Source organism: Podarcis vaucheri, assembly GCF_965113315.1.
Source record: "Podarcis vaucheri genome assembly, chromosome: 7".
NCBI lineage: Eukaryota > Metazoa > Chordata > Lepidosauria > Squamata > Lacertidae > Podarcis > Podarcis vaucheri.
Window position 1 is genome coordinate 65952771 of NC_138765.1, and position 139955 is coordinate 66092725.

A 139955-nucleotide genomic window follows, 5' to 3' on the forward strand; every position below is an offset into this window, starting at 1 on the left:
GCAAATTCTATTTTTGCATTTCCAGAGTGTGGAAGATGTCCCTTAAATACAGAACTAATCCTGGAGTGTGAGCCAGTCAGGAGAATGGAGCCAGTCGGGAGGACGATGGGGGCATTTTCACACATGGAAGAGGAGTGGATGGTAAAGTATTTTGATCGCTGCTCCATTCAGGAGACGCAACTTCTCTTGGTTCATAAGATTTGCCCCCTCCCGTTTTTAGCCTCACAGCAACCCTGCGAAATAGGCTATGCTGAGAGCCATCATGGTGTTGGAAGTGGAGCATGCCCAGTCACAAGCAGAAAAAGAAAATGCTTTACTGGATGAGTGAGCAGCTTCCTGGATACCAGAGGCTCTTCGGCTGCGATTCCTGCTTTGCGCGGGGGGGGGGGGGGCTGGATTAGATGACCCTCAGGGTTCCCTTCCAACTCTACAAGTCTGCAGTTTTATGAAACGCCACCTCATTCCCTCGTCCCCTTCCTCCAGCTACATGAAACACAACAACAACTGCATCCTCGCACGAGCCAGTGTCCTGGGAACTGTCTGCACGTGTTCAGAGCTCCGCAACTCTGGGTTTGGATGCGTCGCTCGCTCTGGTATGCAGGCTTGTATTTCAGATGCTTGGCATGCATGCAGCTGCCTCTTGACTCCTCTATTCTTCTCCCTTCCCTGCTTCAACAGCAGCCGGACTGGTGCATTTAAAGAGAGAGGAAGGAAAGCCTTTTTTTAAAAAAAAACCCTCCTGTAATGTTTGGGGAATTTCAATTGGCATCCCAGGCCTTTTTCCAGCCAACGGAATAACGGTGCAGCTGGGTTTGAATTGCAGGGAACGCCTCCCTGCCTGTTTCCCAGCTCCTGCCACAGCTGCTCCAGGCAGACAGACAGAAGGGCTGGCTGGCATTCCTGGATCTGATGGGGACAGCTCTCCCCTGGGGCCAGAGAGAGACCCCTGGCTCCCAGCTGCTGACCCCCCGCCCGGTCCCGGAGCGCCCCCATCATGCCGTGGCTGGATTTCTTCTGGGCTTGCTTCAAGAGGCCGAAGGTAAGGGAGCTCCCCCTCCAAAACCTCTCTGAGGCTTTCGCCACGGGTGACAGCTGCCGGGACACTTTCGATTGCCAAGGTCTCCTCTTTGGTTCAATTTCTTCCGCAGCAGATTGCCCTGCTCTGCCTGGCTCCTGTTGTTGCATGTTAGGCAGGGAACCAGCCTGTGGCAGCTAAGTTACCTTTTAAAAAAGACATTTGACACAGCAGCAGCAGCAGCAACAACAACAACAACACCCGTCAGGTTTTAAGATTCTCAAATGCTGCAAACTGAAACATCTCAAACTACAGTTGCCGGAATTAAGCGGCATATATATGATGCCTTTGGATGGCCTTTGGCTAAGGCAGTGATGGCAAACCTTTTATAGATGGAGTGCCCAAACTGCAACCCAAAACCCACTTATTTTTCGCAAAGTGCCAACATGGCATTTTAACCTGAATACTGAGGTTTTAGTTTAGAGAAAACAACTCATGTATTAGCATATTTTGTCTCAAAAGAAAAGCACAATGACAGAGCTTTCAGTGATACAAACAGCTTGTAAAAAGATGATCCAAACTAAGTAAGGAAAGCAATCCCAAGTGCTTTCATTGACTTAAAATTATTTGGCAGAGAATTCCACACTTTAATGATTCCCCACTTTTAAGCTCCAGCCCGAGCAAGCAAGTGTTGTCAGCGTGGCCCTCTGAGTGCGCCCCCCATCACACTGCCATTTCCTGAAAGGGCCCCAGGGGCTGCCCCATGTGCTAGCCCCACTCCCTCGCCCAGTCCCGACTGGCCCCTACGCAGGGTGTCCGGCACGGCCAAAGGCTGTGTAAAGCCTCCACCTCGCAGCAGCAGCAGCAGGAGGAAGGTGGCTGGTGGCGGCAGCACGCCTCTGAGTGCGTGCAGAGCGCTGCGCCCTCCCCACCCACAGCGGAGGGCCCCCAAGGGAAAGCTTTAGCTCAGATGCATTGGGCAATGTCTGCTGTCTGAGGGCTGAGCCTGCTGGCAACAGCAGCATATGAAACTGAATGCCTAGTATCCAGCAGAGAAACCTTCGATCATCAATGCACAGGTTGCAAATGATCTGTGTTATTGTTTGGGGGAAGGAAGAAGCCTGCACCCCAAATCTCTCCAACAGATAAAACAGGGACAAAATAAAGACAGTAGATGTTATTTTTTGGAGGAGGCGGAGAAAATAGGTGTAGCTTGACTGCATGAGACTGTGGGGTTACAGTTGCAGGGGGCAGGAGAGGCTGAGGCTATCTGCAGGGTTTTGGCTTGAACAGAGTCCCGCATGCTGTGCTCATACACTGAGCTTTAGTTTTGCATGGACTGAGTTCCTATGAAGGTGTGCTGATAAGACACACACACACACACACACACACACACACACACCTGCTTCCTTGCAAAGGGGGGGATTCAGAGGTCAGCCAGAGCTGCAGCATGCAACTGGTTAGGGATCAAGAGGCTGTTTGGGGGCTTTGCCACAAAGAGCCTCCAAAGCCAACAGTTATTTGCTTGCACAAGGCCATTCCAGCGGCTTCTTTAAAAAGAAAACCCAGAAAACCCACAAATTGCACAGTTGTTACTCAGTTGCTGTGGTGGATCCCCACAACGAGACTGAGCTGCTAGTTCCAAGGTAGGCAAGTTGTCCTATTTCCTGTCATAGCTCAGTTGGTACCTCAGCACAAGACTCTTAATCTCAGGATCATGGTTTTGAGCCCCACATTGGCCAAAATATTCCTGCAATGTTGGACTAGATGACCCTCGTAGCTCTTCTCCAATTCTCCAAATTCTATTATCCTGTGTAGTGCTGGTACCGAGCTATTTTTCCCCTTTGGCAAGGCTATTTTGTGTGGTAGGCAAGGCTAACTACTTTCACACCCCCCCCAAAAAAAAATATTTCTTACTTCGATTTTCAAAAACAGGAGTCTTGTAGAAATGATAAAATTGTTCAAAATATAAATAAAAACAAATCAGAAATTCACAAGATATAACAAAAAATAATCTGTATAAAACTGTGCCCCTCAAAGTGGTCCGCACCCTAGGCAGCTGCTTAGCTGGCTTAAGGATAGCAGAGGCCCTGCTTCTGTGCGTGAAATGCAAGTGCCCTGTCCCCAATGTAAAGATTCACCTGCTGGACGCGATCAGCTCAGGCTGCAATCCCGGGCACACCCGCTTGCTGCAAGTCCCTCTAGTATTTTTATCTGAAGAAGTGTGCATGCACACAAAAGCTTATACCCAGAACAAACTTAGTTGGTCTCTAAGGTGCTACTGGACAATTTTTTTTAGTATTTTTATTGCCATTACTAATTACCTGCCCTTCACCCTAAGGTCCCGCGATGGGTTGCAACACTGAAACACAAAATTTAAATCTATAAATCAGTTTGTACATAGGTTCGTCCAGGGGCCCATGTTCCAATATATTTTAAGCACCTGGGCATATCCCTGGCCAATGTAATCTCTTTGTCAAGAGTTAAATATTGTGCCAGGGTCCCTGTCCTCCTCACATACTAAGGGAGAAGAGAGAGAAACAGAAGAAAGAGAAGAGGGAGAGCCCAGGGGCCGTCATGTTGGAGGAGGCAGCTGTGGAGTGTTGCACAAGATGTCAGGGGGCAGGAATGTCTGCAGGAAATTTATCCCATTTGCTGGAGGGAGAAATCCACCCAGTCCCTAGGAGCAAAGCTCATTGGGCTGGGGAGAGGCTGCCCCTAACTAAAGTCACTTGCATTTAATATTCCTCATACACCCTCTGTAGGAGGCCTCCCTAGAGTCTCAAGGGACCTTGGAGAAGAAGTTTAGGAATGTCCCATTCTCATGAATTTCACTTTCCCACAGGCCATTGGGGACCCTCTTTCCTGTTTCAAGCTCAGGGGCTTAAGGAAGAGGCACTGGGACACTGGCCTCTAGCTGTTGTGAATCAGTAGGTTTTTTTCTTTTTCTTTTAAGGGGGATAGAAGACTCAAGGGCAGGTCTGGAAAAACTCAGATATCAGCCCAGCTCTGAGAGTTCCAACCAGGTGGAACGCACAGCATGTTGGGGACGGGACTCACTCCAGTCTCCAGCAGGCTCTTTCAGCTTCTACAGAAGTCTTTGCCACCCTGATATACACCTCCAGACGCTTTGAACTCCTATCGGCCCTATCCAGCACTGCCATGCCAGCTGGGGCTCATGCAACATCTGCTCCGAAAGGTCTGGAGCCTGTGATCCTGTGTCTGTTGAGCTGAGAACCTACGAGAGTCAACTTGGTGAGCTACCCAGACCAGGACTTTAATTGCACTCGGAGCTGCCTGTGATGAAAGTGTTCAGTAGCCCAGTTTCAAAACGGTTCCTTCCAATTGCTTATTTCCCCTGTTCTTCGATGGCCCTTTTGCAGCCCTGAGTTTTCAGTAGGGCAAGCGAAGGTCGCTATGAACCTGCTCCTGATTAGGGAGACGGCGGAGGCTCTTCCTCATCATATATATTTAACTGACCTTTCTACACAAATAGCCCAACCATTGTTTTGGATCTATTATTACCCAAAGGCACTACCATTAGCCACTGCTGTCACCCCTGCCCCCCTGCCCCCTTGAATACTGCATCGTGGTCAAAAAAATTGTCTTTGTAAAACTAGCTTTGGAAATTTGGTTGGGATCTTTGTCCATGGCCAAGGTTTCAAAGAATAAGGCTGCCATGTGTTTCAAAGGATTGCATGGGATTTATAGAGAGAGGTGTGTGGGTTGAATAACTTACCTTTGTTGTTATGTGTTATTTTTTTCAGTGCTTCACATCACTGGACCGGAGGAGGGACGTGGGTGAGTTGCAGTGATCTCTGTCTTCATTCAGTCTTTCATTTGTTGCTGGGACATTTGTTGCATACCACAGGCAGAATACACTAAATTCTATGCATCCCAGAGAACCCAGATCAGGGCTGTGCGAGTCCCAGTGCCCTAATCAATCAATATCAATCAATCAATCAATCAATCAATCAATCAATCATTGTGTTTGACTAAAAGCAATGACAAATTCAATGACAGATCCAGCAAGTGAGTTAAAACCCGCACTTGCCATTCCTCCCCCTTTTCTTCTTCTTCTTCCTAATTGTTTAAACCAATTCATGAACCAAGAACTTACATATTGACCACTAATAATGAAACATAAGTTGTAGATATGTTTCCACATTTATTATGCTATTTTTGTGATATACGACATGAGAAAACTTGGTATATTTATTTGTATAACATTATTCTTGTTTATAAAACCCAATTAAAAAAACCTAAACACTAAAACTAAAAGAAATCCAGAGATATACATCCATTTCCAATCGGTCAAATTAATGAATCGCCTGCACCATGGTAGCCAAGTCTGCCAATGCCCAGATTCAGGGTCAAGAAAAGCTGAATTGCAGCGTCAAATAGCAAGTTGTAACATCTGTTTGATTATTCTGTACAATTTACTTAACTTCCAATATCCTTGGAGGAGGTCCCTAAAGTCACATGGGGGGGGGTGAATAAAAAAGTTGTGGGATGAGGAATCCTGAGGGAATCCAAAGGGTGAGGAAGCTAAAATGCTAAAGGCATTTTGACTTTGACTTTTGACTTTGATGAAAGCTGTCCATGCTATACTCCTAGTGGTTTTCAAGTCCCCACTGACTTCTGAGGTGTTTTTCTTCAATGTCATAAGGACTAGAAACCTGTTGAATTAAAAATAGATTGGCAGTTCCATGACAGTACTGAATTCTGTGCTTGGTGCCAATTTCCCTGATGGCATGTGGCATGGCACCGTCAGGGAGGGGAGCCCAATTCCCCCCCCCCCATCTGCAGGGTGCGTGGTCACTTGTTGCTCTGTATTTTGGTGATGTTGTGTGTGTCTTGTTAACGTAGGTAGAGAAAGAAAGGAATCCAGTTACATCAAAGTATATACAGATTTTTTGGGAAATGCTTCATTTCCACCTGACCCTTGGACTCCTGAACAGCTTCTCTTACGTAGGAACTCGACCTTGCAGTATGGCATGTATATTGAAATGTCAAGTTCTGAAATGTTCTGTTTTGTGAGTGAGAGAAGAGTGCAGCAAATAAAAATACATCCACATACGTAAAACTCCTAAGAAAAGAAGTATTTTATTTTGAAACCAGCATTTCAAAGCATCCCTTCTCCCTCTCCCGTTACAAAGAGTTTGCTGATTTCTTCACACCAAGCTCCCTGCATGCAAGCTTTGCAAGGTTGTTGTAACAGGCAGGCAGGATGTAACAGGCATTGCTTCCCCCGCTCAAAGCCTCCCTCCTCTGCAATCAGCCATTTCGTGGTGAAAGATACAATTGCTGTCCGTCAATCAGAACATCGGGAAGCGGGTGGCGATGTGGGTTAAATCACAGAGTCTAGGACTTGCCGATCAGAAGGTCAGCAGTTTGAATCCCCACGATGGGGTGAGCTCCCATTGCTCGGTCCCTGTTCCTGCCAACCAGGCAGTTCAAAAGCACGTCAAAGTGCAAGTAGATAAATGGGTACCCCTCCGGCAGGAAGGCAAACGGTGTTTCTGTGTGCTGCTCTGGTTTGCCAGAAGTGGCTTAGTCATGCTGGCCACATGACCTGGAAGCTGTACGCCGGCTCCCTCGGCCAATAAAGTGAGATGAGCACCGCAACCCCAGAGTCGGCCACAACTGGACCTAATGGTCAGGGGTCCCTTTACCTTTAATCAGACATGAGTATATTCACTTACATGAGGCTCCCAAAATTTGGGGTGTCAGAGAGAAGGGTTGACTGGAGGCCCTTGTTGCCTTTCCATATTTGGGTCTGAGTTCATTTCAGCCAGCTTGCAAATAGCCACTGGCCTGGTTGTCTGTGGCAAGTAGGAATCTCAGCTGAAGTCTCAATAGCAGTGACACACAACAGGGTTCATGAAACTGCCTCCATGCCGTTTCTCATTTCCCTCTTTGGACATTTGCAATGACCCGGTGGGTGCTGGCAGGGGGTGTCTGGTGAGCTGCTTTGCAGAGCAGATGACGCTGTGAAAACCTGGCTGCTTTCCCCAGAAGAGGGCGCTATTTCTCCACCCTCCTCGGGCCCCTTTCTCACACGGGGCAGGCCGTGACCTCCTGACCTGCCTAACGCAGTTCCCATTCAGGTCCAAAGGCTGCTCTCTTCTACAGCCTCCTTCCTTTCACTTCTCTCTGGTGACGCTAACCAAACTTCCCATCTATTGTTTCTGGGGTAAACAAGAAGCGAAGGATCTTGAAGCGAACACAGCTGGCTGGTGCTATGCCTTGGAAGGAGGTTGCTCTAGCGAACAATGGCTTTGGCGCCTTCAGGGAGCAAATTTACTCCCATAGCTGCCCCGTTAGCTATTGAAAAGGGGATGAAAACTGGCACGGTCGTGGGCTGTTCAGCAGTTGTGGCACTTCCTGGGCAAGGCAACTTTGCAAAATTAGAGGAGCCAGATTGCTCTCAGAGCTCTGTGAAGTAATATTTGTGACCAGCAGGGGTGTGCCCAGCGCTGCTGCTTCTCAGTTAAAACTACTTATTACATTATCATCGAACCCTCCCACAATGCCTTATAAAGGGGATGGCAGTGATGAATGAATAAATAAATAAATGGGTTTATAATTATAAGTTATGTATCATCATCCATGAATCAGGTCAGCCCTCTTTAGGAAAGGAGTTTCAAAGAAGCGAGTGCTACAGCCGAGAAGGCTAAAGCATCCATAAGGTAAAGGGACCCCTGACCATCAGGTCCAGTCGCAGATGACTCTGGGGTTGTGGCGCTCATCTCACTTTATTGGCTGAGGGAGCCAGCGTATAGCTTCCAGGTCATGTGTCCTGCATGACTAAGCCGCTTCTGGCGAACCAGAGCAGTGCATGGAAACGCCGCTTACCTTCCCACTGGAGTGGTACCTATTTATCTACTTGCACTTTGATGTGCCTTTGAACTGCTAGGTGGGTAGGAGCAGGGACCGAGCAACGGGAGCTCACCCCGTTGCGGGGATTCAAACCACGACCTTCTGATCAGCAAGTCCTAGGCTCTGTGGTTTAATCCACAGTGCCACCCGTGTCCCTCATAAAGCATCCATATCCCAGAGAATTGTATTCCTCCCTTTCTGAAGAGAGAGAATGAAGAGGGGGGCAGGAGCATAAATAGCTGCTCTAGCACCCGGAGCAGAGGAGGCAGGGCGATCCATGCACGGGGACGGCACAACGAGCTGCCCACAGAGACCGCCTGGCGGATGCAAGCCTCACGCTGCCGTTTTGGGCAGCACGGGCCCCCAAGCCACCGTGTCACTCCCCACGGTAAGTGCCGCCCCCTGCGGTGTGCCATTTTGTCACCCCCTTCAAGGATGACACTCGGGGTGAACCACACCCCCACACCCCCTTCCTACACCCCTGATCAGGGGGAGGCAATGTATCCGCTTGGACCTTTGAAACAGCCTTTGGCTGGGGGTGACAACAAGGTGCTTTCCATGTGTTTTTTGGACTCCCAACAGGCCCCAGCCGGGAATGGTCAATGGCCAGGGATGAGGGGGAATTGTTGTTCAATGATACCTCCAGGTCACCAGGTTGGTCACACAGAAGCACACACACATATCCACACATCTGAAAAAATGTTTAGGGGTACTTTCATTTTGACTCCAGGAAATCACCATTTTATAGTTCAAATCGGGAAAAATCGATACAGTAAATGGACACAAGTACAAAGATTCACAAAATGTTTCGGGGTATGCATACCCCTGCATCCCCCCAGGAAAAAAAAGCACTACACACATCTTTGACATTTTACCAATGCAACTCTGTGGACACAGATGACAGCAGAATGCTGTTAATAGTTTTGTTGGGGGGGGACAGACCAGTTCCGAAGTCTGGCTATCAGATACACACAAAAAATATAAATCCATTATGTGTGAGAATTCTGTATGTGGGAGCGTTCATTGTGGCCTGTTTAATTGCTCCATGAAAGTGAGACCTAGAGGTCTTATTTATTTGTTATTATTACAATCACAGACAACAAAGTGCAATCTGACAAAGGGTTTGGAAGAGAGACTTGGCCCCCTTAAATGGCAGTCTGATTGATAGGTGAGGCTCAGGAGGTGGGGGTTGGACTAGATGACACTTGGGATCCCCTCCAACTTACTGTTCCGTGATTCGATGATAAGGAAGTGGTTCTTCCTTGCTGTGTACTGAAAAGCTCAGCAATTTACTGGAACTGAAAATAAAAACTAAAACTGATTTGGTTTGCAAATACTCTCACACACAAACAGAGTGATCAGAGGGAATCTCCCGTCTTGATTCATTTCTGCAGTCAAACTTGTGATCTCTGCCTCTGAGTCATTCTGGGGTGCTTCACACCCGGCATCCTTGCTGAAAATAAACCTTCCAGGACCAGCCTCGTCTGCCCTCAAGAAAAGCAAAAAACCACTAACACCCCATTCTTGGCTAGACAGCTTTTCCCCACTGTGTCTGGACAAGGTTTACAGGATCTATCCCAAGCTTGACTATTTAGATCTGGACTTTCTGTCCTACTGACTCTGGGCTATAGCTGGGGGTGCAGTGGGGCTCCATCCTGCCTATATTGGACAACTTGGAGAGTTTTGCATTTAGGAGCCAAGAGACTCTACAGAGTTTCTTTGAGTTCTGATGGCGAAGGGGAAATCAGTGGCTGGTTTTTCCTCATCTTCCAGGGTATCGCTTTCAAATCTTGGCTGCTTCTCTGATCTCCCCAAAGCTCTTTGCAGTTTCCCTCTTATCAGTCCTCACCACACTCTGTCTTCTGTGATATCCTTGCACCTTTGGGAGCTGAAGTGAACCACATCAGGACTGTTTGCTTTTTGATCCTTCTCCACAAGAGCTTACATTAGATAACGCTGGAGGTGGTGAAGGGCAGTGGCAGAAGTTCATTTCATTGTATAAAGCAACCAAGGTCCCTTTCTAATAAAATTACACCAGAGGCTCTCTGGTTTGTGAATAGTATTACATTTGTCGCTCATCTTTCCTCCATCATGGAACCCAGAAGCAGTGCATGTGGTTCCTATCCATAAGAACATCAGAAGAGGCTGCTGGATCAGGCCAATGGCCTATCTAGTCCAGCATCCTGTGCTCACAGTGGCTGAAGAGTTGCCTGTGGGAAACCAGCAAGGAGGACATGACAACAGGAGGCCTCTCCCCTCCTGTGGTTTCCAGCAACAGATATTCAGAAGCATTTCTGGCTCCAGTTGTGGAGGCAGAGCGGAGTCATTATAGCCATCGAGATAGCCCTCTTTTCCATGAATTTGTCTAATCTTCTTTTAAAGCCACCAAGGTTGGTGGCCATTACTTCCTACCCACAAAGAGGGCTGGGAAAGTTCCCCATCAGAAATCCTGGAGGACTTGCCAATTAGTGTGGACAATCCTGAGACAAGTGGACTAACGGTTGAACTCAAGAAAAGGAGGAAATTTCCAGAGGACCCGGCGTGGAATTCTTTCAGGAAGTTTTAAGTCAACTAGTGCTTTTCAGAGTTACTGTAGTTGTCAGAAGTGGCCTTACTATGTGGCATAGGGAAACGGGTGGCGCTGTGGTCTAAACCACTGAGCCTCTTGGGCTTGTCGATCGGAAGTGAGCTCCCGTTGCTCTGTCCCAGCTCCTGCCAACCTAGCAGTTTGAAAGCACACCAGTGCAAGTAGATAAATAGGTAACACTGCGGCAGGAAGATAAACGGTGTTTCCATGCACTGTGATGGATCACAGTGTTCTGTTGCACCTGAAGTGGTTTAGTCATGCTGGCCACATGACCTGGAAAGCTGTATGTGGACAAATGCTGGCTCCCTCGGCCTGAAAGCGAGATGAGTGCTGCAACCCAAGAGTTGCCTTTGATTGGACTTAACCACCCAGGGGCCCTTTACCTTTACCTTACTATGAGGCATGTTGAAGTGGTGAATCTGTGAGTGCGCATACATGGGCATTTGGGCTGCGGCCCACAGGAAACTGTCTGGAATATGTCCAACTTAAAGGGTCAAAGTTCATTCTGCTCCATGGTGGATTGTGTCCTGCCTCGATCAGCGTCTGGCAGAGATAAAGGAGCACACGGATTTCCCACCTAAGTTTCGGAAAGGTCTTTGGCCACCTTGATACAAACAAATTCACAAGGCAGGGATACGTCACGGCACTCTGCATGAGCGTAAAAATAAAATGCAAGCTTTTAAACCTTCAAACTTTCCAGCGCGCGGTTACAGGAAAACTCTTGCGTCGAAATAAGAAGTGCAGTCAGACAGTTACACAACATCTCCTTTCTTCTCCTCTTGGGAGAGTCTGAATTTTCATGCCTTCCCCAGCTGTGAAAGTTTCCACTCGCCTCTGAAGCCCTCCCTGCCCCCCCCACGATGATTTCCGGCCCCAGAATAGTCATCCAGCTCTAGGAAGGCCTCCTGCTTACTTGAGCGTCCCGGCAGAAGCTTTGAGCACAGCGACCCTTGATGGTTTGCGGAGGGGCATGCATTCAAAATCTGGACCGCAGGCAGATGTCAAAAGTGCCTCACATTCTCTATCCATACCAACTCTGCCCACATTTTGCAACGGGTATGAATTATACGCATTGAACATTTGTGCCTGGGTTGATTTATAGAGCTTCTGCAAGCAGGGAGGGGAAGGCAAGAAAACTTAGCATTCCTCGCTCAGAGGCAGTGAATACCATAGAATTATAAAGTGTTAGGGTTGGAAGAGACACCAGAGTTCATCTAGTCTAACACGCTGCAACCCAGGGGTACTAGGGGAGAGTGTTGCTTTTGTACTCAGGCCTTGCTTGCAGCTTTCGCTTGGGGAAATCTGGTTGGCCGCTGTGAGAAGAGGATGCTGGAGAAAATCTGATTTAATCTTCCTGGTACTGGACAGCTTTGCGCCCCTGCCACAAAATCATGAAAACAGAGAACGCAGCACTGTGCTTGCTCTGAACCGTGTCCAGGAGTGTGAAATACACACAACTGGATCACAAAGTGCTCATCTGTGTACCGTGTGGACGCAGGGATTGCCTTTGCAGCACATTCACAATCCCTGGAGGAGGAGGAGCTGTAAGAAGGTGGCAGTTTGTTGGGGGGGGGCTGAGGTCTCCTGGCTCAGGTGCTGCAATTGTCCCATGAGTTAACCCTCTCCCCTGAAGGAAGGAAAGCTCCCCCCCCCCCCGCAGCACGAACCAGCTCCCATCTTCTTGTTGTTCAGCACTTTGGAAAATAGCTTCCAGAGTCCTAAGTAAGGCAGGAAATCCACTGCAGGCTCCAAACATCCTCCTGAGGGTTAAGAGGAAGTTTTGGTGTGCAAGGCAGGAGAGAGGGGCAGGCAGGACTTAACCCTTTCCCAGCCCATCCCTTCTCCCCTATAAATACTCTCCCTCTACCATCACCATTTTTAAACCCATGCTCTGAAACTAAAAGTGGATCTTGTTGAGGTGGGAATGGCATTGGGGAAAATTGAAGTGTGTGAGGGATGGGTGGGTGAAGCATCCCTCTTTCATGCCAACCCTTCCCCATTAGTGCCTCTCCCCCCCCCCACATTGCCATTATCATGGCAGATGTGTATTGGTGAACATGTACCACTCCCCCAAAGAACACAGACTGAGCATAGACTAGCGTGCCTGAAGCTTTGCCTCTTCTCCCATTTGACCCCCACAACAGCCCTGTAAGGGAGGTTGGCTGAGGAAGAGTAACTGGCCCAAAGGAACACAAATAGGTCCCCTCTGTCCTAGCCTGATGCTCTAACCACTGTACCTTGCCTTCATCCTGCTGGTCTAGTAACAGCAACTCAGAGCAGCTTCCAACCAAGAACAGATGAGAATGCGTGAAACGACAGCCTACATACTAAGAGCCAACAGATTAAAGCCAACAATTGTAAAAGCAGCAATGGAAATATTTTTTTTTAAAAAATAGTAGCACAGCTAAATATTAAAAGCCTGTGGAAAGAAAAGTCAAGAGAAAGGAAACTGGGCCAAAGTGGCAGGTCCAGGGCCTCGGTGGTGGCGGCCCCACCATCATGAAAACCCCACCCTTCTTTTCATTGCCTGAACTGGTTGTGCCATTGGCCCTCCTGAGCAAAGGATGGATGGATGGATGAAGTTTACTTACAGTATATGCTGCTTTCCCACAAAGCAGCTTACAGCAAAATTCAAAACATTGGAACTACAGAGTATTAGTAAGTTCAAAAATCAGGCAAACACTATTACAAAAACAAAACTATATAGGTTTAAGTACATAAATACAATGCAAAACAAGTGTTAATCGCTAATAAAGTTTCTGGCACTGGTCTGGCTGCACACTAGGAGCCTCGCTTAAATGGAGTTCAGAGATGGGTCTTCTTTCCATGCTAGAGGACATTCAGCTGCCTCCCGCAGATGTACTCCACAGGAGGCTGACGGCAGCAAGAGGCAAATGCCAGGGAAGGCAAAGGATGGCAAGGCTCTCCGCCAGCCTCCTGGAAGTACCAAATGCTGGCGCAGGTCTTACTGGGATGGTTTGGGAGCAAATGGACCCGGGGCCATTCAGAGCTTTAAAGGCGGGGAGAGAACAGCACTTCACTGAGCCTGGGGAGAAGCAGGAAGGTGAAGAAGCTGCAACCAGATGCCAGCGGTTTGGTGCCACGCAAAATGTCTCAGTGCTGCCGTTTGACCAACTGAAGTTTCCTGAGCAGTTTTCAAAGGAGGCCTCTGCATGGACAGCATCGCAAGGAGGCCAGGACATCATGGGGGTTCTGTGACGCATTTCGTACCTGCAAAGCAGCATCAGTCTGGAAGCGGCCTAAGCGCCCCCCTCCCTGCCTGGCCTCACCTGTTGGACGGCAGCCCTGCCATCCTCGGAGCAGCTCGGCAGATGCTCAGAAAGGGACCAGGGCTGCCCCCTAGTGGCGTTTCCGAGAAGGCTTTTCGAAGAAGACTTCCCCGACGTGGCGCCTTGCTGGTGTCTTTGGCGCCCGGTTGTGGGAGGAAGAGCCTTGAAAGCTGAGTTGCCCCGTCCCTGCCGGTGCCTTTTCTTTCCCTTCCGAGCCTGGGGGAGCCCCAGCGGGTTCTGCTTTCCCGGCGAGGGCGTGGTCGTCGAGGAGGAGCCTGCCCGGCCCTGGATCTCCCTCGCCCAGGCGGCGCAGAGGCGCAAAGGCTCAGACGGAGGATGGAGCGGCCGGGCGCAGCGAGAGGCTCCCGACGGCGCGCCCTGTCCGGAGGCGGAGGCAGGACCTGCGGGCGTTCCTTCTCGCGGCTCCTGCGGGCGCGGAAAGCGGGCGTCGCGGGTGGTGGAGGGTCCCGGGGGAAGCCAGGTAAGCCCCCGCCCGCTCGCGGTCCAGGATTCGGCCCCTTTCAGCCTCTGGTTTTCCCGCTGCTCTGTCTTTGGCCCCGCTTTACGCGGTTGGACTGATTTACTTGCTCCATTGCTTTTACAGGTACTTACTTTAATCTGTTTATTTGCTTTCTTGCATTTCCTAATGATTTCTTGCATGTCTCTCCCACCTTCTGTTCTCCAAGTATGGGAACCAACTCCTAGGGTCCGAGGTCCCTTCGGTCCCCCCCCCCATTTTTTTAAAGCGTCCAGCTCCCTCCCCCCAAGTTGACGGGCATTGCCATTCAAATGGTGAGCCTGCCCCGAGTCATGTGATTGATTATGCGGGGGCGGGGCTCACCTGCCACCCCCATATATTTTACTCAAGTTGGCACCCCTACCTGCAAGGATCCTCAGGCGGCCTACGTGGTTTCCCCCCACCTCATTTAATCCTCACAACAGCCCTGTGAGGTAGGTTAGACTAAGAAACTGACTTGTCCAAGCAGTGGCGGACTTTGGGCTTTCAAATTTCAGCAGTGCCCTGTGCGATACCAACATTCAGCCACATCCTGCCTCTTGCCTTCCCTTCTAAGTCATTGTTTCGGTGCCCACCCTCTTGGCTCTGCAATCCTAACCAGTCACACTCCCCTAAATCTGCCTCTGGCCTAAGGTCACCCAGTGTGGGGATTTGAACCTTGGTCTCCTCACTCCTGGTCCAAGGCTCTAACCAGTACACTGCACTGACTTTTTATGGTCAAGGGGACCAGGGTGCCTCTTTATAGAGAGCTGGCCGGTAGCTGGGACACAGTCCTCCAGGCAGCAGAGGCTGTTGAATAAGGACTTCAGACAGAAGCCACCTTGGGGAATGCTTGGCTTCTGAAACAGCTCCCCGTAAGGTGAAAGTCAGCAGCTCAGGGAGAGAGGCTGGAAGACAACTCCCAGTTACTTGCAGGGAGCTGGAAGTATTTATCTATGAACACAGAGAGTATAAAAAAAACACAACTATCTGAATTCCGAAGCAGTACCTTCCATTCCATTCTGTTCCATCTCCCAGGAAGAGGTTCCTGGAAAGCTGGATGGACCAAAGTTCAGATCCAGTATAAGGCAGGCTTCTGAATCTGCATGCAGAGGAGAGGTTTGAGGTGGAGCAGGTCCCCTAATGGTGTCATAGCACTGGGAACTGACATAGAATCATAGGATTGTAGAGCTTGAAGGGACATCTAGACCAACCCCCTGCAATCAGGTTCAATAAGTTGGGTGTCGGGAGAGTGGCAGTTCTAGAAGGGAGGACCTCAGGGTCACAGGCAGCTTTGCAGTTTAGGACAAACCTAAGTTGGCCACCACCCCAGATGTGAAGAAGCTGCACCCCTGCTATGAATTACATTTCCTTCAGCTCCCCTGAAACCTCTGTGTGAATGGGAAAGTGGGATTAATCTTCCTTGGGTCAGGAGCTCCTGCTGCAGATGTCCCTGTAGGAAAAGCCCCACGCGTAAGATCAACATCACATGCCAGCTTCTAACTGGGATTTGTGCCAGTTCTTACGCCTATGATGCCTGAGTCATCTCTTCAAGGGGGAAGCCCTGATAAACTCCCTGGCAGAACTTCCCCAAATGAAGGAGTTTGCCAGCTTGCTGCCCCAAACTGCTTATGGCCATGGAAACCACACCCCTCAATCAATGGTCAGTAAAGACCGGATATAATCTGTCTCCCACTTTCTGCCACCTTTCTGCGAGCAAACTAGGGTGTGTGCTGAATAAATGCATCATATGGAGGAAGCCCGGGTCCCTGATAACTCAGTTAGAATCATAGAATCATAGAATCATAGAGTTGGAAGAGACCACAAGGGCCATCGAGTCCAACCCCCTGCCAAGCAGGAAAAGTTGGTAGAGCATGAGACAGGGTTATGGGTTCGAGACCGATGTTGGGCAAAAGATTCCTCCATTGCAGGGGATTGGACTAGATGACCCTCGTGATCCCTTCCGACGCTACAATTCTATGACTCTGTGCCTCTGTCTTAGAACCGCCTACACAGTCTTTTTCCTCAACGAAATCTGGGCGCTGTAATTTACAAATCTCTCACTAATTCCCAGCAACCTTTAACAGACAACAAATTTAAGCTTGTTTAAATGTTAACCTTCTGCCACACATAGAAGACCCCAGGAAGAAGACTTGGCTGGCCCCCCTCCCAATTGCTTGAATTGTAGCCTTTTTCAGAGACCATTGTTTCAGTAAAAAGGCCTGCTTCCTGTGCTACAATGCGGCATAGTTTTTGTTTGCTTGTTTTTAAATGCATCTTACCAAAAGGCACAGGGTTAAAACTGCAGGTGCTGGCATTTTTCTGCACAGAAGAAAAGCGGAAAGGTCTGGGAGGGCCCTGCTTTTATTCTATGTCTCACCCTGCTTTCCTTTCCCAGTGACTCCTGCCTATAAAGAGAGGGGGCTCCTTTAAACTCCTGAAGGTATGGATTAGCCCAGAATAAAGGGATTCTTCAGCTGCGCTCCTTGAATTGCAGGGGGTTGGACTAGATGACCCTTGGGTCCCCTCCATGAGAAGATGAGTTGATGACAGTCAGGGGGGTGGCTCAGACTGAGACGGTGGCTGCACACAGGAAGCTGTGATGCAAGCTAGCTAGTGTGGAGGCAAGTTCATTTTACAGTGGTACCTTGGGTTAAGAACTTAATTCGTTCTGGAGTTCTGTTCTTAACCTGAAACTGTTCTTAATCTGAGGTACCACTTTAGCTAATGGGGCCTCCCGCTGCCATCGCACGATTTCTGTTCTCATCCTGAAGCAAAGTTCTTAACCCGAGGTACTATTTCTGGGTTAGCAGAGTCTGTAACCCGAAGTGTCTGTAACCTGAGGTACCACTGTACAAGAAGCAGTTGATTCTTGTCTCTTAGTTTTGAACCCCCACTTCCGTCTCTGTGAAAAAGGGCCCCAGTCCTGCTTCGGCTGACCTCCCTCTCCCTGTGTTGTGTCACACACTCGCCTGGGCGGTGATGTCGGCTGCCGTTCCCCAGCGCTGTGTTACGAGCTATTAATACCCCCCTGCGCGTGGGCCCGGCTCAATGCTGCCCATTCATCAGGCTGGCTAAGGCAAGCTGTTGGCATGTGGGCCTCCTCCCAGCCCCTCCTGCCAGGAGCACCCCAGCGGTTGGTCTCCTTCAGGGCAGAGATAGAAGCGTGAGTGTTTCGCCCTCGGTCATGCTGGCCGGCTGCCTCTCCAGTGCCTCATTCAGTTTTGCACGTTTAGGGCCTGGGAAATATTTCCTGCTTCCAACCCCTGAGTTCTTTGGTTCCTTGTTTGGATGAGGAAAGGAAAGGAAAAGTCTTGAAAGCCTCACTGACGCCCAACGTTTCCCCTCTGGAATACAGGAGAATGAAGTCAAGGGTCAGCGTCGGCCCTCCCTGACCCGCCACACTCCAGATGTTTTGTCTGGGGGCTGATGGGAGTTGTAGTCCAAAGAGAAGCACCAGGCGGGCAAAGCCTGCCTTAGGCCTTGTGGCACCCGTAAAATGCTGTAAGCCATTAAAGTGTCACACCTGGGAGAGATGTAGGATCTAATCCCCACCTAGCCACAAAGCTGTCTGGGTGTGACTTTGGGAGCCAGTTGCTGTCTCTCAGCCTAACCAACTTTGAAGGTTTGTTGTGGGAATTAAATGAGGAGATAGAGAAACACATACACCACCTTGAGTTCCTTGGTGAATAGGGCGGTGTATAAATGCAGTGCAGTGGTACCTCAGGTTACAGACGCTTCAGGTTACAGACGCTTCAGGTTACAGACGCTTCAGGTTACAGACTCCACTAACCCAGAAATAGTACCTTGGGTTAAGAACTTTGTTTCAGGATGAGAACAGAAATCGCATGGCGGTGGTGCTGCAGCAGCGGGAGGCCCCATTAGCTAAAGTGGTGCTTCAGGTTAAGAACAGTTTCAGGTTAAGAACGGACCTACAGAACAAATTAAGTTCTTAACCCAAGGTACCACTGTAGTAGCAGCAGCAGCAGCAGCAGCAGCAGCAGCAGCAGCAGCAGCAGTAGTAGTAGTAATAAGTCCAGTGGCTACAAGGGGCTTGTCCACAGGTAGCTCAGTCAGTAAAGCATGAGACTCTTAATCTCAGAGTTGTGGGTTCAAGACCCATAGTGGGTGAAAGATCTTGCATTGCAGGGGGTTGGACTAGATGATGCTCATGTGTTTAATGTTAAAATGATTTGTGTCAATGACATTAATGCAATGTGCTCTGCGTGGGGCTGCCCTTGGGCCTGGTCCAGAAGCTCCAGCTGGGGCAGAATGAAGCAGCCAGGCTGCTGATGGGGCATCTGGCCAAGAACATGGGACTCTTCTTAAAACGGCAGCAATGGCTGCCCGCCTACTACTGAGCCTGGCTCAAGGTCCTTGTGTTAGTTTATAAAGCCCTGGACAAGAATATTGGGAATATGTAAACCCTGAACCCTTCTGTCCCGGCGCAGTTGCCAAGATCATCAGCAGGAGCATCGCTGGTTGTTCCCCAAGGCTCAAGTGACAGCAATGAGAAGCTGAGCCTTTAGTGTCACCAGCCCAGGCCTGCGGAACTCTCTGCCAATAGAGAGGTGCATTCTGTGCCAACTTTTAAACACCTGCTGAAAGGTTTTCTATTCTGTCAGGTGTATGCTTGGCAGTTAAGAGTACATCCTTCTGCAATGGTACCTTGATGTCTGTTTTAAACAAAAGGTCTTCCACACACACACACACACACACACACACACACACACGTTACCTCCTAACTATGCTGCTGAAGAAAGGTACTCTATTTTATGGAAGAACATGCCCAGAGACCCATTATTGAATCTACAACATTCACCATCCCCAATAGAAAAGTGGCCACCCCTATTCCAGATGGAAGGCATTGTGTTTAGGTTCAAAGAAGCTTCATCATTGCCACTTTCCTGATGTAAACAGGCTTCCCCCCAAAAAAACAGTTCATAGGGAAACACCATATGTGCACCATGTATATGTTGGGGAGGGGGTGAGATTCAAGTTGTCATGGAAGCATGGGTGTAGCCAGAATTTTTGTTGAGGGGGCAGGACATTTGTGTGTGTGAGGGGGGGTCAGAACCAACATGATTGGCCAGTTATTTAAGTAGTCCTATTGTTTTAGTTGATCTAGGGGGCCCTGGTTGGAAACAGTGAAATAGTGCCCAGTCCTGATCCAGTTTGGGCTCCCCCACAAGCACATTTTTTTGGGGGGGCGGTAACTGGGGGGTTAATGGTGGGTAGGTCGAATCGCAGTTGTCCCAAAGTCACTCGACGTTTTGCTTTTTCTCTCCCTGGCGAAAGCAGGCCTTGCAGATGGTCAGGCTGTGAGGCTTAATGCCCATTTGGGTTGTGTTGCAACAAAGCCAGCTATTTTAAAATGTATTTGCACAGACAATTCCAGCACCTTCGCCGCAACCCTTTGGCCCACAAGCCTCCCACTTCCTCCCAAGGGGAGACATAACTGGGGCTCTCGCCGCCCGCTAAGGAAGCCCCCTGCCCCCGCATTCCCTGGAAACGCCCGTCTCTGCTCACCTTTAGCATAAGGATCTGGTTGGAGGAACTGAAGCTTCATTTGGGAGATCAGTTCCTAAGGAGCCCCCGCTTTCTGTGGTGTTTGGAAATACAGGTTCAAGGAGGATGCCGGGGGCTGGATGTGGCTCCCCCCCCCCAGTGGCAGAGGAGGAGGAGGAGATGGTGGCAAGGCAGGAAGAGACTGTGGCTGCATTGTTAAGCAGTTGAGCTCAATGCAGGGTTATGGTTAGGAAACCACTGACACAGAGAGGTTGTTCCTGAGCATGCCAACCATGTGGCAGAGTTTCCGATACCTCTCGCTTCTTATGGAGACTTCAGTAGCGGGGAGCCTCCTTTCAATTCACCTCCCGGCTTTCATTGACTTGGTTGGGTTTCACCACATCCAGCTGCATTACATGTGACACAGAATCCTTGAAATGTAGAGCTGGGAGGGACCCCAAGAGTCATTTAGTCTGACCCCCCCTACAGCAAAGGAACGAAGCACTATGTATATATTTACATGGTGAAATTTGTGGGCTGTCTCAGTGCCATCCTGTGCACATCTAATGCAGTGAGCTCAAAGGGACTTGCTGTCTTGTAAATAATGTTGCATGCTTCCTCAGGGTTAGGTTTCCTTGGAGGAAAAGGACAAAGGAGACTGTGGTGTCTTAGGATGTATGGTTTTCGTTACCCATACATCCAACCTGAGCATAGGATGGAGAGGCTCACAGAGTTAACACCCCAATAGATTTTGCCTCCTCGTTCAGTTCCTAGGGAAGCTCCAAGCCCAGCTCAGAACAAGAAAAGCCTCTGTGTCTCCAGCTTGCAGCACAATCCATCTCCCCCCCCCCACTTCTCTCTCATACCAACTCTTACACAGCTCCCCTTTCCCTCTTGACTGCTGGCATCCTGCCAGGTGAGGTGGGAAAAGACCCAGCCAATTTTCTCTATGGCAACAGAGGTAACTCTCTGGGCATGTAAATGGCAAGGACCTAACTAGTCACCTTTAGCAAAGACACTAGACTAGCTGGTTCAACAGCTTCTTCCACCAGATTCTAAACCTCACTGAGTTTATTAATATTTTGAGAAAATTGAGAAATCTTATGTCGGCTTTTGGTTTTATCAGCATCTTCCCATGAAAATTGTGCATCATGTTTTGCGAGGCGCTTGAAGATTTTTGTTGAATAAGCAGTTTATAGCTCTTGTCGACGGGATAAATAAGAAGAGCGCTGCTGGATGAAACCTACTCTGTCCAACTTTCTGAGGTCTTCTGTTTAATCTGTACCATATTTTTTGACTTGCCTTTTTTGTGGGTACCCTACTTTAGTGTGGAAAAGTTGGCTTAGAGTTGTTTCAACGACTGTGTGGCTTTGAAGAGGGAAGCATCGAAATGGGCTTGTGTGAAGACCCTGCGCTTCCTTCTAACCTTGTACTGGGTGGGGTGTCTTAGAGAAACCAAGGAGCTTTGAAATACTTGGTAACTTTTGCTGACGGCTTCGTCTTGGTCAGTGCTGGTGCGACAGGTCATCTGGGAGAGGGAACCGCCCCGTGTAATGGTTGGAAAGGGTGATGCTCTTGGGAGGTTTCTCGGATTGCTCTTTGCCATTTGGCAGGTGAGAAAACACAGCTGCGGAGCTGGCAAGGGAGGCATCAGGGATCAAAGTCTTTCTGGGGTGTGCGCGATTAAACCGAGAGGGTCCCACATGAAGCAGTTGCGATTTATGGACCTTCGAATCCAGGCTTGTGCACATGTTTCAGATTAAGGGTGGGTTGCGTTGAAGGGATGGTTGTGTTCTCAGTCCTAAAGGGAATAATGGGTTTCATATTGTTGGGGTATGAGTAATGGGGGAACAGGGGCAAAACTAACTAACACTTTTCATTAGATAGCATTTGAGCTGGCAAATCTGGGTGAGAGAGTAGACTCTCTCTCTCTCTCTCTCTCTTACACACAGAGATGTTTGCAGGTCAGAAAATAATAAAGTTGTTTATTGTAGGAAATGCATAACTTGGGTGGATAAGGTTTCTAGGTACAGTATAGCCTAACTTTCTGACGTTGGAAGAACTTGTATAGTCCACATGGTCCTGCCCTTTGACAAAATGGAGAGCGCTGCCAGACTTGAGGAAGTCCGGAGGTTTGCAGAGGTGTGGAAAATCTGTCGGCCCCAAGCAGAGGGGTGCCAGAGGGAACACAGCCCACACCTTTGAAGGCAGGAGGGGTGTGCAAAACCCAGCCACCTTTTTATTAATAGAGCCGGAAATGCTTGGATGTGGTCCACCTGGATCTCTGTGAAGCTTCTAGTCAAAGATGATGCTTGATGGAAAGTAACCGCCCTCAGCTTCCGCAGCTCTCTTCCCTAGCCGCTGCCTCCCCCACAGTACCTGTGGCAGGTACTGAAGTCTTTTGGGAATGGGGCAGGGTGGGGATCTGGAGCTGAGGGAAGGGGTGTCCTGTTTCAGGCCAGACTTGCTGAGTTGCCCCCAACATTGGGGGGGCATGATATCACACACGGGCGCCCCCAACCTGGCCAGGCACACTCGGCTCACCATTCCCCCCACTACCAACCACCTTCCTGAAAGGCGCCCTGGTGTGTCCTTTTGAGGATTGTCACAAAGTTTAAAATATGGGGGGACTGCCCCCGGCCCCCTAGATGACACCCCTGTTTGGGGCCAAAATGGCAGTGCTCTGGTGGCTGACAAGCAAAGCTGCTTTTCAGTATGAGAGATAGAAACAGAATTGTAGGGTTGGAAGGGACCCCCAAGGGTCATCCATTCCAACCCCCTGCAATGCAGGAATTGCAGCTTAAGATTCCCTGACAGATGCACGCATTCAACCTTTCCAAGGAAGGAGAATCCATCACCTTCTGAGGTAGTGGAACGTGTGCAGACAGATGCACCACCTTAGGCCACTAAGCCCCACAATCTTCGAGTTCTCAAGAAATTCTCAATTACCCTGAGAATTGAGGAAGAAACTTGTCCTCAGAGGAAGAAAACATTTCAAGAAAACGGAAGGTAGATTTTGGCATATACTAATGTGACTCTCCAAAGTGGATCATGTTCCTTTGAGTCACATGAATCCTTGTTTATCTGTGGTCTAAACCACAGAGCCTAGGGCTTGCTGATCAGAAGGTCAGTGGTTTGAATCCTGTGACAGGGTAAGCTCCTGTTGCTTGGTCCCACGTCAAAGTTCAAGTAGATAAATAGGTACCACTCCAGCAGGAAGGTAAACGGTGTTTCCGTGCGCTGCTCTGGTTCGCCAGAAGCAGCTTAGTCATGCTGGCCACATGACCCGGAAGCTGTTTGTGGACAAACGCCAGCTCCCTCAGCCAGTAAAGTGAGATGAGTACCGCAACCCCAGAGTCGTCCGTGATTGGACCTAACGGTCAGGGGTCCCTTTACCTTATGTAACTCTCCAGAGTGGATCATTTTCCTTTGAGTCACACAAATCCTTGTTTTTAAACCCACAGTTAACTCTTCTCGCTGTGGTGGGCAGAGGTGACACGAGCTCCCCCAAAACCTCTCAGCCAGATGTAAGGGATATGCTTAAACCCACATATAGAGTATGCACAGGACTTTTCTTGCCCATGGCAGCCATTTTTTGCTGGAACCTTTGCCACTTTTATCAAAATAGGAGTCTGGGCACCTGGAAAAAAAAATTAACCAGAAAAGTACCGCACACAGCTTACATACATAGACCATTCACAGTGGGTATATACAACCCACACAAAGACAGCATCCACATAGAACCATAGAACCGTCAAGTTGGAAGGGATTCAAGGGTCATCTAGTCCAACCCGCTGCAAGGCAGCACATGACAGCATCGTCAACCATTTTCCTGGCTCGTATTTCCTCCTCATTCAGTCTGGATGACCCTTTCAGTGGATAATCCGATGAAAGAAAGAATCCCTGTTCCCCACGAAGCTCATTTGCAACCCCTCCTACGGGTTTCTGCGCTAGCAAGGAATCGGTGACTGTTTTGTGATGTTTTGTCAAGGGTTAAGGGGAAAGCCCAGCTGTTTGGCAGGCTTTCCTGTTGCTTCAGCGATTGGCCAGACGCCTCAGGGGGCGGGTGCAAGGAGGCAGCTCCAGCAGTTTGGCCACCTGTGCCTGGAGCAACCCTCATTTTTTTGCAATTGACAACGGCCAAGGAGCAGCAGCTGCTTCGGCTGCTGCTGCTCTGGAGCCGGCAACAAAGTGTGTGTGTGTTTGTGTGTGTGTGTGTAAGTATAACTCTGGGGGCATGTTGCCTTCGGCCTTTGCCCTGCCCCAGCAGAGGAAGCGACTGAATCTCCCAAGGATTTTTGACAGCCAAGGAGTTTTCTCCTGGTACCTCAGGCACAGTTTTTCAACACAGGACATGGAGGAAGGCAACTCGAGGTAAATAGTCACTGCAGCAAAATGCTCTCCGATGCTGTCAGTTCAGTGGTGAAGCTGTCTGTCTGTGTGTCTGTCTGTCTCTCCCCCTCGGTCTTTCGCTTTCTGGCTCTGAAGAGTCATAACTTTCCCCGAGGAGCGCCTGACGCTCACATGATGACCTGGCAATCCTGTTTTCACTTCATCGACTTGACCTGCCTGAACAGAAAAATGGTGTCTGTGTGGGTCTGGTTATATGTGCCCCAATCCGAGGCCGTTCTCTCCTAGGAGACGTTACTGGTTTGGGTGCATGGCAAGGGAGGACTTCTCTGCTTGTACAAACGTTTCATAACCCATCTAAACTGTTGCAGGAGCTCCTTCCGTTGCTGCTCTTCCTTGTCTTTTCCTACAGGAGCACTGTGTGTGTGTGTGTATTATGTGATTATGGGAGTTCTTGGGTTGCGTCTCGCTTGTTTTGTGATTCAGGAAAGACTGAGAAATGTGCGCATGGCTCCCTTCCAGCCTCTTAGGGTGGTGGGCGCTGAGCAGGTGGGCCCTTTTGTAAGCGACCGGCAAACTGAGTGGGTGAGATCCCCAGTGGGAGCCGCACTGGAGGTGTGGTCCTGATCCGTGCACATGGCACAAAAGAAGTCAGTGGCACCATCAAACACACACTCAGTTCAGTCCACGCTGGTTGGCCCCTGCTCTTTGAGGCTGTAGAATCATAGAACTGTATTGTGGAAGGCATAGCCAAGGGCCATGTAGTCCAGCCCCTTGCATTGCAGGACTCACAGCCAAAGAATCCTTAACAGATGACCCTCCAGCCTCTGTCAAAAAAACAGAGAGTCCACCACCTTCCAAGGATGTCCACTCCACTGTCAAACAACTCTTGTCCACTGCATTGGCAGGTGCTGCGATTCAGTCTGAAAATTCAGATACTTATTTCTCATATTTTACCGCAATTCACAGCCTGCCCTGTCTCCAGGACTCTGGGTCTGTTGTACCCCAAAATAACACATGGCTTAACTATTAGCTCTCTTGAGTTTCAGGCCATCTATATGGAAAACTCTGAGTCATGGGCAGGGAAAACATGGAAACCCAGAGTGCTATTCAGCACTAGTCCTGCTCAGAGTAGACCTATTGAAGTTAATGGATGTGACTTAGTTAGGATCCCTAATTTTATTGGGTTCTGGCTGACTACAACCCCAGATTTAGTGTCTGAATTAAAGAATTGAAGAATGGATTGTTAGAAGTATTGCCCTCCTCCAAAAAAGGAAATGCAAATATCTGTCTATAGTTATGTCTGTATTTTCTGTAGCTTCTCACTTATTGACAGAGATGGCTGAGCTTGTCCCCACTTGCTGAGGGCCAGAATAACTTGGTTCATTTCCTGAGGCTTGGAAGACAAGCCCCTCTCTCCGAAACACCCTCCTCCCCGTCCCCTTAAGGCCTTACCTGGTCAGGTGGGCGAGATGACCTGCTCAGTTTGCTCTCCAGGTGCTATTGATGGGCAGGATCAAGGCCCCTGCTCCTTTATCTTGGGTTGGAGAGAAGTTCTAATAAAGGATTTCTTCAAATACAGGACAGTCATCTTGAAAGTCCTTGAAATGTGGAGGGACGGAGAAAGTCCCCTACGAAGAAAAGTTGCCGTGTTTGGGACTTTTTATTTCAGATAAAAAGGCGAGAAAGAGGTGGTTAAGATACAAGTTTATACAATGAGGTATGACATGGAGAAAGTGAATAGAGAGACAAATAAACTCTCCCTCTCTTAGGACACTTGAACTTGTGGATAGCCAGTGGAGCCGAATGTTGGAAGATTCAGGGCAGAGAAAAGAAAGGACTTCTTTATGCAACACGTAGTTAAACTATGGAACTTGCTCCTGCAAGAGGCAGTGATGGCCACCAAGCTAGGCGGTTTTAAAAGAGGGCTGGGCAAATTAATGGAGGAGAGAGCTATCCATAGCTGTGTTCTGCCTCCAAGGTCACAGGCAGCAATGCTTCTGAATATCAGTTGCTGGAAACTGCAGGAGGGGAGAGTGCTGCCACTCTCCATGCACGTTGCTGCTACTCCTGCCATTGATCTGTGCCCTTTAGAGGACAGGGGGGAGAGTGTTAGGAATCAGAAGGGTCTTGAATATTGGAGATTGTTGGTGATGAGAGAAGCCATGAATTCTCCTCCGGCTTGGATTTCAACCTGAGCCGGGGAAGAACCTTCAAACTTTGAAAACTCTCCTCTGATTTAAAATCTGGAGGAGATCATGGTGCAGGGCTGGGTGTGCACCCAGCACTATAATGGACAATGGTTATTTAGTGGTTTAGTGCCAGACTGGGAGCTAGGAGACCAAATCCCTGCTTGGCCATGAAGATCCCTGGGTGAGCTTGGACCAATCACTGCCTCTCAGTCTAATCTACATCACAGGGTTGTTGTGAAATGAGGAGAGGAAGCTGTATATGTCACCTTGAGCTTCTTGGAGGAGAAGAATTAGATAGGAATGCAATAAATAAACAAAGGAGTAAGAATTGATTCCAAAATAAATAGGATTAGTAAATGTCTTCCCTCTCCCCGTTATATTTCTCCTAATCTCTTTAGTGCTACTTTAGGAGCACATTAGGCCAACATAATCCATATTAACCATTTTCCGTTGCAAGTCCTTGTCGCTGACGTTTGGACATATCATTCTGGAGGGTTGAATGAGGGCACAGATTGCCTGTTCTTTGTGGCAGTCAGAGGCATTGGTGGCCAGGGCCCAAATCCATCTCTCCTTTCTTTGGAAAGGGTGCTAGGGGTCACCAGAGTGAGTTCTGGATTGGAGCTCCTTTATTTCTTGAGCAGACTAAGTCCTGGCATGTGTGAATCGGGAAAGATGATAAACAGTGCCCCTGCAGGCATACAGAGTGCTCTCCTCACCAGCGAGGGACCACAGCATTTCAGTCTTTGTAGGAAAGGCAATCGGGTAATGTGAGGCGACTTCTGCCTTGCCCCGTGCCTTCCCTTGAGAAACTGAGCAGACCTGGGCTCTCCCTGTGCCATTTAAAGCAAAGGAATCCCTTCTTTCCCCCTTGAGGCAACAACAGGGGAACTGGGTTAGCAGCAAGGCAGGGATAGTACTGCAGTGCTTGGAAAAAGCCCTCTCAGAGACCCGAGTTTGGAGGGCTATGTTTTGCATGGAGTATGAATCCATTAACCTTTGCGCACAGTTCCGCCACATTCCCTGGCATCCGGAACATGGCCGTTGAGGGAGGCTGCATTCCAGTAAAGTCAGGGGTCCCCCCTCCAGCCCAGTTAATAATTGAGCTGCAATGACCCTCCTTGCGCCGTGTCTCCCTGAAAGTCACCTCTGTATACTTACAGTCACGCTTGCTGGCACTGGGGGCTCCCGAAGTTTCAAAGTAAAGGAGACCTTTGTTTCCTTGCTCACTCTGCCCTGAGAGGGATGTCGCCAGTCTCAAGACCCCATTTGAATGTGACTTGTTTGGCAATGCTCCTAAAGGAGCTGATCTGATGAAATAGCTGGACAACCTGGAACTGGACAGAGTCTGGACAGAAGCGGAATTGGTAGACTTAAACTACAGAAACCCCAATCTCTGAGTGGTGAGAGACTCTGGGATGCCTGTGATTTTCCCAGGGGTTACTTTCCTGGGAATGAAGGTCTGTGGTGTCTTTCGGAACTACGGTTTTATTTATGCACATGAACAACCTGAGCAGAGGATGGAGAAGGGTTCATGGCATTAACCCCCCAGCATTTCTCTCCACAGACTTCCCTTAGGTTCCCAAGGGAGCCCCAGACTCAGTTTTGGGTTCAGCACAGAACAATATAAACCTCTGTGTCTCCGGCTTCCAGCATCAGCCAACCCCCCCCCTCTTTCTCTCTTACACACACACACACACACACACACACACACACTTTGCCTGTTGCTCCCCATCCTAGGGTGACTGGTGGCACTCAGCCAGCTGGGGTGGGAAAAGGCCCACCCATGTCTGTGTGACCACAGGGCAAACTCTTTCTATATGTAAATGGAGGTGCTTAAACTGGCCAGCGAAAGGACTGGTTTTGCTGGTTTCCTCTTGCATTTTCTACCCTCACCCACACAGAAGCACAGGTTTCGGAAGGGATCCCTGGGTGTCATCCAGACTGACCCCCCCACACCTATAGCAGAACATAGATCTAGGTTAAATGGGGGTGGGGGACTTGATAATGACATAATCTCTGTAGCTCCCTGCAAAGATTATTTCATTGCCAAGTTCTCCACACACCCCACCCCAGTTCTAGGATCCAGACTTGGGATGACTTCAAGATAAGGCTCTCCCATCACCCCCTGTCCAGTGGCTGTGCTGTCGGAGGCTGATAGGAGTTGGTAGCCCCAAACATCGGGGGGGGGGGGACAGATTGGGGAAGCATCTATGGCGGACACAGAGGCAAGGATGAGAGAAAGATGGAACAGACTGAATGTCTTGACACGCATTGGGGAAAGGCAAGGCCTTGCCAGTCTTTCTTCCCAGAATCCTCTCTGCTTAAAGGATGGGGGTCAATAGACTCATAGAATTGTACAGCTAGAAGGGACCCAAGGCTCATGTGGTCCAACCCCCTGCGAGGCAGCAATCACAGCTGCGTCCTGAGAAAAATACCACCATTTGGATGAGTTGAGAATGGCCTTTGGGGATGCTGTGGGCTCCTTTTCCTTTTGGAGTGATGGCGACTGAAGTGTAGCATTGGGGTTGTGAAAGCAGAGTGAGGGTGGCTTTCCCATTCCTTGAACCGCCTCTCTGGCCTCCTCTCCAGCTACTGCCACCGACTGTTGTGTCAGCTGCTGGTTGGTTGGCACATGGGCAGGTTTGGCCCATCTCTTTGCTTCCGTGGGGGGAACGGTTCTTTCCTGCTCATTTGCTGATCACAGAAGCTCAGCTATGAGCCCGGAGATAATCCCTCCATTACGAACGAACCAGCTTTGCAAGGGAAATTGAAGACGATTCTGTTCTGCTCAGCGTCCCTCATTTTGGAGTGAACCAGGCCTAGTTTATCTTGGCTGAGCACTTAATAAGTGACATATTACCCTGCCAGCGTGTGCCCGGGAACATTTACGGAGCGTACAGCAACGGCACTGTTTGACTATCCATTTTAACGGTCGCTTATCAGGAAACGGCACTTGTCATATGGTGCCAGAAGTGGTCTTGCACACACTTCCACAGATCTGTTACATCGAAGAGAGTGACTCAGTTACTCCCCCTTCCCTCCCAAAAAAGAGACAGAAAATGAGGAATAAATGAATCCTTCTTCTGGTGTTCTTAAGATAACATTTCCATTGCCATGCCAGGAACAAAACGTAGTATTGGGGTGGATCATTTCCCCACAACATTGGGGAATAATTCAATCACAATTTAAGGTGTTTCTGTTAGAAATGGGTGTCCTCTTTTGAGACATAAGGGTGGGGAAAGGGGCTTCCAGTCTCTGTTCGTCCCCTTCTCTCAACCCGCTCCATTAATCTGCTTTCCGCTTGCTGAGATAAACTGCAGGAAATCCCTAGAGGCCACCTTAACCGAACCTCTGAGCTGTACAGGAAAAACATCCTGGATGGAGCTGCGGAGTCTCTGCTCCCAATTAAGCCAGTTGGGTTCTGCATTTTATCCAGATCCAGATGTTCTTTCTGTTGACGAAACCTCTGGTGCACGTAGGAGGCACCAGCCGAAACATAATACTCATGTGAACTTTGGAAAGAGGCTCTCCCTGCATCGGGAGGGCATGTGGAAGGAAGGCTTGGTAATTTTGCCCCAGGGCAAGCAGCCCACTTCCTACCTTGGACTGGGAGCAGTTGTGGTTGGCCTCCTCTCCTGCCCAATAGGAATCAGCAGACCTGAGCTGGGGCACCTGGTCGCTGTTCAAATGCAGCCTTTAACATTATCTGTTCTGCGTGCATGTTAATGGAGACATCTGGGTCGCTAGACATTAAAGGCGGTGGAACCTCCTTCATTGGAGGTTTTTAAAGAGGTTGGAAAACCATCTGTCAGGAAGACGCTGATTGTTTATTCATTTATCCACCCCACCTTCTCCCCAGACTGGGGCTGAAAGTGGCTTACACAAGTTGAAAACACACACAGATAAAATACAGAAAGCTGAAAAAAGATAATGAAAAAGTAATTAAACTATAACTATAAAAAACTATGGGACGCGGGTGGGGCTGTGGGTTAAACCACAGAGCCTAGGGCTTGGTGATCAGAAGGTCAGCAGTTCGAATCCCCGTGATGAGGTGAGCTCCCATTGCTCGGTCCCTGCTCCTACCCACCTAGCAGTTTGAAAGCACGTCAAAGTGCAAGTAGATAAATAGGTACCACTCCGGCGGGAACCTATCCAGGGTTTCCGTGCGCTGCTCTGGTTTACCAGAAGCGGCTTAGTCATGCTGGGCACATGACCTGGAAGCTGTACACCAGCTCCCTCGGCTAATAAGGCGAGATGAGCGCCTCAACCCCAGCGTCGGCCATGACTGGACCTAATGGTCAGGGGTCCCTTTACCGTTACTATAAAAAGCTATTATTTAGCTGTGATTCCAGCATCAAAGGGGGTTGGGCTAGAGGACCCCTGGGGTCCCAGAAAATGTTTTGTTTGTTGTATTTATATCCCACCTGTTTCTGCAAGGAGTTTGAGGTGGCACACACGTGGGTCTCCCCTCCTTGTTTAATCCCCACAACAACCCTGTGTGGTAGGTTAGGCTGAGAGAAGACAGTGACTAGCCCCCAAAGCTGCATGCAGTGAGCTTCATGACCAAGTGGGGATTTGAACCCTGGTCTTTGCCCCCACATTTCAGGGCTTCCCCACACTTCTGCTCATCCCGCTGCTTTCCCCCAGGGAAAAGCCTGCTTTCTCCCTCTGAATCGGAACAAACGTCAGTCGGGTTTCCTGCAGGTTGATGCTTGTTCCGATTCAGTGGTCAATGGCGGGTATCGCTGGGGAAAGTGGCAAACGAAAAACCCGCTTGGCCCCATGCCTAGAAAATGCAGGAGAAGTGGGAGTATGGAGGAGCCCTTAGCCCAGGGGTCAGCAAACTTTTTCAGCAGGGGGCCGGTCCACTGTCCCTCAGACCTGTGGGGGGGCGGACTATATTTTGGAGGGTGGGAAATGAACGAATTCCTATGCCCCACAAATAACCCAGAGATGCATTTTAAATAAAAGGACACATTCTACTCGTGTAAAAACACGCTGATTCCCAGACTGACTGTGAGCTGGATTTAGAAGGCGATTGGGCTGGATCCATCTCCCGGGCCTTAGCCCAGCACTCTAGTCACTGGCTCATAAGCTGACCCTTCCCTCCCTCCATACTCAGGTCTGATACATCTTTTTTTTAAAAGAAAAGTTGCTGTCTGCTGAAAGGTTGGTTTTGAGAGCTCAGCAGCTTCCCCCCTCTCCCCAGCCTCTGGCCTTTCCTCTGGGTGATGCGGAAGCGAACTTTGTCACGGAGAGACTGCGTGTCTTGCTTCATTCAACTCTGCGTCCTATTTGAAGGGGGAGCAGCGACATTTAGGCCTCTGTGGCTTCCTCTCCTCGGAGTTTCCCTGACCTTTTGCGCTGCAGATCCTCCTCTTGCTCTTTGGACATCTGAACCTAGGGAGGTGCCTGGAAGTCTCTCCTTCTCCCGCCTTTTAACCCAGGCTGCCTGGCGAGAATCCTAGGAGTAGAACAATCAACAAACACAGCAAGTTATTCAGGTTGAACTTAATTAACCCATATGTGAAATAATTTATTTCATTTATTGCATCCTACGTTTTCCTGCCTCCACGGAGCTCAAGGTGTCTTGCATTGCCCTCCTCCCCCTCCTCAATTAACACCCCACAACAACCCTTCGAGGGAGGCTAGGCTGAGAGGCAGTGGCTGGCCCAAGGTGAGCCAAGTGGGAATTCGAACCCTGGTCTCCCAAGTCCTAGCCAGCACTACAGCTCCCTGGCTCTCTTAAATCATGCGTCCTGGTGCTCACTTTTTTGAGGACCAGGTAAAGAAGATGTCAATCTGCCTGCTGGCATTCTGATTTCAGGGTTTTATCCGCTGCTGCTTTTAATGCTTTAGCTTAAGTTTATATTCTGTTTGTCTATCTCCACTGCTTTATTAGTATTATCTTTGATGCTTTAATGTTTTCCTGTTCTTATCATCTGTAAGCCGTTGGTTTGGTGGCAGCGGGGTGGTGGTGGTGGAGAGCTTTCTTGGAAGTGAGACATTTGCAGAGGAAATGTTCTCACTGGATCTTGAAAGAGATCTTCCTTCCTGTCTCCCATAATCTGACATGATGTTACTTTTACCCCCACAGTGAAATTCAGAGAGGGGGCAGGAAAAGTGCTGGGTGTACTCATGTCTCGGCACTCTTACAAAAAATAGGAATTTACCGTGAAACTGCTTTGAACAATTTATTTTTTTTTTTTTGAGAGAGAGAGAGATGATAAACCGTGGTATGTTTAACAATGAAATTCACTTCCACAGGAGGCAGTGATGACCAACAAACTAGATGGCTTGAAAATAGGATTAGACAACTCCGGGGAGGAGAATAAGGCTATCAAAGTCTACTAGCCGCAATGGCTATGCTCTCGTTCCATGCTCAGAAGCAGCAAGGCTTCTGAAGGCCAGTTGCTGGAAGCCACAGGAGGTCGAGAGTGTTTTTGTGCTCAAATCCTGCTTGCGGGTTTCCCATTGGGGACATCTGGTTGGCCACTGTGAGAACAGGATGCTGGACTAGATGGGCCACTGGCCTGATCCAGCAAGGCTCCTCTTATTTATTTTTATATTTTGTAAGTTGTTTTGAGTTTCCTTCTGAGGGGAAAGCAACTAACAAATATAATTATAATCATACCCGTGTGCAGAACATTTGTGATGAACGAAAACTTCATGGGAGTGTTTACATGACAATCATAAGTAAATCAATGTTCAGACCACTTCTTTATTGAAATTATCACTTGCCCGGGAGATGGGATGTGTCTGGCTTTTTGGAAACCTCACCCAACAAATCATACCCTAAAGCACACTGTTAACTTCAGGCAACTTTGTTCTGAAGATTGTAATAGCACAGAACTGGAGGGGGAACCCAGAATTAGCCATTCTGGCGAAGGAAATATCCCAGTTGTCCAATTTCGGTGGAACGGTCATGTTAAGAGATGGAAGGTACATTGCAGAGCGTCGTCCTTCTATTCGTTTTTGTAAGCGAAAGCGTAACTTTGAGGTTTATTCTGTTTTCCGTTTCCCTTCTCCCGACTGGGTCCATGAGCATTTGCAGGACACAAGGGGTTAAGGCTGCTCCCCAGCAGGATGGAGCAGAGTAGCTTCTTTCATGAGCTGAGATGGTTTATTTCCTTGCCTTCTTCAGGATTCAGGGAGGTGCTGGTTTCTTTAAAGGCATTTCCTGTAGGCAAGTTTATATTTGGCATAGCGCTGGAAGCGGAAGAGGGCTGGGACCAAAGTGGCGGGCTTGGAACAGAGAGAACCAGATTTTTCCTAATGTCACCACAGATTCCCTCAAAGAAATCTGCACTCCTTGACTTGTGTCAATTCCCTCAGGGAAGGAAGAAGGTCATGCAAACTGTCCCTATATGGATACTTTATAAACTGCTCCTGTTTTTTGTTTTCTTTTTTTAATTGGGCTAACAACAACAGAAATACGCATCAGGCTGCTACAATAAAAATAGGCTGAGTATACTTTTAAACATAGTATGGAATAAAACCCATTACTCTTCATGGGTGCGATGCATGTTAAAGGGGAATAATATCATATATTATTGAATCCACCAAATCTATCGGTAAGCAGAGGGAGGTGACAGACCGTGTCACCTACTGCCCTAAAACTACAGCATCCACCATGCCTCAGACATGTTACAAAATGACCAGGTAGGCAAAGAGAACATAAGGTAAAGGTAAAGGCACCCCTGACCATTAGGTCCATTCGTGGCCGACTCTGGGGTTGCGGCGCTCATCTTGATTTATTGGCCGAGGGAGTCAGTGTACATCTTCCAGGTCATGTGGCCAGCATGACTAAGCCGCTTCTGGCGAACCAGAGCAGCGCACAGAAACGCTGTTTACCTTCCCGCCGGAGTGGTACCTATTTATCTACTTGCACTTTGATGTGCTTTTGAACTGCTAGGTTGGCAGGAGCAGGGACCGAGCAATGGGAGCTCACCCCGTTGTGGGGATTCGAACCGCCAACCTTCTGATCAGCAAGTCCTAGGCTCTGTGGTTTAACCCACAGCGCCACCCGCGTGTCTAAAAACTTGTGATGAGAAAATGGGAAGCGGCAGGCTCCCTTGGAAGGTGGTGGACTCTCCTTCATGGGAGGTTTTTAAGCAGAGGCTGGGTGGTCATCTTTAGCTGTGATTCCTTCACTGAAGGAGATTGGGCTCGATGACTCTTGGGGTCCCATCCAACACTATGATCCCACGATTTCCTCGTATGAGATGTTGAAATGCCCGAACTTACAACCGTGTTGCTTTCTGTTATTGTGACTTTTTCACATCGGAAGAAGCGAGTTACGAAACCGGGCTTATCCAAACACATCTTGTTTGAAGATAGTATTTCATCGCACGCAGGCAGTTTTCCTGACCCCATGTCAATGGCTTCCATTGTTTCATTGTTGGCTCTGTTTCTTGTAGGTGAGCAGAGGTGAAATCTGGTCTACACACACACACACACACACACACACACACACACACACACACGGCTTTGGAGATGTGAGAATTCTGGACAAATTTATTTGGGTTTGAGATCTGGCTAGTAGAGGGGAAGTGAGAAGTGCCTTAGTTTTGTGCCCCTCTATTTTGGACAATACCATCGTAAAATATGTTTTCTGATATTCTCCCAGTGCTGTGCTTTCTGCCTTTGAGAAAATGGAAAGGGGGGGGGGGAAATCGAAGATCAAGAGAAAACAATTCTGGGGGCACCTCTCTCCCATTCTGGCCCCTTGGGCCAAGGGATCTGGCCCCTTGGGCCAAGGGATCTGCAAGGGATCAGCACATCCTGGGATCGTTTTTAGGTACCGGTAAGCCAAAGATGGAGCAACATAGAGCCCAAGAGAAGAGAGATGGACTACGTTATGGTTGGCTAGCTGAAGTGGATGGTGTCAAGGCACCAGCAGTTGGCTTACCGCGTGAGTTTGATGGGTGATAGAAAATAGATTTAAAGAAAAGAAAGCCAAACACTCCATGATACCCACATTTTGCAATTTGGCCTCAGGAAATAATCTTGTGTATCTGAATTTGATACATAGGAAATAAAGTCCTACCAAACATTGCAGAAATGTTCCAGATCTTCTCTGCCTTTAGAAACCACTAATTTGTGGGTTATTTTCTCAGTGATAGCCAGAACCCACACATTTTTGTCCTGCAGAGAAAGAGATGCATGTTGTGTAATGTCTTCCATTTTTGAGCTGTATGGGTTTGTGTTGCTGCTAGCATCCAGGTGAGGTACATTGCAGGGGGTCGGTCTAGATGACACTTGGGGTCCCTTCCAACCTTAGAATTATAGGATTCATTAAATAAATAAATAAAATTAAAAAATTGTCCAGTAGCACCTTAGAGACCAACTAAGTTTGTTCTGGGTATAAGCTTCTGTGTGTATGCATACTTCTTCAGAACATCTTATACCCAGAACAAACTTAGTTTGTCTCTAAGGTGCTACTGGACAATTTTTTTAATTTTTTTTAATTTATTTTGACTGCATCAGACCAACATGGCTACCTACCTGAATCCAGGATTCATTCAAAGTTTTGAACAGAAGTTGAGGGACCATCTGTCAGAGATTCTTTAAGCTGTGGTTCTTCCATTGCAGGGGGTTGGACTAGATGACTCTCAGAGTCCCTTCAAACTCTACATTTTTATTTTTCTACGATTCGCAGGAGGCTTTTAAACAGAAGTCATCTAGTCCAAGCGCCTGCAATACAGCAACCACAGCTAAAGAATCCTTGACAGATAGAAACCCAACCTCTTTTTAAAAACCTCCAGCGAAAGAGAGCCCACCACCATAATAATATTGACTAGTCAGATAACAATGGTCTAAATATTGCCAGGTTTCTTGTGGTGCATTCCAGGTAAGAGAAAAATTATAGAACAAGCCAAGTGTGATGGGAGTTTCAGTCCCGATATGTCTTCACCCAATTTCATATTTTTTCTTCAAAAATTCCTCTTCTCATTTGTTCAACTTCAGTTTTGATAAGAAGCCATTTCCTCCCTTATTCATATTCCTGCATTGCAGAAGGTCGGACTACATGAGCCTTGGGGCTCTTAGATTCTTTTTTGGTGACTTCCTGAAGAAAGAAAGGGAGACCTTCAAAGCAGAATCTTGCTTCTGACAAGGTGGCCAGCAGCTGTCGATCTTCAGATTTGGCACAGCCTTTCCACATGGTTACCTGACCAGAAGCAACCTCTCATTCATGTGAGCCTGAAAATCCCACTTAAGTTGGGGCTATGCGGTGGGTGAGCATCTCACTAAACAACCGTAGGAATTTGGTGCTTAACCTCTGGAGCTTAACCTCTGAAAGCAGTGACCCTGTAGCCAACTCCTACGGAAAAGGGATTAAAAACTTTCTCTAGAGTCAACTGAACTTCGTGTCACGATGGGGGAAGGCAAAGGAAGCTGGTATTGCAGTCTCTCCACCCCTCCCTGCTTTCCCCCAACCCCTCTGGGGATTTTTTTTAGTTTTCCAGCTTATTTAAGGTGCCTCTTCCTCCTGTCCCACTGGTACTGTGAGTTTGGGCAAATTACGGTAACTGTGATTTCCTTCTTGTTGATGTTGCCATCATCATAAAGTTGTTTGTTAGCAGTTGGCAATCTTTTTTCCCAGCTTAGCAAGATGGGCCTCTTGGGCCAAATGTCACAGGTGAGCAAATCTGGCGACCTGTCCATCACCTGACATCACAAGGTTAGCAGATGACTCAGTGTCTGGAAGTCCTGAAGCACCAAATCTGAAGGGATGGGGGGAGGTTGGTTAAATCCTGCTGTGTTGGCTGGATTGACCGGGCAGTGTCAACTAGGTATGGTTTGGGGGAAGCAACCTCGCAGGCTAAACTGGAGGGCCAAGACTGGACCACAGGTTAGATGTGGCTCACCCTTCTTCTAGTGTAATTTCTAGAAATTGAAGGCATGTTCATGCATTCACCAAAGCACCAGTCTTTCCGCGTTGTTCAGGGAAGGTCTGTGGAGGGTTTTTACTCTTCATTGGGTGCTAGTAAACAAATGTATGAGACACATGAATCTAAGTAATGGGTACAACAGTGTTTCTCAAAGCTTGGGTCTCCATCTGTTTTTGGACTACAACTCCCATCATCCCTAGCTAGCAGGACCAGTGGTCAGGGATGATGGGAATTTTTTGTCCAAGTTACAGCAGGACTATAAGCTAAAACTGCCACGTTTCGGGGGGGGGGGCATGCAGTATGAAAGAATGGTAAAGTGCCTTAACCTTTCCCTTAAATAGAAGCTTATAAATTTCAGAACAGGAATTGTGCTTTTTACATTCAAAAAGGGAATAAAATAAGGGTGTTCTCTCTTTTCCTCTTCCATCATCACTCCAAGTAGTTTTATGTCTCTCATTGCAGAGGGTTGGGCTAGGTGTCCCATAGGGTATCCATTCCAACCATACAATTCTATGATCCTTTTTGGCATGTCCAGGGTCTATAAGCTTGGTTTTGTGACACGCATCCCTGTCCTCCAATTGGCTGGGTCTGGGTTGGAGAGGACGAGATACTTTCTTTGGGCGCCCCTCGTAGCAAAATGCTGCAATGCACAGACAAGCCCAGAACCTCTTAGGAGATCCATGCATACCAGTAAAATTCCTCCAGCTTTATCAGGTTTGCACAACACCATTTTGTGGCATCTTCAGGATTGCACAACTCTTCTCCTCACTGAAGAAAGGTGGGGAGGAGAGATTGCCTGTTGCCTTTGAGGGCAATTTCTGAATGGGAGAGCTAAGCACAATAGTCACCCCTTGGAAAACTCTGGATTCCATTTCCCTTTTGCGTTCCTCTCACAGGATTGCCACCTTTCGTCCCTCAGCAGGGCTCTTCTGCCTTTTTGCAGCTATGTCCCATGTGCTGTGGATTCCTAGGCAAAACCCAAGCAGTCCAGAAAATGAGCTGAAACTCTGCTGCATTTCCTTCCTTCCTTCTTTCTCATCCTAGCTTTCATGCTTCCTGCTGTCTGACCTGTTCATCAGTTATCTTAGCTAGTTATAAACATTGTACATTGAAAAGATATGTGTCTTATTGTGAATATCAGTGCTTATAAAGCCTGAACAGAGGGAAACTGCACTGTCTTTTTTTTAAGGCACAATCTCTCTCTTTTCACCCCTCTTCAAAAACAATGGAAGCAAAACAAGCTTCCTGCTCTGGGAATTTTGCTTTTTACCCTTCTGTAAATTTTAACTAGGGACGCGGGTGGCGCTGTGGGTAAAAGCCTCAGCGCCTAGGGCTTGCCGATCGAAAGGTCGGCGGTTCGAATCCCCGTGGCGGGGTGCGCTCCCGCTGCTCGGTCCCAGCGCCTGCCAACCTAGCAGTTCGAAAGCACCCCCGGGTGCAAGTAGATAAATAGGTACCGCTTACCAGCGGGAAGGTAAACGGCGTTCCGTGTGCTGTGCTGGCTCGCCAGATGCAGCTTTGTCACGCTGGCCACGTGACCCGGAAGTGTCTCCGGACAGCGCTGGCCCCCGGCCTATAGATGTGAGATGGGCGCACAAACCCCAGAGTCTGTCAAGACTGGCCCGTTCGGGCAGGGGTACCTTTACCTTTACCTTTACCTAAATTTTAACTAATGGATTAAATTAGCTAAATCTCATCTGGTGAAGTGAGGTCAGGTTGCAGCCCAATGTGATTTCCTTTCTAGCCAGTGGAAATATTTGTAGGACCACCAACAGAGCCCCCACTTTCAGGAAGAGGCCAGGAAGGTGGAGGCAGCCCAGTCAAAGGAGGGGATGGGTTCCTTTCAGGAGGTCAGGCTTCTGCAGACCCTTCGTGGCATTTGGCTGCTTCTTGCTGTGTTCGAAGAACTTTGGACCTGCTCAGAGACACACACTGCCTGTGTGGATAACATTTCTGAAAAATCTGGCAACCTTAGCCACCCATCCAGTGTAGTGGAAAGAGGTCCACCTCAATGGAAAATAAATAAGGATTAAAATCTCTGAGGGAAGAGACTGCAGTTGAGGAATAAGCTATCAGTTAAGGGGCGTTTGGCCTTTCCGCAGAAGCAACAAACCTTTGTTTCTTCCCCTCTTTCGGTAAAAGCTGGTCTGAATCATGCTTTGTGGGGGAAAGTGGGGAATTCTTGGCTGGCAAATTGCCATGCCAGGTTGCGTATCGCTCCTCAGTTTCAGGGCTTATCCACACTTGCCTTTCTAGGAACAGGCTGCGCTCCATTTTCAAGCATCCCTTTCCTTTTCCCTCTGGAGCATCCCTCCCCCCGCCATCCTGCTCTTTAAAGCTCAATCGGAACAAACAGCAATCAGAGACCTGCCAAAGCTACTTGGTGACCTGGAGGGCCACAGAGAGACCCTAGGCAGCTCGCTGGCCAGTCTCCTTCCATCCAGACAGCCCCCGACTGTCAGTTCAGCAATGCTGCCTGAGGCCAATTGCTCTCTGCATCCTGTTTTGAAATCTTCCCTGCATTCCTGGCAAGGATACGCCTGTGCACAAAGGAGGGCTCTTTTCTCTGTTTGGGACCCCATGACATGCTTCGGAAACCATTTCTGACAGGCCTGTTTGTCACCGTGCAGGGGGAGAGGAGGTCACGGGTGCTTGTCTCCTGGCATTGCAGCCGCTTAACAGTCTTAAGGACAGAAAGGGTTTGGCACTAGCTGCCTCTCTGTTGTTGTTGTTGTCGTCGTTGTTGTCGTTGTCGTCATCCTCCTCCTACAGACCACATTTCCACAATTTCTTCATCTGGTAAGGGCATTTTATGTCATAGAATCACAGAATTGTAGAGTTGGAGGGGTCCCCCAAGAGTCATCAAGAGTCATCACAACTAAAGAATCCCTGACAGATGCCCATCCAGCCTCTGAGGAAATCCGTTCCACTGTCAAACAGCTCTTACCGTCAGAAAGTTCTTCCTAATGTTTAATGGGAATCTCTTTTCTTGAAATTCGAATCCATTGGTTTGGGTCCTCTTCTTTGGAGCAGCAGAAAACAAGCTCCCTCCCATCTTCCACGTGAAAGCCCTTCAGATATTTGAAGGTGGCTCTTACCACCTCTCAGTCTCCTCTGGAGATGCCGGGCAAATTTCCGCCCATGGGGACTGTTAGTTCACAGAGGAGAACTCCCAGGTTGTCCTGGAGTCATAGAATGGCAGCATTGGAAGGTAACCCAGAGGTCATCCAGTCCAACCCCCGGCATTGTCAACGGAGTGCCTAAGACCACCGAGAGTCTCTTGCAGCTGAGGCAGGATGGAAGCTCTCCCTCTCTGCTGTGCTCACTGTTACCAGCTCTCCCTACCATTCCTTGGATGAAGCAGGGCTTGCACCTGAGTAAACACACACGAGACTGGGCTCTAAATCTGCTCGTTTGGGTCCTTGCAACGCTTTCCATACACATCCCATCCTCCTTTTCTGATTCCCTCTGCTCTTACATATTTGCAGAGGAGAGTTGTTTCAGGATCCTGAGCTGTCCTCAAATTCTGGGTGACTGGAATTCCTCCAGGGAGACAACCACCCTCCCATTTCTCGGGAAACAACATTGCGGCTTCATCTTCTGGCGCCACGGGAGCCCTGAGCAACAGGAAGGTCCACCCAAGAGCGAGTGGGAGGGAGGTTTTTCCTGTGGAGAGCTAGGTTGAACGCCAAAAGTTGGGGAGAGGAGGATGGGACCCCAAGGAGCTGAAACACCCACTCCATCCCTCTGCAAAGAAAGAGGTGCCTTTCAGGTGCCAAAGCGGGGAATAATCTTGGCTTTGAAAACCTTGAGGACCAGGACAACTTCTGTGTTGGCAGGTGAAACCCAGGCTATTCTCAGGGAGCATCTTGGAAGGAAGGAGACCCACCTGTCAGGGATTATTTCGCCTTGATTCCTGCATTGCAGGGGCTTGCACTAGATCACCTTTGGGATCCCTCCCAACGCTACAGTTCTATGAGAGGAATCCAGTTTGGTCTGGGTTTCTTTGATTTTTGAAAGAAAATTGACTCTGTTTGCACCTCCCAGATGAATACACAGATTGGAAGAGAATTACCCTACAGATATTGCACTTCTCCAAAGTGGGTGGTGACAGGTCTCAGCTCAAAAAACATACCGAAATGTGTAATGTTCTAAAATGAAGCACATTTAGAAATGTCTGCATGGAGATGAAATACACAAGTTAATTTTTCATACTTTTTTTAAGATGCAAATTAATGTGGAAACAGGGTAGTGGGGACTTGTCAGTAAACACAAGCAAGTCTGGGAAAAACCACCAGTCCAAACCACAGGACCCACGTGCTGCTTGCGTGATGTTTTCCACACCAGGAGTGGATCTGGATGTTTGGCTGCAATGGATGCTTGTAGGTTGCGGAGAGTCTGCTCGCTTCTCCACCTTGGCCAGTTTAGGATAATTGAATTGTAGAACTGGAAGGGTCCCCAAGGGCTCATCTAGTCCAACTTCCTGCAATGCAGGAATCGAAGAGCAGTTAACCGGTAAGGAACTTATTGGTTTGACCAGTTAAAGGCTATTCTGTTGGGTCAACAGCGCTGGGGCACCAGGTTGTGCAGAGCCCCAACTAAAGGCCTTTGGTCTCTGCATTCTTTCTTATGTACTGAAATTTTCACCCTGGGCCAGCAGGGGGATACTGTAGGTAGTTTTCACTCAGGTCCACATATGCAAATAAGGAATTGAAAGTGACGTTCAGTGATTGGATAGTTACAGAAAGTTGTTACTGTTGCGTTGTAGTGGAGTTCTATATAAGCAGGCTGGCTGAACCCTTCAGTTCAGTTCAGTTCTGTTCTGGCCTGTGAATAAACAAGAGCTGTTTGAAGAATCGCTGTGTCGTCTGATATGTTCACCCACAACTTAACATTCTTCACCTGGCAAACGCTCCAAATGAAAGGAAAGGAGATTCAGGAGGAGCTTTCTGACAGTAAGAGCTGTTTGACAGTGGAGTGGACTCTCTTGGGAGCTGGTGGACTCTATTTCCTTAGCGGTTTTCAAGCAGGAGTTGGATGGATGCTTCAGCAGTGCTTCTTGCAGTGCTGCAGGTTGAACTGTTCTATGGTCCTGCGATTCTGTGATGCTATGGGGTGATGGCTGTTCTGCTTCTGGGCACAATGTGAAGTGCTGGTTCATTTACACACCATGGGAGGAAGGCCTAAAAGCTAAACTGCTATAAACATCATTGTGGTTTCTTCATTTCACGGGGCTTGACTTGAAGACCCTTGGGTGTGCCTTCCCCCCTCTCATCCTGCTATTCATTGGAGGCTTTTAAACAGAAGTTGGGTGGCCACTTCCCAGGGATTGGTTGTCATTCCTGCATTGCGGGGGGGTTGGGCTGGATGACCCTCGGGGTCCCTTCCAACAGTACAATTCTATGGTTCTGTGACTCCAGCCTGGACCCAGTCATGGGAGCTAATAATTCCAAAACCAACAGTCGGGGTTCATCCAGCTGCTCAAGCAGCATCAGCCTGGTCCCTTGGGGTGGGATCCTGCGATCCGAGTGGAATTGCTGGTGGGCTTGCTTAGAAGCCAGCATCTTTTGTTTGGGACCCAGGCAGCTGCTTTAACTGACGGCCTTCCACCTGCAGACTGACCCCCGAGAGAGGGAGGGAGGGAGTCTTCCTTTTCTATGCTCTCCGTAACATCCACAACGCTGTTGCTGTCTTGCATTGCAATTCCGTGAGATCATATTTGGCGCATGCTGTTTGCTCTTCCTGTGTGGGTGGAAGTTCCAGGCAGAGTCCTTGGTTTGCTGGCGCTGAGGCCCAGGGCAGGACAGCACTGCCGATGGATAAATGCTGCAGTCATGTGTGCAGGATGGGACGGTCAGGACTGTTCCCAAGCCTTGCAGACGTCCTCCTGAGTGTGGCACTCTTCCATGCTCCTCGAAGCCTTTTATTTGTTGAACATGCCTATCTGCTAAGCACAGATGGCTGTGCTCTGCTACCCACGGTTGGAGGCAACGATGTTTCTGAATCGCAGTTGCTGGAAACCGCAAGAGGGCAGAGCGGCTCTTGAACTCGAACTTCCCACAGGCATCTGATTGAGCTAACTGAGAACAGGATGCTGAGCTAAATGGGCCTGATCCTGCAGGGCTCTTTTGATGTTTCACTAATAGGTCGCAGGCTGTTTGCTATGGCAAAGCCAGATGGGGAAACTTTGGTTATAGGGTCCTAGAATTGTAGAGGGGGGACACAGATGAGTGGGGGGGGGAGCACACAGGGGCTGCCCTGTCACCAGGCCATGGCATGTTGCGTGGTTGAGCAGTAACATCTGAGTTGTGTCTCCATGCCTCCTTGCCTCTGCTCAGCTGAGTGCTTTGTCAAGTTTTTCTAAATGCCCGGCTTGACCATGGCGTAGGCGGGCATTGTTCTTGTGTCTTTATTTGTTTTAAATAGTAAAATAGGCAGTCCTGATCAATTTGTAAAATAAGAGGGGGGGAGGGAAAGTTAGAACTGTAAAGACATGAATTTGCTGAATTAATTTCTAAGAAGGGATACAAGAATGGGAGACATGAGGAAGTCGGGAAAATAAGTTAATTGAAGATGTGAAACTAAGAAAGAGGGAATTTTTGTTTTTTGTTATTATATGTGTTTTTATTTCTTTTTTTCTTTTTCTTTTGATGTGTTTAATGTTTGTATTTTTGTACTGTACTGTTTTTTGCGATGTTGTATTTTCTTTGTCTTTGTATGTTTTTTACTGTGAAAACCTAATAAAATAAATAAAGAAAAAAAGAACTGTAGAGTTGCAAGGGACCCCTGAGGGTGATATAGTTCAACCCGCCCCCCAGCAGTGCAGGAATCACAAATTTGAAAACATTCCTGCTTACCCAGGTATTGGTTAGGTGCCTGTCAAGCTACAGTGGTACCTCAGGTTAAGAACTTAATTCGTTCTGGAGGTCCGTTCTTAACCTGTAACTGTTCTTAACCTGAAGCACCACTTTAGCTAATGGGGCCTCCTGCTGCCGTCACGCTGCCGCCGTGCAATTTCTATTCTCATCCTATAACAAAGTTCTTAACCTGAGGTACTATTTCTGGGTTAGCAGAGTCTGTAACCTGAAGAGTCTGTAACCTGAGGTACCACTGTACTCTGTTTTACTTCAGTACAATCTCAGTTCAAAGCATTTGACAATGGAAACCAATAAGTTTAAAAAATATATACGCAATAAATGCAGAGGTCACAACTGAAGCATCCATGACAGATGGCCATCCAACCTCTGCTTAAAACCCCCCTAATTGATCCTTCCTAGCCTTTTGCCTGGGAAACATATGTGTGCCTAGTTTTGGGGGTGTCCTCTTTTTGCAGTCTTTCCCCCACTGCCTTGTTGTTGGGATCAGTGGTGTGTCAGCGGAGGCTTTTTGGATTACATTGAGGCTAGAAGTTAAGACCCAGTGAGCAAGTTTTACTAGAATTACCAACCTCCCTCTCTGGGAAAATTATTTGCTGCATATCCTACTTTCTCACAATTGTGTAAATGGAATTCTTGAGCTACAATCCCTGCATTGCAAGTTGTTGGACTAGATGACCCTCGGGGTGTGTGTGTGTGTGTTACAAAACAGCTTTCAGGCAAATGCAGTATCAATTCCGGACAGTTTTGCAACAATATCACAACCTTTGCTTAACGATACTGTATAAGCAAACTTTTTATTAAAACAACAACAACCAAAAACACAAGACTTACTAGCAACATATTGAAGTAGCTGTGACAATGTGATCAAACGCAAAACAGCAATACAACAAGCATGGAGACCCGCAACCCAATATGCAGATGGGAACTAAATGCAGAGAAATGCTCCCTTGATGACAGCTTGTCTATGTGAGTCTCCCCCTGCACTTGATCCATGAGCCGCGGTTAGTAGAGGATGCTGCAGCACAATGGGTGACAGGAGGGAGGCCTTGGCATCACAAACCAGCTGTGCTCAGGGATCTACACCGGTTGCCGATTTGCTTCTGGGCCAAGTTCAAGGTGTTACTGCTAAAACCCTGAACAACGTAGGATCAGTTTAACTGCAAGATCGCTGTACAACCACTCAACCGCTTTGATCAGCAGAACTGGTGCTGTTGCAGCTGCCATGTGATCCCCGTTCCACACTTGCAATTCCTCCATCTTTTAGTGTAGCGGCACCTAAACTTCAGAACTTCCTGCCTATTGATGCCAGGCAGGCGCCTTCTCTGTACTCTTTTCGCCACCTGCTAAAAATATTTTTGTTTAGGCAAGCCTACCCAGATGTTTAGATAGCATGTGCGAGTTTTAATCTCTTTTTAAAAAAGGTAAAGGGACCCCTGACCATTAGGTCCAGTCGTGACTGACTCTGGGGTTGCGGTGCTCATCTCGCTTTATTGGCTGAGGGAGCCGGCGTACAGCTTCCGGGTCATGTGGCCAGCATGACTAAGACACTTCTGGTGAACCAGAGCAGCGCACAGAAACGCCGTTTACCTTCTCGCCGGAGCGGTACCTATTTATCTACTTGCACTTTGCCGTGCTTTCGAACTGCTAGGTTGGCAGGAGCTGGGACAGAGCAATGGGAGCTCACCCCATCGCGGAGATTCGAACCGTTGACCTTCTGATCGGCAAGTCCTAGGCTCTGTGGTTTAACCCACAGCGCCACCCGCGTCTGTTGTTATTTCAAGCGTCTGAAATGATTGTTGGCGACTCTTCTAATTGATAATTTGATTGTTTTATCTATTTTTGTAAACTGCTTTGCGTGGTTTTTTTGTAGTTGCAGCAAGACTACAGGTAACTCAGAAGGACAATTCAATGGCATTTTGGAACCTGTTTACATTGGAATTCCCATACATCCATTCAGTTTGTTCTGTTCTAATATTGTACAGGATTAATAACATTTGCTGGAATCTCAGTACTGCCTTGCAGGAGGTTGGACTAGACTAGATGGTCCTTTTGTGTGTGTGGGGGGGGTCCCTTCCAATGCAACAAATTGTACAATTCCTTGAACAGTTTGCTTTGTGATGGGGGAAAGGGTCCGAATCCTGGATGGTTCCTGTAATTCCTTCGGAGATAACAGATCTCTTGCTGTTTCTTGGCTCGGACCACTTTTTGATGCTGATGTCCAGAGAGGCATTTTTCACTTGCCCCACCCTGCACTAGAATGCTTTGATTTCTTTTAACTTATTTTTTATTTGCGTGTGCAGCTATGGTACGAAAACAAACCCTCTTCCGACCGCCAAAGGAAAGGCAGATTTCTTCCTCCTTTCCTGCCCCCTCCCCTGTCCCTCATCCATTGCTTTGTGGAACAGCGGGAAGGAAGTTCACATTTCCATTGCTGATGTGAAGCAGAGTTCATCAGGATCCCAGGGCACGGCTAAGCAACACACCCTGTTTTCCTTGCTGCTCTGGAATGGCTGCCTGGCTCGCCTTGCAGAGATCCTGGCCTTGCCTCTCTCCAGAAGCCAGCAAGAGAGCTCTCGCCTGGGTCAGCCAGCGTCTGCATGGATCCCAGTGCAGAGAGTTGATCAGGCCTGCAGAGCTTCAGCTGTTGTGTCCTGGTGATCCGTCCACCTTCAGGGGTGATCATGAACCTCCAGGATGCTCTGAAAGGAATGACAGAAGCTCTTTCGTGGCTCCCTTGCTGACCTCTTCCCAATGCTCTTTGTGGATAACAGAAGGCTAGTCCTTTGCAAAGGGGTGATATCTGTGTGGTGGAATTCACTGGGTCAAGTCCTTGTTTTGCAAGTAAAAAGAGGAACTGATGTCCAAACAGTGGGGGGAAATGAGGATGGCCAACTCTGTTCTCCAGCTAGTACTCAGTTTGTACAGATATCTTCTTGGGGTGTGAGGAGCAGACTCCTAGACTCATAGAATGGTAGAGTTGGAATGGATCCCAGGGATCATCTAAGCCAACTCCCTGCTATACAGGAATCTCAGCTGAAGCATCCATGACAGAGGTCATCCATCTTCTGCTTAAACACCTCCAAGGAAGGAAAGTCCATCACCGTCCAAGGGAGTCCTTTTCACTGTCAAACAACTCTTACTGTCAGAAAGTTCTTCCTGATGGAATCTCCTTCCTTGTAACTTGGAGCTATTGGTTCCATCTTCCAGGTGACAGCCCTTCAGATAGTTGAAGATGGCTATCATATGCCCTCTCTTTATCCTTTTATCCAGGCCAAACGCCCCCAACTCCCTCAACTGTTCCTTATCCAAATCCTTGGTATCCAAACCCTTGATTATCTTGGTTGCCCTTCTTTGCACACCTCCCAGCTTGTCAGTATCCTTCTTAAATTGTGGTGCCCAGAACTGGACACAGGACTCCAGGTGGAGTCTGACCAAGACTGCTATGACTTCCCTCAATCGAGACACTAGACTTCTGTTGATGCAGCCTAGAATTGCCCTCACAGAGCTGTGTTTCCCACAGAGGTTTAACTATTGATTTCTCTTCTGAGGGAACTCTGGGAATCGCAGTTCTGTGAAGGGAATGGGGGTCTCCTGATAACTCTCAGCACCTTGAAAAAACTACAATTCCCAGGGTGTTTTAGGGGGAAGCCACGATGGTTTAAAGTGGTATCATAGCGTTTCAAATGTTTGGTTCCTTGTTTTTGCTGGAGACATCTGTCTGCAGCTCCTCCTCAGCTCTGTCTGTTTGCTCTCTTACAGAGGCTGAGGCTGCCAAGGCCTGCGACTGGCTGCGAGCGGCTGGCTTTCCTCAGTATGCCCAGCTCTACGAAGGTAAGAGAATCAGGACTGCATGCAATTCCTTTGGGATGAAATGGGGAAGGGGAGGCCCAGCCTGACACCCAGATCGGTCCACCCATGAATATTCAGCCACCACCACCACTGTGACTGTGGGGTTGGCTGGTCCACCTATCTTGCTGTGTTTACTTAAGATCCACCCTCCCTAGATGTCCAGGTGAGGTCCCTCCTCAGATGGCTGCCAGTCTCTGCCTTCCCCCAGTTAGATACTGTAGTATGGAATCACAGAATGATAGAATTCGGGAGGACCAGCCTAACCTGCTTCAGTGCAGGAATCACAGCTAAAGAATCCCGGACGGATGGCAGGCCACCCATCCTCTGTATGAAAACTTCAAGTGAAGGACAGTCCTCCACTATCCAGTGGGAGTCTGTTCCACTGTTGGGACAGCTCTTCCCCTCAGAAACCTCTTCCAAAGCTGCTGCAGCCACCACTTTGGTCTCCATCTGAGACTGACTGAGCCAAAGGAAGCGTCATGCGATGTCTGCATGAGAAATGCTTTTACATGAAGTTTGGGGGAAGAAATGTAGGAAACCTCCCATTCAGGCTGTGTTTGTTTTGCTGCCCGCCAGCCTGTGGAGCATGCAGCTACTTCATTTCAGAGGGGTTCTTTCCCTCTTCTTCTCTGGGAACCACCCTAGTGCCCCCCCTTTAAACCCAGATGGGAGTTTTTAGGAGTTTGTCCATGTCTTCCACACCCGCCCAAAGGGCCAGCTGGGCTTCTGTTTTTCTCCTGCAGTGGACGTTTGGCCCCCACTGGCCCACAGAGACAGAACCTAGCAGTCCTCTTCTGAGAGGTTTCTGGTGGCCACATGAGTTGCCCTCTCCCTGACAAGATACCCTTTTGCTCACTTCCTGGCTGGTGTTGAGGAAGGTGCTTCTGTCAAAGATAGGGGATCTTGGCCATCTTTTCACTGCCTCCTCAGGTATAAGGGGAGTTTTCAAGCACTTGGGGATTCTGGGCTCATGTACACTTCCTTTTGTGCTGTGTTTCTAGTGTCCAAGCGGTTTTTGTTGTTGTCCTGGCGCTTTCCCTGGGAAAACCCACATTTTACAGCTGAAACAGAGCAAACGGCAGTCTGCGGAAAACCCAGTTGGCGTTTACTCCAATTCAGCAGTAAAACACATGTTTTCTCGGGGAAAGTGCTGGGACAAAAAATAAAATAAAAATGCTCAGGCACAGACCTGGAACCTCCATACCTGTGTCTAGACAGCGTGGATGAAAAGTAAATATGCATGAGCCTTCTGACTGACAGCAAGAATCATAGAAGGGAAGACAAGAGAGGTAACATGAGAGCCATCTTGAAATATTTGAAGGGCTGTCCCACAGGAGATGGAGTGAGCTTGTTTTCTGTTGCTCCAGGGAGCAGGAGCAGAACCAATGGTTTACAGTGACAACTAAACCTCAGGAATAACTTTCTGACAGGAAGAGCTCTTCCACAGCCACTTGGATTCTTCCTGCATGCCATATACTTTACAACGCAAACCATACGCAGCATAGGGTCTCCAGGTTGACTTTTGTTTCCTGTCCACACATGGCATGGGAGAGCCAGACAAAAGCCTGAGCTCTGCCTTAGCTGGAGGACAGGAGAGTTACGGGGCCAGGACAATCGGAGGAAGCCCCCAGCAGCAAAGCGCAGCCAGCCATTGTGCCGGTCGAACACCTCCCCTCCCATCACGTCCGCGCGAGACAAGACTGGCTGATAGTTTTTCAGGCTGCCTCTTTGTGAGGGTGGGGGGCATATGGGTCTGTTTTTGTTTGGTTTTTATAATTGGGGAGGGGGAGGGGTGCATATGGGTCTGTTTTTGTTTGGTTTTTAGAATTGGGGAGGTGCTTGAAGGCTTCTTTTGGGATGTGTGCATTCTCCTGATGAGATCAAGCTTTGTTTTGAAAACAACAAACAACCCACAATACTAGCCCTTCATGTAGGAATAACAGAAAAATAGAATTTTAGACTTTGAAGGGACACCAAGGGTCCTCTAGTCCAAGCCCCTGCAATGGGGGGAACTTGAAAGCCATGGGGGTAAAACTGAGGGAAGACCTCTTGGCTGAAGAAAAACAGGACCAAGTAGGGCTTCATGGGGTCTGAGATGCCCCATGTCACTCCCCAGCCCTCCCCAGTGGCTACTATTTCCTTCGCTCTTGCTCTGCATGCATTTATTACTCGATTAAATAAAAGTTGCACACCTCTTAATGGCAAATAAGCAGTTTGCAAACAAATAATTTGTTTAAATCACACCCACACCCACACCCACCCACACCCACACACCCACCCCAGCTTAAATTTGGGAGTTCATGAAGCCCCTAGTCTTCAGCACAAGTTGCTCTCTTATTCTGACACATGTCCTTTGGCAGCATTAAGGATTAGAAACTTGTTTTGCATTACATGAAAGCTGAGATTCGCAGGGTGCTGAACGCCAGTTTCTAAGCCGGTGTGGTAAAGTAAAGGTAAAGGGACCCCTGACCATTAGGTCCAGTCATGACCCACTCTGGGGCGCTCATCTTGCTTTATTGGCCGAGGGAGCTGGTGTACAGCTTCCGGGTCATGTGGCCAGCATGACTAAGCCGCTTCTGGCGAACCAGAGCAGCGCACGGAAATGCAGTTTAACTTCCCGCTGGAGCCGTACCTATTTATCTACTTGCACTTTGATGTGCTTTTGAACTGCTAGGTTGGCAGGAGCTGGGACTGAGCAACGGGAGCTCACCCCGTTGTGGTGATTCGAACCGCTGACCTTCTGATCAGCAAGCCCTAGGCTCTGTGGTTTAACCCACAGCGCCACCCGTGTCCCTCAGCCGGTGTGGTGTGATTCCTAAATTGCAAAATGCTGCTTACAGAAAGTGAGAGCAGGCTGGTGAATTCAAGTTAGGATGGAGCCTAGAAGTGAGCACAGAGAGGGCATTTGGCAGGGCAGCAGAAATACGGGTGTCCCTTCTTCCGCCTCTGTGAACAACCGGCTTCTCCTCCAGCACCTTCAAGCAGCCGTCCATCTTCTCGATCAAACTCTTCTCTCCTCCTTCTCATCCTCAGAATCCCTCTTCCCTCTCGACATTGCCTCTGTGAAGAAGGACCACAGCTTCTTGGACCAGGATTCCCTCAAATCCCTCTGCAGGTTAAAATAAAAAATGAAAATGGTCATTGTTGCCAATGGAAGAATATGGGGAAGCACGTTGTTGTGGTCAGAGGGTGGCGTTGGAGAGGGTAGCTCAGCCAGGCCCAGGGGATGTGAAGGTCTGACCTTTCCTGGTCTTGTCAAGCAGCTGACTGTCAACTGGCTCAGTGAGGTGGGGAGGGGGATCCTGGGACCTGACCTGTCCTCTCTGCCAAGCCCATTTGGGTCTGGGGAAATATTCTATTCATGGGCAGACCGCTGCTTCTGGGGCTGATGAATCCAGAGCATCTTGCTGCTCAGTATACGGCTGGTTGGGTTTTTTTGGGGTGCCAGCTCTGACACGCTGGCATGACTGGGATAAGCCCAGAGGGTGGAGGTGCTACAGGATGTGAGCTTGACTGAGCTCCAGAAGTTGACGTCACAGATGAGGTCATGGACAGGAAACCTGAAGCCATGGCTAAATCAAAGAGCCGTTCTTAAATGTGGCTCCCAAGTCTTCCTCTGAGTTGCTGGTGGTAAGAGCGGTTTGGCAGAAGAGCAGACTCCCTCGGAAGGTGCTGGACCCTCCTTCGCTGCAGGTTTTTAAGCAGAGTTTGGATGGCCATCTCTCAGGGATTCTGTAGCAGTGATTCTCACATTGCAGGGATCACCCTTGGGGTCCAATCCAGCTCTACAATTCTGTGAAGTTATAGCTCTGTAGAAAAATTAGGGGATGGGTCGCAGGGGGAGTTTGCTCCCTCAGATGCTTTTTTCCTCCTAAGGCCCCCTTGTTTTGGGTCCTCCCCAAGCCTGCTGCTCCTTCCCTCTTGTGCTTCGCTGGGACCATTTGGGCAACATTAGGATCCCTGTGTTAACTTTAATCCACGTAAACCAGGTTCCTTGACGAGATTATTGCCTCACGTAACGCCACAAATGGCTGTGCGCTTTCACATTCCAAAACCTACCACAATGCTCCCTCTTTTAGTAAATTTATTATCAACTTCTCTAGCTTTTTAAAATTGTAATGGCTACTGCTGCTATTGCTACTATTTTAAAATGCCCCCCCCCAATTGTTGCTGTCTCATGTGATTATTCTATTGTCAATGTTGTTCTGATGCTCTGGGCCTGTTTTAATTTTGACCAGGCAGCTCTTGGGCTTTGCCAAAATAAACAGCCCACCATCTCAAAATACAAATAAATCACATGTGTGCTAACCAGCTTGGGAAGTTGGGGTGGGGCTTTTCAGAGGCCTAAGGCCTGTCCCAATGCCCTTGACTGATACCTTTTAGCCTGGTAACCCCTTAGAAGGAATACATGATTTCTGCATTGCAGAGGGTTGGTTTGGATGACCCTTGGGGATCCCTTCCAACTCGTATGATTCTGTGATCACCGAGTGTCTGTGTTGGGGGCCAGGCTTTAATCCCCTTGCCAGCTGGCTCCACACTCCAGGAACTTTCTGTTAGGGGGCAGGAGGCCGGGGGGACATATCTCTGGACTCGGGTCGCAGTTGCTGGCGTGAGATGAAAGTGACGCTCAGCCAGTCGCCGGCATGTTTGAGCAGCTGGAAGCGCCTCGCTGGGGCTGCTGAGCCACACATGTTGGTTGCTTAGTGCCCATAGCTCCCCCTCTATTGGCCTGAGCTGGCACCCCCACCCACAGCATCCCTGGAGAGAGCCGTGTGTGGTCACTTGATCCCCAGCTGTTTGCGGGACAAGTGACGGTGCCCCGAAACAAGAGCCGCTTGTTTTTAAATAGCCTGGCCGGCGGCAGCTGGGACGGGACAGCCGAGCCAGACAAAAGCCCCTCTCCTTTACTCCTTGCAGGAGACTCGTGACACTGAACTCGTGCGCCTCGATGAAGCTGGAGGTCCACTTTCAGCGGAAACAGGTAAGCCTGGGCCCTCGGATGGGGAGGCCGGGAAGGGCCCAGAGGAATCGAACCTGGACCCTGGGGAAGGAAGCTCAGACAGACCTAGCACAGCAGAAAGCAGGTCTCAGTCAGGTTTTCTCCCTCCCTGCCACCCAAATGGATTTATTAAAGGTTTTTAAACAACACAGAACAGACCCTGTGGTTCCTGCATTGCAGGGGGTTGGACTAGATGACCCCCTGGCCCCTTCCAGCTTTTCTGAACATGCAACAGTCTAATTAGTACAGTCAGCATGGTGTAGGTATTAGAGTTGAGGGCCTGGGAGAGGCTAGGGCTCAAATTCCTCACTTGGCCACAAAGCTCACAGGTTGACTTTGGAGGCCAGTCACTGCCTCTGGGCCTGGCCTTTCTCAAAGGGGTGTTGTGGGGCTCAAATGGGGAGGGAGAAGAACAACCAGTTTGTAGCAGTCAGAGTGTCAGACTAGCGACCTAGGAGACCACGCATGGTTGTTGTTGGGATTAAATGAAGAGGAGAACCACATGCTCTACCTTCAGCTCTTTGGAGAAAGCAATGGGTTAGAAAATTAAATTAAATTAAATTAAATCCCAGTAACTGAGGGATTAGGGATGTGGGTGGCGCTGTGGTCTAAACCACTGAGCCAAGGGCTTGCCGATCAGAAGGTTGGCGGTTCAAATCCCTGTGACGGGGTGAGCTCCCATTGTTCAGTCCCAGCTCCTGCCCACCTAGCAGTTCAAAAGCATGCCAAAAGTGCAAGTAGATAAATAGGTACCTCTCCGGTGGGAAGGTAAGCGGCGTTTCCATGCGCTGCTCTGGTTCACCAGAAGCGGCTTAGTCATGCTGGCCACATGACCCAGAAGCTGTCTGCAGACAAACGCCGGCTCCCTCGGCCAATAAAGCGAGATGAGCGCCGCAACCCCAAAGTCGTTTGCGACTTGACCTAATGGTCAGGGGTCCCTTTACCTTTAACTGAGGGATTATTTCCTGTGCTTGCTTTAGAATGACGACTCGGGAGACGAGGACTTCTGTGCTATCAGCGATCGGTGGGCTTTCCAGAGAGACAGCCGTAGGTGGTCCCGAATCGGCTCCGACGATTTCCTCTCCCGCAGCCCGGAGGCAGCCTCCACCATGAGGAAGCTGCCCAGCCAGGAGAGCATCCTCACTGACCTGAGTGCTGAGCTGGAGGCCTCCTCTCTCCACAGCGACCCCAGCACAGGCAAGTGTCCTGCTCTCCCGGACCCATCCTCCACCCAGGATTCTCCGACCTTGACCCTCTCCGTCCCCAGCTTGGAGGACCCCTCGCCCACTGACCAGTCCCAGGACATGAGTGGGACCAGCAAGGGGGACGCCAGGAAACGCCGGACTCGGAGCTTCCTCAGGAGAATCGAGTCCCTCAGGAGGAAGGACAAGGAGAAGCTGGACTCTGCCAAAGCCCAAAAAGAGGATGGGACAGATGCCGAGTCCTGGTGGAGCTCCTCAAAAGACCCAAGAAGTGGGGTGTCGCCTTCTTCCTGCGGCAGCAAAACACTTCCCTCAAGAGGGCGCCGGGCCAACGGGGCCTTGGGCTCAGCTGGGGAGCAACCCAAACATGGTAGCGTTTACCTGGAGGACTACGAGGCAGGCCGGGGCAAGGGCACCCCCTGGGATGCTGGCGGATTGGGCCACCACAACCTGTTTGAAAGGGACTATTTGGTCCACATCCCCAGAGACTACAAGCCGGGCACTTTCCCCAAGTCTCTCTCCATCGAAAGCCTGTGCCCGCTCGAGAGCGGGTGTTTGCCTGACTGGAAATCGAGCGGCCCACCTTCAGGCCTCTTGCCAGGCGGGGTTGGGATGGGCAGCAGGACAGGCGAGGCCTTGGAGTGCAGGCTGAGGCGGCCCTCGTGCGGCTCCACAGGCAGCTGCACCAGCCTCTATGACAATGTGCCCGAGTCCAGCAGTGTCACGGACGACCTGTTTGGCCTGGACAGGGACGTCATCTACGAGAACCTGGACGAGATCCTGGAGCACGTTTGGGGGCTGCAGAGGAAGGTGGAGCTGTGGTCCGAGGCCATCCAGCTGGACCCGGAGGGCGGAAGCATCGGTGGCGGGGAGGAGACGGACTCCGGAGGGGAGCCCGCCACCCCAAACTTTGAGGAGCGCTCCGTGTCAGACATTGGCACATCGGCCAGCGACTTTGACAGCACGGCCAACTCCCTGAACGAGGCGGAGGACCTGGGAATGAGGGAGCGGAGAGACTCCGGGGTGGGCGCCTCCCTCACCAGGCCTTGCAGGTAGGGGGTCAAGGAATTGTCGAGGTGGGTGGGACCCCCAGGGTCATCCAGACCGACCCCCTGCAACTTGGTTAGACAGGGACCAAAAGATCACACCATGCTTCTATAGGAAAACAGTGCGACAAACTGGATGTTTTGAGGAGAGCCAGGGTAGTAGAATCCTGGAATTGTTGGGTTGGAAGGGATCCCAAGGGTCATCTAGTCCAACCCCCTGCAAGGTGGGAATCGCTCAAGAATCCCTGACAGATGGCCATCCAACCTTGCAGTCAGGATGTTGGGAGGCACTTCCTTGTATTTCCTGGAATTTGTCCCTCTATTCCTCCCTCTTTCCACCCAGCAATTGTTCTGCAGGGTCTCCTTGAAGGTTGCAATCCTGCTCTGTGCGTAACAAGTGCAGGATACACATGTAGAACTGTCAACCCTTTTTTTCTTTCGATTTGCCATGGGACTGCGCTCGGACTCCTAGGATTTTCCATTTTTATTTTTAAATTGGCATTTGGCAAATGTGGTCAGTGCTGCCCGTAAGGAGAGAAGCAGCTCCTAGAAATGCAGTGGATGATAACCATAGTAATAACAGCGTTTATGTAATATGGGTTGCAGCGGGTTGGGCTGGATGACCCCTGGGGTCCCTTACAGCTCCACAATCCTAGGATTCTACGATGCACCAGCCTTTGCCTTAACATGGCAGGGCCCTTATGGACCGGTACCATGGGTGGGTTGTGCATTAGTTTTGAAGATGGTTCCAGGCACCCTGTGGGAAAGCCCGGGAGCAATTACAGAAGCCAGCGAGTTCTCTTTAGTCAACTAAACCCATGGCGGGAAAATGTCCCAGATTAGGTTGGAAGTTTGGTGACCTCTAGCGAGCCGAAATGGAAATAGCACCCCTGTGAATTTTGGCACCATTTAGATGTCTGCATCTTTGTGATGGCACCCCCAAAAATATCATAGAATCATAGAATCATAGAATCATAGAGTTGGAAGAGACCACAAGGGCCATCGAGTCCAACCCCCTGCCAAGCAGGAAACACCATCAGAGCACTCCTGACATATGGTTGTCAAGCCTCTGCTTAAAGACCTCCAAAGTAGGAGACTCCACCACACTCCTTGGCAGCAAAATATAACAGTTACAGTTTGCTATTTCTACTTTGATGCATCTTACCTTCAAAATCTATGGGACGTGGGTGGCACGTGGTCTAAACCACAGAGCCTAGGGCTTACCAATCAGAAGGTCGGTGGTTTGAATCCCCGCGATGGGGTGAGCTCCCGTTGCTCGGTCCGTGCTCCTGCTAACCTAGCAGTTCAAAAGCATGTCAAAGGGCAAGTAGATAAATAGGTACCGCTCCGGTGGGAAGGTAAATGGTGTTTTCATGCGCTGCTCTGGTTCTCCAGAAGTGGCGTAGTCATGCTGGCCACATGACCCGGAAGCTGTACGCCAGCTCCCTCAGCCAATAAAGCGAGATGAGCGCCGCAAGCCCAGAGTCATCCGCAACTGGACCTAACAGTTAGGGGTCCCTTTACCTTTACCTTCAAAATAGCTAGACCCCCCTTTTCTTTTCATGAATTCATTTCTAAATTAGGTTTCTGCTCTTTGTGGATGGAGGATTTTACTTTTTGCCTTCTGCACCCTCCTAAGTTGGACTGAGGATGACCCGTGGGGTCCCTTCTAATTCTTTGATTCTAATCGTGATGCTCTATTCTGCCTTGGTCAGACCCCACCTCTAGTTCTGTGCCCCGTTCTGGGCACCACGGTTGGAGCTGAGGGTCCACTTTGAGTGGCTGGTGGCAAAGCTGGTTGAGATAAATCAGTGACGCCTGTTCTTCCTCCCCACCCAGGAAGCTTCGCTGGCACAGCTTCCAGAACTCCCATCGACCCAGCCTGAACTCGGCTTCCTTGGAGATCAACCGCCAATCCGCCGCCCAGCTCAACCTCCTCCAAAAATGCTCCCTCCTTCGCCTCACAGCCATCATGGAGAAATACTCTGTCCCCCACAAGCAGAGCTGGTCATGGTGAGTCAGCAGAAAGATTCTGCCAAGGAATGTTGTGGTCTGAAATATCCATTAGAAGGTGGGGAAAGGAAAGGGAAAGGCAGGAGTATTTGGCCCTGGGCATAGGGGTTAGAATAGATGGCCCTTGGAGTACCTCCCAGCACTACAATTCTAGGCTCCTGTATAGTATGTATATATCTTTAGTTGAATGGTATCCTTGGAGATACCATTCAACTAAAGATATGTACATACTATACAGGATCCTAGAATTGTAGTTCTGGAAGGTACCCCAAGGGTCCAAGGATGGGATGCGGGTGGCACTGTGGGTTAAACCACAGAGCCTAGGACTTGCCGATCAGAAGGTCGGCGGTTTGAATCCCCACAACAGGGTGAGCTCCCGTTGCTCGGTCCCTGCTCTTGCCAACCTAGCAGTCTGAAAGCACTTCCAAGTGCAAGTAGATAGATAAATAGGTACCGCTCTGGCGGGAAGGTAAACGGTGTTTCCGTGCGCTGCTCTGGTTCGCCAGAAGCGGCTTAGTCATGCTGGACACATGACCCAGAAGCTGTCTGTGGACAAACACTGGCTCCCTCGACCTATAGAGCAAGCTGAGCGCCGCAACCCCAGAGTCGGTCACGACTGGACCTAATGGTCAGGGGTCCCTTTACCTTTACCTTTACCTCCAAGGATGCTTCTTCAAGGGCATTGCCCTCACTGGGCTAAATAAATTGACACACCTCTGAAGGCTGTTATCCATTCTCTCTCTGCCATATGTGTGGCAGAGCAGATTATTAATGCAGAATCATAGAATCAGGGAATTGTTGTGTTGCAAGGGACGCCCCCACCCCTGCCCAGGCCATTTAGTCCAACCCCTTGCACTGGCAAGAATGGCAGCTAAAGAATCCCCAACAGATGGCCATCAAACCTCTGCTCAAAAAGAGTGACCCGCAACTTCCTTTACCTATTGTGAGAGAGGGTGTTTGCTGATGGGATGTGCATTCTGCTGGGGGGCAGATTGCAGTGGCAGAAAAAGAAGGGAAATAGACAGTTTTGGGGGGCAGGGGGAGGCAGTGTTGAACTTGCCAGTAAATTTATGCCCTTACTAGGGAGAGAAGAGGACAGGCCTTTATCACCTGGAGCACAAGGTACTCTGGGAAATAAGGCAGGAATGTGCTAACAAAAACTGCCACCTGCCAGGGATACTTTAGCTCTGATTCCTGCACTGCAGGAAGTTGGACCAGATGAGCCTTGAGTTGGTGCCTTCCAACTCTATGAACAACAAAGCAGAGACCTGGGGACTCCCCCCCTTCCTTCTCCATCCTTCTGATGCCAAATTGCTGTATTCTTCCCTGCATTTGTTCTGTTTGACTGTTTTAGCAATAGGGTGGGGTTTTTTTGGGGGGGGGCTGGGGAGAAGAAGAGCTGGGCCAAATCCTGTTCAGGCTGGGCAGGCAGCCCCTGGAGACACACATCCCCCCCCCCCTCCTCTGCTTTCCTTTGTCAGAATGGGACAGGCATTCCCAGCAAGGGCCCACAATCCCTTTATTTATTTTTCTATAGTATTTTCAATGAATTGCTCCGTACAGCCCAAATAACAAAACTTAAGGCTTCACAAAACAAAACATGTAAAAATGAAACCGAACTGGACCAAGGTCAGCAATGGGATGCAAGAGGAAATGATAAAAGCTGGTTATCTGGATATTTGCAATTCCCTATTGACCACCACCCCTTCTTTCCTTCGGCAGGGCGGTCCCGAAGTTCATGAAGAGGAGCAAGACTCCCAACTACAGGGACAAGAGAGTCTTTGGGGTCCCGCTACTCGTCCACGTCCAGAGGACGGGACAACCGCTGCCCCAGAGCATTCAGCAGGCAATGCGCTACATACGCAGCCAGTGTCTGGACCAGGTGAGGTGACCTTGGCAGGCTCAGCCAGGCTTTGCCTCGGCCACAGCCCCTCTTTAGTCTTGGGGTGCCAGCAACCTGCCCCTGTGGGGGTCTGGTCTCCTGCAGCAACCTTCGCCAACATATTCTCCTCTGACTCCCTCAGACGGCAACACCCGCCAGCTCCATCCGGCAGGGCTGTTAGAACTATAGAATTGTAGGGCTGGAAGGGACACCAAGGGTCATCCATTCCTGCCTCCCGGAACTACAATTCCCAGAGTTCCCTGAGAAGAGGGATTGGCTGTTAAACCCCTCTGGGAAATGCAGCTCTGCCAGAATTATTATTTCTCAAAAAATAAAATAAAATAAAATTTGGGGCAGAAGTGAGAACACCATCCAATGATACACAGTTAAGGCCACATCTCTGGCAGGATAATGTAGTTATGGGGAGACAGAGTCTCTTTATAATGCCTTGGACTTGGAGCAAGAAGGTGTAGGGGGATGTAGACCCATTTGGATTACTTGGACGCGGGTGGCACTGTGGTCTAAACCACAGAACCTAGGGCTTGCCAATCAGAAGGTCGGCGGTTCGAATCCCTGTGACGGGGTGAGCTCCTGTTGCTTGGTCCCAGCTCCTACCATCCTAGCAGTTCGAAAGCACGCCCAAAAGTGCAACTAGATAAATAGGTACCGCTCCGGTGGGAAGATAAATGGCATTTCCATGTGCTGCTCTGGTTCGCCAGAAGCAGCCTAGTCATGCTGGACACATGACCTCGGCCAATAAAGCGAGATGAGCACTGCAACCCCAGAGCCGTCCGTGACTGGACCCAACGGTAAGGGGTCCCTTTACCTAATACTGACATACTTGATCTAGATATGAAAATTTGTTATGTTAGGTACTAGATATCCCATTTATTTCATGGTGTTGGCGATGATACCTGACATGTCATAAAATTCTACGCAATAGTGATCCAATAGTAGATTCCAATATATAGTTAGTAGAGTAAAAACTTATACAGGTGGCAGGATTCCCCAAAAAATAGACCAGAGGCAATTAATATTTCATCTAGCAGAGCTTTACTGCTACTGAAGGGAAATGAGCATAATGGTCACAAATCCAATACTTTCAGGATTGGCACTGTCCATAAGAAATCCAGTTGCAGCAGACTTGACTTTAACTTACAATAACTTATAATAAGACTAAACCTTAACACTAAGCATACTAGTACAGAACACCACACCAGAAGGAAAAGAGATAGAAAGAGAAACTGAAACCCAGAGTCCTTCTGGCCTATTATTATCGTCCACATGACCTTGACAGAAAGAGATAAGAGAACCAGTTTAAGCCAGCTGTACTCAGCTTTTCTGAAGGAATAACCCAAACATCATGAACCTTCTGCTTGCTTCTTTCACACAGAGAAGCTTCCAGAACCCTCTTGAATTAATTAGAATAGGAAAGATCTCTACACATCAGATCAATACTTTCTGTACTAAGAAATGCAAACTGACATGACATTCCATTTTAAAAAGCACAACTTTTAAACAGGAGGCACCACAAATCAAACCTCCGCCGCAGAGTCCTGGTCTGGATGCTCTGTGGAAATGTCTGAGAATCACAGAACTGTAGGGCTAGAAGAGACCCCATGGGTCATCTAGCCCAACCCTCTGCAAAGTCAGCTTGGCCAACGTTTGGACTCAACACAAGAGAAGCCCTCAGAGCTCTTCGGTTCAAGGCTACTTGCATTTTCCTTCATATGATCTTTCCCTCTCTCTTTCTCTGGGGTCTCTGAGCAGGTTGGCATTTTCCGTAAGTCCGGGGTCAAGTCCCGGATCCAGGCCCTGAGGCACATGAACGAAGCTTCCCCAGACCATGTGAGCTACGAGGGCCAGTCGGCCTACGACGTGGCCGACCTGCTCAAGCAGTACTTCCGTGACCTCCCAGAGCCCGTCTTCACCAGGAAGCTGATGGAGACATTTCTGCAGATTTACCAGTGTGAGTGGAAGAAGGGTTCTGGTTTTGTTTTGTTTTTATGGACTTACTGGCTGGGAAGGGGACAGATGAGAGATTTGTTTATTTGTTTTATCTATACATCACCTTTGCCTCCAAAAAGCACAAGGTGATTTACATGGTTATCTTTTCTATGTTGTCAGCTTTCTGTATTTATCTGTGTTGGTTTAATTTGTGTAAGCCGCCTTGAGTCTGGGGAAAAGAAAGGATACAAACAAACAAACAAACAAACAAACAGTGGTGGTAATAGTAGTAGTTGTTGTTGTTTAGTCGTTTAGTCATGTCCGACCCTTCGTGTCCCCATGGACCAGAGCACGCCAGGCCCTCCTGTCTTCCACTGCCTCCCGCAGTTTGGTCAAACTCATGTTCGTAGCTTTGAGAACACTGTCCAACCATCTCGTCCTCTGTCATCCGCTTCTCCCTGTGCCCTCCATCTTTCCCAACATCAGGGTCTTTTCCAGGGAGTCTTCTCTTCTCATGAGGTGGCCAAAGTATTGGAGCCTCAGCTTCAGGATCTGTCCTTCCAGTGAGCACTCAGGGCTGATTTCCTTAAGAATAGAGAGGTTTGATCTTCTTGCAGTCCATGGGACTCTCAAGAGTCTCCTCCCGCACCATAATTCAGTAGTCGTTAGTAGTAGTAGTAGTAAATAAACAATCCTTTTGGAGCATCCCAGCATGGCAGAAGAAGGCAGGAATTGCTTTGTGTATTTTCCAGGAGGTAAATCATAAGGTTAACATCCAGCTGAGAAGATGTGGGGCTGTCTCTAGCTGGGGTGTCTGAGCAGAATAATCCCAGGTGTCAGGGGCCAGTCTGGGAGGCTGTTTTTCAAAAATATTTTGACAAAAATACAAATCCAATATTTCCCAATAAATATGCATATTTCGACTTCCCCCACCGTTTTTGCCCTTTCTTATATTTTAAAGTTTGTAACACTGCATTTCCTTCCTTATTCCAATTATTAAGTACTCCCTCGTTTTCCTTTAGAATTAATTTTAACTGGTTTAAGTTAATCCCACTAATGAACTTATATGTGTACAATAACATTTCAAATAATCCACAAATTTTCCCCGGTCTTTGATAAAGTTCCCCCCCTGCTTGGTTCCTTATTGCTCTTGTAAGATTTGCCATTTCCGCATAGTCCATTAGTTTAGTCTGCCACTCCTCCTTGGTTGGTACAGAATCTTATTTCCATCTCTGAGCATAAATCATCCCGACTGTGGTCCAGTGTGGCAGGTTATTTGGCCCTCGATGACCAGAAACAGGACCAAGTGGGTCACGGGAGCAGATCCAAGCACCACTGACGGGCGTAGGTGATCTGGGTTTTGGATTTTGGAATGGGGTTTGGCGATCCAGCCCTGACATCCTCCTCTTCCTCCCAGTTGTGCCGAAGGACCAGCGTCTGCCGACAGTGCAGGCAGCCATTGCTCTGATGCCCGACGAGAACCGGGAGGTGCTGCAGACATTGCTCTACTTCCTGAGTGACGTGGCCTCTGCCCAGGAGAACCAGATGACAGCCGGGAACCTGGCAGTCTGCCTGGCCCCCTCTGTTTTCCACCTCAACGTCTCCAGGAAGGAGAGCACTTCTCCCAGGTGAGGCAGTGGGTACCGCAAAGCCAGGCACTGCAGATCTCTCCTCTCTCTTTGCTCTTACCTGTGGGGCACCTGGCTGCGGGCATCACCTAAGGCAGGCTCAGCAGGTTGCAGGGTTCTGCAACACCTGAGGCCAGGAGGGACTCCCATAAAGGCTCTCTTTAAGAAACAAGGCCATCCCATGCAGTGGTGAGCCATGGTTCCTACATCAGAGGGGGTTGGGATAGATGACCCTTGGGGATCCCTACAGTTCGGAGATTCTGCAAACTTTGCCCACAGCTCCTCCCCCCCCAGCATGTCCCCAGCACCTAGGCTCCCCGTTGATTGTCACGCATCTGAGATTCAACAGCCTCCCTCCATGGAAGGCCCCTGCTGCTGGGAATTCTGGGGGGCCTCTCGTGGCACACAGAAAGGCTTTGGCTGATTCATGGCAATCGTGCAAGAGTTTCATGCACCGAGCTTTTTTAAAAGAAGGAGGGGAAGGTTTTTCTTCGTCTTGGTCACCAGGTGGTTCAAAAACAGTACCTAAGAGGTTTTATTAAATAGGGTTGCCCTATTTCAAAAAGCAAAAATCCAGACACAAAGGTTTTTGAGCTTTTTTTGCTCAAAAAGAAGTTTTGGAGGTTTTTTTAGGAAATTTGCCAAAAATACAACACTTCTGACAGGGGTTACCTCACGCCCATGTGCTGAATTGCTAAACGTTTCCCTCAAAGCTCTTTCCCCTTATCTCCTGTTTCCTCTCCCCTCCTCACCCTGGTCAGGATGATTCACAAGCGAGCCACGATGGGCAAACCCGACCACAAGGACCTGAATGAAAACCTGGCCGCCACCCAAGGTCTCTCCCACATGATCACGGACTGCAAGAAACTATTTCAGGTACTGGCCCTCGGCTCAGGCTTTGTTGTTGTTGTCATTCCAACTTCTCAATTAGCACTTTTAAGAGGGTAACCGAAATTTGCATGATAAAGACTGAGAGTTATTAACGGAAAAATCTGAGGGCTCCCTTGGACAAAAAGTAAAGACACCAACCAGGATAACTTGGAGCAAAACAGCAGCCTGTAGGCTTGGCATTTATTGAACTGTTGCAACAGGGTTCCCTTCCCTTGCAAGAGAGAGGAAAGACCCAGAACAATGGGCTGCAAGACCTTATAAAAACTTTTGAAATTCCCCTCCTCTAGGTCAAGCCCACCCCCAGAAACATCATGCATACATTACAGAAAGGAGGGGTTGACATCATGCATACATTACAGAAGGGGTTGACATCATGCATACATTACAGAAAGGAGGGGTTGAGGGAGGAGTTGTGGTGGTAACCTGAGTGTCCAGTCACCCAGCTGGTTCCTCCTTTCCCCCTCCCCATGAGTACTTTCCAGGTGACAAATGGGGAGTTTGCAGTTTCCTGCCCCCAGAGGGAAGATCTGATCATTGTCCTTTGTTTCAGCCTGTGGTGAATCCACTGTTCTTTGTGATTTTGATTGTCTTCTGTCTGGGATTATCAGGGTTGACATAGCAACTGGGCAGGGCTCCTGTGGATGTGCTGGGATGGTGAAGGGATTATGGCTGACCAGAAACCAAGCACCCCCCTTTGATAGTCCTTGTCACATGGAGTAAAAAATGGAACAGTGCAAATCCGATGTATGGTTGATTTTCTATGAATTTATAACAGAAATGTGGCGTATGTAGTGTGTGAGTGTGAGTGTGTGTGAAGTTTGTGGAAACAGAATGATTGGGGTGGGGGGGTTCCTGCTACAGAGTGAACCCGCTTATAGCGGCTGGAATGACCATCCCTCCGTTTTTTGGAGAAATTTAGACAGAGTCAATCTTACTATTTGACACACTAAAGTGTGGGATATTGCACTGTCGGGGTGGGGTGGGGGACACAACTAGCCAATAAGCTGAGAGTCCTTTGGGGGCCAGCGGAAAACAAAGGACAGTTTTGTACTTGCTTGGTCTGACTTTATTTCATTTGTAAGCAAGGAGGAACATGGCCATTGATATAATAGCTTTCCCTTGATATAATAGTGCCCATGCTTTGCAACCCTGTCTTGTTTAAGCATTATGCCTACTGCTATAAATAGTTCCTGTCTCTACTTTCCATGCACTCACATGCCTGTGGTTTGTTTATTTTGGCTTTATTTTGTACCTGTTTCTCATTCGGCAGTAATTGTGTATGGACTATGTTTATTGTCATCAGATCCTGTTTGTTAACACTGCATTTTGCAGAATTATGTAGGACCTGTTTTTGGAATATTAATAATAATAGTAATAATAGAAGTAGTAGTTGTAGTAGTAATAATGATAATATTATTTAAGAACATCAGAAGAACCATGCTGGATTAGGCCAATCGCCCATATGGCCCAGCATCCTGTTCTCACAGTGGCCAAGCAGATGCCTGGGGGAAACCTGCGTGCAGGATCTGAGCACAAGAGCCCTCTGGAGCAAAATTTACCTGGCTCCCAAAATGTCCCAGAGCTGCCGCATTTGCTCTGATTAGAACAGCCCTCCATTCCCCCCCTTAGCTTCCTTTGACCTATATGGGACAGACTGCGAGAAGTGAGGTTACAGGGAACCAGGCAGAGGGCCTTCTCGGTAGTGGCGCCGCCCTGTGGAGCGCCCTCCCATCAGATGTCAAAGAGATAAACAACTACCTGACATTCAGAAGACATCTGAATGTTCAGAGAAGTTTTTAATGTGTGACATTTGAGTGTATTTTTGGTCTTTGTCAGAAGCCGCCCAGCGTGGCTGGGGAAACCCAGCCAGATGGGTGGGGTACAAACAAACAAACAAACAATTATTATTATTATTATTATTATTATTATTATTATTATTATTATTAGACAACTATTGCTCACCCAGCATGATTTCCCAGGGGATCCCTGTTTTTGCTGGGATCCGGTCTCTGCCCGCATCTGCTCACAACCATGGCTTTGCCTTTCCAGATCCCCCAGGATGTGATGCTCCAGCTTTGCAACTCCTACTTGGCAGCGGACACCCAGCCTCTCTCCTTCTCCGAGCTGATGGGCCGGAGCCTGCAAGGGGAAGGCCGGGATTCCCGGATTGACTTGGAAGTCAGTATCCAAAGCCTGCTCAAGGAGTCCTTTGACCGCTTCAAGGGGTGGCTTGGCATGCCTGGACCCCTCAACACGGAGATCTCATGCAAGAAGGTAAGAGGAGATGGGAGGCTGGACTCTCCTCCGTTGCAAGAGGTGGAACCTAGAGTCCTTGAGCTGAGATTGCTGCCTTGCAGGGGGTTGGGCTGGATGACCCTCAGGGTCCCTTCCAATGCCGCAACTCCGTGATTCTACAAAATGACACCTTGCCTCCCTGTCTGCTCAGGTGGGGGACGTGCACCCCCTGCGCCTGTGGAAGGTGTCCACGGAAGTAGAGGCGCCCCCTCAGGCGGTGCTTCAGCGGGTGCTCCGGGAACGGCGCCTGTGGGATGAAGACCTCCTGCAGGAGAAAGTGATGGAGGCCCTGGACCACAACACGGAGGTCTACCACTATGTGACGGACAGCATGGCGCCTCACCCCCGGCGAGACTTCCTCGTCCTCCGGTGAGAGCCAGGAAATATCAGTGCATCTCCCTTACCCCATCCCAGTGGTGTTCGCTAGCCAGCATTGCTACCTGTGAACATTGAGGAAATCCTCTTTTAAAGCCATCTAGGTTAGCGGACATCCGTGCCTCCTGTAGGAGCAAGCTCCATAGCTTAACAATTGCGCTGTGTAAAGTTTTTTCTTTTTCTTTTCTCTAGCCTGAACCTTCCAACATTCAGCTTCATCGAATGTCCATGAGTTCTAGTGTTGTGAGAGAGAGGGGGAGCAAAAAATTCTCTGTCTATTTCTCCATGCCACACCTACTTCTATAAACTCCTATCATGTCGCCTTTCGCTTGTGTTTCTTCTAAACTGAAAAGTCCCAACCTTTCCTCTTAGGGGATTTCCTCCACCCCCTTTTTCGGTTGCTCTTTTCTGAACCTTTTCCAACTCTGCAATATCCTTTTCGCTTTTAAATTCATTTTTATTAAAGATGTTCTTGTAAATCTTGAATAAAAACGAATTTAAAAATGGAAAGGATATTGCAGAGTTGGAAAAGGTTCAGGAAAGAGCAACCAAAACGATCAAGGGGATGAGACAACCGGAACTGCACCCAGGATTCCAAATGTGGTTGCACCATAGATTTGTGTAATGATATCGGCAGTTTTCTTTTCAGTTACTATCCTAATGATCCACAGCCTGACTGTTCCTGCTCACCCGTTTTGTTTTTCCTTTGCAGAAAATGGCGCTCAGACTTGCCCCGAGGAGGCTGCCTCCTCGTGTCCTTATCCCTGGACCATAAGACGTTGCCCCTGGAAGGTGGGGTCCGGGCAGTGGTCCTGACCTCCCAGTACTTGATGGAGCCCTGTGGGATGGGGCGCTCCAGAGTGACCCATATCTGCCGCTCAGATCTCAGGTGAGCTGTCCAGCCAAGCCTACAGAATCATAAAATTGTAGAGTTGAAAGGGTAGAAGATGCCCCCTGTAGTAGTTTGGACTTGATATCCCGCTTTATCACTACCCGAAGGAGTCTCAAAGCGGCTAACATTCTCCTTTCCCTTCCTCCCCCACAACAAACACTCTGTGAGGTGAGTGGGGCTGAGAGACTTCAGAGAAGTGTGACTGGCCCAAGGTCATCCAGCAGCTGCATGTGGAGGAGCGGAGATGCGAACCCGGTTCCCCAGATTACGAGTCTACCGCTCTTAACCACTACACCAAAGATTAGCAGGAAGATGTATGCAAAGCATGAACCAGGAGCGCTGCTTTTATTTTTGTTAAGCCAAAGAAAGGTGTCTTAGAGTCAGAATATTGGTCTGCCTGACTCTGTATTGCCTAAAGCAGGGTGTCCCAAGCTTGGGTCTCGCAACTGTTTTGGGACTACAGCTCCCATTATCCCTGGCTAGCAAGGCCAGTGGTCAGGGATGAAGGGAATTGTAGTCCACAAACAGCGGGAGACCCAAGTTTGGGAAACACTGGCCTAAATGGACTGTCCGTGGGTATCCAGGGTTTCAGAGGCCGAGTCCTTTCATTTTATAGAATTGCAGAGTCCAACCCCCCGCAACGCAGGAATCTCAGCCATGCAGCACATGGTTATAAAAGCAGAGGAAACCAGTGCTGCTATAAAACAAAACTGCTCCAAGTCGAACGGAACAGAGTCGATGGTGGAAAAGAGTTGGGCACCATTCAGTGAAGCACCTCAGGTGTCAAAAAGTTCAAAGAGGTGTGCTAACCTGTTGCAGGAATCTCAGTTAAAGCATCCCTGGCAGATGGCCATCTGACCTCAGCTTTAAAAAATGTCCCCTGCACTTTCACTACTTGGGCTTAGGATCCTGTCTGAAGAAGAGTTTGGATTTGATATCCTGCTTTATCACTACCAGAAGGAGTCTCAAAGTGGCTAACATTCTCCTTTCCCTTCCTCCCCCACAACAAACACTCTGTGAGGTGAGTGGGGCTGAGAGACTTCAAAGAAGTGTGACTGGCCCAAGGTCATCCAGCAGCTGCATGTGGAGGAGCGGAGACGCTAACCCGGTTCCCCAGATTACGAGACTACCGCTCTTAACCACTACACCACACTGGCTCTCATGATTATCCTAAAGTTGACCCCTTAGCCTTTCTATTGACTGCTGCTCATATGGAGATAGCCAGATGTTGGAAAACCGGTGATGGGCTGAACACGGATTCTTGGTATAACAGAGTATGGTCAATAGCATTGGCTGAGAAACTAACATGCCAAGTGAGAGTGCCAAACACAATCCATGTTCCTTTTATAACATATGGCAAATGCTCATTGAATACATACATAGTTCGGACTGCGGCAGGAATCCGCCCAGCCAAATGAAACTTTTAACGCATGGCATGATAAAAGTCTGCCATTTTATCAGGACAAGTTACTTGTTGTTTACTGTTGTAACAATTGTTTTCTCAAAATTTATCGTCTGTACCATGAAAATAAATAAAATCAGTTTTTGTTTGTTTTTTAACCCTCCAACGAAGGAGAGTCCTCCACCAAGTCCATTCCACTGTCCAACAACTAAAGCCCTTGCAGATTGCCTGGGCATCTTCCTACTCCTCCTGAGACTTTGATGGAGTCTCAGTATCAATGAACAGGGAATTCCGCTTGTGCAGCGTGGAAGATGCCCCCCGCTAACCTGTTGCTCTTTTGTCTTTCCAGGGGACGGTCTCCAGACTGGTACAGCAAAGTTTTCGGCCGCCTCTGCGCCATGGAGCTGGCCAGGATCCGAGACTCTTTCCCGGCACTCGACCCAAGTGGTCCAGAGACAAAGATCTGAAGGGGGCTTCTGGCACTCTTGGACGCTCTTGGAATGTGGAGTGGCTTCAGCCTTCGCTAGAGGGGAGGCGCTTTTCCAGGTGCCTGAACACCTGCGAACTGAGCAGCCTCTGCCCCTCCTATCCAGAAACATCAGCTCTTCAAGGCTGAGCTGCCCCAAGGAGCAGAAAGGTCTCCTCCGTTCGTGATGGCACCCTTTCCTGGTTGAGCAGTGTGCTTCATGTCTGGGAAGCCATCTTGGAGGTTCCTTCTCAAAGCCTCTGAGGGCTGTCCATCCACTCCCCACACCACCAATGGATCCAGCATCCAGATACCCATTTAGCTGTGATTCCTGCATTGCAGGGGGTTGGATTGGATAACCTTGGGGTCCCTTCCAATTCTACAATTTCAGGGGAAAGGAGAAGAGCCGGGCCACAAGGGTGGAGGTGGGTGAGGAGCATCTCCACCTGCAAATCTTCTAAGGTTGTGGGCTGGCAAGGAGGTCCACCACCAGCCAAAGGAAGACAGTCCTAGGCTAGGTGAACCCAACCGTCTGATCCAGCTAAATAAACTAGTTCTGGGTTGGAACTGATGACCCTTGAGGTCTCTTCTCCAAACTCTACAGTTCTGTGATTCTGTGACGGCAGGATTGATGGAGATGGCGTGCAGAGGGATGCTAGAGGAGGGCAAAGTTGTCTACAGGAGTCAGGGGATGACGCTGCAGGGAACAGGGAAGGTTAGTTGGCAGTCAAGTTTGTGTGTAGGAGGCATTGCAGGATGAACAGCTGTGTTGTAGCACATGGGGGCAAGAGTGTATGTACGTGTGTAGGAGAGGGAGAGAGGGAGCCAGAAAAAGATTTATTCCTATATGCTGCCACCATTCCTGCATGGCAGGGGGTTGTGCTTAGATGACCCTCAGGGTCCTTTCCAACGCTATGATTCTTATCACATGAGTAGCACAGAACTGGCAACTGAGTCCAGGTGTTTCCACTTTTGCATGGGAGACCTTTCACTGAACATGACAAAGAGCCCATTGGCTCAGAGATATTTGATGCTATTCTTGGCAAAACCAAAGGGCGACGGATGCAGATGAGTGTGACCAAAGCCTGGGGTCTTGTGTCCTGAGGACACATATCTTGCTCTTGAATGCCAACTACATGATTCCAGTGGAGTTTGGAGGGAGGAAAAGTGATGTCACTGCATCCTCCATCAGATGGCTGTGGTCCTCTGATCTTTCTAAATCAATAGTTTGACATTGGCTAACCTTGGCCTTTTATTTTATTTTTCTGTAACCAGGGGTCCAACTGACTAGGCAGCATTCCAGCTGGAAGGCATGAAAACTTTTCCAATTTTTGTTAGAGATCTAACGGTGTCTGTTCTGCAGGTGATCAATTCAACGGCTCTTGTCAACTCTTGCACTGCAGAGGATCAGACTAGGAGACTTTTTGGGGATCCTTCCAACTCTTACAATCCTATGGTTCTATAAATCATTGGAGGTTTTTAAACCGAGGTTGGATGGCCCACAGTCAGGGATTCTTTAGCTGTGATTCCTGCATCGCAGGGGGTCAGACTAGATGAAACGTGGGGGTACCTTCCAACTCTACATTCTTTGGATTCTGTGAACTCAAATAGAAATAACTGGTGTAACATTTGTGGGGGTATTTTTTGTCTTACTAATACCTTGGGGGTGGGGCTGTTATTTCTCTAATCAATTTTTCCTCTCGCACGTATAAATACTGTACAGTTGTAATATTTAATATATAACTTGAGTGGGAGAGCATTTGGACAGAGGTGTGTATGTTTGTATGTGTGTACGTGTGTGCGAGAGGAAGCAGCGTATTTTGTATTTAAAGGTGGTTTTTTTGTACTAAAGCCGTTGCGGGGTGTCAAAAGGAGAGAGGAAACTCCCTGTCTCTGTGTAATAAATAAAGTACTAACCTGGTCACTGGCTGCTGATGAATATGATTATTACAACACCTAAAAGACAGTGTTAAAAACAAAATTACAGGAATAAGGCAGGTCCTACAAATATAAACCTCAAATGTCGAACACTAGGGTAAAGCCATGTGTCTTTAGCCTTCTCTAGAAGCTGTTCAATGTAGGCACGCCTCTGTAGGGAAGGATTTCAACAGCTTATGGGCCACCACAGAGAAGGCCCTTTCCCACCCCTCACCCTGCCAAGATGTAATCTCAGAGCCTTCGTCTATAATCTTTGAGAATTCTGGGAGGAAAGGTCCCTGAGGACTGGAAGTGGGCTAGTGTCGTCCCCATCTTCAAAACAGGGGTGGGAAGGGAAGACCCAGACAACTACCAGCAGGTCAGCTTGATGCTGATAGAAAGGTAATAGAACAGATAATTTAAAAGTCATTCTGTGAACACTTAGAAAAGAATGCTGTGACTACAAAGAGCCAAGCATAGGTTTTGAGTTACAAGCTTGGTAGATCAGAGGAATGCTGTGGACGTAATGTATCTTGATTTCAGTACGGCTTTTGACAAAGTCCCCCATGATATCATTGCAGAAAAGATGGTAAAATGTGGGCTGGACAATGCTACTGCTATGGGAATTTGCAGCTGGTTAACTGACCAAACCCAAAGAGTGCTCACTAATAGTTCCTCATCATCCTGGGACAGGTGGGTTGCCACAGGGTTCTGTCCTAGGCCTTGTGTTGTTCAATATCTTTGTAAATGACTTGAAGGACTTTGCAGATGACACCATGGGAGAGGTAGCTTAATGGGCCAGGGTTCTGACTTGGAATACAGCCATTTTATAGGTAGACCCCTACAGTCATCTCTTTTACACAGCTAGAACTGCTTGCCAGGTACACTTTTTGAAGGGTTGGGAAGAAAAACAATTTTAACAAAGAGTTCGTGTAAATAAATAAATAAATAAATAAATAAATAAATAAATAAATGTTTATTGCTGCCCATGCCCCACATTTCCAGTAATAGACAAATCTTGGATTTAGTCCTTGGGGCGAGGAGAAGCACTGAGACGCCAACACGTCAATTTTGCAAATTAAGATGCAGCTTGTGGGGCGCGTCCCTTTGACATCAAACGTGAACTTTGAAATGCAGAGATTTCAAAAATTCAACAGTAAATGCTGCTGACTTTGGAATCCATGCAGAAAAACACACAAGCAAGAAAACCCTCTGCATTTCCGCTCTGGTCCTCTTTCCCACGGGAGAGATTGCCCTCTCAAAGCAATCCTCTGCATCAAGCCCGCATCCGGTTTGCCTGCTCCTCGGACTTTCCTACTTCGGCTTCTTGCTGCCTCGACATTTAGGGGTGGTTTCTTTGCACAAGACGTAGGGGTAACGGTGGTACTTCTTGTTGTACGTTTTGGCATACTTTCGGAAGCAGAGGGCCGCATGGCGGTCACATTCGCACGCCAACACGGCACAGTGGGAATTGTTTCTGTACTCTGCAGAGGCAAAAGCGGCAAGGAGACGTCAGGCTTGCAGGATGCAAAGCTTCCTTTTGACTGGAACCTCATGGGAGAAGTGCCTTTGTACCGTAAGCCGGCGTCTAAACACATTCACACACACACCCTCTTCATTCTCCTCCCAGGCAAGCAACAGGCATTGCCAGAGTTTGAGAACATGTTTTGGCCAAGCTGAACGTCTCCAGGCGGGCAAGAAGCAAGGCCAGTGAGGGGTGCAGCTCAGGGAGAGTTCAGCAGGCCTGATCGAGACCACCAGAAATAAATGGGGGTGGGGCATATCTGGAGACAGTTCTGTGGAATGGTTCTATGAATGGCCTCCTTCTTCTAAAGGGAAGGTGGGCAAAGGAAAATAAACCCAAATCCTTCTGCCCGCCACTCACCACAGATAACATCGTCATTGATGATCAGGTATCTGTAGTGATCAATATATGGGTGGCACTGCTTGTTGTGTAGACCCTCATAGCAGCAGTCGTGTTTATAGCAGCACCTGGAAGGGGAGAAAATGGGGGGGGGGTGCAGGGGGAGGAAGTCCTGCTGGCAGGAAGCCCCTGTTGAGATTTTGAGAATTTTGGTGTCCTCCCCCCCCCTCCACTGCGCTGCTGAGCTTTCATTTAAAAATAAAATAAAATATTGTTATTACTATATTTATTTAAATCCCACAGTTTTACCAGACAGGGATTCAAGGTGGCTTACACCTAAAATAGAAACGGCTAAAAGCTAGAGGGAAAAGCAATAATTAAAAAACAAGCATTAATAGAAATGTGTGTGTTAAAAGGTAAAGGTAAAGGGACCCCTGACCACTAGGTCCAGTCGTGACTGACTCTGGGGTTGCGACCCTCATCTCGCTTTATTGGCCGAGGGAGCCGACATACAGCTTCCGGGTCATGTGGCCAGCATGACTAAGCCGCTTCTGGCGAACCAGAGCAGTGCACGGAAACGCCGTTTACCTTCCCACAGGAGCAGTACTTATTTATCTACTTGCACTTTGACGTGCTTTCGAATTGCTAGGTTGGCAGGAGCAGGGACTGAGCAACGGGAGCTCACCCCGTCGCGGGGATTCGAACTGCTGACCTCCTGACCGGCAAGTCCAAGGCTCTGTGGTTTAACCCACAGAGATCTGTTAAAACATGCGGATAGCTACACTGAAAACAGCAGAGCACCAGCACTTTCCTTAAAAACAGTCTAAACATTGAATCTTCATACACACTGATATGGAACTCAGCTACAGTGGTACCTCGGGCTACAGACGCCTCAGGTTACAGACGCTTCAGGTTACAGAGTCCGCTAACCCAGAAATAGTACCTCGGGTTAAGAACTTTGCTTCAGGATGAGAACAGAAAACGTGCAGTGGGAGCGGGAGGCCCCATTAGCTAAAGTGGTACCTCAGGCTAAGAATAGTTTCAGGTTAAGAACGGACCTCCAGAATGAATTAGTTCTTAACCCAAGGTACCACTGTACATTACTACACACACAAAAGGCGTTTTAAATGTGTTATAACACTGTGACACCAGGTGGCGCTGTAGAGTTCAGTCTTGAGGTTTCCCCAGCCCTGTCCTAACAGAGGGAAATGTGTTTGAGCAGGTTGATCAGCCCTCTTCTTCACCCACTTATGCTGGCATGGCAGCATCACAGGGAGGGATGCATTGTTGATGCACACCGGTTTCTGGCGCACCAGACCCCACCTACCAGGAATATCTGGCATCGCCTGCAAGCAAAGCCGCCCCCCACCCCGTCTGGCTGAGTGAGGCTCGTGGTGTCTTTGTGGAGGCCCAGGGTATCGCGCCGGCCAACTCACATGTCTGTCTGGTCCCTCGGCTTCCCTCTCCCGCCCTTTCCACAGTAGCACCCGTATCCATTGAAGTGGATGAGGGCGTTTTTGTGGGTAATCCTCTCGATCAGCAACTTGAAGTTGAGCAGGCTGCCGTGGATGATGGACAGAGCTGGGAAGGGAACAAGCAGCAGCAGGAGGAGGAAAACAGGCGGGGGTCCCCTGTCACGGTCCGCATTTTGGAGCGAGAAACTGCAAAAAGCCCACCTCGGCCCGGATCTGGTCCAGAGACAGGAGGGCAATTCAATGCCATTCGCATGCCATGGCAGGTGCCCCTATTTCCAAAGCAATGCTCAAATCGAATCACGGCTGGCCTTCGAAATTTGCACTTAGCCGGATTTTGCAACTTATCTCACCCGCTCGTGATCCGGCGGATCCCAGGCAGGCTCAGCCCCTCCATTTCCCCATCTCTGGAGCACCCCCTTCTGCCAGTAGGGACCCCCCTGGGGGCACCTCTGCCCACCCACCCACATTTGGCAGGTGGGAAGGGGTTGCTGGCTGACATCCACCAGTGGGTGGATGTCTCAGCAGCTGACAGGTCCAAACCCTTTCCAGCACAAGACGGGCTAAGATGGCTCCCTTCCTTCCTTCCTTCCTTCCTTCCTTTCTTTCTTTCTTTCTTTCTTTCTTTCTTTCTTTCTTTCTTTCTTTCTTTCTTTCTTTCTTTCTTTCTTTCCATAAATGATTTATAGCCCACTGTTCAATAGAAGATGGTATCTGGGTGGGGTCCAATCAGATCAATGGATACTGCCCAGTTTCCTGGAGGGTTGCTACCCGTCAGTGCTGACAATACCGATCCAGAGGGGGACCAAGCGCCTGACTTGGCACAAGGCAGCTTGCTGAGAAAAAGGGGCTTCTGGTAGCAAAAGTAAGCGAGGAACTTTTTAGCACTTACCGCCCACCCCCAAGATAGCAATCAGGAGATGTCGCCTCATGTCTGAGGAAAACAAGAAGCAGAAAAGGGAAGAGGTAATTCCCACATCAGCTGATCACCTGAGGAACAAAGCGCTAATAAAAACCACAGATTCCTCACATTCAGAATTGTAACATCACTTTACATTTTACGAACTGTCACAAAAATAGTTTTCGTTTTCCTCTCTAGTCCTCACCCTGCTTTGCTACTGGCCTTGTCCATTTTAACCAGGAAAAAGTGGCCGAAATCTGGTTCTCAGGCTGGAAAAGGGCTCCTTGCTTTGAAACAGCCACCCTTGCCCTGGTGCCCTTCAGATGTTTATTATTGTTTGCTACATATCTGCTAGCCCCAAAGTGACTTACATTAAAGCCAGGTAGTCCGTGTTGTTGGACTACAACTCCCATTGTCCCTGGGCTGGTGATCACGAGTTTGGGGAAGGGCTGGTATAAGAGGGCTGGGCCTTTCATAAAACTAGAACTCATATAGGTCACATGTCTCAATGTTTGGGTAGCAATCTTGGGGTCTCTGCACCAAAGTTTCACTCTCTGGAGGTTTCTCTGAGAACTAGAGATCCTCACTTGATATACTTCAGATGCTAGGGGGTTGGGGGGGGGATTTCAGGAGGGTCTCTGCAGATGATCTGAATAACCATGCAGGTTTAAGAGAAGAGGCTACGCTTCAGATATCCAAGGGTGCAGAAGTTAAAATGTCTTTAAATGCCTTTAGAAGTGCTTTGAATTGAGCCTGGAAACCAATCAGAAGCTGGTGCGATTGTTTCAACAGCAAAGTGATACACTCCTTTCACAGACCCTCCAAAATTCCCTATTTTCCAGGGACATCCCTGATTTAGAGACACTGTCCCGGTTTCTGAATTGATCCCAGAATGTCCCACTTTTCCTTAGGATGTCCCTATATTCATTGGAGAAATGTTGAAGGATATGGAGTTATCCGACCCCTGAGCCATCTGAAGGGCTTTAATGTTTAATGAAACGTTTAATGTTTTATTATGTTTTTATATATGTTGAAAGCTGCCCAGAGTGGCTGGGGCAACCCAGCTAGATGCGTGAGGTATAAATAGTAAAATTATCATTATGGAATGGGACATCTCTATTTTCATCAGAGAAATGTTGGAGGATATGCTGTCACATTTTGGGTCAGTGGAAGATTCCAGGCACTTTTCCAGAGCAGCCCCAAAGAGAGCGCTTTGCAGCAGAGGTCCAGGGCCTCCCAAAAGCAGCAGGGTTGGCTGATAACATTTAGAAGTAACGCACATTTCCAGCTAAAGAACGGGGAAGTAATTTTTAACTCAGAGTCTAATATTACCTAACTTCACCATGGCATCGTGATAGCCCAAATATAACATAAGCATATTTGCAGATGCAAAGAACAGACACCAAGGCATGTTCATGCCATACATTTAAAACACTGTGATACCACTTTATGTCATGGCTTCTCCCAAAGAATTCTGGGAGCTGCAGTTTGGGAAGGATGCTGAGAGTTGTTAAGAGACTCCTGTTCCCTTCACAGAGCTACAATTTCCAGAAAGTTTTAAGGGTCAATCCCTCTTCCCAGAGAACAGCACCCACAGTGTCCTCTTGATTTCTTTCAGACCCAATTTGTAGCAACTTCTTTTCTTTATAAAACCTCCAGGAAATGTGCCAGGGACATTCCTATATAAAAAATATAGTTATAAATACAGTATATAATTGCAAAGTAGCACTATTTCCCACCGGAGGGGAGCATTAATAAACACCGTATGAGAAACTCAAAGTGCTGGATTTGCATACAATTAAACCCGTGGTCATCACAAATCCCCCTAAACAACAACAACAACAACTAGGAGGAAGCTTCTACACTTGATCTTAGCCAAAAGGCCGAGAAGCTTCAATGAGGAAGCTTCAAGGAGGAAGCTACTAAGATGTACAATGTACGGGACTTTCATCAAACAGGACTTATTTCGGGAATGAGCATAACTGTCAGAGTAAGCATTAAATTTCTTCTGAGAAATGTCAACTTAGCTCTGGTTAGTACTCCATGAACGCACAACAACACAAACTGACCCCCCAGTCCCAGGTATGATGGACACCTATTAATGGTCAGCTCCCAGCTTCTTTCTGTCCTGTAGAGAAGTTCATCTGAGTTGAACTTCTGAGACCAGGAACCATGGCGCATGGAGTCAAGAGAGTGATACATTGCCCACCACTGGCCATTAGATCTCATGCTTTCCCTTCAGAATCTAACACAATTGTGATGCTTAGAGCCATGGAATCCGCAGAGCAGAGGGGGGAAGGAAGGGGAAAGAAGAGAATAAGGAGAAGGTCTTGCCACTCAACATTTCTCAGATGGAGGATGGGACGTCCCCCGCACCTGAGTCCCAATCTCAATCCAAGAACTCAGCTTCAGATGACACACAAGTTATCCCATTCAGACAAAACTGCTCTGAATCACTTTCTGAGGACTGATTATGTGGATCCTTAATCACCATCAGGTTCTAGAGATAACTCCCCTATAGCATCTCCTGTTCCACAGCCATGCAGGAACATGAACTGCAGAGTAAATTCCAGGTCTTTTAAGGATTGCAGACCTTCAAGAGCAGAGCCATTGGAACTGAAGGCCCTGCCAGCCGCCTTTGCTGTGACAACATCTTTTCATAGCTCATGAGGTCTTTGCTAGACCTTTGCCAAGACAACATCTTCCATAGCTCAGCCAGCAGGGCCCACCGGTGGCTGTCCAGGGTCCTGATTTCACTTGCCTTGGCAATTGCTATGACTTTCTGAGTGAACTACAGCAGAAGAGGAGAGAAATGGGGATGTACATGCAACATTGCCATTCTCATGCCTAAGCGTAACACCCTTTCCACATTCTTAATCCTTCTGATGACTTTTCCCACACCACGCCCCCCAAAAACTTGAGTAATTGATACTCAAACCAGGGTTACAAGATGACACTCAAACATCCAACTTTGTCTGGTCCCCTGAGAAGACAAATTGGCGGTACACATTTGGCCTTGCTGAGATTTATCTGTTGCCATTCTGCTTGTGCTTTTAGGTAACTTTCTGTTTCTTGACTTCCTGTTTCTTTCGACCACAACCACCCCACCACCCCGTTCTCATTGACCTTCATCTCTACCACGTAGTGCACCAGAGGGTCTTCTGCAGGGATGTTCTGTGCACTTGTTCTGTCACACACAAACTGAATGACCTTCTCACTTCTGGCACACTGTTGATACCCCAGCATCTATTGATATCCTTGTCGCCATTCTCTGAAAGCAGAGCTTGTGCATTGCCTGAATTACTTAGCCTGGTATTGGTTCCTAATTTCCTTGTCTCTTCAGCATTGTCTTGAGACCGATGTGATCCTTTGAATCTGTTGAAATCCTAGGTTAGCAACAGGAAGAATTAGAGGAACTATTGGAAATGACTATGAAAAGCAGTAGAGATATGAGATGATCAGAACCCTCCGAACTTGAAGCATGGGAAGTCCCATTAATTTTTTTATAATTTGGCAGAATATTTGGATTATTTGATATGTATATGTATAATCTGGAATATTTAATGTGATTGGATTGGATTGTTTAAATGGTAAATTTAATAAAAATGAATTCTTTTTTTAAAAAAAGAATCTGTGGAAATCCTGCACTTCCTCCTTTGCTTTCGTAGTCTTTTCCTGAGGCATTTGCTTCCTATCACCCTCATCGATCACACCTGTAGTACGAGTTGCAGCAGCAAGCTTCCTGGTGCCCTCCATGGTCAGAATGTGCTTGGAAATGAAGCCATCCAGAGGCATGGTTAGAGTTATATGCTTGAACGCTGTACTCTTCAGGTCCTTGAAATAAGCCTTCCTGGAAGCATCTGCTGGTTAACTCTAGTTCCAGGAACAATGTTTGGTTTATTTCTTCTACCCTGAGAATGAAAGCATTGCCCCTGTACCAGCAGGAAAACATACTTCATTGCTTTCTTCTTCTGTCTTCGCATCTTCTTTGGGATGAAGCCCTCCAATTCTGTCCAGAATTATTGCTTACCTATCTCCAGTCAGGGCTGGATTTAGGTTTGATGAGGCCCTAAGCTACTGAAGGTAATGGGGCCCTTTATATGTCCAGCTGTCCTTTGTCAACAACAAATTGTTGCTGTTTTGTGTGTGTGTGTTGAATATATGCTATGTGGTAATTTATGGACCTAATAGGTATCTAACCAGTGATATTTTAGGGAGCAGGCTAGCAGGCGGGATCCATTACGTACATCATAGGAGCCTACACAGCACAAAGCACTGTTGCTGTATGTAGGTTTTATCTTATTTGTTTTTTATCTTCTATTTTGGAAATGTACATCCAGGGTGTTTTTCTTAATTTTTTTTGGGGGGGGCCAAGAGAGTGGGGCCTAAGCTATAGCTTGTTTAGCTTATACATAAATCCAGCATTGTTTCCAGTGCTCCAGTGTTCCCTTGTTCTCTTATCATAGCAATAATGTGCACCTGAGACGTGCCGGAACTGAGTTCTGGTGAATTCCAGCTGGAAAAAAGGCCTGCTTATCTCACAATTTGTTGGCATGCCTATCTCCTTGCCCTCTCCCTCAGTTTACTCATGTCAACAGTGATGATTTTTCAGCAGTGACTTCACATTTCTTATATCATGTGCTTTCACAACCAGCGCTGTGCTTCTTCAGTAGAAGTGTCAAGTTAGGTGACGCTGCCCTCAAAGACAAGGTCATTTTGCCTTCAGGTTCACCAGGTGTGCAATGTCATTCCTGATGTTGCAATCAGGCAAATTTGGCAATCCCTGGTTTTCATTCAAAACCTTATCACACTCGTTCGGGTATTCTGACAGGAATGGAAACTTTGTGAATGTCTGGATGCATGCTGACATGAGAGATGGGGAAATGTTTACAACAACCATCTTAGGTTGTTGTGAGCCGTCATGGTGCTGCATTCCCAGCCAATATTATTTTCTATTTATTTTTTTACTTATTAAATTTATATACCACCCTATACCTGCATGTCTCAGGGTGGTTCATGGGATAAAATGAAAACGCAATGTTTTGTCTTCTCTGTGTCGTGTTATTCAGACAGCACGCTGCACACTGGATAGATTTTTCTGGTGTCTGAATTTCAAACAGCATTATACAGAAGTATCTGCCCAAATTTTTCTCCCTTGCCACCCCTATCAACCCAATAAACACATTTTTCCAGTGAAAATAATAAACCATAAATAAGTGTGCATACCATATGTAATTTTACAAGATAGTAAAACTGCTTTGTAACAGATGTTGCTTACTGCAACCACTACTATGCTATAAGATCCACTATCCTGTAACATTGCATATGGTATGTACAGTTGTTTATGGTTTTTGTATATTATTTTCACTGGAAAAATGTATGAGATTATGATATTGTATTTATTTGCATTACTTAGAGCCTGTACTACTGAGGAAGTCTAGGATGGCGAAACAAGGCTAATATTCCGGAAATCCTTGTCTTAGACTCTGTGAAAGGATTCTGTGGAACTGTAACAACTCTTCATGTGGATTATTGGACTCTATGAACAGACAGGTGGAATAGACACTTATACATGTATGGATCTTATGCATGAACTGACTATAGAATGAACTGACTATAGAATGAACTGATCCACTGGGTCTTCTGCTTTTTTCATTGAACTTTATAATTTGATACAATGAACAGTGTACCTTGTTTGTTCAAAAGTGCAGCCATTTACATCTTGTGTGTTTATTGAGTATGTTTCACGTAACCAGAGGTTTGTTGTTGTATTACCCCTATCAACCCTGCTAACCAATCTTCCTGTGTCATCAACGCTCAGACTTGGAATCTTGGTAGTGCCCAAGTACTGCTGATAAACCTTGAGCTGTGCAGAGTTGTGTCACATGATTACACCCAGGTAATCATATGACACCTGCTGTATCATACCCTGGTATGGCTATGTGTCCAGTAGCAAGCACTGCATCTTCATGCAGGTAAGTTCCCTTCATAGCTTTGCACTTTGTCACTTGCAGGACATTTGTAGAATACAGTTGACTAGGTTCATAATCACCAAATGTCATCGGACAAGGTTGGGGTTTGGGGTATACTTATGGCCCCCAGTTTGAGTGTCAATTACTCAGTTTGGGAGGGCGACACAAAATGTGGGGTTTGTGGTGCAAAACTAGCACAACACTTTGGCATCGGTTTGGAGGGGATCCAAAATTTCAGGGTCACACGTTAATGAAGTTCAGCAACCTGATCTCACAGCAGTGAACTTGTAGGGAACCTGTAAGCAAGACCCAAGCACACAAAAGTCCTCTCCCTTCCTGTGGTTCCCCATAACTGGTATTCAGAACTGTGGAGTCAACTCTAGCCATTCTGGCTAGTGGCTATCCATAGCCTTATCTTCCCTTCATGAAATTGCTCAGTCCATCTACGTTGTTGGCCATCGCTTTTAAAGCTGCGCTCAACTGTGATGATAGCAAAATGTCTGACCAGCAGAGTACCTTTCTTCTCCTTCTTCTTCTTCTTCTTAAGAAAACTGCATGGGAGGAAATGTGAGTTATTACAGTTTAAAAAGAAGCATATGGACAATTACATGGAAATTATGAAAGAGAATCTGAAAATTATTTACAGGGAAGCCCTAACAAGAATAACTTCTGTATAACAATCCCTAACGGGGCGGAGTTAACAGTCCCTAATGGGGCGGAGTGTGTGTGTGTGTATATATATATATATGTATATTCACCCTTGATCACCAAGCAGAAGTTATCTGCAGCCTCTGAAATTCTCCCTGCCATAAGCAGAAAAGGTAAGTAGAGAGAGTGGGGGGAAAGAGGGAGAGAGAGAGAGAGAGAGAGAGAGAGAGAGAGAGAGAGAGAGAGAGAGAGAACAGACACAGCTCCAGATTGTGAAGTTGCCCTAGTGAGCAGGAGACGCTGCCACATCGTGGCTTCTATCAAGAAGCCAATTGTTGCTGGTGTTACTTACTCATACAGTGGTACCTCGGGTTACAGATGCTTCAGGTTACAGACGCTTCAGGTTACAGACTCCGCTAACCCAGAAATAGTACCTCAGGTTAAGAACTTTGCTTCAGGATGAGAACAGAAATCACGCAGAAGCGGTGCAGCGGCAGCGGGAGGCCCCATGAGCTAAAGTGGTCTTCAGGTTAAGAACAGTTTCAGGTTAAGAATGGACCTCCAGAATGAACTAAGTTCTTAACCCAAGGTACCACTGTACTGTACAAGTAACACCTGCTATTTGGGAATGACTTTGCTGTCTTTGTTTTGTTTGTTCATCACTGCTCCTGTAAAAGGAATGTCAGATCTAGAGGTTTAAATTTCTTTTTCAGGGCCACACATGGCAAATACGACTCTGTCTGCAGTGGTGGCATTGCTACTGACATGTGGTGAGTATGTGCGGGGGGGGGGGGAGAAATCCACGTACTTAAATTTTAGTCTCTCCCTTACGTCACTCCACTCAGATCAATGGCAAGCACACAGATAGAGAAACTTAAGAAGCTGTCCTTACGCTGTTGAGTTGGACTTGCAAAGTGCTCCCCTCCCCCCGCCCGTGTTTCAGATAATGGTATGCCCCAAACCTACCTGGAGGCTGAAGCTGGAACGTTCTACAGGCAAAGCAGGTGTTCTGCCCCTGAGCTAGGGATGCACTTGAAGCTGTCCATGTTCCATCTAACACCCTGTTGTCCACGCCAATGTTCTTCCGCCTGGTGTCCTCAGGTGTTGCTGGACTACAACTCCCATCATTCCCAGACAGTTTAAGCCAATGATCAGGGATGATGGGCATTGTAGTGTTGGTGGAAAGGATAATAAAGGTATAAAAAATTGGGTGCCAAGATCCAGGTTTGATGAGGGAACCCCAGCAGAGATTTAAAATATGCAGCAAATAAAGCATGGAAATATAGGCTGCTGGATCTTTAAAAGATGCCTTTGTGAGTTCCAAAATGTCCTTCTTCCCACAGCAGAGGAATAGATCGCACACTTGGTAAGTTAAAAACGGTTTTACTTACAAACTCTTCAAAGCTTAGGTTCATGTGTTTTTCCATGTAGCAGTCAGAAAGGTTGCACAGGCAGTAAGACTTGGCTTATTTGCAAAGTGGTGAAAGTTCCTAAATTGTTTGGTATAGAAACTCAGGAATGGCTGATGAGAGCCATGCGGTTTGAGCTGGAGCAACCAGCTTAGAACCTCTTAACATGTTGAGCTTCTCAGGTAGTCTGAGGTCCAACTATGAAAGACAACACTTTATGTTGGGAGATTAGATAGATAGATAGATAGATAGATAGATAGATAGATAGACAGATAGACAGATATACATAGGTCCTCCCAACAGATTCCTTTATATTTTTAAAAGTTCTTCTCCTTCAGCCTCCTTTACCAAACCAGAGAGTCCCATATTTGCTTTGTAAATACCCCAGTGATTTGAGGATTCCCCCCTCTGACTGTTTTCAAGGTGCAATCGAAGCAGGTGGCAGTCTCATCCAACTTGCTGAGATGATCAAACAAATGACTGGGAAAAATGCCATACCAGATTACATGGCCTATGGGTGTTATTGTGGATGGGGAGGCAGAGGCATACCAAAGGATCAAACTGACTGGTAAGCTAATAAATAGTCCACATGAACCTTTAGGGAACACCAGGATATGCTTCCTACAGAGCCAGACCCTCAGTCCATTGACCCAACCTCTGTGGCCCTCCAGGGTTTCAGGCAGAAGTCTAGGCCAGACCTACCTGGAGATGTCAGGATTTGAACCTGGGACCTTTCACATACAGAACATGTGCTGTTCCACCAAGCTGTGGCCCAGAGTGGCTTAACCACCAACCCCACTTCCAAGGGAACTTTGGGAATTGTCGTGTGTTTTTTTAAAGGAATAGTGACTGCCTAACAATTCTCAACCTCCTTAGCAAACTATACCTCCCAGGATGCTTTGGGGGGGGAGCCATGACTCTTTAAAGTGGTATGATACTACGCGGGTGGCGCTGTGGGTTAAACCACAGAGCCTAGGACTTGCCGATCAGAAGGTCGGCAGTTCGAATCCCCGCGACGGGGTGAGCTCCCGTTGCTCGGTCCCTGCTCCTGCCAACCTAGCAGTTTGAAAGCACGTCAAAGTGCAAGGAGATAAATAGGTACCACTCTGGCGGGAAGGTAAACAGCGTTTCCGTGTGCTGCTCTGGTTCGCCAGAAGCAGCTTAGTTATGCTGGCCACATGACCCAGAAGCTGTACACCGGCTCCCTCGGCCAATAAAGCGAGATGAGCACCGCAACCCCAGAGTCAGTCACAACTGGACCTAATGGTCAGGGGTCCCTTTAACTTTACCTTTTATGGATGGGGCCGCGTGGGGGCATCCCTGCTGCCCTGCCTACCGGCAATTCACTTTTCCTTTCAGGAGTGTGGCCCTCCAAGCCCCTCTTTCTGGCCCTGAGGACTCTCCCCAGGTCCATGCCCTCCTTGAATTCTTTTGCCTGGCTGGAATATGTCCTTGAACTGATAAATGTCTCCTGCTTTGCCTGGATGGAGGCTGGAGGGATGTGAATGGGAGTGTGGGAACCGTTATCTTTTGCACACCTGTACAAGGAGAATAGTTGCATCCTTTGCCCCAGCTGCTTTTCCTTCTGGCCCCGCCCACCACTGGCATGTGGCCCAAACGAAAAGGGTCACCTGTCCTTATTTTACACTGTTTCACTTTGCTCTTATTCCCCCCGCCCTCAGGTGCTGTCGTAACCATGACTGTTGCTACAAGAGAGTGGATGAGCAGGGATGTGACTCCAAACTTGCCACCTATTCTTACACCTACAAGTCAGGGAACATCATCTGTGGTGAGTTGACCTTTGCAGAGCAAAACCAATGCCTTCAGGTGGACGTTTTTCCCACCTGCTCCACCCCGCTGTCCATATCTCTTGCACAATGAGTCCCAAGAGCCCAACAACCAGCTGGCTACCGGGTGCTTGGGAACTGTAGTGCAAGGGGCATTGCTTTGGGAAGCGCCAAGCACAGGACTGGCAATGTGCTTCTTTCTCTCCTCTCCAAACAACCCTGCCCCCTCATCATCAGCTGATGAGGGTGGGTGCGAAACCCTCTGGCTTCAGCTGCATGCACCTGTCTCCTATTCTGCACAGCCAAGTCAGAATTCACCCTCCCCCTTATGCCTATCAGGTGGCTGTGGTTTGGGGGAAATGGCCTTGATAATCAAACTGGACACACACACCCTTCGGCCACTGTATGGTGGGCCCTGAGATTGAGATATTAAAAATAAAAAAATAAAAAAAAATTATTTATATCCCGCCCGCCCCAGCCGAAGCTGGGCTCAGAGTGGCTAACAACAGTAAAATAATACAGCACTCTCAAATCAATTCATTATAAAATCATTTCAAAACAAATTGATGGCAACCATTGGGCTAGAGTTCTGTGAAGAAATTAACAAAGGAGGGGGTCAGGCTGTGCCCTGGCCAAAGGCCTGGTGGAACAGCTCTGTCTTGCAGGCCCTGCGGAAAGATGTCAAGTCCCGCAGGGCCCTAGTCTCTTGTGACAGAGCGTTCCACCAGATCGGTGGACAAGTCTTGCCGAAGCAGAGCCAGCATGGCTTCTGAAAGTCCTAGGTTCAGCTGTCTGCTGATGCTGCCACCTTCACCACCAGATAAGTCCACCAGAGGACCACCAATTGATAATGGGGCCCACCGGGTGACACATTGAGGACCAGCTCCATATCAGCAGTGGCGTTACAAGGTCCGCCCCGGCTGCACCTTGCGGGTGCTCACCCCACCCAACCCTGGGCGCAGCGGCATGAGCAGCCATCGCCCCGCTGCAGCCGCATGTGGAGGATCCTCCGTTTGCAGCTGCAGCTGTGAGCAGAGGATCCTGCTACTGTCCGTATGGTGCTCAAGCAGTGCCAGCGGCAAACCGCTACATACAACGCATGTGCGGTATCACAGGCATGCGATGTACGTAGCGACACCGGACATGTGCTGTACGTAGTGGTTTGCTGGCGGCACCGTTCAAGCACCGGACGGATGGCGGTGGGATTCCACCGCCACTGCTGCGAGCAGAGAATCCTGCCACTGTCCGTACGGCATTTGAGTGGCGCCAGCAGCAAACCGCTACGTACAATGCATGTGCGGTGTTGCACACATGCACTGTACGTAGTGCTGCCGCACATGCGCCCTACGTAGCAACGCCACACATGCATCATACGTAGCGACACCGCGCATGCACCATATGTAGCAGTGCAATACATGCGCAGCCAGCGGTTTGCCCCACCCCAGGTGTCGGTTAGCCTTCATTCAGCCCTGCATATCGGGACGGAGGGGAGAAAGACAACTCACGTTTGTGGAATGCTCTCCCCAGGAAGGTTCACCTGGTGCCTTCATTATACACCTTTAGGCGTCAGGTGAAAACATTCCTCTTTAACCAGACCTTTGGCTGATTGACATCCGATGTCCTTTTAAAATGTGTTGTGGAAGCAGGGGTTATTGGGTTGTCTTTGTTTTGTATTTTCTGTTTTTCATATTGTGGTTTTATGCTGTGAACTGTTCTGAGACCTTCGGGCATAGGGCAGGATACAAATTATAATAATAAGTACTACTACTTCTGGCTGGCTTAAGAGACTGCGAGTTACAGACTCCCTCTCTCTCTCCTGCCCCCAGCCATCGCCTTAGTTACAGAATTTATTCCTTAGCCCAAAATACTATCTTGTTGTGTTGTCAGGAAACGAACCCTGGTATTGGGCAATGATTCCGGGTACTTCAATCCAGTGTGAGCGCCTGACCTGTGAATGCGACCAAAAGTTTGTGCAGTGCCTGCAAAAGAACTTAAAGACGTACCAGAAGAAGTACACCTACTTTCCCAACTTTTTGTGCTTTGGCCACCCTCCTCTGTGTCCTGCTGAGCCAAGAATGAGGTGGAGTAGGGAGGCAGTAGGGGGAGGGAGTTTGCATGGGATACAAAATTCAGTTCCGGTTTTGCATTTCCCTAAGGAAGACCTGGACAGAAATACAGCTGCAACATCGAAAAGCTCCCTTCTTTCACCTTTGCAACGCTTTTCTCCAGCCAAAAAAACCATATACGAGTTCCGCTCGCCACTTTCCTGCATGAAGCGAAAATGTTTCTCTTCAACCAGGCCTTGGGCCGATTAATATTCTACAGCCTTTTGAATGTGTCTGTGGCAAGGGCGGAGTTGTTGTTTTCCCAGTTTGTTTTACTTATTTACCTGTTTTTATCCTGTATTTTATTCTGTGAACTGCACTGAGATCTTATGATGAAGGGTGGTATATAAATCTAATAAATTAATACAAATAAGCTTGTGGTCTTTCCCCACCCCCCTTGAAAATGAAATAAAGTCATGAAAATTCATCTGCACTTTTAGGGCATCTTTCCCTCAATATACACATTTTGAAGGCAATTTTCTCTGATAGAAGGCATGTTCTTTTCACTAATATCAGCTTATTCCGTGGGCTTTGTCACCTGGGGGCAGCCATTTCATCTGGCGGGGAATCAGAAGGCTCGTTCCATCAGTTTTGCCAAAAGCCCAGCTCTATAAGGCCCCTCCTGCCCCCTGTTAAACCTCAAAAATATCCTGCTGTACTTGCGTTCCACGTCTTCATTGATGCTTTCTTTCCTGGTATCTTCTCCCTCTCTTCTCTTCCTTATTTTCTTTCTGTATCCCCCCCCCCTGGGTTTCTTATCATTTTCAAATATCAATAATAATTATATGGGTGGGGGGAACCCAAATGCCATACATAAAAATACATAAAATAAATATAAGTAATATTAGCATTGTTTGGCACACTTTCCTCTTATATACAAAAGACGGTCTTCTCCTCTGCTGGCCTGTTAAGGACATCCAAAGCAACACATGAAACGTGGTTAACTTCTGCCACAGCCAGTGAGCTCAGCTTGGCGCCTCCCTCAGCTTGGTGCCGCAGCTGGCTGCTGGCAATGCCAAGGTAGATTTTTTTCACCAGTGCCACCAGACAGGGCAGGCCATAGAGGTGGGTCAGCTGGGGCACCAAGCTCAGAGAGGAAGGAAGCGCCAAGATGAGTTCAGTGGCTGGGGGTTGTTTTTTTATGTACTGTCAGCAGTGAGCTAGGGAGACAAGAAGAAAGTGCTTGCACTGAGCTGAGGAGTTCAAGATGAATGCTGGGGCATGAAAGGGTCTGAAGAAGAGGACCAGGTGGTGGCTTCATCGCAGATGGAGAGGTGAAAATGGGTGCTTAGTGGTGGCAGAGGGAGGAAGATGCAGGAGGTTATCATGGAGGGGGGTTCTGTAGAAGCAGGGGTTGCACCAAAGGAGGGGAGAGGAGGGGGCATGTGTTATGTACTGAGTTGAATAGGATCCAAAATGCAGCAGTCTGATTGGTCCCAGAACAATAGGATTCAGAATGCAGCAGTCTGATTGGTCCCAGAACAATAGGATTCAGAATGCAGCAGTCTGATTGGTCCGCAGGAGCCACCCAATCCAACTCCAAGTGGAAGTGAACCCGCAACCTGATTGGCCTACAGGAGAATCCCGGAATTAGCCAATCACATGGGGCCCATTGTGTAAATAATGTATATAAAGCAGACATTTCGGGGGAACTGGCATTCCTCACTACTATGAGCTGAAGAAAGAGCATGAAATCCACACTCGACCCCGAGTATATTTCAGCATGGATGTGGGGGTGTAGGGGTAAACAGGGGTACAAAGGGATAGAAGTGGATGTGGCAATGGGGCTGGGAAGGTGAAAAGCAATCTGAGTATTTCCAAGGGGGTGGAAAGGGTTAGGGAGTTAATGTTAACTTCCACGCATGGGGTGGGGGTGGGGAAGGGTTTGGTGAGTGGGACAAACAGGGGGACAGCCCCTAGTTTGTTTGCTTCTAGAGCCCAACCTCATCTGAACCAGAATGGCAAAGACATCCGAGCAGGCTAATTCCGGGAGTCCCACAGCAGGGGAAGCTAGCTTGTTTTTTGTTTCCGCTTTCCATATTCCTCCTATTAAGTTCCAGCACCAACATTTCCTGCACAACTTGGTGAGAAGATCCTTCTAATAATAGTACAAATGTCCACACCCTCCTGGAGAAAGTGACCACTCGGTTTGCGAAAGAAGGATGGCAGCTACTGGTGGTGACCTTTGCTATTTTCCACCATTCTTCTAGAATGAAACCAGGCAGGCCCAGAGGCAAGATCTGTTGTCTTACTAGCTGGGGAAGGAACTGGCTAGAGAGGTTTAGGCATGTTAGTCCAGTCAAGGAGCAACTTTCTTTCTCACCTGGTTACTGGATATGGGGTCATGGGATTTTCCCCTCACTAACAGTTAAAACTCGCCAACGGACTATAAATTCCAGTTGTCACATTTCTGAGGAGAGAAGGACAACCAAATCACAAGGAAGAAAGGGAGCCAGGTGTGATATCGACCCCCAAGAAGTTTTACGAGGAGGCTAAGCAAAGTAAGTACCACTGCCGTTGGTTTTGCTTAACGAATTGTTTCTGCTGCACCACAACACCAAGCCATCAGTTTTAGAAGGAGGTTGGACAAATTCGAGGGAGAAAAGGCTCTCAATGGCTGCCGGCCATGATGGCTCTATTCTGGCTCCACTGACTAAGGCAGCAGTGCTTCTGAATTTCAGTTTCTGGAAAACGCACATGTGGATCCAGCCACGTCGTCGCTGGGATTTTTCACCCCTGGAAAGAATGGCACCTTCTCCACAAAAGGAATTGGCGTTCTCTCATGTAAACCCCCAGTTTTTCATTCATCGGATGAAGACAAAAAGATCTGTCAAAGTTCAATTCTTATTCCCCCTTCCCCTTCTTAAATTCACTTCTCTACATTTCTGCTTTGTTTTTTAAAAAGTCTTCCTGAAAACTCATCAGCATTCTTTGTATGCCCTTCTGACTAACGTTTTTTTGCAGGCAATTTCCCCTGATTGTTTGTTTGCTGACGTTTCAAATCAAGTGCTGACAAAACAGATAATGTAATTCAACGGCAACATAAATATTCATTTGAGCGAAAACAAAAAAAAATTCTTCTGCGGGTGGCAACGGGGAACAAAACCAAAGTGGGTTTCGTTGGAGAGGAGTAACACCACAATTGTGACTTCCCTGGCAAGTCTGTCAGGTGCCCCTTCTCCCTCAGAGCTCCTCCAATGGGCACCACCCCTCTACCTTTCCCTCCCCTCTTTCTTGGCACCAAGAGGCAAAGCCCCCCACCCTATGCCTCTTCTTATTCCCCAACACTGCTTGACCCTTCTCCATACCTCTGTCCACCCCCCACCCCCGCTTCTCAATTCTGTCACCCCCCAGCCTCTCTGGGCCTTGGCCAGACTTGCCACCCCATCTCTGACCTTCTGCTTCCAGGCCTAATCAGGCCCCTCTTTCTTAGGCCAATCTGCTCTTTTAAACACCTAACGTTGCCATGCTGTCCTTGTATCATTGTCCGAACAGACAGGTGATTGTGAGGCCAAGGAGCGTGGGAAGGAGTGGACGTGCTGGCATTTTTTCTAAAAGGCCAGACTCACATAGGACCCAAATTTGATCCAGTCAGCTTCCTAGTTGCAGACCTGTCCTTTAAGAAGGAATGGGCCAAATCTCAAGGGTTGACTGCTTGCCTTCCAACCCCACTTCCCCTTCAAACCAATACAACCCTTGGCATTTTACTGTGTTTAGGATGAATTGTTTGTGTTGTTGAGCCGTCTTTGGGGGTGTGGGGTGTGGCTGATATCAAAAGGTGGAATACGGATCCTCTAAACAAATTGAAAAACTGTACCACCTCTCCTTTAGGTCTTTATCAACGGAAGATGAAGATCTTATGGGGATCAATGGTGTTGCTGGTTTGCAGTAAGTGGAATCACAGAATAGGGTGGGAAAGGGATCCAAGGGTCATCTAGTCCAACCCCCTGAAATGCAGGAATCTAAAAGTAACAGGGAGAGGAGAGATTAAATTGTGTTGTGCTAACAAAAGGAAGGGGGCATACCTTTTTTAAAAAGTGTACCCCCTTCAAACTTGACAAAGCCTACTTCTGAGGACACCTTCATAATTTTGGGGAATTCGAATTTGAGCAACTGAGGTCAAAATTGAAGCAAGTTGGTCTTCTTGATAAATTAATCCAGAACACATTTGCTTCTCCAGTCATCATCAGCTGTGGCTTCACCTACCCCCACCCCCTTGTGGCTCCCAACAGATTACCTCTGAGAGGATACAGCCCCCAATGGCTGATCGAGGGGGGAGGTTGCCCACTTCTAACATGTATCAAATCCTAAAATGTATTAAAAATGCTACACAAGGTATAATTCATTTATGGATACCACCGCCACAAGATGTAGTGATAGCCACTAGCACAGACCAATTTATTAATGAAGAGAGGTGGGTCAATATTTGCTAGAGAGCATTTGCCCCATTTTCAGAAGCACTGTACCACTGAATACTGTTTGCTAGAAGGAAGAGGTGGAGAAGCACAACAGCTAGGACAGATCCCTTTCCCTAATAAGCTAAGCAGCTGGCGCCTTGTCCGTTTCTTTGCAGGTGTTTTGGCAGTAAATGGGAACCTCTTTCAATTCGGAAGAATGATCCAAAAGCTCACTGGGAAAACGTCTTTCCCCCACTACACCACGTACGGGTGTTACTGCGGGGTGGGTGGCCAAGGCAAACCGCGAGACGACACCGACCGGTAAATCAGTGGCTTGTGGGTTGTTGTTTTTTTACATAACTGATCACCTCACTATTAAAGAAGTGCTGTGCTGGAAAGGATTTGTTGGTGTGGGGTCACTTGTTCTAGCTAGTGGGGGGGGTATTGAGTCGGTTCACCACACTGGGGGCTTTCATTTCATTGATTTGCTTTTTTATAAGGATATCCCACTGGGTTATCCTCAGAAACATCCCCCCGCCCCGCCCCAGATAGGCAGAAGGTTCTGAAATGGGAAGTTTTGAAACAAGAAGTCAAAAGGTAGCCCATGACCACATTCACACCATACACGTAAAGCTTTATGAGACCACTTTAAAAGTCATGGTTTACCGCAAAGAGGAAATTATTGTTAAACTACTCAGGGAATTGTAGTTCCGGGAGGGAATAACTCTCGGCACCCTTAGCTCCCACCTACAGCTCCCAGAATTCTTTATTGCCCCTGGTAATGGAGCAATAAAAGAACAAGATGAGGACCCCCTTTAATTCTGATTGTCGCCATTTGATAAATTCATGGGCGTAAAATAGTACCGTTGTTTTAATTATCGGTGCAACTGATGCGTGTACCTTATACAGTGGTACCTCGAGTTACAGATGCTTCAGGTTACAGGCGCTTCAGGTTACATACTCCACTAATCCAGAAATAGTACCTCAGGTTAAGAACTTTGCTTCAGGATGAGAACAGAAATCGCACGGCGGTGCGGCGGCAGCAGGAGGCCCCATTAACTAAAGTGCTACTTCAGGTTAAGAACAGTTTCAGGTTAAGAACGGACCTCCAGAACGAATTAAGTTCTTAACCCGAGGTACCACTGTACCTATTTTTTTATTAAGATGTGTATAAATAATCAAATAAAAATAAAAAGAGGACCTTTAGCTCCCTCGGGCAGGTGAACAGTGTAGATTTGTCTAAAGGAGATTTCTCTTCCTTCTCCACAGCTGCTGCCTGGCCCATGACTGCTGCTATGAAAAGTTGAGTGACTGTAACCCCAACACCGACATATACAACTATTCCAGCGACGATGGAGTTATTACTTGTGGTAAGTAGCGACAGGAGGAAAATTTGGTTGCATCCCTTCCTTTTTGAAGGACAGACAATTCATACATACCATGAACTAAATGTTATTGTGCGCCTGCCGGCTTCACTAACGAAGAGGCAGGGGATCCATCGAAATGTGCACTCCTCCGACAGATGGCTATCCTACCTCTGTTTAAAATGAATCAGAGTAACAGTAGAGTTGGAAGGGAACCCAGAGGTCCTCTAGTTCAAGCCCTGCAAAGCATGACTCACAGCTAAAGAATCGTAGAATCATAGGCTTGGAAGGGAACCCCAAGGGTCATCCAGCCCAACCTCCTGCGATGTAGGAACCACATCTAAAGAAACTCTGAGAGATGGCCATCCAACCTCCAATGAAGGAGAGTCCACCACCTTCCAAGGGAGTTCGCTCTCCACTGTATTACAGTAGGGCTTTGCATCCCAAATTCAACCCCTGGTATCTCCTAGTACAGCTGAAAGAGACTCTTGGTGGACATGCCACTTGGGACCTTCTGCATTCAAAGCAACTGCCCTACCACTGAGCTATGGCCCTTCTCCATGTTCCTTGTTGCTGGCTGCCTAAACCACATCGCCACAGAATCACTGACTTAGTTGATCGCATTTTTATCCTCCACTTCCTCCAAGCATCTCCCTGCATCTTCCTACCAACCCTATAAGGTCGATTACTCCGAGAGAGTGGTTACTTTGCAGGAAGGGGGTATGGCTCAGCTACACCCTGCCGAACAACTCCAGGCACGCCTGGAAGAAGCGGACCATTTGGATCCCTTCCAGTCGGGATTCAGGCCTCATCATGGGACTGAAACTGCCTTGGTCGCACTGGTTGATGATCTCCGGCGGGCTAGGGACAAAGGTGAGAGCTGTTTCCTAGTTCTGCTGGATCTCTCAGCGGCGTTTGATACCATCGACCATAACATCCTTCTGGACCGTCTTGAGGGGCTGGGAGTGGGGGGCACTGTTATACAGTGGTTCCGCTCCTTCCTCCTGGGCCGTGTTCAGAAAGTGGTTGTGGGGGATGAGTGTTCAGACCCCTGGGCTCTCACTTGTGGGGTGCCTCAGGGTTCTGTCCTCTCCCCCATGCTTTTCAACATTTACATGCGGCCGCTGGGAGAGATCATCAGGAGGTTTGGGCTGGGTGTTCATCAGTATGCAGATGATACCCAGCTCTACCTCTCTTTTAAATCAGAACCAGTGAAGGCGGTGAAGGTCCTGTGTGAGTGTCTGGAGGCAGTTGGAGGATGGATGGCGGCTAACAGATTGAGGTTGAATCCTGATAAGACAGAAGTACTGTTTTGGGGGGACAGGAGGCGGGCAGGTGTGGAGGATTCCCTGGTCCTGAATGGGGTAACTGTGCCCCTGAAGGACCAGGTGCACAGCCTGGGAGTCATTTTGGACTCACAGCTGTCCATGGAGGCACAGGTCAAATCTGTGTCCAGGGCAGCTGTTTACCAGCTCCATCTGGTACGTAGGCTGAGACCCTATCTGCCTGCGGACTGTCTCGCCAGAGTGGTGCATGCTCTGGTTATCTCCCGCTTGGACTACTGCAATGCACTCTACGTGGGGCTACCTTTGAAGGTGACTCGGAAACTACAACTAATCCAGAATGCGGCAGCTAGACTGGTGACTGGGAGCGGCCGCCGAGACCATATAACACCGGTCTTGAAAGACCTGCATTGGCTCCCAGTACGTTTCCGAGCACAATTCAAAGTGTTGGTGCTGACCTTTAAAGCCCTAAACGGCCTCGGTCCAGTATACCTGAAGGAGCGTCTCCACCCCCATCATTCTGCCCGGACGCTGAGGTCCAGCGCCGAGGGCCTTCTGGCGGTTCCCTCATTGCGATAAGCAAAGCTACAGGGAACCAGGCAGAGGGCCTTCTTGGTAGTGGCGCCCACCCTGTGGAACGCCCTCCCACCAGATGTCAAAGCGATAAACAACTACCTGACATTCAGGAGACATCTTAAGGCAGCCCTGTTCAGGGAAGTTTTTAACGTGTGATATTTTATTGTATTTCTGGTTTTTATGGAAGCCGCCCAGAGTGGCTGGGGAAACCCAGCCAGATGGGCGGGGTACAAATAATAAATTATTATTATTATTATTATTATTATTATTATTATTATTACACAGCCCCTGCCTTGCATGCAGAAGGTCCCAGCTGTCCTCTCAAGGTAGGACTCAGAGAGACTCTTGCCTCCACTTCCGGAGAGCTGCTGCCAGCCAGTGTAGACAATACCCTGCTAAATGGACCAGTGGTCTGACTCAGCATAAGGTAGCTTGCTATGTTCCTACGCATTAAGGAGGAGGCTTGGCTCTGTGGCAGGGCACAAGGTCCCAGGTTCAATCCCTGAAATCTCCAGGTAGGGCTGGAAAAGACTCCCTGTTCAAAGCCCTGGAGAGCTGCTGCCAGTCAGTGTAGACAGTATTAATCTAGGTGGGCAAATTGTTTGGCTCTGTATAAGGCTGCTTGCTAGGAGCCACAGATGCAGCCTTAGCTGTTTGCAGGAAGGGCAGGATGATGACATGACAGGCTCCATCTGTTCTCTCAACAGGTGAAGGAAGCAGCTGTGAAAAGCAGATCTGTGAATGTGACAAAACAGCAGCCCTCTGCCTGAAGGACCACCTGGACACTTACAATGAGGAGTATCGCTTTTACTCTGACAAGAACTGCCAGGAAGGGCCGATGAAGTGCTGAGCTCAGCCCCTGCAGGCCCAAAGCTGCTTTGCAACTCCTCTTCAAAAATAAAAAAAAGTGAAGCTTGTAGTCATTGTGCGACCTTGTCCTTTTCTTGGGAGTTTGGGGAGCGACTCAGCTTGATTTACGGAGCCCAGTTAGCTGAGGGAGGATTCTGTCTCCTTTTGAGGGTCGCGCAGCAACCACTCTCATCCCCATCGCTCAGCTCATGGCGACCCCAACCCCAATGACAGCTTTTGTTATGTACTGAGAACAATAGGATCCAAATTGCAGCAGTCTGATTAGTCCTAGAACAATAGGATTCAGAATGCAGCAGTCTGATTGGTCCTAGAACAATGCAGCAGTATGATTGGTTGGCAGGAACCACCCAATCCTGCTCCAGATTGAAGTGAATCCACAACCTGATTGGCTTACAGTAGAATTCCGGAATTAGCCAATCATGTGCAGCCCATTGTGTAAATAATGTATATAAAGCAGATACTGTGAGGGGACTTTCATTCATTCCTCCTCACCACTATGAGCTGAATAAAGAGCATGAAATCACTTTGCGACTCTGAGTTTATTTCAGCTTTCTTCTTTGCATTCGGTCACAAGTGACCCTATCAATAGACTCCATTGTGCAGAAACTAGTTTCGAACAGGTCCGCCAGGAAATGTGAGCTCCTATCATACCGCTTTGTGCCTCTTGACTGATCAGGACATCCGGAAAGCAAGACAATACATCAATCCTGAGCTAAAAGGGCGTGTGAGCCTTTAGTGAAAAGCTGTAACTGAGCGGTGGAGCGTCTGTTTTGCATGCAGAAGGTCTCTGGTGCAATCCCCAGAGGCATCTCCGAGTAGGACTGGAAGAGAAAACCTGCAGAGTCACTGCCAGTCTGTGTAGACAATAATGAGCTAGAGGGAACAATGGTCTGAGCTGGCAGAAGGCAGTTTCCTGTGGCCCTGTGTAATTGGGATCCTGATGCCCAACAGTTCCTTCCTTATTCCTGTGGGATGTGTTGGGTTGAGGACTAAGCTGGGTGGACCAATGGTCTGACTTTGGAAAAGGTCACAAAATGGCCACTGTGGGATGTGTGGCATACCCTCCAATGTTACTCCAATAAAAAATAGGAATGTCCTATTTAATAATAATAATAATAATAATAATAATAATAATAATAATAATACCTGCCCATCTGACTGGGTTGCCCCAGCCACTCTGGTGGCTTCCAATATGTATGAAAACATGATTAAACATTAAAAAACCTTCCCTATACAGGGCTGCCTTCAGGTGTTTTCTAAAGGTTGTATAGTTACTTATCTCCTTGGGCATAACTCCAGAGCCTCCAACATTTCTCCGATGAAAATAGGGACGTCCAAAGGAAAATAGGGACATTCTGGGATCAAATAAAAAACCAGGACCCCTTCTGTAAATCCGGGACTGTCCCTGGAAAATAGGGACACTTGGAGGGTCTGGCAAAGGGCTGCCACATCTAAAAGGGACAAGACCAAAAAATAGGGCGTGCAAAATGGGGAACAATGCCAACACATCAGCTCCTAACTGATAGAGAGAAACGCTTTGCCCCTCTTCCCTGTTCACAATGGAGTGTCCCTATCCTAGCATCTGCTGAAACATGGGCATGTTTAATAGGCCATGTTCAAAGCTGGAAATGCTAAGTCAATGCAAAGAGGAACTGAGCAGGAAGAGCAAACAGCCTCTTGCACACTGTGGAGGTTTGAGGGGCTATTTATGGAGACCTTTTGCGGGAGCCGCAAGAGGTCCTGGCTGGCACACACGCACCTGCAGGGGCCAGGTTGGCAACCCCTGGATCTTCTCAGTAGGCTTCACTGATCACAGCACAAGGGGTGGAACAAGGCAGCAACAGGAGTGAAAGCTTGTCTCAAAAGAAGCGTCCTCAAGTGCAGGAAGACCGCAGAGAAGAAGGCAATAGCACACCTTGCCCTGCATTCTGCAGATTCCTTTGGCACAGTGTTTTACCAGCCCTTTGCACAGGACAGCATGTGGGGATCAGTGAAACACCACACCAAAAGAATCTTGATGCAACATTCATAATGCTGTGCAATTGCACCAAGATTCCTTTTTGGCAGTGTTATGCATCAGTTACACACACTGAATATAGGTCTGGCCCTACCATTAGGCAGAAGGCAATGGTGAACTCCAGTGACAGGGAGCGGCAGTGAAGCCTGGTGGCCTGCCTTGCAGGAGCAGAAGAAAACACTGTCCCATCACCAGTGTTTAAGTAAGATACCTGTCCAGCCAGGTTCTTTACACATTTTTTTTTTAATTCAGTTTTACACTATACATTTGAATTCAAACAATAATAGTAAACATCAACATATAGGATTCCCTGAATCCTTAGCCTTCCCTCCACCCTTCATCATTTCCATAATCAAACTTTATCTGCTGTATCATATAATTTCTCCATTTTTCTTTTTTCAAAAACAACAACAACAATTTTTACCTTAGTTTTAAATACACTACAAGTGTTACTAAAATCCTGCCAAAGTTTTTAATTGTTTGCAGTGTTCTCTTAAGTAACTTGCAAATTTTTCCCATTCCTTATTAAAGTTGACCAGGAAAATCAGAAACCAGGAAGATAGAATCTTGACACATAATTCTTTGCACATAATTCATGTCAGGCTAATGGCAGATTCAGAGAGGAGACGGGAGGTCACTGTCTTAAAAATGCACCAACGGAGCCAGTTCCTGCTCTCCTTGCTAGTGTGCTTGCAGTGCACTGTCCTCCGCACTGCCTCAGTCCTCCTCCTGTTAGGAAGCAGTGACAAACCCGGTGGGAATCTAGCATACAGCCTCTGCTGCATCCAGTGAGCTGAACCTGGTCTTAGGTAGGCTGCAACGGAATGATCAGGAACACTTCCCAACCCATGTTGAAGTGTGTGAGTACACCCCGGTAGGCCCCAGTGAGGATCTGAAGACACTTAGCTGGATCCTCCGAGATATCCGTCTTGGGGGAGGACCACGCCACCTCAAAAAGGGGCTTCTCCCTATCTCTCACCACCGTAGCTGTGACAAGTGTCCCTGGAATTTGGGGACTAGTTTGGCTCTATGGATGGGCAAGTCCCGGGAACGCCTTCATGTACTCAAGGGCCCTTAGTGAGAACTGTCAATATTGATATATCATTTTCTAAGGCTATGGAGTGAACTGGCACAGAACAATAGCCTGAGTGTATGTGTGTGAAAGAGTGCATGTGTGTATATATGGTATACTGTAGCTTGCAACTTCCTGACTTCTTCTGTCCTATTCTAAGGAACATTCATTTCATTCTACTGATTTGGACAAACCGTGCAAAGATGGGGTGTTCGCTTGGGGTCCTTCTGCTTCTCCTGTGTGGTAAGTGCATGTTCAAGACAGTCGCATGTCTAAAGGATGCCAAATCTAAATTTTCTAATACCTCAGTACAGAAGAAGAGTTGCGTTGGTTTGTTTTAACATTTTAGCAACCAAGATTCACACGTGTTCTTTTCTTTTCTTTTTAAAATTATTTTTATTAAGATTTTACAACAAGTTTTAGCATAATCAAAAATTCAAATTACCGGTACATTTTCAGTTAACACCCACCCCCTAACTTTCCCCAGCTTCCCTTTCTGGTTTATAGCATTTTTATTTCTTCTGCTTATAATTTTATATGCCTTATGTACTAAAATTAAAGTTGTACCTCATCAATCTGTTCTTAACATTTTAACTTCATTTTTCTATTTTCTATTTATATTTGTCCGTTGTAAGTGTATTACTCGAATCCTGCAAGTGAGTTCATTTCAATGCATTGTTTCTTTGTTTCTGTGTATATATCATAATAGGTTCCCAATCTTTTTGAAGTCATTGTTGTCCTTATCTTTGAGTCTCTCAGTTAGCTTCATCATTTCAGTGTATTCCATCAACTTTTCTTGCCATTGCTCTTTCATGTATGTTATTTTCAAGGATAGGCACTATACTTGTAATGACATGAACTGTTCTCATGTGTGCTATTATTCTGTAGATTTTAGCAAGTGGTTAGACTGTAGACCAGCATTCCTGAAACTGTAGGGCTTCTCCGCATTATAGGAGGAAGACATGAACCTAAAAGGAACCAGGGAGGGGTGATGAAAGAAAAGTTAGGGGAAGAAAATGCAAATTAAATGTATTGGGGTAGGGGAGAGGAATTGACAGAGGATCAGTAAAAAGAATTTTCAGGGTGGCAAACTTGAAATGAAAAATCCTTCTAAAACCAGATCACCCAATTCTGCCTGAAGTGGTGAAGGCAAATGAAAATAGTTCCAGAGCTAATGTCTGTGCTTAGTTTGATGAAAGCTGAACTATGGAACATGATAGAAGCATGTACAATTTTGCATGGCAAGGGGAAAGTGGACAGAGAAAAGTTTTCCTCCTTCTCTCCTAACACCAGAATGGTGAAGCTGAAAGTTGGAGGATTTGGGACAGCTAAAAGAAAGTTCTTCATGCAGCGCAATGTTAAACCACGGAACTCCTTCCAACAGGAAGCAGTCTTGGCCACCAGTTTGGATGTCAGTTTCCCATTGAGGCGTCTGCCTGGCCACTGCAAGGACAGGATGCTGGTTAGATGGACCCCTTTGGCCTGATTTGGCTAAAGGTTCTTCTTAGGTTCTCAGGCAGGCTTCTTGCTTCCAGCTCTCTCCTTAGGAAGCAGCAACCTGATCCAGTTTGCGGATATGGTCCGTCAGATGACGGGAAGGCTGCCCTCTCTCTTTTACAATGGGTACGGATGTTACTGTGGACTTGGAGGATCCAGAAAGCCCATGGATGAAACTGACTGGTGAGCGGGACTCTCGCTGAGAACAAGGGGTGAGGGAGAAATGGGATTCCGTTCTTTGCATTTAAAGGCAAACCTACCTAATTTGCACTCCCTGAAACGAAACACAAACGGAAATGCAGCCGTTTTGAAATTTGCACTTTGACCAAATTTGCAGTACCATCCTTCATACTAGTAATGGATTCAAATATGCATATGGGGGGGGAGTATGCATAAATATATACAGTGGTACCTCAGGTTACGGGTGGCACTGTGGGTAAACCACAGAGCCTAGGACTTGCCGATCAGAAGGTCGGCGGTTCGAATCCCCACAACAGGGTGAGTTCCCGTTGCTCGGTCCCTGCTCCTGCCAACCTAGCAGTTCGAAACCACGTCAAAGTGCAAATAGATAAATAGGTACCGCTGCGGCGGGAAGGTAAACGGCGTTTCCGTGTGCTGCTCTGGTTCACCAGAAGTGGCTTAGTCATGCTGGCCACATGACCCGGAAGCTGTATGCCGGTTCCCACGGCCAATAAAGCGAGATGAGCGCCGCAACCCCATTCGGCCACGACTGGACCTACCGGTCAGGGGTCCATATACCTTACCTCAGGTTACAGACGCTTCAGATTACAGACTCCGCTAACCCAGAAATAGTACCTCGAGTTAAGAACTTTGCTTCAGGATGAGAACAAAAATCGCGTGGCAGTGGCAGCGGGAGGCCCCATTAGCTAAAGTGGTGCTTCAGGTTAAGAACAGCTTCAGGTTAAGAATGGACCTCCGGAACGAATTAAGTACTTAACCTGAGATACCACTGTATATATATTGGTGGAAATAGCATACCAAAATGCATCATATGTGGGGAAATTGCTTTGCAAGAATGGAGAGCCCCATCACCTAGTTGCAGCACTTGCAGCCAACTTATGCTTTTGGGATTCTGATGAAGACTCTTAAGTCTTCTTCTTCTTTGGCAATCACTCATAACCAAGTAAGATTGTCTTCTATGAACAAGATGTTAACAGTTAGTTAAGTGACTGTGGAGGCTAATTCTAGATCCACACATCCTTCCACAGTGGGGACATAGGTTTCTGGGCTGGAGCTGATCATGGTGAGGGATTGCCAAGTGTGCCTTCCTCTTTGCTTGTTTCTCTCTTTTGTCCTGAGTTCGAGCATCTTCAAAGTCCATGACACCTTTGATAAAGGCTGTTCTCCAATTGGAGTGCTCACAGACCAGTGTTTCCCAATTGTCGGAGCAGGTGGCACTGTGGGCTAAACTACTGAACCACTTGGGCTTGTTGATTGGAAGTTTGGGGGTTCGAACCCCCGCAATGGGATGAGCTCCCGTTGCTCTGCCCTAGCTTCTGCCAACCTAGCAGTTCAAAAACACACCCGTGCAGGTAGATAAATAGGTACTGCTGCTGCGTTTTAGTGTGCTCTGGTTTCTGTCACGGTCCTCCGTGCACCAGTAGTGGTTTAGTCATGCTGGCCACATGACCCAGAAAGTTGTCTATGGACAAACGCCGGCTCCCTTGACCTGAAAAGCGAGATGAGTGCCACACCTGCAACATCCTTTGTGAAAATCAGTCTGGATTATGGGGGCATCATCCAGACTGATCCCACCCCAAAAAAAAACCCTCTACAGCGTGAATAATAATGTACCTAATCTCTCTGTCTTAATTGTCTTCCTTCTTGCCTGAAGTAATCAATTTGATCTGTGCTGCTTCCAGGTGCTGCCATACCCACGATTGTTGCTATGGAAAGATGGAAAAACTGGGTTGCAAACCGAAACTAGAGCTTTATACCTACTTTGTCGGGAAGAGCAGAATCGTGTGTGGTATGTGTGAACATGGAGTATGTTTGGGGTGGCTGCAGATACTTGGATGAGAGCTAGAGATGGGTGAGAAAACCAATCCAGTGGGCTTTTCTGCCAGCTGTTAGGAGCTGACTCTCGGTTCCCGCCTCCCTGCTTCAAGGAAAGGTGTGGCAAAGAATTAGGAAGGTAACTAAACAAGGCAACTAAAGCAAGCAAACAAAAAGCAAACATGCAGGCACAAAGTCAACAAGGATGTGGGGGCTTTTCAGTGTTTTTCAGTGTATGGGCAGAAGTCATGGGTATGTCTAAAGTGCAATTGTCAGACTGGTTGGACACGGAGGAATGTTGGGAGGTACCAGCTGGGGAACCCCCAGGGGAAGAAAGCTCAGAGCCAGGGGATTGGTGGGACAATGATGAGTTGTCAGAGGGAGAAGACTGGGAGGAAGAAGTGTCAAAAACTGAAGAAGTAACAGGGCTTAGTGAGCAGGGGGAGCCTGCGGCAGAGAGCAGTCCAGAATCAGAGCTAAAAGCTGCAGCAGGAGAAGGGGATGAGGGAGGCCAATAGGCAGAGAGGAGTCAGGCTGGTGAAGAAGCATGGGTGTTTCCTCCTGCTGCTGTGACAAGTTTCTCTCCTCTCTGGTCTCCCAGGACCAGGAGAGGCACAACGTGGGAGGAGCAAAGGCAGGCACACCAGCAGAGTCTCAGATTTCTTGAGGAGGAGACTTAGGCAGCTGTGGATGGCAGGGACTTTCAGACAACTGCCTCATAGGGGCAAGACTTGCTGCTGAGCTCATTAGGTCTGGCATCCCTGTGCAGATCCTGATTTTCTAATTAAAAGTTAACTTTTCTTGCTGTGTGTTATTTACTGCTGGCTCGCTCCTGACAGCAATGAGCTCTTGGCTCTCTGGGAAAAGGTTTGAGGCCAAGGGGGCACAGTTGGAAACAGTAAGAGATGCAAAGAGACAAGTGGATGTCTCACTCCTGGGATATGCAGATCTATCTCAACTTTTGGCTCTTTTGTCTTCCAGGTGGAAGGACAATGTGCCAGAAGATGACCTGCGAGTGTGATAAAGTAGCCAGCTTCTGTTTCCAAAAAGCCGCCTATCACATCAAATATGCCTTTTACCTAAACATTCTATGTAGAGGCCCCACGCCTCCTTGCTAGGATCCTGGAAAGGCTGCTTTCTCAAAACTGCCTTCCTGAAGGTGGTGCAGTTAAACATATCCTTTTGCTCAATGTTTATTTCATCCCATCATTTCTTAGAGTCAACCTTGCAGTGCCATTGTCATCACCTGACACACTTGAGATGCCGTGGGGGCAACAAGTGGGCAGGCCACACCACTCCTACCTCTCCTGGGCCTCCAGCACCTGGCAATTTAGTCTGGGAGGCGCTTGCCATTTTTTATTTCCCACAATGCCCTTAGTGTCGTGTCACTGCAGGGCATTTTTGGAAATTTCAAGGACAGCTTCTCCACTTCAAGTGAGGCCCCCTCAGACTTGGAATTGACCCTACCACCTGATCTGGCCTCAACCCCAAACTTGTTTTTCAAGTGACTTAATGATGAATTGTTTGTTCTTAGAAATGCTTGTAAGCCATCCTGAGAGCTATACTGGATAATGGGCAGTTGAGAAGCTGCAGACATGAGTAAATAAAAACAAATAACATGGAATTCATGGTCGCCTCCATAATTTCCCAAACCGGAACAGAGTATTTGGGGGGGTAAACAAAGCTGCAATGGAATCTCAGCTCGTCTGACACATACAGAAGAACGAGGTTTGTAGGACTGAGCTACACTACTTTGAACTGCAATTGGGAGGTACCTTTTTGAATGCTTCCCCTGCATTTAAGAAAAGAAAATAGAATTAGAGAAGAGGTTCAGCACAATGAAAAGCAAGGTAGGGCTTTAGGGCTACTAGCCACAATGACTATACTGTACTCTGCCTCCACAGATGAAGGCAGTTTTACCACTGAGAGTTTGTCACATGTAACCAGTGAAGGCATGGACAGTAGCCAAGCAGTTTCCATGAGAACCAAAATGTATCCAGCTAGAGACTCCAGTGTGCAAGCAGATGAAGAGCAGGCACTACTGACAAGTGGAGTCTAATCCGTGATCCCAAAGTGGGAATTAAGCAGCATGAATACTTGTGGGATTTGCTGCCCTGCCTCAAAGGCTGAGCAAATGTTTATCAAGCCCAAACAGGTTAAATAAGGGATCTGCCCTCAGGATGAAAGATATGCGCCAAACACTGTAGGCAGTGAATATTATTTCTAGAGCCCTGAAATGTTTGCTCCACTTGGCTGAGTTCATCGGATGTTTGCAGGCAAGGTTAGTTCAGCACAATGTTGATCTTGTCTTATGATTTCGTAAACAGACCCCAAATATATTCAAAAGAAGCTATGGTATTTTGCTCATCCTTCAAATGGACATATCCTTTGCAAATTCTTGCATTTCAGTTGGCACTGGAATTTGATAAATCTCAAATCATACTGCAAGGTGGGCTAAACTGCCTGATGTGTCCAGCACGTTTTTGCTTGGGGAACACAAAGGCCTTGCTGCCCCTGTTCTTCCAAGATATGGGTCAAACACTCTGCTATCTTCAGGATTACCCAGAGGCAAACCACTCCACTACATGTGGCAAGTGTGTGTGTGTGTGTGTGTGTGTGGGTGGTTTAGTGGCTAGAGTGCCAGACCAGGGCTTGTTGACCAGGGTTCAAATCCTCACTTAGCCATGAAGCTCCCTGGATGACCTCAGGTCAGTCACACTGTCTGCACAGGAGTGTCATGGGAATAAAGTGAGTTTGTTTTTCTGCACTACATAAAACTCTGATTCTTATTCCTGCCTTTGGTGCTTTAACTGCTTCTATTGCTGGTTTTTAGCACTGCTTTCCCTTAGGTTCAGATTTTATTTTTTTGCCCCTTGAACTTTCCTGCAGAGGCAAGTGTTTCATGTGCCAATGGCAGTCGGGGCCAGAGGCAAAAGTGGGTGGGACTAGAGTGCACATACAATTTGTGCATGCTGGGGAAAGCAGTGGCATGTGCAATCCTGAATGCCAGCGCAAGACCTGCTCTTGGGCTGTGGGCCACTGCCAGGAAGAACCACAGGCTTGTAAAAGGGAAACGTGGCTGTTTTAACTGGTTGATAGCCCCAACAAGGCCAACTTTATTTTGATAACCACAAAGATGCAGAACTTTTATCCCCTCCATTATCCACCAAACATATTTACAACCTCAAACCTGGATCTCTTCTATGGCTCTCTTTTCCAGAACGAAGAGGACTGTCATTACTTGATGTCACCGAGAGGAAAAGTTTTTGGGGTTGCTGAACAGCTGTCCAGATTGTTGGCACCATAGAACTAACTGTAAGGAGAACCTTCACCAAACTGTCCTGTCAGCCTAGCCTGGTGAGAGGCATGATTGACAGCTCTGGCATCAGCTTCCGTTCTAAGGGCAGGGGCAACCACTGCCTTTACAGCAGTCTTGGCCAAATTGCTGCCCTCCAGGTATATTGAACTAACAGCTCCCAAGTGGCCAAGGCTGCACTAGCAGCTTGCATCATGCCACTCCCAGTGGTCCTAAGCTTTCCCTCTGCCCTTTTATAGTTGCATGGCATTTTTTAGTATGTGTTGGCTAAATCCACCCTTTGGCTTATAAGTATCAGAAGCACCAGAACCCTGTTTCCAAACCGCCATCAGGCAAGTGCTACATTTTCCAACTGTCGCAGCACTAGGATAAAAAAGTTGCTTCCATCCAAATTTCGCCTTCCGAATCAACCCATTTAGGCACACTAAACCCACTCTTTATGGCAACTGCAGAATGTATATATTGAAATCACACAAACCCTGTTCCACTCCAGTCAGCCTAGGAACTGGCTAGAGATGACAAGGATTGGAATCCAAAAGCAGCTGGTGGGATTGCAGGCGGGGGGTAGCTTCCCCTTCCCTGCAGTATCTGCTGAATTAGCCTTTTAAAAACCCCAACTATAATAGAACTCTTTAGGGAGGAAAATAGGGGTTTTTTAGCGAACAAAATTAACGAACAAGTGTCCCTTGGAAGTTTGCCAGTATAATTTCTTGGGTCTATAAATTTTAACATGATGAAGAAGTAATTCTTTGAGTACCAAGTGTCTTTGGATGAAGGCCATGACATTCACAAGGAAACAAAACTGCCAATGTTCAAGATGAAAGTAGACTTTGGTTCAGCCTTGTTTGCATCACATACTAGTAAGCTGGCAAGGATGGGGCTTGTCCATTTCCTCCCCATTGTGGGTGAAGTGGCCACAGTTGAAATCCAACTTAGGTAGCGCTGCTCAACCGCTTCATACTTTGATTTGCCCACCCCCACAGGAGGAGCCCATCTCCCTGCATAAGTGGGGCAGGACTAAAAATCCCAAGATGAGATCTGGTCCTTCCCCTACAAGTCTGTAATGGTGGACAGCTGCCCAACCAGTGATGTGACACAATTGTGGCCTATTCCTGCTAGGGGTGCAAGTGAGTAATTGATCAAACAAACCCTGCCGCAGATAGGAAAAGTTTCTCTACACTATTGGCCTGTCTGTATAGAATTTGCTACTATGCACACAACCCACAACCCACCACACACACACCCAGACACAAGCCACCATCATTTCCGTAGGCTAAAGTGCACGATTGATCATTGTCTAGAATTTAACAGTATTGCCATGGGGAGTAGGATTGGGAGGAGAAAGCAACAATCTAACAGGCTCAGTACCAACTTTGGTAGATAAGTTTTCACTTTGGGATGTAAGTCAGAAGCAGTTTTCTTTTTTCCCTGCTGACTTTGCCAAAAAGAAGGTGTGTTCCTGAGCAAAGAAACCCTTTAACCCTCCTGCAGGCGGGGGTCACTGAAAATAAGACAAATTGGGAAGTGGCCATAGAAGATTCGGGAGCAAATTCCATGAGCTCTGCAGCAAGAGGATCCATGATTGGGGATTCCACCCCTAAGGCCTCTGTTGTCCAGGCTCCAGCACAGGAACTGCTCAGCCATCCCACACCAGTGTTCTTGTGCACAACTGAAGAATTGTTTAACCGTCAGTTAAACAGCATAGCAGACACCCCTGTTCACAAAGACAGACAGGGGCGAAGTGTTTGCTCTGAAGAGGGTACTTTTGGGGTGCAAAGTTCAGCGGCCAGAGTTTCACTTTCCCACGCACATCAGAAATGGGGAAACACCATTAAGTCAGATGTTGAGAGCCGCAATGGTCTTCACCAGGGTGACCTGCGACTCAGACTCCATGGCGTTCTTATTATTGTCTGAGAGGTTGCTCTTGCTTGCTAGGACTTTCTGCCGGTGTCTGTCTTCCTGCCTTCGCTTCTTCTCCAGTCGCTGTTGCTTCTTCTCCTGCCTGTTGGGCACCTGCCGGAGGGGAGAATTAGCAAAGCACTGAAGGAGGAGGAGGACTGTGATTTAGAGGGACCCCCTGGGTAGCAGAGTCTGGGGTGCAAGTGTCAGAGGAAGGCAGGGACCAAGGCCTAAACAAAGGGGACACCAAGAAAGGGATGGACTTTGCCATTGTCCTGGATGGGCAGGAGGAGAGAGTGGCAGCACAACAAGCAAATAACAAAATGACAGGAGCTGCTTCAATCATTCTGTGGGACTTAGGGCTGTGCAACAGCTTTGGCCAAATTCAGAACTGAATCAGGCCAATTTTTTCCCTGTTCAGATTGGATGGAAGAAGCAACAAATCGCTCCAGAGCAAATTAGGCTGTCCCAGATCGATTCATGGCAATTTGTGCTGATCGGTAGCTCAACACAGCACTTAGAAAGCCAGACAGTTTCCAAACTGCTGCGGTTATTAATTATAAAGCCATGTAAGGACACCAGGGTTGGGAGCTGGAGGAAAGTTAGAATGCTATGAACAGGTCCAGACCAGATCTTATCTGGATTCACAAATCTGGACTACAAATCAGATCAGTTCAGTGTGTCTAGGGTATGGGACAGTAGGAATTAAGGGAATGACTGATTTGGCAAGACTGCAGTTTTAAAGATCACCCTTCCCAACCTAATGCCCTGCAGGCAGTTTTGAGTACAATTCCCACCAGCTCTGGGGCTGATGGAGTCATGAACCTGGAGGACACAAGGTCGGGCAAGGCTGTTTTGGATGAAGCACATGCATTGAAGGGATTTCTTTTTAAGTCATACCACCACAAGCCTGAGTGGAGTGTCTGGACAAGGAGATGGATGGCAATGCTGGAAGGACATGTCGGGAGAGAGCAGATCTCAGAATTTCTGCCTGGGACGTGACTCTGACATCATCCAGGCAGATTCCTCTGTGGAATCCCCCATTAAAAGTATTACTGCAAGGCGGGGGGGGGGACCCCAGGGCTCCCACAGAACTCCCCCCTCCCCCTCCCCTTCAAGATACCTTTGGTGCCTGTTTTTTACTGGCTTGGTTTCCTTCCAGCGAGCTCATTTGGGGCTTGTTGTTTTCTATTTCCTGGCTCCCAAAAATCCTAGTGCCACTTCCATTCTCTTCCCACAGGGCTGGCCTGGGATGCAGTTTTGGTCGGTTTGTCTCCTGGGCTTCCTGGGCTTTCTCAGCATCTAGGAGAAAGACAGTGATTTGTCAGAGACCCATCCTGGGCCAAGGGGGTGGACTAGATTGCCCTTGGGGTCCCTCCCCATTCCACAATACTGATTCTAGAAGATGCAGTGGAATGGGCCCTTATTGTGGAGTGGCAGAGGGGAGGAAAGGGTAGCAAGGGAGAACCAGCAAACAGAAGGCTTAAGGCAGCCTGTCTCCCATCCATCCATTCCTTCCTGCAAGTGGTCCCCCCTCCCGGTGGGTTTATTTCCTGGTCTTGTAGCTGCCTGGAACAGGGTATCTGTAAATGGGAAGCAGCAAGGAGGTGGGAGAGCTAAGTACACCCCCCCCTATCCCCACCTGCCAGAGGAGGTTGTGGCAGACACCAGCTTGGGCAGCTCTAGACAAGTAGGGCTATCAGTAGCTACTAGCCAGCATGGGTACGTTCTCCCTCCACTATCAGAGGCAGCATGTCTCTGAATAGCAGCCATTGCTGGAAACCACAAGAGGGGAGAGTGCTCCAGCTTGCCAGTTTCCCACAGTCATCTGGTTGGCCCCTGTGAGAACAGGATGGGGGACTAGACAGAGGTGGAATAAGAACAGTGTGACCAGTACTGCTACACTGGGGGATCAAGCCTAGGGGGCGCTGCAGGGTGTCGCAACTATGATGTAGTGAATTGAACAGAAACAAAGATGAGAGGCAGGAGGCATGAAATTTTGGCCTCACACAGGGCACCACTGAAATTTGAAAGATTGAAGTCCACCCCCGGACTAGATGGACTCCCTTTGGCCTGATCCAGCACCCAGGCTCTTTTTAGGTCATTATCCCTCCATATCTATTCCATCTCTGAAGTGGCAGGGCATGTTTGACAGGTGAGATTCATGCACCTGCCTCATAATTCTCCCTTAGTTAACCTATCAGGAAGATGCTGTGAACACAATGGAAGACTGTGGGCCAGGAACACTTAACTGCAGCCTCTGGAAGGCTCTTAGAATCATAGAATTGTAAAGTTGGAAAGGACGCCAAAGGCCATCAAATCCAAACCCCTGCAATGCAGGGATTTGGGGGGAGGGGGGGCGTGTTCCGCTTCCATGTTGCTTCCCTCCTTTATTTCAAACTGGCTGCTTTACTGTAATTGGTAACTGTGTGGCAAGAGCAGCCCATTACTCACGGAGCCTTTTCACTTCATTTATCTGACACACAACAAATATTGCAGACTCGATATTGTAGTCCTCAGTTTCAAGGATCCGGATGATTAAATCAGAATCCTGAAAAGCAAACAACATGTGCCAGATAGACAGTGAATTTTACTGTTGTACAGCAGGCTTGTTTACGCACATAACCCTCTGTATTATCCACCCAGGCAACCAAGATGCGTTCTCAGAGTTCAATAACATATTCTAGCAGGAAGAAACACTTAAGGAGGGAATGACGAATGGCAGATGAGGGCTGCAGCTAGGGGAGAGGGGGCTTAGCCTAGTGCCAACTAGGGGCACATTTAGCTCCTGGGGCTGAGGTTACACCCATCTTACAGCAAGAGAAGGAAATCTGTGGACCTCCAGACACTGTCAAGGGACAGCTTTAATCATCCCTGACTACTGATGGGACTACTGGAACTGATGGGATCTCAATTCCATTATCATCACCATCTGGGGGGCCTTGGGCTTCCCACCCCTCACTGCCCGAGAGGGACCTCCACCAGCATTTCCCCAAGCAAAGGAATGGCACAGGCTCACCAGGCAGCCGGTTGCATTCCGCACTTTCTGGACAGCATCCTCAATTTCGTCTTGGACTTCCTCTTCTGATTCTGCTTCCTCCTTCTCTTTTTTATTACATTCGTTTCTGCACAACATCTGGAATGACAGGAAGGCATTGCAATATATCATCCTATGTCGGGGGGGGGGTACGGGTGTATCGTGTGAGCAAGGCCTGCCATTTATTCCACTGAAAATATTTATAGGCCACTATTCAAACAAAATGGTTTGGAAAATATGGCTTACAAAATGGTTTACAAAAATACACAAATAGAACAAAATGGTATACAAAAATTTTGTAACCCAGAATTGGCTTACATTTTGTAAACCAAAATGGTTTACAAAAATATACACAAATAAATAAACCCAGTGCCTTTCCAATGTAATCGGTCTCTCAGCAGGCAGACAGGAGACCACCCAGGTGGGAAAGAGCCATGCACAGCTGCTCAAGGACTCCCCAGAGGCTTCTGCACATGGAAGTTTATGTGAGTGAAAGAGAGAGAGAAAGTGTCAGTGAATGTGTGTCTTCAACAATTTCAGTTGCAAGCCAGAATTATTCCCACCTGCCCAGCAGTTTCTGGAATGAAAAATCACCAGGAAACGGGCTAAATGATCAGAAGATGGTTGCAGCACTGCGTGAAACTGAGCAGCCACACGCTTCAGGGAGAGTGTCAATTCACCTTTGACAGTGGGTCAGAGTATCTGGTACCTGCTATCAGAGATCCTTTATTAGCTGGAGTTGCCAGGAACTACACTTGCTCCTTCTGCATGCCAAGCAAGTGCTCTACAGCTGAGCTAGGCATCCCTCCTAAACCCTTATCTTACCCAGCTTGGATAATTAAATCCAAGCAGGCTCCCACCCACTGCTTAATTCATTCCACAACATCTGTTTTAACAGGGTATGAAATCTGTTAAAATGCATTACTTTGCTTTTACAGCATCACTGTATTGCCAAGCTAAGCATCCACTGTTCAGCAAAAAGAGAAAGCCCCATGCCAGGAACATCTCCAGAGAGTACCTAGCAGGGCCCAGAACCAACCTCTGTCTGTAGCCGGGCAGGAGCCTCAGAGTTGTCGTTAATCTTCCGGACGCTGTCATAGTGCTCTCCATATCGATATGCAATGTGCAGCTCTCGAGCGTTGCTTTTGTCTGTTCCACGAATCTGAGAAAGAAGAGTGGGTCGGGGCAGATGAATGATGAGAGATTGGTGCAAGTGGGGCTTTAAATCTGGATGCTTTCAAGAGCATTCAACTTCCTCAAAAAGAAGCAATGCCTTTACTAAGGCAAGTGCTTGCCATTTCCAGTGTGGATTCATGTGATTTATTGGTTCTACAGTTTCCATCTATCTAGCTCAGTGAAGGGGAGGCCCGCAAGCCTCTCATAACTCTACCAAGAAGAACTCCCTTCTGCCAGTTCCCCCATCCAGCACCTAGATCCTTAGCAAGGATGCGTTTCATGGGTCAGCTGTGTCAGAAATACCAATAAAAGGAAAGCCCAAATTTGGAAGCCCAGCTTATAAGTATGGCAGAGGATTTCAAGACCAAGGGAAATATGAATGGTGACATTATTCCAATGTAATATTTGTAACATTTTGTACCAGCCGCAATTCCAAACAAGTTGTCATAGACAGGCCTATGTGGGGTGCACTGAAATAATATAATCTAGATGCCTATTTTGCATAAGAAAGGGGCTGGCCCCCCTTCTCCAAATTTGGAAAATTGTAAGCCGTATTGCAACAGGAGGAAAATTATGCATTAACCGGAGTAATGGCACATTATGACAAATTGAGTGTTTTGAGGCTTACCTGCCACAAAGGGGCATTGAGCTGGTGAATGACAACATTGACTTGATTGTTCTTTGCAAAGGCTACAATGGCATCGTTGCCAGCAAAAGTTCCAGGCTGTGCCAAATTGGCAACTGGAAAAGATAAGAAGAGAGGAGCAGAAGAAATGAAATGTACATTGAAGGAGGACAAAAAGCAAATAAAAGAAAGATGCTACACAGATAAGGCAATGGCAACAGCACAGAACAAAAGACCCTTTGACAAGAACAAGTGAAGTTGCCAAAGGGACATTCACTTGGAGTAATGCCAGGCAACCAAGACCTGCAAGATCCCATTCAGCTCTTGATGGGGGTACATGGAGATGTTTTATCTATAAACCTGTGTCACTGACAACATTCACTCCCAATTTAAAGCAAATATGGGACTACGTATGGAAATATTAATGGTTCTCCTATAATGATACAATGTGAATGTAGGCTGAGACTTATTCTGATGCAATGCATTGGAGTACACACATTTTTTCTTCCAAAGGCCTCCAAGCATTGGTATGTATTGTATAGGGTTGCCATATTTCAAAAAGTAAAAACGCCAAGAGATATTGAGCTTCTAGCTTTTTTTAGACAAACCCCAAAATTGTTGAGCTTTTTCTTACAAAAACGCCAAAAAACCAACATTTTTCAATTCACTTGCCAGGACAAACCACCGCCTTTTGGAAATTACCCCCTTTCATCAATTCTGCCTTTGAGATCCCCGGAATTATTACAGCCCTAGTATTGTACATACGTCCCACAATTCAAACAGGCTTCCTTAACTTGCCATCTTCCAGATGTTTTGGAAGATTCCCAGAGGCCCCAGACAGCAACTATGGAAATTATAATCCAAATATCTGGAAAGTGGCAAGGTGAGGAAAGCGGAGTTAGACAAGCATTTTAAACAGTTCAACAGCAACAACAGTAGTAGCACAGCAGGGCGAGACAAACATAAGAGCACAACAGGAGAATATATGTTAACCTAGATGTCTGGGAAAATAAAAACAGACATGTCCTAGGCAACCTTTCTAGTGGGACGCGGGTGGCGCTGTGGGTAAAACCTCAGCGCCTAGAAGAAGAAGAAGAAGAAGAGTTTGGATTTGATATCCCGCCTTTCACTCCCTTTAAGGAGTCTCAAAGCGGCTAACATTCTCCTTTCCCTTCCTCCCCCACAACAAACACTCTGTGAGGTGAGTGGGGCTGAGAGACTTCAAGGAAGTGTGACTAGCCCAAGGTCACCCAGCAGCTGCATGTGGAGGAGCGGAGACGCGAACCCGGTTCACCAGATTATGAGACTACCGCTCTTAACCACTACACCACACTGGCCTAGGACTTGCCAATCGCATGGTCGGCGGTTCGAATCCCCGCGGCGGGGTGCGCTCCCGTCGTTCGGTCCCAGCGACTGCCAACCTAGCAGTTCGAAAGCACCTCCGAGTGCAAGTAGATAAATAGGGCCTGCTTACCAGCGGGAAGGTAAACGGCGTTCCGTGTGCTGCGCTGGCTCACCAGATGCAGCTTGTCACGCTGGCCATGTGACCCGGAAGTGTCTGCAGACAGCGCTGGCTCTCAGCCTATAGAGATGAGCGCACAACCCTAGACTCTGGCAAGACTGGCCCGTACGGGCAGGGGTACCTAGGCAACCTTTCTAGGTTTTGAATGTGACCTCAACATACAGACCCTGATGCCAAGCCATAAAGCAGGAGTGGCTAACTCCCATCAGGCCCAAGCAAGAGTCAGGGATGCCAGGAATTGCAGTCCAGCACCCTCTGAGGGTCACAGGTTAGCCACCCCTGCAATGGAAAGCTTTAAATATAAGCACCAGCACTTTGAACAGAGCTTAGAACCAGTGCAATACACAGGGCCGTCTTAAGCATATCTGGCGCCGTGGTGCAAAGATACCTCCGGCACCCCGTTTCCCAGAGTTGTTGACTTGTCGACCTTTTCCTAGCCTCTGCGGAGATCACTCTCCTCCCACGGAGGCTTGGGAAGGAAGCTGCAGCCCGCTAGTCATATAGTTGGAAAGGCGCAGTTTCCATCCTAAGCCTCTGCAGGGATCACTCTCCTCCCGCGGAGGCTTGGGAGGCAAGCTGCATGCCCGCCAGTCATATGGTTGATGGGGCACAGCTGGCGGGCGTGTAGGGAAAGGAGAGGCCGCCAGCAAACCTGCGCAGCTCCTCCACTCACTGGGGCGCCCGAGGGGCCAGAGACCTGGCACAACGCGCCAGTAAGCCCAATAGGAAAGACGGCTCTGGCAATACATATTCCCGCTGGCTGATCCCACTTAGCAGCCTAGCAGCCTGTATTTTGGACAAACAGCACTCAAAAGCAGCAGTAGGCACAACTTCCGCTTCTCACAAAGGGCACCCACCGTGTTTCTCAAAAGGAACATCATCCTCCACAAAAGGCTCAAAGTCCTCCCGTTGCTTTATCATGTAGTCCACAGTTTCCTGGCGGTGTTTGAGGTGGTCTCGGGAGTGACCTTCAAGCTGGTCCCCAAGAGCCCGGAACAAGCAGTTCCTGTGGGAAGACATTATGCCCAATTGAGTTTGTCTGAAGGAGATTTGTCAAGGGGTGTTGGAGTAAAATCATGGTCCTTGGTTTATTAACAATTCAGGACTGAATCAACAGAGGTCCATAAGAAGCTGCCTTACTCTGAATTATGCCACTGGTGCATCTAGCTTTACACTCACAGGCAGCAGCAGGTCTCCAGAATTTTCAACAGGGGCCTCCCTCAGCTCTACCTGAAGATGCCAGTATTGATCCTGGGACGTTCTGCATGCAAAGCAGGTGCCATGGTCTTACTAAGCTCTTTTGTCAAATCACACTATACAAGGTTTTCCCTCCAGTACAATACAATTTGGATGTCTGTCTAGCCAAGCCTATGTCCCTGATCCTCACATTTCCTTTTGTGTGTTTTTTTGTCTGCTTTTTTTAAGGATCCCAAAAATAACTTAAAAACTTAAAAACTGATGCCTGGGTTTATTTCCTCCTCTATCCCAATCCACTTTCCTTTTGTGCTGCACCCAGTGCTTTTTTCTTTAAAAATGTTTAGGAGTACTGTACTGTACTCTCATTTTGACTCAAGAAAGTCACCATTTTCTAGTTCAAACCGGGGGAAATACAGGAAATGGACAAAAGTACAAAGATTCACAAAATGTTTAGGGGTATGTATCCCCCTGCATCCCCACAGAAGAAAAGCTCTGGCTGCACCTTTTCAGACTGGCAGCCTGAGAACAGGGAAAGTCTGTCTTTCCGTTTTAGACTTTTTAGAGCATTCTGTAAGCTATTCTTGAGAGCCTTTTTTGTCTAAAAAGCAGGAGAAAGGTTCGTTGCATAAATAAATAAATAAATAAATAAATAAATAAGGGAGAAATGGATAAAGATGGCAGTCCTTGGGGAATGAGCAGGGAGTATAATTCTGCTTCCTTTTCCAACTTGCTCCTTTAATGAATCTAAAGAAAACAAGGAAATTCAACAGCAGCTTTTTCCCCACAACTTCCTACCATGGAGAGAAGGAAAGCTTTACATGCCAGACTCCTGATTGTCTTGAGCTTGATAAAAACACAGGGGCCTTTTAAAAACGCCAGAAAATAAGCTGGCAACGCTAAAGAAAGATATTGGAATGGGAACGGGGTCTTGGCTCAGAACGTTTGCTGGGCCGTAGGGGCGGAGCCACTGAGAGTGGGCGGAGTTTGCTTCTAGACATCAAAGTTGAGGGACGGAACAAAGCAACCACTGGCGCCTCAGCTGCAAAGGCCGTGGCTTGGAACCCTCGCGCGCAGAGGGCGGCTGTGGGCGGGGCGTGGAGGGTTGTAGGCGGGTGTAGCTTAGATCACCCTCTCGCCAGCAGGAGCCGTTGCGGTGGGCGGAGTTTCAAAGCTGAGAGGGCGGGGCATGGCTCACCCGTCGCCCGGCACCTCCCTGAGGCGCAGCCCGAGCGCCTGCAGCTGCCCGGCCAGGCCTCCCTCGCCCTCGGCCTGGGGTCGGTTCCGCCTTTCGCGCGCCAGCGCCCTCCGAGCCGCTCGCTCGTCCCGCTTCCGTTCCGTCTCCGCCTTCCCCGGCCGGGCCTTTGCCGCTTGCTTGCGGGACATCGTCGCGGGAGAGCCCGAAAACCGGCTCCTGTCAGTCGGCGGCGAACGCTGTTCTCGTTACTGCGCCTGCGCGCCAAGCCCATTTCCGCCTGACGCGGAAGCAACTAAGAAGTGGGAGTCATAGAGAAATGGGTTGCAGAGCGGTCATCTGACGCATGGATCATAGAGAACAGGACCAGAGCGGTCACCTGGCCTGCGGGAAGCCCGTTGGGACCTTAAAAAGGGCATGTGTTTCATGGGTGGGATTTGCTTGCCGCTAGATGATCCATGTGGTGTCTTCCAACTCTACAATTCTATGATCAGATTCTTCCGCCATCCCTTGTGAAGCTCATACAGATACACAGGCTGAGCTTTCAGCTTCTAACTGTTTTATGATCATCTAGCAGTAGGATCTCTGGCTAGCCAGATATTATTTTACAAGCTACCTGGCTGTGATCTTCCTTGAAGCAATTGGAACCATTCATGCCACCCTGTCGTCCACCTCTAAAAGCCAAGCCATCCTTTACCAGCTGGAATCATGTGTTGCTCCCTAATCAATCTCTTCTTCAGTTTATCACCCCGACCTCTGTACTTTATTTATTGCCTTGTTTTCTTATTAGCTCCTGCTGACGTTAATAGAATTTGCCCAGTTTCAGGATTAGTCCTTCTGGTTCTTTCCAGTCAATTTCTAGTTCTGGGTATCTCAAAAGACAGTGGGAGATATGTGGAAGAAGGACACAGGGTCAGAATGAAAAGCAGTTGTAGAACAATATAGTGGGGGTGGTTTTAAGGCGCTGTAACAAATCCACTAGCCAGTGTGGTGTAGTGGTTAAGAGCGGTAGTCTCGTAATCTGGGGAACCAGGTTCGCGTCTCCGCTCCTCCACATGCAGCTGCTGGGTGACCTTGGGCCAGTCACACATCTTTGAAGTCTCTCAGCCCCACTCACCTCACAGAGTGTTTGTTGTGGGGGAGGAAGGGAAAAGAGAATGTTAGCCGCTTTGAGACTCCTGAAGGGGAGTGAAAGGCGGGATATCAAATCCAAACTACTACTACTACTACTACTACTACTACTACTACTTCTTCTTCTTCTTCTTCTTCTTCTTCTTCTTCTTCTTCCTTTTGAGACCCATGGCACCTGTTCACCCCTGTGAGGGGCACAGCCTCCAGTTGATTGAGACCAGGTAACCTCCAGACTAGATTACTGCCACGTCTTATGCATGTGGCTCTTTTGAAGATCTAAGAAAAAATTAATTCAAAGTACAACTGATTGGCTGCTAATTGGGGGAGTGGATTGGACAAATGGATCACATCTCATCAGTCCTTTAACAACTGGACTGGCTGCTTACCTTTTTTTAATGAGCACAATTTCAAGGGGCTGCTGCTAATCTTTGAAAGCCTAAACAGCATAAGTCATACAATCTAATTAACAAATCATCAATAAAATTATTTTTATTATTATTTATTGAATTTATATACCACCCTATACACACCCACAGGTCTCAGGGCAGTTCACAGGATAAAATCAGAATATAAAACCACTAAGTACATAATCAAAATAAAAACAACCCAATAACTCACAATGTTAAAATGTTCATATGAGTTGCAAGAGTTTCCTTCAGGATTCAGCTCTCTGCTCCCAGGGTCTCCAGAAGTTAAATATCTGAACAGGAAATTGGCATATGAACACAGCCTGCTGGATCGGGCCCATGGCTCATCTGGTCCAGCATGCTTTTTCCACAGTGGCCAACCAGACCAAGGAGAAACCCTTACCAGGTAGCAGAAAGGGAGATTCAGCAGGGACTTTTGCTTGAGGAGAAACCCTTGCAGAGCTTCACCCCCACTCCCATCATGGAGGCATGCAAGGGGCATTTCTCGGGCATCAAAGCATCTCCGGCTGCCCCTGTGTGCACATGCACTCAGAAATAAGTTCCATCAAATTCAAAGGGGCTTCTCCCCATGTGGGCGGGTGTGGAGGTCTGATGGCTTAGACCCCATTGCTTAGCCTCTGCCTTTGTCCTGGATTGTGACTGAGGTCAGCAAAAATCTGTCAATTTCCCCCCCTTGGTTTCTCATTTTTCCACTCTTAAATTCAGCACCCAACGTTTCTCAGTTTGCAAATTTAAAAAACTAGTTCTCATGAAAATTCAGCATTTTAGTGCCTATTTCTCCTGTATGCAATCTTGACTAATATACAAATTCTTGCAAAACAATTTCCCCTTCTATAAAGGGTTGTATGCTATTATATTAATATACACTTTACCCTAGCATGTGCATCTCTTGGCTAGAGAACTGCTTTGCAAAATTCAGAGAACTACACATTTCAGAGGACAGTGGTGCTTCACTGAGCATGTTTCAAAAGGTGCAAATTAAGATTGTTTTCCTTATAAATGTAGGCCAAATTGAATTCCTTCACCCCTAATTGTGTCCCTGATGTTTTCACATTGCACCAGCCGCAAGCCATAATGCACCTATACTTCAATCAAAAATACCCACTTGAATAGCGTTTCCATGCACTCTGGCTTCTGTCACAGTGTTCCGTTGTGCCAGAAGCAGTTTGGTCATACTGGCCACATGACCTGGAAAGCTGTGTGTGGATAAACGCCGGCTCCCTCGGCCTAAAAGCGAGATGAGCGCCCCAACCCCATAATTACCTTTGACTGGACTTAACCATCCAAGAGTCCTTTACCCTTTTTTTTACCTTACTTATTTATTATTTATTACCTTTTACAAATACAGTACCTGTGGATTTAGCATAGAAGAAAACAGACCAGATATGTATACTTTGTAGTTAAACAAAGATATTAACATTTATTAAAGCTTATTATTAATACTACATAATGAGATTATACTTGCTGGTAAGCAAATCTGGTTTAAACATCAGATGCAATATGTTATTGCTGCCTTAAATAGATATTACAACAATGCTGGTGTTGCTTTAAGAAGATGGCTAGGTGTCTGCTGCTGTTCCTTTTCAGCCAGGAATGGAAAATATTTGGCCCTCCAAATGTTTTTGGAATCCAACTCCCACAGTCCCAGCCAATATGGCCAGGGCTCAATGGAGTTGTAGTAAAGAGAGGCACAGGTACTGCTATGCAATAACCAGGTACCATTCCCAACTCTACCTCCATTAATTCAAATTTGCTTGGAGCTCTTCACTTGAAGTTTGGTCAAGTTCCCTTCCCCTCAGTTATCTGGCAGGCTTCCCTGAGGTCACCACCAGGAGGCTTCACTCTGGTCAGGAGCTTCTTCAGACGACTTGCCTAACAGCTGATTCACTGGACTGCATTCTTCCCCAAGCCTATTACAGGAGACCTCCTCTCCTCTCACAGACCTTCCTGGCTTCAGGCTTCTCTGCTTGCCTCTTCCAGAGTCTTCTTAAGACCCTCGCTGAACTTCACAGCCCTCCTAGGACTGTTCAACTGACCTCCAAACGGCACTGATCCTGTCCATTAAGGGAAGCCTGCAAGGAGGGCATGAGTGTAATTCCCAGCAGCCTCTGGCAATGGAGGTGGAACACAGTCATTGGTAGCCTTAATCCTCCATGAATTTGGCTGGTGCTCTGTTATTTCTCATAAAATCCATATACCTCTTAATTGTAAAAACAAGCAAAGTGGTGTACAAAAAGAATAAAACAATAAGATTATCAGTCAAAAAAGTTAAAAACAGAATATCCAAAAATAAAATCACCAATGAGCTAAAAACAGATTAAAACACATTTTGACATTCTAGGTATCTGGGTAGACTTGTCTAATCAAAAATGTTTTTAGCAGGAGCTGAAAAGCATACAGTGAAGGCTCTTGCTTGATGTCAACAGGCAGGGAGTTCCATTTTGCCACGCTAAATGATTTCTTACAAAGGTAAAACAAGTATTAGGTGGCACCTGTAACAATGCCAGTTCTGTAGATTGAAATGGTCGAGTGGGCTTATATGGAGTAAGGCGATCGCACGGGTCAAGTAGGTCCAGGTTAAAGCCATCCATGTTGGTGACCATCCCTACCTCTTGTGGAAGAAGGTTCCATAGTTTAATAATTGCAGTGTGGGAAACTTTCAGGCAACAGAGGTGATGTGACTTGCTCTCATTCTCCAGGAGGGGAGAGAACCACAGAGGCTGCTGCACCTCCACTTTGGGTTGAAGCAAAGCACCCCAGCTAAGACCAGTCCCAAGCCCATGGCGATGCAGATGGCCCACTTCAACAGCCCCTGATCCAAGATGGGTAGAATGAGGGCCGCGAGCAGGGCTGAGAGCAGCAGAAGGAAGACTAGCCTCTTGGCAGCCACCCTGATATTATCGCTGCTGCCGCCATCATCTGGGTTGACGTGGAAAGTGCCACGAGCCAGCGGCTTCCCTCTCCGAGCATCCAGAGGAAAGAGACCCTCTGCATTCCAGCCAGGGTTTGGCAAGGGCTCAAGAATGGCTTGCTCCTTATCGCGGAGGCTGCAGATAAGGCCCCCAAAGACGGAGGTGGCTTTTCGGCAGATGGGGCAGACAATTTCCCACGTCTTCCCGTTGTTCCTCAGGATAAGCTTCAGGCAGACGGCGCAGAAGACATGCTGGCAAGCCAGAAGTTTTGGCAGTCTGCTAAGACTGTACCGGTTAAAGCAGATGACACAGTCTGTGTCTGCAGCTGGGACTGCAGAGGAGCATCCAAGGTCCACTTTCTCTGCAGGGCTGTCTGGAGGAGTCGCTACCCAAAAGGCTGGAGGGAAAGAGTTTGGCGGGTTCATGTCCAGAGCCGGTTGATTTGGGGCACCTAGGCCGGGTCGTCCCACAGGAGAGGCTGGGCCCTCTGAGCCTGAAATTCCAACGGTGCGTCCTATATCACCTGTATTTTGCATTCTTCTTCAGGAGAATCTGTGTTTTGCATTCCTTCTGCTGTTTTCAGAGATTTGCCCTGGTCTGTTCCTTCTTTAGCTCGTCCAGGAGAGGAACTTTCGCTTTCCAACAAGCATCTGCAGGGAGGAATGAGATCTTGCTGCGCTCATCTCTGGCTGCACAGTAACCGCTGCAGTTTCCATGATGCTTTACTGGTATTGATATGAGCGATTATTAGTGAGTTGGCTTTCAGCCATGCTGATGTCAGGAAAATAATGCTAAGAAGGATGTTAATCAGTAATGCCACACAGCTCCCTGGGTTCCTGGCGCTTGGCAATAGCACCGAATTATTCTGCCCTTGATTCTCCCAGTCATCAAAATATGTAATGTCCATATCAGTGGCCACCAATATTTTATTGTTCTCTGAAGTGTAAGTGCTTTATGGCTCTTATCTAGCCTGCACACACAGGCATCACGATAGGCTGGATCCTATCGCACCCTCCAAGCTCCATAGCTGAGAAACAGTGGGGACACACAAACTACAAAGAATGCTTCCTCCTTGGCTCGTATCCATGCTGGTTGGTGACCACTGGGCCTGGTGCTGCCGCCAAGGGAGCCTCTGGAAGCAGCACCAGTTTGCTCTGGGTTCCACCCCACCACTTGCAAAGATACTGTGCACACCTAAGGAATGCAGCAGTACGGTTGCTTTCATCTGACTGGTCACAACCCTGTGAGGTAGAATAGGCTGAGAGGCTCCACCTCCTAATGTCCGGCACCCGCCCCCACTGGAGTCAAGGGTGAAGGGTAGGACCTGCCGGCCACAGCCATGTTTGTGATTGACTTTGCTGTCCACTGCTGTGATTGGCCAGCAGATGAGATGGGCGGGGGGGGGGGCAAGTAGTCTTTGAATGATACAGAATTTATGCATGTATCAGGAGTGGGGTGGAGCCTTCTGCTTGGGACATTGGTGAGGGATCTCAGGGTCAAGGGCCAAATGTGACCTTCAGGCTTCTCTCTCTGGCCCTCAGGCCTCTCAGCTTTCCTTAACATGGTCTGTGAGTGTTTTTGCCTGACTGGAATGTGCCCATGAACCCTGATAATGCTTGCCTGGATGGCAAGTGTGTGCAGAAAGTAGCCTACCACATGGAAGTAAAATCTGCCCCCCTTTTGTCTCTGGGCCTGCCCACCACTAGCGGACGGCCTCAGAAGGTTGCCCAGAAAGGAATGTGATTCTCGGGCTGAAAATGGTTCTTTATCCCAGCTTAAGCCACCCATTTCTCTCTCTCTCTCTCTCTCTCTCTCTCTCTCTCTCTCTCTCTGCAGCTGGTGCCATATGCCATTTTCACCTTGCTGGAGGACTTTCAAAACAGAGGCTCCTGACTGCTACTGTGCTTATCTCCGATGTGATATTTCTGCATGCAATTTTTTCCATTAATGTTTAAGCGAGACTAGTTGGCCGATGATAAAAAGCGCAGGGGATCAAACGGAAGTGTGAAGATCCCTGGGGCCGGGCGAGGGGTGGGGAAGTCCTGGTGTGGGGGAACAATCAACGTCACCTCCTTTGGGGACCTGCCTTTTTCCCCCTTCTGCAAAAGAGACCCAGAAGAATGGAGAGGCTCCAACTCTCCCTAGTTTCTCTCTCTGCCGTTTCTGTTTCCAAGCCACGTGAGAGAGCAGAATGAAATGAAGACATTGGTGCCAGTTTTGCCGCAAGTTTCTACCTCATCCTGTCTTCTGCAAGAAAGACACCCTGAGGTGTCTGATGTCAGAGGTGGGCAAGCTTTTTCTGTTGAGGACCACATTGCTTTGGGGGTACTCTGTCAGCATCCGCATGCTGGCAGCAGGATAGGCTGAAGCCACCACTTGGCAGAGACTAGAGACTTAAAGAACCAATCTATATACCCCACTTACCGGTACTCTCTTTCTGCCACCCATTTTCCTCTCTCCTTCTGCCACACCTCTCTCGCTTCATCTGCCATCCAGTGGTCCCTTTGAGAATTACATAGCATTGATTGAAAGAATGAGGACTTTTAAAACTGAAATTGAGAAGTCCCCCGTTTTGAATCTCCAACCTTCTAAGGAACTTGGGGCATGGCCTTTTGTTTTTGATACGATTTTCATTCTGTGTGTATATACAGCATGACACCCCCCCTTAAAAGTCTGAAATAGCCATGTCTTCGTATCTTATTTAGAACCAATGAAGGACTAGGAAATGATGGAACAGCAAAGAAACGGAAGGATATTAGGTCTAACAATCTCTTGGAATAAAATGTATATAAAAAGGAGGAGGGACCTGTGGAATAAGACAATAAAATAATCAGTAAAGACAGTGTTATAGAAAAAATGGGGGGATTAGCTTTGCTGCCCAACTCCCAAGGGACTGAGTCCCCTAAGTCCATGATCTGTCAGAGATGAATGGATGGAGGCAAGATGCATGGAAGGCAGGCAAGGCAGATCTTTATTTTTCGGTTGCAACAAAGTTCCCTCTCTTCATTGCAAGGAGGTAGGAGAGACCCAGAACAATGGTGCACAAACACCTATAAGACGTTTGAAATTGCCCACTCTGTAGCCCAAGACCACCCCCCAAAACATCATGCATACATCACAGAAGGAAGTGGTCTCCAGCAGAATTTTGAGAGTGTTGCTTCTCTCCTGTCTGCCAGGATACCTGATCATGCCTTAAAGGGTAAAGGTAAAGGTACCCCTGACCATTAGGTCCAGTCACAGATGACTCTGGGGTTGCAGTGCTCATCTCGCTCTATAGGCCGAGGGAGCCGCCGTTTGTCTGCAGACAGCTTCTGGGTCATGTGGCCAGCATGACTAAGCTGCTTCTGGCGAACCAGGAAACGCCTTACTTGATTGCATTTTGTGGGTAGCCTGGCGGCCCTGGCCATTCCTTTGAGATGGTAAATACTTTAGTTCCCGAATCTCTTACACATATTGATAGTTTGCTCAGCCTAACTGATACTTGCCAGACTGTATTTGCAGGGAGGTGTAAACCCATCCAGTCCAAAGACAACTAGAAAGCTTTCCCCATTTCCTTCCTCCTTGCAGATAAATATTTGAGGTCACTTTGGGAGAGTCAAAATGGCTTCAGGATTGCTCTCCTGTACACGTGGTTTATATACAGGGTAAGTCCTTTAAAAGAGGCCCCGTGGATACAGAGTACACATGTTCCATGGGGCCTCTTTTAAAAGACCCCTCCTGTACTTCTGTATGTTTGTTTGCCTTGTATATTTATGAACATTTATTCTGCATTTGAGACTGTAGAATTATTATAACAACAGTTAAAAGCAGCCATTTAACACATTTTTTAATAACCCCCCCCCCTGAAATCAATGATATTCTAAAGACAGATTATAACACGTCAACAGTTTACATGTCTAGGTAGGCTTGTATATGGAGTAAGGCAATCTCACAAGCAAAGTGGTCCCATGTTTACCATGTTGCTGAGGGTTTATAGGTACTAACAATCTGAATCTGGCCCAGGAGAAAACCGACAACCAGTGCTGCGGGGGGGGGGGGGGATCACTCTTGTCAGCCACTGTGCTGCAGCATTCTGCACTAACTGCAGCTTCCAGTTCAAGCACAAGCACAAGGCAAGCCCCACATAGATCACATTGCTGTAATCCAGTCTTGAAGTAAATAGTGCATGAACTACTGCAGCCAGGCTTTCCTGGCCCAGGAATGGCCATAGCTGTTCTCCTATTAAATGCCAAGCCCGCTGCAATCTGTGCTAAGCGCCAACCCTCACAGCTCACGAACAGACCAGTTGTTACCATACCATTTCAAATCTGCAAGCACATGGCTCTCCTCCTCATGTATCTACTGGCACTTGGGCAAAGCCAACTTTTCATCCTGTGCTTCCACGATCCGCAGCCCAAGTATTTCCGCAGTTTTGCTCCGTCTCCTTTCCAGCTTCGTCCGCATGGTCTCTCCATGGATCATTCTGCACACAGCCCACTAGCCAGTCCCAACTAAAGCAGTGCTATTATACAAACTAAAAAAATGGAAATAGCCAGGCTTGGGGACAGCCTGACAGTGCTGAACCCAGTTTCCATTCCATAAAAAGATTGGTCATTGGAGAGAGGGGCAAAGTGAATTTGCAAATGGTAAATCACTTGGGGAGGAACTGCATTTCAATCCAAACTGCTGGGCTTGAGCTCTAAGGTCCTGAACTTCCAACAGCCTGTCAGTATGGCCAGACCTCAGGAACGATGGGAGATGTACCCCAGCACCTGGTGGGCACCACATTGGCCATCCCTATCCTCAATGGTACAGGATCAGCCAGCTTCCTTTGTTCCTAAGACTCCAGCTGCTCTCTTCGGACAAGTGACAGTTTCTGAGCATGTACAGGCAAGACCTACACAAAACCTAGGCAAATCTTCCTGAACAACAGGGTGAACTGGGTGGGCACATGGGAAGAGGCCCTTTTTGCAGTGGCACAGAGGCTGTGGAGATAGATCCTTCAGGGTCCACCTTTGCCCACCTTTCATCAGGTGATAGACACACAATGGCTCTCATCGGGTCTTAGTTGACTGAGTTGATTTAGCCATTTATACCCGAATGGGGTGTTTAATCCCATTAATACTGCAGCCGCTTGGGAGTATTTTTGAACAGAAAAGAGAGTTGTGAAAACAAGGCAGTAAATAGCACTGCTAACGTAGAGGACAACTATTCAAAATAACCTTGAAACGCAACAGACAAATCTGCAGGGAATGGAGCCAGCACTGTTGATGCCAACTAATCTACACATTCCTGAACTCTCAACAAAACATGGTTTGGCAGGAGGGGGGGAGGGGATTCCAGGTTAAGGAAAACTTCCAATATAATATAAATCTAGCAAAGAAATCCAGAAGAAGGAAGCTGCTCACTTTACTACCCGACTTCAAAACATTGTGATCTTTAGCCCCAAAATTGGACTACTTGGGGAAAGGTTGCAGCTGAGCAACAGCTCAATTCACTCGCAGCAGAAGACTCCTGGCTGAAGCCCTGAAGAAGGGCTGCCACTCCACCTGGAGACCCAAGGGATTTATCCAGAGATCTTTGCATGCAATGCAGATGCTCTACTACTGAGTTGTGGTCTTAAATGTTGCCAATAGTTTGACTGGGTAGAAGGCAGCTTGCCATGTTTAGGTCAGCTTTCCCTTTAAGTCTGGGTCTGACAGCACCTATCAAGACATCTCAAGACTAGTTCAATACACATCATAGGAAATATGGGGCAGTTTCCAAAATATAAGAACGTGCTGGATTCGGCCAGTGGACCATCTAGTCCAGCATCCTGTTCTGACCTGAGCACAAGAGCTCTTTCCCATTTTGTGGCTTCCAGTAGTTAACTGGTATTCAGAAGCCTGCAGCCTCTGACTGGAGCATAGCCTTGTACATTTCTGAACATAATTCAAAGTGTTCGTGCTGACCTTTAAAGTCCTATACAGCCTTGGCCCTACATACCTGAAAGAGCATCTCCACCCCCATCGTTCAGCCTGGACACTGAGGTCCTTCTCCGAGGGCTTTCTAGCAGTTCCCTCACTGTGAGTAGTGAAGTTACAGGGAACCAGGCAGAGGGCCTTCTCAGCTGTGGCACCCTCGCTGTGGAATGCCCTCCCATTAGATGTCCAGGAGATAAAGAACTATACAACTTTTAGAAGACATCTGAAGGCAGCCCTGTATCAGGAAGTTCCTAATGTTTGATATTTTATTATGCTTTTGTATGTGTTGGAAGCCGCCCAGAGTGGCTGTGGCAACCCAGCCAGATGAGCAGGGTTTAAATAACAAAATTATTATATTATTAGTAGTAGTAGTCACAGATAGCATTATCCTCCATCAAATCAACGGAATCCTTCCTGGGAAGATGATCTAAATCCCTCTTTGCCTGACCACTTGCTCTCAAGCATCATGCCCACATCTCCCACTCCACATCTTTGCCCAGGATCTAGGCATGGCATTGTTAGTTTCAACCAATGTAGGGAGTCTCACATTTCATTCATTCCCAGACCCATTATAACAAATTAAAATTCAGACCAAAGCACTTGAAACTTGCCACACAGAGTCCAATTCTGCTGCCATTTTCTGTGCACACACAAGAATCTTGGCTGATAAACTGCATTCTGGGAAGGTGAGCTACTGAGGATCTGGCAAACATTGGTATCCTGCCCAGGCCCTCTACTGAAACAGAGAAAGGAATGCATGACCCCTGTGTTAGGGCTGGGGAACATGTAGTCCTCTGGTTGCTGTTGGAATCCAGCTCTCACTAGCATCAGTCAGCACAGCCAATGCTCAAGGCTAATGGGAGCTGGGGTCCAGCAACAGTTTGGAGGGCCACAGGCTAAAGCCTTGCCCCAGCAGAGGAAACACTCACTTTTGGCAGCATTCAGTTCCCAGATCAATCATAATTCACTCATCTATTGACAGCTTTAATTAAAACCTGTCATTTTGTTTGCTCTCAAGAACATCCCATTTCTTGAAAAGCTCTGCCATTTCCTTGGGGAGAAGGCAAGAACACAACACAACCAGTTACTCTATGTGCTTCTTTGCATTTGGTAAGAACAGGGGCTTTACCAGATGAACAGCAGCCTGTCCTCCACCAGAATAGAAAGGGTTACCCCTAGCGCAGTAATGGCCAAACCTGGCCCTCCAGCTGTTTTGGGACTACAATTCCCATCATCCCTAGCTAACAGGACCAGTGGTCAGGGATGATGGGACCTGTAGTCCCAAAACAGCTGGAGGGCCAAGTATGGCCATCACTGCCTAGCACATCTGAACATCATTCCCTCAAATCATTGCATTTAGGAAGGGCTTGCTCCCTGAACGTGAGAGCTTTGTAACATACACACAGGCTCTGAACAAGCAAGGTAACATTGGAAGTTGGGCAACTGGTAAATTTTCTAGCACTTTGGAATTTTTTTTTTAAAAAAAGAACCGTTCCACTGACAAAGTTCCTTTTTACAATTTGCAACAAAGCCTGGCTGATCGTGACGCTGTAGATTTTCAAGGGAAATTCATGAAACTAGTTTGTTTAGATGCAATACAGTGGTGCCTCGCAAGACGAAATTAATCCGTTCCGCGAGTCTCTTCGTCTAGCGGTTTTTTCGTCTTGCGAAGCAACCCTATTAGCGGCTTAGCGCTATTAGCGGTTATTAAAGGCTTAGCGGATTAGCGGCTAAAAGGCTATTAGCGGCTTAGAAAAAGGTGGGGGAAAGCGGGAAAAAATCGGAACACTTGCAAGACGTTTTCGTCTTGCAAAGCAAGCCCATAGGGAAAATCGTCTTGCGAAGCAGCTCAAAAACGGAAAACCCTCTTGTCTAGCGGGTTTTCCGTCTTGCGAGGCACCACTGTATGTGGATTATGAACAAAAAAAAATTGGGGGGGAAAGGTATCCCAAAGCAATAGAAATTAGGGGGTGGTATCGCATTTCTAAATTTCCAAGATGCATTGGTAATGCTGTGCCATCTTCTTGGCTTGTCTGCTGGGCTTTTGTTGTTGCCTCCTCAAATAACCCCCCTTCCTTCCAACTTAGCATCAGCAGCCATAGTTTCTTTCAGCTCCACATTAATAATAAAGGTTGCTATCAAGGCATGAGATAAAGCAACCTCCTTCTCCAACTGCTGAATATGCATTTAAAGAAACCAGTTGATACTTTGTTAAGAGCTAGGGAAACTCTTCCAGAGTGCTAGAACTTATTGGCAAGTATGAGCCCAGCGTGAAAGAAAGGCTATTTCCAAAATATCTACAATGACTCCACCCCCACCACAAGCCTACAATGTTTGCAGCCGGTGCTGAGCCTGCACAAACCAAATGATGCAGTATGCCAAAGGGAGGATAGCCTGCTTGAGGATTAAGAGTTGACAGTTTCCCAGTATAGGGAATCACCTCACATACCAACACCTGGATACAACAAAGATGCACCTGAAGCTGGCAAGTTTACACAAAGCCCAAGTCTTCAAGAAGTGAAAAGGCCTGGTTTAAGTATGTCCAAAAAGCCCCAACATCTCAAATTCCTTGTTAATTTGGCCCCATTTATCTGTGTTCTGATTTGTGGTGGCAGGTTCCACCCCAAAACACCCCCCCATTTTTCAGAGCCTTTTGTATTAATACTCAACTAATCCTTTATTCCAGGTGGTTTAATTTCAGCACTATGTTTTACATCAGACTCACAACACATTAATGTCTGGGGTTTTGAGAAAACATGTCCTCCTCTGAGCTTCTGAAACCATTTATGTGGAGAGGGTGGGGAGGATCAGTTAAATCATAAACACACAACACCAGGCAATTCTTAAGACCTTTATTAAGAGATGCTTGCAGTTTGACTTGAAAAAATCAGGTGTATATTTCATACAAATTAAAAATGAGGTTCTTAAAAATCCGAACTGACCAGATATGAAACAATTTAAAAACCTTTAAAGGTGTATTGAGAAAAAACAGGCCTTTAAAAAACATGTTTGTCGCTCCAAAAAGGAGACCACTTTAGGTAAAAATAATAAAAATCCCATGCTGCATAGATAATGCAGAGAGTTCGAGTTATCTGGTCAACAGCAAAAAGCAAGCACTTAAGGTCTTCAGTTCCAATTCTTCTGTTCATTTCTTATTGCTGGAATTTCATATTCTCTTTAAAATTTCATATTCTCTCTTCTTTGATGACTAAACTGTAAAGAGAAAAACAAGAAGTCGCCTTACCATACTGGGTAAAACCCAAACCCCACAAGAGTAGGTCCACAGATGGCCTCTGGGCTCCACTTACACACCACCACCACCACCACCACATAGTGCAACATCTCAGCTGCACAACCAATCCTAGGCATCATGCATAACACTCTTTGGACTACAATGGGGAACTTACAGGGTGGTATGCTCCTCCAGCACTGAAGTGCTCCTTGTGCATATATAAAAGGAGACTGCCTGGGAGCACAGTTCTAACCTATCCATCTTGCCAGGCTACTTTTCTATGTGCAGGATTTCTGTTCTAACTGGCGAAGAATGCAATCATGCCATTCACCACTTGAAGGCTATAGTGGTTCAATCCAGACTCAAATTAATGCCCTTAACTGTGGAGTGACAGAAACTAGGGCTGTGATTCAGCCTCAGTCAGGGCATGTGGTTTGGCAGCTCTCCAAGGGCCAGGATTCATGAATCTTAACACACTACTGACTGCTTCTTGGAAGCCTCATTTAGACTCAGTACCATCTAAACACGAACTCAGGAAAGTTGCTTGAAGGAAATCCTGTTAAAGCCTTTGGGATGAACTTCCAAGCATTTATTTCAAAGGGCTTGTGTAAGGATCATCTTGTAAGCCTTCCTAAAAAGACCACAAGCTGTCCAATGGGAGTGCCCCCAAAAGTTTCTTGGCTGATTTCCTATACATTTTGTCTTTCCATGTTTGACCTCTAGAAAACTAGAGGGAAGGCCTGCAACTGTCTCCTGTTGCGAGTACCACAGAAGGATGCTGCTTGGCCTTGCCAATTCAAAACACTTCATCTCAGCTGTAGGACGTCCTTTCTGTGGTCTCTCACCCTTCCCAATTTCACCCAAAGTGACAATGAACATCTACCTGTCAAGGTGAAAACTGTTCTACATGTTGTAGACAAAAATTTCAACTTTGCCTGACCGTACACACAGCTCTTCTAATCTTCACAGCGCAGTGAGCCCCCTTCTGGGCTATTCACTTAACCTCTGCTTGACCAAGGTTTCTAAAAGACCAACTCAAATATTCACAATTTAGACTGCATTGGACTCCTTTCACATGGCATCTTAGAACAGCCAGGGGGGATCACTACCACCCCAAGCCCCTTTTTGTTTTTCTTACTACCCAATGAATTCAAAATCTCATTTACTCCTCTGTGTACTGTGGTTGGTCCTAAGGGCTTTCTTATGAGCTGCATTGTGTTTTTATCACCACCTCCAATTCATTTAGCAGGTTTCAAGTGCCTATCTAAGGGCAACATTCCTGCCAGCTGCCTACTAAACAGGGCTCTGGACCCATTTTCCCTATCTCCTGGTGGGAATTGCAGCCCACTTACCCGGATGATGGTAGAGATGGTAAGCCGGCGTTTACTCAGCCCCGCCCTGCTCGGCCTCGGGAGCGGACGTGTTCTCAGCTGATGGTTCGGCTGCCTTTGTCTCTTTGCCATCTTGTGGTTTAGGGTTTTCTGGGCGTCTGCGTCGGTAATTGAAGTTACGGCGGTACCGACGTTGAGGTGGCTGCTGACCCTGGGCCTCATCACCCTGGTTCTCTTTGTCTTCTTCATTGCCTTCCTCCCTGGGCTGTCGTTGGCGAGGAGGACCCCTGAAAGGTGCAGCAAAGCTGTGAGCATCTTACTCCCACTTCTAGGGGCAAAAGCATTTAAAGCACCTGAGGGTAGGACATGCTCTCTGAGGGGACTCACCTGCGATAGCGTGGTCTGTAACCCCGATACACGTTCTGTCTGACAGGTCTGCCTTGTTCTCCTGCACCCTGGTTGTCAGCACCCTGGAAGATGGAAGAGGTTATAAAATGGATGGTGGTTTGCATTTAGGAAAAAATCCTGCCCTAGGCAAACTGCAATAAAAAAGCAATTCATTTTAATATGTAACGAATTCTGAATTTGACTCACACCAAGATTAAACTGATTTTTTTTAGGGTCACCTCAGTTTAATAGAAACAAAGATGTATTACTTGGCTTCACTGTGAGGAAAGAAAAATGCCAAAATGTTGTAACTTGCAGGTAGCACAGTGTAACCTGCTGGTTTGGCAGGTATAACTTAAGAATATAGCAACCCCCTGAATTTCAAAAAGGCCAGCGCACAAAAGGCAGGTCTACTAGCTTCTGGTCTGGGTATGTGCACTACTGGCAAGGAATCCCATTATTCAGGCTAGAGTTTCAAGTTTTCAAACCCGGCTCTCAAGAAATCTTCATTAGTAAAAATTACCTCCACTATCTCGCCTTGCACAGGAGCATTGGAATACTGTGGCCGCCGGCCGTAGGGCCGACGCATGTAGTAAGGTGGATACCGCCTCCTGCGGTAGGGGCGGCGCTGTTGGGATTGGCCTTCCGGGAGGCTCTCTGACCCCTCGTTCTTTTCCCCACTCTCACTGTTTTGGTAATTTTGCTGGTAGTTGCGTGGAGGACCTCGACGCCGTGGATATCGTCTGTACTGGTTACGGTCTGCTGCATATTTACTGCCTTGCACTGGAACGCCACCAGGACCTGTAACGTTGGCTGCCTCTGCTCCCTAAAAATAGCCATCAAGAGACAACATGAGCAAGTGTCAGCTGCGCCAGCACAAGCACAGAGAAACCTCCCTGCTGCACCCCAGACAGAAGGAAGCTGCTGGCCTTCACTTGCTCAGCAGCTGAGATCCAAAGAGCAGGAAAGCCCCAGAGTCAGTCCAGGACAGTCACCTCACCTTTTCTCCTTCAACCACATCAAACTCCACAGTCTCTCCATCTCCTACACTGCGAAGGTACTTCCTGGGGTTATTCTTCTTTATAGCAGTCTGATGAAAAAACATTTCAGATTTAGACTTGTAGACATGTTGTGAACTGCCCAGAGATCTATGGGTGGTTCACAAATTTAATAAATAATAAATTTTAAAAGTGCAAGTTTTCTAGATTAGTGATATACCCATGAAAGACCAACAGCAGATTTATATCCTGCAATATTGAACATATAGAAGGAGCCATCAAATGTGTGGTAGGTCCCCTCCCAGTAACCTGTCTAGGGTAACCTTGGAAGTATGTGCCACAAAGACTTTGCAGTCGTGCCAGAGATGCATAGGAAGTACATTCTGATTTACTACGTCCCTTCTAGCCCTAATTTTCTATGCCAAAGACATTAACAAGAAAAAAAAATAACTGGTGTTTCCTTCTAGAAGTCCATGTAATTCAGGGCAATCAGTGTAAAAACTCACATGAGTGTCATGAGCTAGTCTTTCTCTAACTAATAGAACAAATTCTGTCTTTTTGAGTGGCAGAAGCTTTAATTCTCAGCCACTCATGTGATCACACTCTATTAAATTGACCTTCATAGTTTTGCTTACCAAACAATTTTCAGTGTCAATAGTAACAGCTGCACTAGGAGCAAAGTTAAATAGTGCTGACAACATATTCCTGGTACCCTGCTTCTGAATAAGCAAGCACCACTAACCCCATTTGAAACTAACAACCCTAATGCCCAATTCTTAAGAAACAGAACTACACCAGGGGAAAGAACAAGTTGTTTCTCATAGGGCTTTCATCCATTTAGGCCTCCCAGCAAGGAAGCCATCAGACAACCCAGGGAAGGGAAATTTATCCACCACCAAGAAACAGATGGAAATGTATCCCAAACAGAAATCAAAGAATCACAGAATCATAGCTGGAAGGGACCCAAAGGGTCATCAAGTCCAACCCCCTGCAATGCAGGAGGACCTTCCTTAATCAGACACCAGAGAATGATACATACTTTTTGAAATTGAATTAAGAGTCCTTGAATTGAGAATAAGACATTTGTCTTTAGCTCCATCCTTTCCTCCTAAACGAAAACTGAGCACTAAATCATATTAATTTAACAACTGAATCAAAGCCAAAAATTAGTTACTGCCCCCCAGCCACTCTTATCAAGTTCAAAATGTTCCTCCCGGGCTTCTCTGAGGGAAAGGCCAGTAGGGAAAGCAGTTGATTGGCTGCTGCTATTGGAAGGGCTCTGTGCACCTCCAGCAGTGATGACAGTCCCCTGACTGCTGGTCTTTCCAATGAAAAAGTTTGGCAAGGAAGACATGAAGGCACCCTGAGCACCTTTCAGCAGCTAGCTCTAACTCTAACTCTCCACCCACCAAACATTCCTGCTTCATAGCAGGAAATGCTGGTGTTTGCTGGGGCTTTGCTGATTTGGAACCCACAGCCTTCCTCTGCGTGGGGAGAGCCATAAAAGCAGTGGGGCAATCTCTGCCCAGCTTCAAAGCTGGGAGGGTGGCTCTCTACTGAACAATGGATGGCCTCACACTTGCTACTGCAGATAGAGCAGGGGTCAGCAACCTAAGGCCCATGGGCAGGAAATTGCGTCTGTGCATGTGCAAATGCCGAAAATAATGTCTGCACAGACACCGAAAATCATGTGTTAACAACTGCAGGTGAGCATGCTCATGTAATCTGGCCCACGGAGGGATCTCCACGGGACTGATCCGGCCCAGACAAGATAAACCTTGCCGACCCCTGAGCTAGAGGAAACCTGTGCAGTGGGCAATGTTTCCTTCTCTTTTATCACTCTGCTTTGCCCCACCCCCAGAAAAATATTCATATTTGACAAATTATCACCCTGGTTCTTTGTTTACAAAGAAAAGTATCCTTAAGGAGAAGGATTCAGCTAACTGGTCCTGAGAAGACCAGGAGGAGAAGGGGATTGTTCCATCTGGCAAACTGAAAAGCATTGGCTGAACAGAACAGCTGCTGCAGTGCTACACTGAATTCTTCCCAATGTGTCTGGCAGAGGCACCCAAGCAGCACCATTAATTTTTCAAGTGGAGACCAGGTCATATAAATGGCAGCCATTGGTGTACAGGAAAAAGCAGGCGTCCCCAAAAAGGTTGGCACCCAACCAATATGAAGTCCCCAAAAGCCTGTGAGTGCAAGGATAGATGATAAGAACAAGGATACTTTTGCTATTTTTTAAAAAAAAACTTAACAGTACCTAATAACCCAATCAGACAGAACAAAAAATAGGCATAAGCCATTGTGTGACTTGTGGGACGCAAAAGCAAAGGTAAGGTAGCAAAGGGATAAAGACCAACAGAGGACAAGCAGGACATGGGTGGGCTGCAGGGAAATCCTGACCACTTAAGCACTGCAGGCAAAGAACAGAGGGAAGAAAAGCACAATGAAGAGAGAAGGGGCATGAGATGCCAGGTAGGCAAACAGGCACAGTGTGTTGAGCATTCATAGGCTCTTAAGATTGGGTTTTGGCTACCTTATGTCAACTGGTTTCCCCTATAAAAATTCCACACTTCATAACTTCAGTTCTGAGGCAACACTGACTTCTCCCAAGAGCAACAGAACTGATACTTTTCCACCCCTTTCAGCTAATGCACAAAGTGTATCATTTCATCAAAATCCAGCATATCTTGTTGTACAAGGAAACAGTCTCACCTGGTGGACAAACACATCTTCCTTGGTGTCATTCCTGTAAAACAAGGAGTTTCATATTCAGAAAACATGACACAAAAACCCAGCATTTTCCAGGAAGGAGTGGCACTCAATTTTGGACAGAGGCCAGCCTGTAGCATTGGGGGACTGCCAAGGAACAACACATATCACTCCTCACTCCACACCCATGACTTTCTTGTGCTAAAAATACTGGGAGTGTATTAACTTGGAAGTTTCGTATTTCTTTTTGCGGACTCTTGCAATTCTGGCTACAATGATCAAGCAGGTGTAAGTTGAAAGTTTGCCAAAATGCCTTTTTGGACAAATGACAGACCTTTCCTGCAGAAACGTTTTCATTAATATTTGATTTACAAACACTCTCACACTGGAACACAAACATTAAAGGAATATTCCAATATATGCCTTATTATTCTATTATATTTTTACTTCATAAATAGGGATTATTCTACTTTCTCAGTAGAGATTAAAAAAGAACAAATAAAAGCAGGTAGGGTTTCTACATGTCTCAAAGCACCAAGTATAGTCATCAACCCTTCCCCTATCCTGCAGTCACAGAGCTGTACAGGAGGGATTACAGGATGTAAACACAGTCACTGCCAGAAGACTTTCCTACCACACTGTATTGCAACAGCAGAATGAACTAGGTGGAGTTTATGACTGGACACGGGTGGGGCTACAAGTAGGACAAAGATTTTCAAGCGTGATGTGGATAAATACAATGACTTTGTACAGAGAGTGATTTCTGATCAGGTGTATCAACTACACAAGGAAGTTACATGCCAACATTAATTCATAGAATTACAGAATTGTAGAGTTGGAAGGGACACCAATGATCCTGTAGTCCAACTACCTGCAATGGGGAATCACAACTATAACATCCTTGACAGATGCTTAAAAACATCCAATGAAGGAAAGTCCACCACCTTTTGAGGAAGTCTGTTCCATTGTCAAACTCTTCCTAATGTTTAGTTGGAAACTCCTTTCTTGTATCTTGAACCCATTGTTTCCAATCCTACTCTCTGGAGCAGAAGGAAACAAGCCTGCTCCATTTTCCATGTGACAGCCCCTTAGAAATTTGAAGATTGCTATAACTCCTCTTTACCCTGGTAAACACACCCAACTCCCTCAACTATTCCCCATAAGGCTTTGTTTCTAGACCCTGGACCATCTCAGTTGCCCTACTCCATACATGTTGCAGCTTGTCAATATCCTTATTAAATTACAGTACCTAGAACTGGACATAGTATTCCAGGTGTGGTCTGACCAAGGCAGAATAGAGCAGTACTAGGACTTCCCTTGATCTGGACAGTGGGCACCTACTGATGCAGCCTAGAAAAGAACCAGCTCTCCCCCCCCCCGTTTTTTTTTGGGGGGGGTTGCTGCTGCATCACATTGCTGATTCATGTTAAGACCCCTAGATCCTTTTCATGAGTGGCTGGGTATAAATAATAAATTATTATTACTATTATAAAAAAATATAATAAAACACTGTTGGAAAGCCAGGAGACCCCCATCGTATATTTGTGCACCTAGTTATTCCTTCCTAAGTGCAGAACATTACATTAGTCCCTACTGAAATTCATTTTTTAGTTTTTGCCCAGTTTTCCAATCTGATAACCCTGATTCTATCTTCTGCAGTATTAGCTACCCTTCTGTCACCTGCAAATTTGATGAGCACCCCCTCAATATCTTTATTCATATTCTTTATGAAGATGTTGAGCAATACTAGTCCCAGGACAGAACCCTGTGGCACCCCACTTTTTACAGGATAATGAGGAACCATTAGTGAGCACTCATTTGGTTTGGCCCGTCAACCAGGAGCTGTCTCATTTCAACTGCCATTTCCTGAAATAACTCATAGCGCCTTTAAGACCTGTGCATGGCCCCTTTTGCCACACTGCACATGTAATATCATGGCCCTGCCAAGTCATATTCAGAAGTACATGACTGATGGAGCCTATCTCAATATCTACCAAGGCCCATTTCAGTCCTGCCTACTAAGACCCTCAACTGATTGGCCTGAGCTAAACCAGACCCACCTGCATAGAGGCCAAACATACTAGAATAACCACTGTTTCATACATGACTGCTATTGAAACACTACAAAAAGTGCTGCCAGCTGTAGTGATGTGGAGAAATGTCCCCAAAGAGGCAGCAACAGCCGCCCTGCCTTTGCACTTAATTGCAGCCATGGCATAAGAAAAAGTGAGAGGAAAACTAATCGAATTCCATATAAACTGAAGTCACACTAATCTAAGGCCTTAATATAGATCAATGCCATTCACAAGACAGACTTACATATGGCAGGCAATGCAGCAGGGCACCTACATGGACAATCTGCCAGAAGGTTCATGTATGGCAGAGGTGGAGGAACCATTTAAGCTTTTTATTGTTTTTTAATTACCTACGTGCTTTTCATTTGCCATGTACTTTAGAGAAGCCCCTGGGGCATTTCTCTGGGTTAGGCATAATGACCAGGAATCTAATTAACATAGTTTACTCACACCTGGTTTGAAAAACAACCCAAGGTAGACCCAACCCAAGGCAGACAGCTAGCAGTACTTTTTAAAGTGTGTATGTTACACACACACTCTTTAAGAACATCTGGTTTGCTGTGTGCTCCTTTGGCCAATTAGCAGGAACCGTATGACTATTATCACTGTGGACAGTCCTCACCAGCCTTTATAGATCTTTGGACTTGCCTTTCACTCTCATTTCTAATTTCCTTATTGAGACTGAGGGACCCCAAAATGAACAAAACCACCACATGGTATTTTACTAGCCTTCAGCCATGTATAATCATTTCCTAAATCTGGCTGTCTCTGTTACAGTATGCTTGTTGAATCATGCTCAGTTTAGTTCTAGCACTCTCTAGAAGTTTTGCTGTCTCAACTGCTCTTTCTCATAGTTCACCTCCCTTTTTATACTTCTTGGCTCACATTTGATTTATTATGCCCAGTCTTCCTCTAATTTACATGTTGGAAGAACCGAAGTTACGAAGTACTGCCAAGGTACCATATTAAGGAAGCTATCTGTGAGTAAACATCTGCACATACAGATACTAAACCAGTGGTGGCCAAACGTGGCCCTCCAGCTGTTTTTGGCCTACAACTCCCATCATCCCTCGCCAACAGGACCAGGTCAGGGACTGTACTAAACCAATCCACTGAGATGTACAGCAAAGAAGCTGAAGCAGAGTGGAAGCGGTATCATTAAGTCCTGTGCACAAATCTAGCTCAGCCTTCAGCCATCTGCTTTTGAACTACAAATCTCATCAACCCCAGCCAGCATGGTGCCATGATATGAGTTTTAATCCAAACAGCTGGAGGGCATCAAGCTGGGAAAGCCTGATCTAGCTTGATACTCAGAGGACAGCTTTAGAGTGAAAAGGCACATTTCACTAGCCTAAATCAGCTTTCAAAAAATGATCACATCCAGCCCCTTCTCACCTGTTGATGAAGCCATAGCCGTTCCTTACGTTGAACCATTTCACTGTCCCCAAAACCTTCGTTGCTACAAAAAAGAAAGAAAGAGTGACTGCAAGTTAAGATGTATGCTCCCCCTGCTCCCCCCCCCTCTCTCGCTCTCATACACACACACTATGAGGGGCCATTCAAAAAGGTCTGAGCCACATATAGATGTTTATCACTGGACTGCAGCATCATGGCTGCTGCTCTCATGTACCAAAAGATGAACTTTCCTGATGCCATGGGTCACACGAGTAAAGAAGCTTGTTGCCTTAGCCATGAGTTCAGTTTTGTGGCCTCAGACAAGGTACCCTCAACCCTCTCACCTGCAATAAGGGATCTTTATTGAGATAATTTTGTACTGCATTTGCACACACATATAGTGCAATTACATATGTGTGTGTGTGTACACACTTTATATATGTGCGTTTATAATTAAAAACTAATTTATAATTAAAATATAGAATTTATAATTAAAATATGATGTATTTCAATCTATTTGAAAACATGAAAGGAAATGAAGATAAGACACCGTCAATATTAAAAGAACTTCACAAAACATGCAGCCCGTTCCTATACATTCACTATACTATACCCATTCAATAAGGTAGATGTATGACTGCAGCTTTCAGATTTTTTAAAAAAAGATATATATAATTTAAACAAACTTTAACAGTTTTTTTAAAGGCTTTAAGCTGCAGGAATGAAACTTCAAAACTGACTCCAATGGGCCTTGTGACATCCCAAAGTCCTGAATCAAGGGATGAGCAATCAAATCATGTGCACATTTCTGTCAATTTGCCAACTAGCCCCCAAAAATAACAGCAGCAAAGCAGAGCCTGGCCTGCTCTTGTGCACTGAAAAGCCATTTGATATGTGGAAAACAGATGCAGCTTTTCACAAGGAAAGGAGCATGATTCACCCGCACACCAAATGGCTATTTAAAAATGGACAAATAAAGGGGAAGGGGGGAGACTCAAAAGATGACAACCTGCTAATGGACAGTGGCATGGGAAATGCTACTGTCATTGGTGTAAAAAGAAAAAAATGGATGTAGCTGAGCACATACTTTAAGCATGCAAAAGGTCAAAGAATTAATCTCAAGCATCTACAGCTAGGGCAGAAAAAGTCTCCTTTCTGAAACCAGGCAGAGCTGCTATCAGACAGCAGATTAATATTGAGCTCAGTGTAATTCAGTGTAAGGCAGTTCTTCCTACTCACACTTTAATGGCAAAACACACCTTTTGAAGCTGGAAGGTCTCATGTTCAAACTCCAGCAT

General features: G+C 47.6%; 7 protein-coding genes and 1 long non-coding RNA gene across 14 annotated transcripts in view; 4 read left to right on the forward strand and 4 right to left on the reverse strand.

Annotated features, from left to right (window-relative positions):
* The first annotated feature begins 829 nt into the window (after nt 1-829).
* Nucleotides 830-70901, forward strand: STARD8 (StAR related lipid transfer domain containing 8). 3 transcript variants are annotated; one of them, XM_082230813.1, is made up of 15 exons: nt 830-1039; nt 4783-4816; nt 47853-47924; nt 50976-51057; nt 52860-52923; nt 53922-55195; nt 57029-57202; nt 58925-59084; nt 60855-61053; nt 62449-62659; nt 63421-63535; nt 65600-65824; nt 65997-66214; nt 66933-67109; nt 68864-70901. In XM_082230813.1, exons 1-15 carry the CDS (start codon nt 995-997, stop codon nt 68979-68981), a joined length of 3168 nt encoding a protein of 1055 aa, XP_082086939.1. In that variant the 5' UTR covers nt 830-994; the 3' UTR covers nt 68982-70901. The 3 variants fall into 3 exon arrangements, with proteins under 3 accessions (XP_082086939.1, XP_082086938.1, XP_082086940.1); XM_082230812.1 differs by lacking the exons at nt 830-1039; nt 4783-4816 and adding an exon at nt 14096-14255; XM_082230814.1 differs by lacking the exons at nt 830-1039; nt 4783-4816 and adding an exon at nt 23891-24152.
* Nucleotides 70902-71885: 984 nt separating this feature from the next.
* On the reverse strand, nt 71886-77371 carry PLA2G2F (phospholipase A2 group IIF). 2 transcript variants are annotated; one of them, XM_082232616.1, is made up of 5 exons: nt 77230-77371; nt 75126-75167; nt 74198-74342; nt 72783-72889; nt 71886-72381 (listed from the first exon to the last, which is right to left on the reverse strand). In XM_082232616.1, exons 2-5 carry the CDS (start codon nt 75163-75165, stop codon nt 72212-72214), a joined length of 462 nt encoding a protein of 153 aa, XP_082088742.1. In that variant the 5' UTR covers nt 75166-75167; nt 77230-77371; the 3' UTR covers nt 71886-72211. The 2 variants fall into 2 exon arrangements, with proteins under 2 accessions (XP_082088742.1, XP_082088743.1); XM_082232617.1 differs by lacking the exon at nt 74198-74342 and having other exon boundaries at nt 77230-77366.
* A 10806-nt stretch (nt 77372-88177) lies between these two features.
* Nucleotides 88178-95576, forward strand: LOC309536701 (basic phospholipase A2-like). 4 transcript variants are annotated; one of them, XM_082230899.1, is made up of 6 exons: nt 88178-88329; nt 89455-89556; nt 90887-90943; nt 91629-91773; nt 92722-92822; nt 95383-95576. In XM_082230899.1, exons 3-6 carry the CDS (start codon nt 90904-90906, stop codon nt 95523-95525), a joined length of 429 nt encoding a protein of 142 aa, XP_082087025.1. In that variant the 5' UTR covers nt 88178-88329; nt 89455-89556; nt 90887-90903; the 3' UTR covers nt 95526-95576. The 4 variants fall into 4 exon arrangements, with proteins under 4 accessions (XP_082087025.1, XP_082087023.1, XP_082087026.1 ...); XM_082230897.1 differs by lacking the exon at nt 88178-88329 and adding an exon at nt 88448-88798; XM_082230900.1 differs by lacking the exon at nt 88178-88329 and adding an exon at nt 88751-88790.
* A 3090-nt stretch (nt 95577-98666) lies between these two features.
* LOC309538110 (group IIE secretory phospholipase A2-like) lies at nt 98667-103771 on the forward strand. Its single transcript, XM_082233360.1, has 4 exons — nt 98667-98877; nt 100170-100314; nt 102015-102121; nt 103129-103771. Exons 1-4 carry the CDS (start codon nt 98715-98717, stop codon nt 103263-103265), a joined length of 552 nt encoding a protein of 183 aa, XP_082089486.1. The 5' UTR covers nt 98667-98714; the 3' UTR covers nt 103266-103771.
* A 1458-nt stretch (nt 103772-105229) lies between these two features.
* On the reverse strand, nt 105230-116407 carry OTUD3 (OTU deubiquitinase 3). The gene is made up of 8 exons (XM_082230833.1): nt 116115-116407; nt 114580-114728; nt 112204-112316; nt 111439-111561; nt 110382-110498; nt 109817-109913; nt 108486-108664; nt 105230-107476 (listed from the first exon to the last, which is right to left on the reverse strand). Exons 1-8 carry the CDS (start codon nt 116300-116302, stop codon nt 107300-107302), a joined length of 1143 nt encoding a protein of 380 aa, XP_082086959.1. The 5' UTR covers nt 116303-116407; the 3' UTR covers nt 105230-107299.
* Nucleotides 116408-116415: 8 nt separating this feature from the next.
* On the forward strand, nt 116416-123263 carry LOC309536667. Its single transcript, XR_014221687.1, has 2 exons — nt 116416-116485; nt 122419-123263. It is a non-coding gene; the product is annotated as an uncharacterized lncRNA (long non-coding RNA).
* Nucleotides 119732-122421, reverse strand: LOC309536663 (E3 ubiquitin-protein ligase RNF186-like). The gene has a single exon (XM_082230840.1). The coding sequence runs from the start codon at nt 121116-121118 to the stop codon at nt 120330-120332; it is 789 nt and encodes a 262-aa protein (XP_082086966.1). The 5' UTR covers nt 121119-122421; the 3' UTR covers nt 119732-120329.
* A 6099-nt stretch (nt 123264-129362) lies between the features above and the next one.
* YBX1 (Y-box binding protein 1) overlaps nt 129363-139955 on the reverse strand; it is a 12354-nt gene continuing 1761 nt past the window's right edge. Inside the window, exons 2-8 of the mRNA XM_082233283.1 lie at nt 138658-138721; nt 135191-135224; nt 132475-132564; nt 131998-132300; nt 131475-131557; nt 131109-131374; nt 129363-129737 (exon numbers count right to left, since the gene is read on the reverse strand). Of these exons, the coding sequence (XP_082089409.1) occupies nt 131140-131374; nt 131475-131557; nt 131998-132300; nt 132475-132564; nt 135191-135224; nt 138658-138721 (809 nt within the window). The 3' untranslated portion in view covers nt 129363-129737; nt 131109-131139. The remainder of the gene's footprint in view (nt 129738-131108; nt 131375-131474; nt 131558-131997; nt 132301-132474; nt 132565-135190; nt 135225-138657; nt 138722-139955) is intronic.

Excerpts from the sequence above, each read along its gene's own strand:
- STARD8 (XM_082230812.1), top strand. The coding sequence starts at position 14,111 with ATGGAGCGGCCGGGCGCAGCGAGAGGCTCCCGACGGCGCGCCCTGTCC. Across the intron at positions 59,085-60,854 it reads GCAGCCAGTGTCTGGACCAG|GTTGGCATTTTCCGTAAGTC; the intron begins GTGAGGTGACCT and ends GTCTCTGAGCAG. Across the intron at positions 61,054-62,448 it reads ATTTCTGCAGATTTACCAGT|TTGTGCCGAAGGACCAGCGT; the intron begins GTGAGTGGAAGA and ends TCTTCCTCCCAG.
- LOC309536701 (XM_082230897.1), top strand. The coding sequence starts at position 88,744 with ATGAAATCCACACTCGACCCCGAGTATATTTCAGCATGGATGTGGGGG. Across the intron at positions 91,774-92,721 it reads CCGCGAGACGACACCGACCG|CTGCTGCCTGGCCCATGACT; the intron begins GTAAATCAGTGG and ends CCTTCTCCACAG. Across the intron at positions 92,823-95,382 it reads CGATGGAGTTATTACTTGTG|GTGAAGGAAGCAGCTGTGAA; the intron begins GTAAGTAGCGAC and ends TTCTCTCAACAG.
- PLA2G2F (XM_082232616.1), bottom strand. The coding sequence starts at position 75,165 with ATGAGGCGACATCTCCTGATTGCTATCTTGGGGGTGGGCG. Across the intron at positions 74,343-75,125 it reads TGCTATCTTGGGGGTGGGCG|CTCTGTCCATCATCCACGGC; the intron begins GTAAGTGCTAAA and ends TTCCCTTCCCAG. Across the intron at positions 72,890-74,197 it reads CCGAGGGACCAGACAGACAT|GTGCTGCTATAAACACGACT; the intron begins GTGAGTTGGCCG and ends CTCCCCTTCCAG.
- OTUD3 (XM_082230833.1), bottom strand. The coding sequence starts at position 116,302 with ATGTCCCGCAAGCAAGCGGCAAAGGCCCGGCCGGGGAAGGCGGAGACG. Across the intron at positions 110,499-111,438 it reads CTGCCCGGCTACAGACAGAG|ATGTTGTGCAGAAACGAATG; the intron begins GTTGGTTCTGGG and ends CTGTCATTCCAG. Across the intron at positions 109,914-110,381 it reads GGAATGCAACCGGCTGCCTG|GATTCTGATTTAATCATCCG; the intron begins GTGAGCCTGTGC and ends TTTGCTTTTCAG.
- LOC309538110 (XM_082233360.1), top strand. The coding sequence starts at position 98,715 with ATGTGTGTGAAAGAGTGCATGTGTGTATATATGGTATACTGTAGCTTG. Across the intron at positions 100,315-102,014 it reads CCCATGGATGAAACTGACTG|GTGCTGCCATACCCACGATT; the intron begins GTGAGCGGGACT and ends TGCTGCTTCCAG. Across the intron at positions 102,122-103,128 it reads GAAGAGCAGAATCGTGTGTG|GTGGAAGGACAATGTGCCAG; the intron begins GTATGTGTGAAC and ends TTTGTCTTCCAG.
- LOC309536663 (XM_082230840.1), bottom strand. The coding sequence starts at position 121,118 with ATGCAAAATACAGGTGATATAGGACGCACCGTTGGAATTTCAGGCTCA.